Below are 144,179 nucleotides of genomic sequence, written 5' to 3' on the forward strand. Positions count from 1 at the left end.
TTCTACCAAACATGTCCCACATTTGGTTGATTGTAATCCCTGTAAGAAATTGCTTTTAAGAACTGGTGTCCTCCTTGCTCCTGAACTTATTTGTAGAACTTATATTCCACTTTATAGTCCCAGGAAGCTCTCAAAGTAGCTTACAAAAGGTTCTCAAATACTGGAACAGAAATTACATACTTCCCACATGGAACCAGAAATATTTAAGCAGTTTGTTGTCCCTTTCCCCAAGGGAATGCAACTGAGCAGATGGATCTCATTCAGTCCATAGGAACCAAGTTTTCTCTTCCTTGCAGTTTATTTTGTGATAAAGTATGTCTTTTGAATTGTTAAACTGGGGCCAAAGAGTGACTTTTTATTGATCTAGGAATCTATTTAGTTAAGGTGTAGGGTAAAAATGCTTTAATAAATTTATTAACACATTTATTAAAGCAAAGTGGGCAGAATAAAAAATGTAGTTGACCTGAGCAAGTCTCATGAAATTTACATATCAATTTGTATGTGTATATGGGAAACAGTAGCCTAATATTTCCTTCAAAAATACTGTACACTGCCCTGAAATCCTACAAAGTTTTTTTTAAAAAATGTATAATTGCAACAGCAGCATTCTGCAAACCTGTGCACAGCCTCTAGCTAAGTGTAAAAGCAGACACCACATGGGTAGGATTAAGACTGCCATCATTATACAGCTCCAGAGTTTATCTCTGTATGGAAACAGACATGAAACCAGTAAGGGAATGATTACTTTAGGAGGGAATACTGGTGTTTAGCTATCACAGTTGACAGCTATGACTACAGCCAGTGCATCACAAACAGAAGCCAAACCTTCTATTGATGCAAGCATGGCTTGTATAAAGCTCTTGTACAATACATGGTGCATACACAGCGACTTGCCCAGCTCAATTTCTTAAAGCTCAGTTTTGCATATTCCAATAGAGAGGTGTATGGGAAATGCATCTGCAAGGAGAAAAATGTATGGAGGAATTAATGGTCTGACACAGAGCCCTGCCAGCTTGTCCCTTCCCCCTCCCTCACTCTTGTTAAGTTTTTTGATGGTGTGAGAACATTAATGTCCTGAGAACTTGGGAGGAGGTGAAGCACCACACAAAGCTGCCTTAATCAGTTGTGAAGGATAATGCTGGGTACCTTCTTTGATGTTGGACATTGTTTTGAGAAAGTGAAGCCTTGGGAGGGGGTGGGCTAATGGATGCACATAGCCAGTCTTGGAAGCCACTCAGGCTATCTATAAAATTGGACGGTTTGGGGCAGTTTCTTTGACGCTCGTGTGCTGACTGATTGGCCACAAAGCCATGCAAACTGAGGCTACCTGGGGGAGTCACTTCACCGCTTCTTGAGGGCTTCCAAGTGGCAGACTGAAGTGCTTGCTTGGTACGTATACATTGCCTGCTGTTTTAGAATAAAATATTTAATCTTCTCACTCACTTGTGTATTTTGTATTGCTTCTGAATCTCATTTTAGAAGAACCACCTTGCCTAGAGGGCAGTTCACAGGTAACTCTAGCCATGGGCTTACTGCAAATGAGCAAACATGTAGTTTTCCCAGAGAGAAAGTAGTTGTTGCCTTGCTTCTGCAGTTGCGATTGAAGCCATAACTTGTCTGATCAAAGCATAGGTCTGGGTTCGGGTATATCTCTTCCAAGACAAGCCACAAGTGGTAAGCTATAGAACACACCTTAGCTATATGTTTTGGTTTGTTTGATGAAAGATAAAATCATGAGCTTAGGTTTGGATGCAACACCAAGCCAAACCATAGCTTATAGCAGCACAGCATCAGGAAAGGCTGGAGAAGTAGGGTGGGCTGCTAGCTTTACCTTTTTAAAAAGCTGGACATTTTTAATTTACACACACAAAGTGGGTACGGCTAATCCATCTTCCCTTGGGATAGCAGTATTAGAGAACCATCTATCACTTAGTTACTTGCGACCACTAATATGTCTTACAAGCCAACTTCTTCTCCCCTCCCAAACTTTTACCAAACTAGTAGTGCACCTTGTTTAACACACTGCTATACTACTGCTCCAAGACACTGAATGTTGGGTAAAATTCCAAAGGGGTCAGTTGCCTAGTCTGTTACAGAAAAGTCAAAGTATTAGAGCTGAGTGTTTGTTGTACTAGAACAACTTATCTAGTATGCTAGATTTCAGTGTCTTTGAACTTCTGAAACCTGAGTTAGGGTCACCCCGACTGCCTCCACCCCAATCTGCTAATATGCTACACAGAGCTCTATTGTTTTTAAGAGAAGTAGCAGGGAACAGAAGAATAAATTTGGCTTAATCCCAGGTCAACAGGCTTTTGTTCTTGCTCACTAGCTGAAGTACAACCATGAATGTCAAATACGTAATTCCGCTAGACCTTTAACATCACTATGGAAAACAGTCAGGCCTAAAAAAAAAAAGCAGTAAAAGTAAGCAACTTATTCTTGGCTGCCATTTTTATAATCAACCAAGCTTTAGACAAAAGAGAAGGTTATTTATATTTTAGTTCAGAGTACAGATTTTAAGCTGCAGTTATACATAGTAATATATTTAGAGAATCTTGCTTAGCAGTTGAAGAATTGTATTAAGTATTCAGGCTGCAATTGAAACACAATGGAAAAGTTGTGCTGATGAAAGGACTAAGAACCCCCTGAATTGTGCCAAATGTGTCAGAAACAATAGAAAAGCTATTATAACTGTCTGGTGTACCCATTTCCAACTTAGACAGTACTTCATGCAACATTTTATTGTAAAAATAATTTACGGTTAATTTTACAGCTGAGCTTTACAAAGTGGAAAGCAAGAACAGAGACCTGGCTTTTAAAAATGGTATCGTTTTTGAATGCTGTTGGGCTGCCAGACAGGATTCTCAGTCTATCTGCATATTTATTAACTGGTACAGTCACACAAGCCATTTACCAAGCCAACACTTAACAATGAAAACTGCAGTCAAGCCACTGCTATCATTACTAGTAGACATGCAAAGGGAACTTTGAATCCAATTTTACTGGAACTATTTCTAGTATTTCAGTTAAAGCCAAGTCAGTTGCAACTGCACTCTACTAATCAGACATTCTAAAATAAATGCATACTGGACAAATGAGCTTGTAGAAGATAAACATTAACCATTTAATGGCTGGCCACTTTTACAAATATGTCTTTTCTTAGGCCCTATTATTCTGAGATGCACTGCAGCATTATTAGGTCCTTCATGCAGCCACAGATTATTTTGTTCCTGTCTGAAGAGTTTTCTTCTCATTAGCTGCTTTCTGCTTTTGCTGCATAATTTCGGAGTCTCTGGAAAAGAAAAGATGAAGAGCGAGTGACATCCATGTTTAGTGGAAACAATGAATATTTTTCAGGGCAACAAGAGTTTTGGTTTCCCACCTTCCTCAAAAATCCCCCAACCCTCTAGAATGGATTTTGGAGCACACAATGGGGAAGAATAAGAAGTCCTGTTGAACAATGTTGGTTCTCAATGTTTTAAAGTTTGGTGTTCTAGTTCTAAATTCTAAACTACGCCTCTCCCCCCCCCCCAACTTCAATTATAATAAGACTGTATCCATTCCAAACAGAGAAATGCAAGCTTAAGCACATTAAATTAGCTTCCCAAACATCAAATATAATTTTTCAGTCTAAGACAGGGCCACAGTACAGAAATTGTATTTTATCTTTAAGAATTCTGAGGCAGAATTTTACACTACTTACATATACACCAGGGTATGTGGGTTGTCAGAGATTGCTATGCAAACATACCTCTGTTTCCTTTGAGAAGCCGACAAGGTATCCTCTTTTCTTTTTCCTTTATTCAGTTCTTGGTTTTTCTTCATGTTCTTTTGGCGGGCGAGTTCACGCTGGTTCCCACCTAAAGTTGGAACAGTTTTAAGAGTTAGGCTTTAGGCCAGTTACTAGTACCTACTTTTGACCAACAGAGCCAAAGATTGTCCATCTCTTAGTTGCACAATAGTAAATCCTGCTACCAATAATCCAAATTTTCCCTTTTACACTATGCTAAAAGTACCACACTTTGACTGCTCTTGTAAGCAAACCCTGTTGGATCAGCTGCACTACTGAGTTCTCAACTACGCAGTCCACAGTATAGCCAATATTCCCAACAAATTGTGGCTTTGGTAAGCGCCAGTCACCAAGGAAATACTTAGCTTGCCCAGGTTGTTTGAAATCCAATCAAGTGGGCAAGTATTCAAGCTGGCTTGCAAAGGAATGTGCTTCATCCAATAACATAGTGACATCGTAGCCTACAAGCTAATATAACTGATATAACCAAAGTGGGCTACTGTTGAACTTGAGAAGCACTGGTACCAATGCCCTTTAGGTATGCATGCACAACTATTTTATGCTAGTCTTTTGATGCCATGGATCCCCAATTTGAAATATTTTATGTGTGTGGGTGCATATAATTTTGCTGCAAGTTGCTTGGAGACCTTTGGGTGACAAGCACCTAATAAGTTGAACAAATAAATAAAAAACAACATCTATGCTACAACAACCAACTAATTCTGTAGTAGAAAAAGTTTGAGTACTGCAGTACAGTTTACATACGCTTCAGCAATATTTCACACCAAATCATTACTTTTTATTATACCTCACATCTTATCAAAATGAAATCTTCTATAGTTCTCAAAACTTGATACCATTAATGGGCTGCTACTCACATTTATTGTAAAGTTCAAAATCTATTTTCTGTATGCTCCGCCATGTGAAGCACAATGAGTTTGACAACTATGCTTGCTAGTTGCCCAGGAGACTGGCTGTGGCTCTCTGTCAAGTGTGCACCAAGTGGCAAGCTCAATAGGCTTCTTATGCCCATTAATACTCAATTTTGTTGAATTCCATCCACATATTTCCTTGATGCAGAGAATCATGCAAGCTCTGAAACTAAAACAATTTAGCAAACAATTGCACAGGCACAACCAGCCTCATAACTGCCCTTATTTGACGCAAGGGTGTAGACTGGACAATAACTGTGTATGCTGTCCTGAGCTCTTTGAAAGTAATGCAATCATATGATAAACATCAAGAACAGTCGTTTCATTCAGCAAAGTTTATGCACACTATTCTAAAGGCAAAATAAATACAGAATATCAGTCAAGCGTTTAAGGTTCAACTCCTAGTCAGAAAATATGAAGCAGATAACTCTACAGTTCTGCTGGCATTATATACTGCTTGAATTGTTTCTGGTGTCAGTGAAGCTGTAACCATCCTATTCAGGCAGCTTCTCTCTGTGCTGAATAAGGAACTTAGGAACCACCTTTGGGGAAATGAACTTAAGGGACCTCGTTTCCAAGTAAGTCAGCGTAAAAGTCTAGTTAACATTTCAATGAAGCTCTCAGCAAGGCTTAGTTCCTGCTGAGGGAACAAATCGGAACGCTCCTATACAGAAATAACACACACTGAGGAGCATCTTTTGTTTCAGTTTGAAGTCACTGGAAACTGAAGTCGGCGCCGCCGCAGCTGTTGTTTCCAAAAAGTTAACGCTGCAGTTTGAAAATACTGTACAGTACAGCCCGCATAGTGCAAACACTTAACTATTGAGGCATATTTAGCATCCACCCGTGGACACCGAGCGTCCCCCGCTAGCTCTCTCCACTCGGGGAAGGCAGTTTGGGGCCCCGGATTCGGTGAAAAGGGCCCTTTCACACGGCTCATTCCGAATAGGGGAGACGGTAACGCGAGCGCAGCAGGGACGTATCCTGCTCACAAAGAGCATGTTGTTTCCCCGGTCGAGGAAGGAAAACAGAGCTGTGCTTTCTCAGGCCAGCCCTGCCTATCGCTTCCTCTTAAAAGAGAACCGCTTCCCTCCAGCCAGAGTCCCCGTTCACCCCAACAGACACACACCCAAGGGCAGCCTCTCCAGCAGCCCTCGCCGGGTCTACTCGGGAGCAAGCCCTACTGAAGTCAACGGGGGCTTCTTCCCCGGACAAAGCGCGGCCAGGGTTGCAAGCGAAGCTATCAACGTCTCTGAGGCGACCTTACAATAGCCGCCCGCCGGGGACCACAACACGGGAGCGGCAACCCACGGCTGGCCTACGATCCCCGCAAGGCCCGCTTCGGCCCCAGGCCGCCGCCGCCGCCGCCACCAATTATACAAGTCCCAACTGGCGAGGGAAGGCCACCAGCAGGGCGGTGGCGGGCGCCGCCCACGCCGCATACTTACGGGCCATGGCAAAACAATAACCCCAGCGGCGGCGACCGTTACGCGCACGAACAGCAACAACCCCGCTATCCGCTCCAACTGCCAGAACCTTCTGCGCGCCCCGCCCGCCGTTGTGCTCCTTATGTAAGGGGCCGCCTCTGTGACGTCAGGCCGCACGTCGACGCCTTTCCTGTTCCCAGCCGCGCATCTGGAACCGCTCCCGCGGTGCCCTTACTGCGCGTGCGCGCAACCCACCGATCGGGCCTCAATGCCTTGTATCAGCTGCACGAGTTGAAGCTGAGACGCTGTGCGCGCGTTACGCGGGAGAGTGGCTCAGGGGGTTTGCTTCCGAGTTAACGCGCGTACGGTTGGGATGTAAATACAGTACCGCTACTTCCCTGGCACGCGCGGGATATGATTTCTGCACGATCTCCAGGTTTCAAATGGGATGCGGGGATCTTGCCCTAAAAGGCGGGATGGAAATGAAATGAACGAATATTCCTGTGTTTTCAGAAGCCCCACTGAGTTCGATGCATTTACCCGTGATTCATCTGAAATTATGGGGACTTTAAAGAAAACTGGGAGGATAAGGCTGCTTTTTGAATTATAATCGATTTCCAAAACTGTGGGATGTATTTTGAGATATACCATTTGTTCGGTGACTTCCAGTGTTTGAATTCTATAATGTATATTTGCACATTTCTGTTGTATTGATGTAATAGGTCAACAAAAAAGGAAGGAAAGAACAACAAATGCATTCCAATGTTATACTTTTATTGGCCCCTTCACATCCAGAACTCATCTGAACAGAACCAACTCCTATGGTTCCTCAAATCAACCAAATTCACAGGTCACACGAATGGATAGAATTGATGCAGTCACAAAGCTTAAGCAGAAACCACATTCTGATACCATTTATTGCCCAGTGTTATTTGTAGGTCAGATCAAAACCGATATGAATGAGCACTAAGCCACAAAACAGTGTGCTAGTTTGGAACCACATTGCTCAATGTGACATGAATTTGGTTTAGCTACTCAGAAGTTGGGTGTTCCTGACTGTTCTTCTGCAATATTGTTTATTGCTTAGAACAGGAATGAGGATGTGGTTTCAGTGGACTTTTTGTGGCTTACCTCATCATTCCCACCTGTTCCAATGTGACCTGTGAATTTGATTGGTTTGGTTTGTTTGGAAGGTGGTGTTCTGAGCCATTTTTCTGAAATAACATTTTTGCCAGTAAGTGATATAAGGATGTGGTCTCTCTGGATGTTTTTTGGCATACTGTATAAATCCAATCATGGTTTGGTTAGCTTGATTTGAAAAAAGTATAGGTTGAACTCATTAGGACACCATCATAAAAATGGGTGGAGAGCTGCAGTCCAAGATATGGTCACGTCTTTTTGGAACCAACAGTATAATAATGGCATGTTCCATAGTTATATAAAGCACTGCACTATTTTTCTGCTGACACATTCCTTTTCATATCTATAGCTCAGTATATTGGTTACTGTATATCACTATCCAAATGTTTAGATCCTTTTATGGATGTTTTATGTTGACCAACTGGATACTTTATGTACCAACCACATCTGCTCACTAAATCCTTGTCCACCATGGGTTATTAAAGCTGCGTGGATTTAGATGACTGAGACGGTGACGGGTGTAGTAAATGTATTTTTGTGTTGGAGTGTTGCCAGCTGCCCTTAAAGAGGCAGTCGTGTGCCTACTTTTTTAAAAGCCTACTCTGGATCCATGAGCATAGCCAGGATTTGGGAGGGGGGGGGGCAGAACTGTGCTATCTGTGACATTATTGGTCAGTTAAGTATTTTTAATTTATTTACTTGATTGGGGAAGGGCAGCTCCCCCCTTGCCCCCCTCTGGCTATGTCCATGTCTGGATCCAGTGGAATGTTACAACTATAGAATAGTTGCCAGACCCCTTTTTTTCAGCAGTGTGGTGTAGTGGTTAAGAGCAGTAGACTCGTAATCTGGTGAACCAGGTTCGCGTCTCCGCTCCTCCACATGCAGCTGCTGGGTGACCATGGGCTAGTCACACTTCTCTGAAGTTTGTTGCGGGGGAGGAAGGGAAAGGAGAATGTTAGCTGCTTTGAGACTCCTTTGGGTAGTGATAAAGCGGGATATCAAATCCAAACTCCTCCTCCTCTTCTTTATGTGCCTGCTGAAAAGTTTTTTATGCCACTAAGCTTATGCAGACAGCTTCTTTCTCTAATAGTTGATGATCTCCAATTTTAAATGTTCATACAGTTTTTATTGCATGTAAATTCTTCTGTAAATCACCCCAATATAATTTTTAATGAAATAGTGGTATACAATTATGCTTTATATATGAAGAGTGCAGAATATAACCCTCTAAAAATAAGGAAAATTGCAAAACTAAAAGAAAGTTCCAGATTCTGTAATAGTAGTAGTAATTTATTATTTATACCCCTCCCATCTGACTGGGTTGCCCCAGCCACGCTGGGCGGCTTCCAGCACATATAAAAACATAATAAAACCTTAAACCTTAAAAAGCTTCCCAATACAGGGCTGCCTTCAGGTGTCTCCTCAAATATATATAAATACTATTTCCTTGACATCTGATGGGAGGGCATTCCACAGGGTGGGCGCCACTATTGAGAAGGTCTGCCTGGTTCCCTTCAGCTTCACTTCTTGCAAGTGAAGGAACCGCCAGGAGGCCCTCGGCGTTGGACCTCAGTGTTCAGGCTGAATGATGGGGGTGCAGACGCTCCTTCAGGTATACTGGGCCGAGGCCGTTTAGGGCTTTAACGGTCAGCACCCGCACTTTTGAATTGTGCTCGGAAATGTACAACGTGGAATTACCTTTTCAAAGAATATTCGCTCTAGGAAAACACTAACATTTATAAAATCCAACTGAGGTCAACGAAACACCGGTCTCCGGGTGCCTTCCTCGGGATGCGGGCTTCACGAGGCAAGAGCCGCCAAGCCGGGAATCGCTACGAATGCACTGGGCTAATAAACTAGCCGCCTTCCCTCTCCTCGTGCAAGTCAAGTTCGACATGAACGCGCGACGCTCCCCTGCGTTTCAGGCGGGTGTCCTCGCCGCCCAGGTGATGTTCCTGTTTTGTCGCAGAGTGATGACGCCGCGCCGCGCGCCGTCCCCGGAGCAGCTGACAGGCCCCCCTCCCTCCGTGCGAGTCGGAGAGGAAGGGCGGGGAGCTGGGCTTGGGCCGAGCGAGGCCGGTGACATGAGGCGGCCTCGGCGGCCGGAGGAAAAAGGGGACGGTGGGCTTTAGCGAGAGTCGGCGGTTTCCCTTCGCGGCGCCATGTTCCGCCGAGCCAGGTTTAATGTGAAGCCCAACGTGAGACCGGGGGCGGCGGCGGCGGCGAGGGGCAGCAACCCCAGGGGCAGCCCCAGCCCCTCAGGCGTCACCGCGGCCGCGGACCCCGGTCTCCAGCCCGGCTCGGCATCCGCCCCCTGCTCTTCTGAGGATGCGGCTGCTTCGGCTCTCCCGTCGGGCGCTGCCGGAAGCCTGCAGCAGGACGACGGTAGCAGCCCCAGCCCCGAGGGGTAAGCTTCGCCTTTGGCTGTAGGCTGCGCGCTTCCTTTCTCCACAAAATAAAAGGAGCCCGTTTCAGGAGATGAGCTGGAGCGCAAAAAGCTCTTTTTTTGAGAGATGCGTTGAAAATCGCGGGAACTGGTTCTCACGTGCACCTCCGACACCTGATGGCCTGCGCCTGTGAAGGAACCCCTCGCAAAGGCCGGTGCTTCGTGTCGCCTGGGACACAGTGCGGCGCTTTTATCCGGAGTCACAACGCACGTGTAGTTGGGGTGAATGGTGAACCAGCTCGGCGTCTCTTTGTTTTTATTTCAGAAGATTTATATACCTCTTTGACTGTCGTAAACCCTCAAAGCACACAAGTGCACAATCGTCTATTATTTCCTCCCCCTTTAACCAGCATGACTTTGAATCTTATTTAGAGTGGTGTGTGTTTCTGTGATTCTAGGGTTTAAGGGAGTAGTCGAAATTATAGCCGACATTAGACAGTGACTGTGGTGCTACCAAGTTTATGTATTGCAGGTGTGGGGAGAATTCGCAATATACATTCTTTGGTTGGCTGTGATGAAGAGGGATAATTCTAGATTTGAATTAGCTGCTGTCTCCTTCCAGAAACAAGGGTAGCTAAGTCATGATCTTCAAGTTGTTGCTGAATGGCCCCATCCTCTCTCATTTTTTGCCATAGTGGCTGGGCTGATGAGACTTGTAGTTTAATATCATCTACAGGACCACAAGTTTAGCTGCATCTTCCCTAATAATAATATGCAATGTATATTATACCACAATACAATGGTAATATATAAATATATTAATTATATATGCGGCCATCATTCCCAGCTTTTAGCTGTTAAGACTTTTGGTCATTAATTTGGATTGTTCTGTGCTATGATCTCCAGCCTATTTTATGGTGTTTACCTTTTAGTGATATGGGGTAAGAGTAATTTTTTATAGTTATTGTAGGATGAGCACCCTTAGAAATTTTGTTCTGTTGCATTTTTTCTATGTATTCGGTTTTTAAATTATTGTTAACCTTTTTTGTATTATTGTGTATTAGTAAGTCAGAAATGTCTTCTTGTGGAAAGTGATGACTGAACGTATCAAATAATATAAATACTACAGTGAGCTGTATGTGGGACTCTAGCCATCTATATTCTAAGTAGATATAAAGTTGTAATATATTTTTTGCTTTAATTTTTTTATGTCTAATCAGAATAAGCATTTTCAAAGATAAACTCGTAATATGATGTGATTGGCTTTGTGGGAATACAGTGCATTTATTTATTTTTAAAACAGCTGGATTACAATTTTTAGAAATATGACAGCTTTCTCTCTTTTAATCTTCCAGAAATGAAAAGACCAATGCTAGTGGTGATGGAGATTGTAGTAGACATACAGAGACACTTCTGCAGAGAAGAAAACGAATATCTACAATGCCTAATCTTGCTAAACCACGAGTTGCACCGCTATCCACACAACGTGTTGCCACTTCAGCATCAAAATGTTCTCAAAAACAAGTACCTCATTCTCCTGTCATTTGTAACCCTCCACTTCAGAAGGACTTGCCGCCTTCTGAGAAGACCAATGTGGAGAATTCCCCGAAGTCTCCCATACTTCCTGAAAAGAAAACTCCTGTTCCCCAAGTACCACAATTCTCTCCATTCAAAAAGTCTGTAAGTAAAGAGCCGAATGCATGTGTAACAGGTCAAAGAAGCGATGAAGCCCTGCAGAAGAACACATCCTTACCCCTCAAAGAGATACCAACGCAGGAAAGTCTGATTCAAGAAGAAATACCACACTCAAAATGTATTCCAGACAAAGAGAAAAGAATATGTTCTGATCGTGAGAAAATAATCAAAGCTCAGAAACTAAGGAAGATGCTCAAGGAAGAATTGAAGAAAGAGAAGGTATAACAACACTTCAGAGATTTGGTTATGAGGAAGAGGGGAAAATAATAGAAAGAGCATATAGCCTGATTTCTGCATAGAAGTCATATTGAATCAAATTTGGCATTTGATTCAGTAGTATTGTCTCTACCCTGATTTTCTAGGGTTTTGGAGAGGAGATTTATGTAGTCTTACCTGGAGATTGGGGACGCGGGTAGCGCTGTGGTCTAAACCACAGTGCCTAGGGCTTGCCGATCAGAAGGTTGGCAGTTTGAATCCCCGTGATGGGGTGAGCTCCTGTTACTCGGTCCCAGCTCCTGCCCACCTAGCAGTTTGAAAGCACGTCGATGTGTAAGTAGATAAATAGGTACCTCTCCAGCGGGAAGGTAAACGGCGCTTCCGTGCGCTTCTCTGGTTCGCCAGAAGTGGCTTAGTCATGCTGGCCACATGACCCAGAAGATGTGTGCGAACAAATGCCGGCTCCCTCGGCCTATAGAGCAAGATGAGCGCTGCAACCCCAAAGTCATCCGCGACTGGACCTAACGTCAGAGGTCCTTTACCTTTTTATCTGGAGATTAGCATTCAAAGCATGCACTTTGCCACTTCCACAAGAGATGTGGAAGCTCTTGATGTCATGATATGATGCTTCCCTATAAAAGGTAGTTTGCTAAAGGTTTCCAGTTTTTAAAGGTAAAAGGTGGCGTGACCCTCAGCAACATTGTATGATACATCAATTTATAACAGGGATAAGGAAATTATGGCCCTGCAAATGTTGTAATACTGTACTAACTCCCATCACCCTTGATGCTCGGCCATGCTGAGTGGGGTTGATGGGCGGTATAGTTCAACAACACTTGGAAGGTCACTTATTAGCCTGCCGGATTTTGTAGCTTAATGGCCAGCAGACATTGAGCTTTGCTTGTATCTGTGGGATGTCTTTTTGTAAGATTATCATGGTTGTATAGTATGCTCTGAATGTGAAATGATATAATGGAACTGGTTAGCACCTCTCTTTAGAAGGTGGCATCACATGAAATATGATTTTTAAATCAAGCATGCTACCTTTTAAAATGGAATGTGGGAGGACCTGTTAGGATGGTCTGCCCTCGGAGTCTGATGGATCCAATCAGTTTCCAGGTGACTTTGGAGGATTTTCTGGCTGATATATCTGGCACTCTTGTCGAAGCCCTAGCTGACCTCAGGAACATCTGAATGGATTGCCATGATCACTCTTGAGCTCCTCCCCTGCTTTGTGGAGCCTATTTGGCTTACTGGTTCACAACAGAGCTTAGGGCAAGGACACAAGCTAGGCGAGATGGCTTCAACACAAGTAGAGGAAAACAGTCAAATGTGGTCAAACACTGGTGAGGGCTCTTCATCAAGCCTACCTAGTGGCAGGGTGTGGGCGGGTGTGGGGGACTCCCTGGTCCTGAATGGGGTAACTGTACCCCTGAAGGAGCAGGTGCGCAGCCTGAGAGTTATTTTGGACTCGCAGCTGTCCATGGAGGCGCAGGTCAATTCTGTATCCAGGGCAGCTGTCTACCAACTCCATCTGGTATGCAGGCCGGGACCCTACCTGCCTGCGGACTGTCTCGCCAGAGTGGTGCATGCTCCAGTTATGAAGGCAGCCCTGTTTAGGGAAGTTTTTTAATGACTGATGTTTTAATGTATTTTTAATCTATTGAAAGCCGCCCAGAGTGGCTGGGAAAACCCAGCCAGATGGGTGGGGTATAAGTAAACTGCCTTTCTGCATTCAGTGCCTAAGGCAGTTTAGACCAGTGTTTCCCAACCTTTTTTGGGCAAAGGCACACTTGTTTCATGAAAAAAATCTCGAGGCACACCACCATTAGAAAATGTTTAAAAAATTAACTCTGTGCCTATATTGACTATATATAAAGTAACTCTCTTTAATAGGAATCAAATAAACACAAAGAAAGTATTTTATAATTACTTTATTATGAAATAGTAAGTAAACAGAAATATGAAAAATTATAAAATACTTTATTCAGTGCGCCTTTTGTCCCTCTTCTCGAAATGCTCCAACTCAATGTTCCTCCGCGGGCTGGCCATTGGAGAGCCGTGTCGCCCACACCGCAGCCCAATACAATATGAACCCTCCCCTCGCAAGCGGCAACCCCTCCACACTCCCCACCTTAAGCCTCCACACGCGCCCTGCCCAAAGAGATGCCCGCCCGCGCGCGAGGGGATCCTTTACCTCAGCATCCCGCCAAAAAAAAAAAAAAAAAAAAAGAGGGCGGGAGACTGCGGTCCCTCAGAGGCTGGGCGTTAGGAAGAAGCAGCCGCCTTCATCCAAGCAGGAGCAGCAGCAGCTGTAGCTGTAGTAGCGCCAAGCTGTGCCGGGGACTCCGTGCCCATGAGGGGAGGGAGGGGAGAGAGAGGAGAGGCAGCAGGTCGCCCTCTTAAGTCACGCGCGCGCAGGCACCACCACGCATCCCTGGCGCCCTCTCGCAGAGCCCCTGCTCAGCACCTCCCGCCTCGGGGACGCCCGTCATGAGCCGCTGAGAGGCCGCCAAGCCTCCAGGCTGCTCCCATTCAGCCTTAGGCGCGCGCCCGCCTCGGGAAAAGCGGTGCTGGGAGGCGGAGAGAGAGAGAGAGAGAGAGAGAGAGAGAGGACGCCGCTGGCCGCGTCCCACCCTCAGTCAGTTGGCTCGGAGCTACTGAGGAGAGGGAGGTGGGGACGACGGCGCGTCTGTTCCGCTCGGGGCCAGCGCGCCCCCGCCCCCCTCTCCAGAATCCCCAACTAAATACGATGCGCTAAGGGAGGGGGGAGAACCCACCCACAAAGAGGACGCCTTTCTGCAGGGCGCCTAAGGCCTCTCGCCGCCCGACTCGCCCGCCTCCCTCCCACGGCACACCAGGCAACGTCTCGCGGCACACTAGTGTGCCGCGGAACACCGGTTGGGAAACACTGGTTTAGACTATTATAAAAGCACATAAAAATAATCATATTAAAAGAAAACAATACATACAATTAAAACAGAGTAGTTTCCATACTCCAGTAAAAAATAACAATAAAATGAGCAGTCAGTTAAGGTTAATTAAAAGCTCCCACGAGACCACTCAGAAAAAGAGCAACCAAGTTGTCATAGATCTGTCTAAAAAAGAAAAATCTATGCTTATATATTTGTTACGAAATATATGAACTTGATTTTAACGTATAGACTGCTGATTAAGCCTAAAACCCTATCAAACTCATATAAATGATAATTTTTGTGTTTAGCAACAACAGAAATACAAATACCCAGTAATTGAAAAAAGCATGCCAGAAGATCGTTCAAAAATGGTTATGAGGGACTTCATATACTATCTGCCTGAAAACAATCCAATGAAGTAAGTACACATTTTATTTTTTATTGTAAATGTAAATTGTTTTTATACATTTGTTATGTCTTCATTTTATCCTTCCTTTAAGATACCTAGGCCTCCTCCTTTTCACTTTTCAGGCTTGTGGAAAATTTGGGATTCCTTGTTAAGTTGCTTTAAATAATATCAGCTTTTTCTGTTGTCCATAGGAAAACATCAGGGCTCATATAAAGGAATTTTAAGTAATTAGATTTCCAAATAATTCATAGTTGTCTTGTTCTGACAACCAATAAATCACATAGATACATTTCCCCCCCATCCCACTGAAGTTTGTGTGAATAAACCTATTAAAAACCTAATATTTCACATTAAAGTGTGCTGAGTAGGATGGTAAATCACACAGGTAAACTGCAGGAGTGTTCACTAGTTGCTGTCTTCAAATTTTATTTTAATAAATGGTTAATGAAAATTGTGCTTTTTATATTTAATAGATCTTCACTGGTGGAAGAAAAGAAATCCGAAAAGCCTTCTACAGTGACTCAAGCAAAAGAGTAATTTTCCCCCCTTCTTTCAAATAGAACTAGTGATCTGTATAATAATTTAGCACAGAGGGATTTGTATGAAAACGACTTGTTTGTTTAATGTTATTGAAACTGAATTATTGCTCTAAAGATTATAATCCCAGAATTTTTTCTTTTACTTGAAGATATACTACTTTGGGCAGTGTATTGCAGTAAATTACCCACATGGTAAAACTCTGCTAGGACCAGTTTAGACATAATCCTAGCTAAGACCAAGTACATGTTGTGTTCTTGGGTACATGGGTTCCCCAAGCCTCTTCCCTCTCACATGGAAACTCACTGTACCTTATCTGCACTGTCTTTAACAGTTGTGGGCAAGAAATTCTCAGCAGAAGTCTTGTGTGCAAGTGGGTTACCAAAATTGGATTTCACCTTTTGCCTGCACTGACATTAACCATGTATAAGTCTTAACCCAGCATTTGATTCTTGATTTGAAATGCTGGCTTAGGAGTCCCCAGGGTTAGTACAGAAATAATACCATGGTTGATGGCAGCAAGGGGAATATTAGTACATCAGAGGAGTGGGTTAAAATTGTGATTTATTTATTTATTACACTTTCTCATCTGCTAGTGGATGCTGGCTCTCAACAGCCTATTTAAAGTATATGCCTATTTAAAGTGTGTGTGCAAGAACACGTTACAGTCTTCTGAAAAAGGTGTACAGTATAATGACAGTTGTTTCCAGTGCCACGGTTGGAAGTATCTGATAAGCGCTTGGGCCTTAGAAAATAATTTTTATTTGAAAAGGAAATACAGTGGTGCCCCGCAAGACGAACGCCTCGCAAGACGGAAAACCCGCTAGACGAAAGGGTTTTCCGTTTTGGAGGCGCTTCGCAAAATGAATTTCCCTATGGGCTTGCTTCGCAAGACGAAAATGTCTTGCGAGTTCCTGCGGGGTTTTCCCCCCCCCCCCACTTTTCCTAAGCCCTAAGCCGCTTATCAGCTGATCCACTGATAAGCCACTTATCAGCTGATCCGCTAAAAGCCGCTAAACCGCTAATAGCGCTAATCCGCTAAGCTGTCAATGGGCTTGCTTCGCAAGACGAAAAAACCACTATACAAAGAGCCTCACGGAACGGATTAATTTCGCCTTGCGAGGCACCACTGTATGAAGAAAGTTCCCTGCTACTAAAACTGTTATCTCTTCCCATTTCAGGCCTGAAACCATTCTTGAAAGTGAAAATGAGGAAGATGAGGATGAAGAAGAAGGGGGAGATGATGATGATGGCCCCCTTCTTGTACCTCGGGTAAAGGTTGCGGAAGATGGTTCAATTATTCTCGATGAAGAAAGGTTAGGTTTTGTCAATTTGTATCTGCTTTAGGAAAAGAACAAACATTTGCAGAATTTCTTGGTGTTGGCTCAATATATCTTGCCTAAGGCAAAGCTGAAATAGTACTTCCACCTCGGCTAAGACCAGCACTTTAAGAAAGCTGCTGCACCATTCAGATACCAATTCTTGCCTTAACTCCTTCCTTTTCTAAGTTTGGAGTCTATGAGCTCTTATCTGGGAGTAATACCTATTGAGTTCAGTGGGACTACTTTTGAGTAGACCTGCATTGGACATTGCTGCATTGCCCTTCTGACTCTGTTTCAGTCTCACATATGCACTTTCTTTCTGTTGCCCCCCTTCAATAGCATATGCTCAGTTTTAAACTGCAGAGGATGGGGAGCAGAGATTTGAGGCAGTGGGAATAAGTGGTGGCGGCAAGTCAGCTTGTCCTTAATTATAAAAATAAATTCTACCTGTGGAAAGTGTGCCAGATCTGTCACCTGAGTGCTTTGCTTCCGGTTGCCTAATAGCCAGCTGGGCCCTGGATCTCTTAAGGCTTCTTGTTTCTCACATTGATCTTAATGGTTGCTGAATTAGTGAACTATATTCATATTGGTATGGAATGATAACTTAAGGCCATACCAGAGTTCACTGAAAAACTGTAAACTGTTCATTAGAGTGTTTGCTAGTAAGAGCAGAAATTTTAGTAAATTTGAGGTGGGAATCAATTGGTCTTCACTATTTATTAAGACAGTTTTCTTGCAACATTTCTTTTGTATTCTAATAACTTTCAATTTCACATTTAGCTTAACTGTGGAAGTTTTAAGGACAAAAGGGCAATGTGTGGTAGAAGATAATGATCCCATCTTTGAGCGTGGATCCACAACAACCTACTCAAGTTTCAGGAGAAGCTATTATACCAAGCCATGGTCAGAAAAAGGTAGGTGCAGCTCAGTGATGTTCTTTGCATTTGGCTTTGAAGGACCCCTGGACAGCTAAGTCGAGTCAAAGGTGACTATGGGGTTGTGGCGCTCATCTCGCTTTCAGGCTGAGGGAGCCAGTGTTTGTCCACAGACAGCTTTCCAGGTCATGTGGCCAGTATGACTAAACCACTTCCAGTGCAATGGAACACTGTGATGGAAACCAGAGTGCATGGAAACGTCATTTACCTTCCCCCCGCAGTAGTACCTATTTATCTGCTTGCACTAGTGTGCTTTCAATTTGCTAGGTTGGCAGGAGCTGGGACCGAGCGACGGGAGCTTACCCTGTCACGGGGATTTGAACCGCTGACCTTCTGATCAGCTAGCCCAAGAGGCTCAGTGATTTAGACCACAGCGCCACCCGCGTCCCTGGCTTTGAAGACCTGCACTCTTTTAAGTATCTTGGCTTGTATGGCTTGAGGTGGACAAAGCTAGTGTGAATGGCAAGAGCTGCATGCATCCTTATCTTATTTCTATCCTGGACTTCAGTCACTGCAAAATAATGGAGTTACTGTCATGAAATCTTACTCAATACTGATCCAGTGTAGATTCCAATGTCTAGTTGGCAGAGTAACAATCTAAACACATTGCAGGATTAAAAAAGACAAAAAAAAGAAAAGAAAGACCAGAGGCAATTGTATTTCATCCAGCAGAGCTTTACTGCTACTGAAGGCAAATGAGCATAATAGTCACAAATCCAATACGTTCATGATTGGCACCGTCCATAAGAAATCCAGTTGCGGCAGACTTAACTTAAATTTACAGTAACTTATAGTAAGTCTAACTTACTATGTTAGTCTAACACTAAGCATACTATGTACAGAAGGAAAAGAGTTAGAAAGAGAAAAGTGAAACCCAGGCTCCTTCTGGCCTTATTTTTATAGTCAGCATGACCTTGACTGAAAGAGATAACAGGACCAGTTTAAGCCAGCTGTACTCGGCTTCTTTAAAGGAATAACCCAAACATCATGAACTTTCTGCTTGTTTCTTTCACACAGAGAAGCTTCTAGAACCCTCTTGAATTAATTAGAATAGGAAAGATCTCTGCACATCAGATCAATACTTCTGCATTAAGAAATGCAAACTGACAGTTACATTATGTAACATAATTTGTATTTTTTTACAATCCATGGTGTGTGTGTGCATGCATGCAAGTTAATTGCAAGAGTAAGTCTTAGTGGCATTTACTGCTGCAAAGAGTTACAGTGCCTTTGACTTTCTGTGCAAATTTGGCAGTAGCGATCAACTGATTATGTATACTCCTGTATCCATATAATTTCAAGTAATTCTCATGTTCTGTTTCTATTATCATGGGCAGCCACAGTGGTGCCCATATACATTGTTGGACTGTAGCTCCCATTAGCCCCAGCCAGCATAACCATTAGTGAGGGATGTTGGGAGTTGTAGCCCAACAACAACTGGAGGGCACCAGGTTAGTTACCCCTACTCTAGATCTACTGTACTGTACAGAGTTAAAAATAGCTGGATGCTAATTGACAGTGTTTATCGGTGTGCTTTACACTTGGTGTGCTTTAAACTAATTATTCATTGCTGCCAGAGGAAGATTAGTGTTAGTAGCTCACTTTTTTAGGCTCCATTTGTGGTCCTGGAGAGATATAACTTAATTCATGCACCCTAACATTTGGAGTGAATAGCTTAAAATCCTTTTCAATGAGAACACCTGAAAAACAGAACTGTGTTTCACTGAATTGTAAAGCTATGCAACCCTTATTAAAATGCGCAGTACAATACAGTAGCTAATGTTAGTATGAAATATTATCCATTTCAAAATATGCAGCTAAAGGGAGATGCTTTGGTATTTAGCTGAATGTGTACATTTATTGATCATGAGATTAAAACTGATATACCAAAATTGCTTAGTAAAAAATGGCTAAACTGTTTTTTTCTCTCTTACAGAAACAGACATGTTCTTCTTAGCTATAAGTATGGTAGGAACTGACTTCTCGATGATTAGTCAGCTTTTTCCTCACAGAGCAAGAACAGAGATTAAGGTAAGCACTGAAAACCCCCCAAAATCAATTGAGAAGTGATCATCTGGTTGTGGATCTATCATTTTATGCTGTTCTGTTAAACATTTGCACAGATCATTTCAATTGAGTTTGCTTCTGTATCAGCTGATGATCTGAGAATGGCTTATATAGCATAACTTTCTGTTTTTAGAATAAATTTAAACGTGAAGAAAAGGCCAATGGATGGCGAATAGATAAAGCATTCAGTAAGTATTACCACAAAACTAAACTAAAATTCCATAACTGTACCTTTTTACAATAGATAAACATTTTGAGTAAAGGGTTTGTTTCATCGCTCTGTTAGATCTCGTTTAATGGTTCTTGATATTCAGTAAATATTATGTTTTTTCATGCTATTAAGTAGCATCAGGACTACGTGTATTTTAAAATACTAATTTTTAGTTGCATGAACTTCAGTGACAAATCCTTTCAGGACAACAGAAGCTCAAGACAAAATTATTATTTTTAGCTGGAATGTTTGTACATAAAATAATTATCTCCCCTTCTTTACAGAAGAAAAAACGCCATTTGACTTTGATTTCTTTACAAAACTCCTTGAGAAGGTCCTGGAAAATGAAAAGAGAAAAAAGGATAAGGATGCTAAATGTCAGCATCAAAAAGAAAAAAATCCCAATGAGAAAAAAACACTCAAGAAAAAGCGAAAAGGTATTTCTAAGTACTTAAATGTATTAAGGAGTAAAACTATATCCTATTTGTTATTAAATTTCACTTCTAAGATCTGATGGAGCCACTGTTTTGCATTCCTTCTGTGTGCAATGTTAGATTTGTCAGTGTAGACCAGGGGTTGGCAAAAATTTTTAGCCGTGGGCCGGTCCACTGTCCCTCAGAACTTGTGACGGGCTGGAGAAGCAGCACTGGGCTGCTGCTGCCGCCACCACTGCCACCGCCACTGCTGCTTCCCGTGGAAAGGCAGAGGGAGCTCATTGGCTCCATTCTCTGGCCCACAGGAGCACCAGGGTGGCGACGGTGGAAGGAAGATGAGCGGCACGAAAGGGCTGGCTCTGGAGAGGGGCTGCTTAAAATTGCACTCAGTCAGCTCAGCCCAGCTCCCTTCCTCCTCTAGGCAGGGCGGGGAGAAGCCAGGAGGAGGGAGGGAGGAGGTGCCGCAGTGGTGTGTGTGGGAAATGGAATGGCACAGAAAAAAAATGGCACAGCCCAAATGAACAGAATCCCCATGCCAATCCACGGACAGTCCGTGGGCCGGATCCTGAAGGCAATTGGGCCTCATCCGGCCCCCGGGCCTTAGTTTGCCAACCCCTGGTGTAGACAGTACTGCACTCTAGAAAGCCTTTCCAAAGGCTTGATTGGTAATGAAGGCTGCAAAAACATTTTGCCTTACAGACATTTCACATAATGCATGTTTGATTTTAGCTTTTTTCAATGCTAGAATTAGTTTTGTTTTGATTTCTTTCACTGTTTTACAGGTCTAGGGCTTGTTCTGTCTTATCCTTGGGTTTTTATTTAAATTTAATATTACCATCTTGAATAGTTTTGATTGGAATATGTCACATGCATAGTCACATTGGGTGATATCCAATGGTGCCCATCTGCCGGCAGAAAAAAACTTTGGCTTCTCCTTCTCCGTATAGACCTCATGCTCTGGGACAGATTTGGTTGGTTGCATAGATTTGCTGCAGGGAAGGAGAAGTCCTGTTCTGCTATGTTGCCTTTCTCTTATTTTCATATAATATCGGCGTGTGTGTGTGGAATTAAGACTTTTTCTCACAGCTAAAACTGTCTTTGGGGGTGGGGTACAGTGGAGGGAAGGAGGACTGATGAAAGGGAAAGCAGAATAAGCTGAATAATCTTATATGGAGAAAGTAGAATTCTATTTTTGTTCTTGGGATTTTGAAAAAAAGCTTTTGGTATTTTTTTTTAGCTTCCTTGTTGAGAATTGTCTTGCTGTAGGTATATTTACATTGTATACTTTGATAGCTAAAGTTGTCAATGGACAAGCAAACCATGGTCAGGATGACCCACAAAATGCCAGAATTTCTGATGCAGAAATGGAAGTGGACGCTGGCACAGCCGAAAAAGAGAACGAAGAATCTCCGAGCATTTTGGAACAGGCAGACGGGCAGACAGTTACTGAATCAGTGATGGTGAAAAAGAAGAGAAAAAGGAAGAAAAAAGATTCTGAACAGGAGGCAGAGAATCTTCCTGACGAAAGAACTATTTCTGCAGAAGTGGCTGAGGGAGAAAAAACTAGAAAGAAAAGTAAGAATCTATAAATTGTTGCTACTATGTCACAGTGTGCATGTGTGCTGATTTTGCTAATCTTCTTCCAGACGCCAAACTAACTATGCATTTCACATAATGCATGTTTGATTGTTGCTTTTTTCAATGCTAGAATTAGTTTTGTTTTGATTTCTTTCACTGTTTTACAGGTCTAGGGCTTGTTCTGATAAAACAGCCTTAGTAACACATTTAATAATCACTCAACTGAAGCTCATTTACTTCATCTTAATGACAAGTGTACAGCATAAATAGAGATGATTTTCATCTTGAATTTGAGACTAATTTACTTTAAAACCTGTATGTAACAAAATGGCTTGATGTGCATCTGCAAGTAGTTGGATACGATATGTGTTGTATTCCCAAAGATTTGTAGGCTGTGCAATTGCACATCATTTTATTTCAGATCAATTATGAAAAGCGAGTTTTATAATGGTTTATGATGAATTGTTGCCATAGTCACAAGAATATATCCACTTGAAGTTATTTTTTAAATTTATTTTTCATTAATTTTTATGTCATTTATTCCATTAAGTATTTTCAGGAACTGTTGCCATAGTTAAAGTGCCATATTAGTAATTATGAGAAATAATTAAAGATTCAGCTTACCATTAAATAAGCTCCATATACTCACTGGCATTAGAATGGCTGGGTTAGGGAGGACATTGTGTAATTTTATTTTTCCTTCCTCTTAACTTAAATACATGATTAATGCTTTGTGACAGTGGGAAATCACAGATCACTTTAGGAAATTGCACTTCTTTCACACTAGAGTCCTTCCAGTAAAGGAAACCAGTAAATTAAATGCTCTTCATCAGATCCACTGAATAGAGTGCAATAGAATTAACTGGATCTGGTAGGAGGAAGCTCTAATTAAAAGCATATTAGTTATTCAAAATCATCCTGCCTGCCCATAACAAATAGACCAGTGGTGTAACTGAAATTTACTTTGGGGTGGGTGGGGAGGAAATGACCAAAGATCAATTTGAGAAAATGGGAATGAAACAGAAAATACTGAAATGTACTGCTTTTGAAAATTGCCATCTGGATAGTAATTTCAAAGAAAAAAGTTAATGTGGAAGCAACCAGAGGCTCTGTCTTTTAAAAGTGTGTTTGAGTGGTAATTGCTTCAGTGGACATATAATGTTCAACAATATATTGTCAGGAAAAAATCTATCGTCTAATGTGGAGATAAATGGCACAGAAGAAATTGGTGAGGAACTGGAAGTCCCTGATGAAGAAACGCCTGCCAAAACTCTTCCATCTGTTGAAGAAGACCCACAGGTGGATGAAGAGACAGAGGGAGACCTTGGTTCAACTTTATCTGGGTAATAAGATATATTATCTTTGCAGAATTATACGAGCAAGCCTTGATACAAAGTGTAAATATAACATCTTTATTACTTCCTTTCCAAAAGTCTCCTAAAAGTTCCCTGCATTGCTGTATTACATAGAGCCCATTTCATTTGCCACTCAGATGTGGCTGACAGATCTGCCTATAAGGTGGATATGTATATGGCTGCAGTCCAAGTTGGAGGGTTACAGGTTAGCCTCTCCTATTTGGTTTACATTTTCTTTATATGGAGCTATTGAGTCTTTAATATACAGAAACAAAGATTTTCTTTGTTTGGAGAGTGCATAGCAGCATTCAAAACAAATGTCATAACTTGCTTTCTCCTTGTCCTGGGAGAAAGATAGCACACCTCTATAGAATCTCATAGGCAAATATTGAATAACTGCAGTGTGCTGTGAACTTCTTTTCACTTGCTATCTGTGTGTGAGCAGTGGTCTTCTGCTTGAACAATGTGGCTTCATCTTCTTTCCTCCCACCTGTAGTCCCCTGCCCCATGCAGCCCCACATCTGCTCTGAAAGGTTGCAGGGGGAAGAGAATTGGAAGTCCTTTTGTGTGAGCAGAAGTGTGCTTGCACAATGCTGAATTTTGCCTTCAGATACAAAGTTTGAGTATTGGAGGGGATCCTTTGATAGGATGTTACAGTGCAGTCCTCTAACTCCAGCGGGGAAGCAGTAGAGTGATAGAATGGCATAGCCACCTCAACAATTCCTCTGCTCATGCTTCCTGAGGCAGAAGTCAGTGGGAGGTAAAAACCCTGTCACGCCAGCCTGGAAATGATGCAGTGATCGGGCCTGATGCTGAGTTTCTTGGGGGAGTGATGCCAGTGGAACTGTTTTGGGCTTGGCCACTCCCAATTCCCACCCATAGTGGATGGGCAGAGGGAGGGGGGCTGGATTCCAGCCTTAGCCTTAGATGAGTATACAAATGTGACAAATAAAATAATAAGTGTTAGATTTGGACTTTGTGCTAAATTCTTGTCCAGCAAGTGAACCTCGGGGTAATCCTGATGAAAGCCTTACTTTATCTTTGTTTTCCAGCTGTTAAATACGAATAGTGAACTAGTCTTTGACAGTAGTTGCGATGAGATTGCACATGAACAATTGTGTGTAAATGCCAGTAAAGAGAGAAGTGAGTTTGAACACTTTTCGCTTATCAATCTCTTTGAGCAAGCCTCTATCTCAGTTAGCACAGCTGTTGAAAGACAAAAGTGAAAGACAAGAATCTGCCATGAGCCTATGGGGTAGAGTAGGAAAACCATTAATGCTTTCTTCATATTCTTCTTACCTTTCCAGTATTCAGAAAGGTAATGAATTCCTAGACATGGATTCTGGAGAAGCAGATGATTCAGATGCGAGTTCTGAGCACCATGTTGGGCGGCCTTCAGAGTCTCAGGTGTCTCTCAAAACAAATAAAGAAGGTTTTGAAGAAAACAGTGCAGCAACGGTAAACAATATTTACATGCGTTTCTAGCCTACTTCCTATTTCAAAGAAACAACTCATAAAATTAAAACCCACAAAAAGGCACTGAATGCCACACTTAAGGTTTCTGTTCTGATTCGGCATAGATTCCTGCATACGGATATTGCTTTTGGATATGGGCTATTACATACAGAACAGGGTGGGAGAGGTAGTGCATTGAAGACACGGCACCTGCATTTGCAGGCCTGCTACCAGATAAGGGGGTTTTATCACCTCTGATAGCTTATTTGGACAAGGACTCATACCAAATGTTCTAGGAGCTCACTGGTCGTTTCCCATTTCTTTGTTCTGGATTTGTCCCTTCGGGTAAAACAACTCAGAATGAGTGGAGGACCAGCTGGGTGAGGGACTGCGTCAGCCTTCTTCTTCCCAGTTATTTGCCCACTGAAAATTGCCTTCTTCTCAAATGCCTTTTTTCCTTGAGGAAAAACAAATAAACCAGGACCTGTTTCCCTTGGGGAGAAAAGCAGCCTAGGAGAGGAGACAATTCTGAGAGATGACTTAGATGAGAAGGAAAGGATTAAACAGTCATCAACCCACATGGGGAAAACATTCATGGAATATGCATGTCCACCCGGAGAGTGCCTGCTATTTGTTCAGTGGGGGAGATGCACAGCAGTCTGCAAAGATTTTTGCTTCGTATGCACAAGCTGTAAAAGCTTCTGACACATTTTCATCATCACTATTATTATATTTATGTATTTATATATTACATTTATACACCGCCTTTATCTTCCAAGGAGCTGAAGGTGGTGTACTTGTGAGCTGACTGAAATTCTACTTTAGTTCAATTCCCCCCCCCCCCCCACCGAGAGTGAGAGAAGAATATATGTGGGGTTCCCCCACCTTCAACCATGACACACTCATGAAATTCTCATCAGTGTTCACTTCTGTTTTGTAGAGAAGTCAGCTTAGTGGGTAGAGGTTCTTGTTCCCTGGCATAGCCTCTCCCTTAATCATTACAGAAGCCAGGACCATAAGATCATACCAACTGTTCTGATTTCCTTGCAGAATGAAGTAGCAGAGTTAGATCAACCAGATGAAAATACAGCCTTTCCAAGTTGTACTGATGAGCTTATGTGAGTAAAATAATTGGATGTGATTCCCATTTCCCCACATATAATGAAACTAATCCTATAACCTGATTTGGGGGTGGAGGAGGCTTTCAAAGAAGTTTGGAGTTCAGGTGAGCTCTCTATGGATAAAGTAGGAAGGAGGGTCATGTCTATGATCTCATAACTCCTATTCTTGGTTCTCAGCCTTGCTTTTAATTTATTACATGGGCTTGGTAAAGTTGGTCTGGAGATTTGAGAAAAGAAAACTCACTACCATTTGAAGTGAATAAAATAACAGAAAAGAGGTGGAAAATATATGATGGGTGTGAGGTCTATTTGCCTAAAGGAATCTGTCTTTTTAATTTCATATTTGCTTTTCTAGAGTGCAATCCTATGTCTGTAGATTCAGAAGTAAGTCTCATTGAGTTCAATGGGGCTTACTTCCAGGTAAGCACACAGGAATGGAACCTATTCACCTTCCTACAAAGGTGTGGCATTGGAATATAATGTTCCTTTTGGTCAGTGAACTAACAAGATCACAAAGGCTTTGTCACAGAGACTTTATAGACCTTGTGAATACCTGTTGCTGGAATTCACAAGTGACAAGAGTGCAGTTGTGCTCAGGTCTTGTTTGGAGGTTTCCCATAGACATTTGGTTGACCCCTGTGACAACAAGATGTGAGAGTAGATCGGCCTTTGGTCTGATCCAGCAGGGCTCTTTGTATGTTCCTATTTCTGTTTCTTAATGTGTATAGAAGTAGATCCTCTGCTGTGCAAGACTGAAATACATAGTTTGAATCCAAAGGTGTGAGTATTGTTTGAATGGCAAGTCTTAGATTTTTACCAATTTCTCCATCCTGCAGAAAATTTCTAGGCTGCATTGCATGCCTTTCTGGAAACTCCTGTTACACTCAGAAGTGGCTTTTGGGAGACAGGGGGCTTCAGCAGGAAGTGACTGGCAGGAAAATATAATAGATGGCACCACCACTTCTACATCCCATAATAAATTATGTTAACTGAGACGGTTGGTGATGGACTAGATTGTGTTTGTTGGAAAAAATAAATATATTCAATTTAACTTCAGGGAAACGGATAGAGCAGCTATTGAAAAGACCACAGTGAAAGGACAGCTACAGAGACTTGCATCAGAACCTTCAGAAGAAAAAGAACTTCCAGTTAATGCCACATCTGAGGGCAAGATTTCTCTTTCAGAGGTTCTGGTTGCTGCAGAAAAGGTATGGGACTAAATAATTTTAAATTAATACAAGCTTTTATTGTCTCTTCCGTGCACATGGAAGTTATTTTAATTTCACAACCCAATCCTGTTTTTCAGAGGGCTGCATTGTTGCACACACCCCTGTTGTTATTTCAGTTTGTATACTGCATTTTATCAAAAGATCCCAGGGTGATGGACAGCATTAAGGATACATTTTATGGAGCATAATAATAAAAACGTAATACAAAGCACAATAATAGACAGCATAATGATAATAACTCTTATCTAAGTTCTTTATGTCTCTTTCATTTAGAGTTCTGTGCAAGATACAACTGCTAACATAACTGAACCTAGCATAGAGCAAACTGACAGAGCAAGCAATGATGTGGCAAGTGAATCCCAGTAAGTATATGTAAAGTAGAAAGACTGAAAAATATGGCTTACAGTGTGCATCACATCACCACTCACTATATTCAGTTGTGGTGAAGGAAGCAGCTCCTAATGGTGCCTACAGAATGTCATCTCCTAATCAGACACAGCTTACACTGATTTGTGTTTCTTTGGGATAGAAGAAGAGGTGACATTTTGGAGGAAAGTCTTGCTTTGATACGGAACCAAATCTATCCTTTTTAGAGATGAGTCAAATAGTACTAAAATTTAACAGTAACAGGAGCATTAGGCATAACTGTTGTAATGAGTGGAAACTAAAAACAGAACTTTTCACAATTTCATTTTGGATTTTTTGCATTTGAAATCACTTGGACATTTTAGGGAAGGGATGGGGAATCTGGTCCCATCCCCGATGTTGTTGGACTATAGCTCCCATCATCCCTGAGCATTGGCTTTGCTGACTGGCGCCGATGGGAGTTGTAGCCCTACAAAATCTGGAGGGCTGCAGGTTTTCCATCTCTGTTTTGGAGAGTATAAATAATTGTTTTTATAAATTATTTGCAGGTTTTGCCTAAAGAGTGTTGGGATTATAATTTTTTTCTCTCTGTGTGTTTCCAGAGACACTCAAAAAGGTCCTGTAGTGAGAGGCCGTCGGCAGAAACCTAAACCTAATATATTGAAAGTGTCCAGCAGAAAAGAAGCACCTCTCCGGGAAAAGCCTGAAAAGCCAGAGGCTGATGAAACAGTAGGAAAGGTATCCTCTATGTTAGATTTAATTCTCCCCTTACCCTGCTCCTGCAATTTGGGAAATTAGGAAAATAACTCTCTATTATTATTATTATTATTATTATTATTATTATTATTATTTGTGATTTTTAACTCCATGTAAAGGATTATGTTAGTTGTTTTCTATAGCAGGTTTCTGCCACTTTATTAACTAACATTAACTACTATTATTTTAAAAATGTATACTCCACTTGTTTTTATGCCTATTCCTCAGAGCAATGACCAGCATGATGCACTCGGTATCGTCACAGAGGAGACTGCAGAAAAAGATTGCCAAGTTTTAGATACTGAATCTCTGTAAGTATGTTTATTCAAGTTTATTCTATAATTTATAGGTTGACCATTAGAGTTACCCCACCGCAGGTTGCTCACAACGTATTACAAACTGTAAAATTGTTCTATAAAACACAATATGACTAAAACATAATAGCAGCAGCAGCAGTTAAAAACAGTATCAGAGAATTAAGCAGATTCAGATAAGCTGGTCTCAAACCATGTCATACTTTAAAGACCAAAACCAGCACCTTGGATTGGGCCTAGAAATTAATAGGCAGCCACTGTAGTTGGCGCAGAATAGGTGTGAGATTATTGGAACACTTAGTTCTCATAACTTTTTTTACTACTGTTTTCTGTACCACCTGAAGTTTCCCTTTAAGGGCAGACTAGTGTAGAGCACATTACAGCAATCCAACTTGGAGGTAAGAAAAGTGTGTATTACAGAGGCAATGTCTGCTTTCTCTGGATAAAGCCACAGCTGGTACACCACTCCTGTTTTTATTATACAACTATGCCTGTTTATATACTCTTGTTGTTGTTGATGATGATGATTATGGTGATGATATACCTTTTGCTTATTCATAGGGGGAGAGTTGATCCTCCATGGTGACAAGCTTCTAAAATTCGAAGTGGCACCTGTAATTGGTTCAAATAACAACCAGGTTCAATGAAGGATCTTTGCAATGTTTAATACCCCCTAATTCTTTTCCTCCCTGAAATCATTGTTCTTTCAGGACTAATAAGAAATCACAAGAAAGCAGCAAGCAGGTTGTCTTGAAACCTGCGCCATTAGCAAGGGGACGAATACAGAGGCCCAAGCCAAATTTAGGAAGGGTTGCTAGAAAGCCAGAAGAGCCAGCAAGAAACACGGAGGCAGAAGAAGAAAAGGCAGCTGATGCAGCCATTGAATCATCTGAGAAGATTCGGATACAAGCTGAATATAACAGCCATGAACTCCTAACTGTTACCACAGTAAGTCCCACAGCCTGCTTGCTGCTGTACATAAAACATTATGTGAGCACTTGACATTTTGGATGAATTTGATTCCAGCCACAAACATTTATGCTTCTTATAAACCAGTTAGTCTAAAAGGTGCCAGAGCACTCATTTTCTTAATATAGATGGTAAGATCACATCTTAAGTACTCAAAGCTTTCTATATTATATTTTTTCTGGAACCCCACACCCTTTCTGCCCCCTTTAATTTTTTTTAGCCACATGCATAAAGCTGAATGCGCACAAATTACATATGAGGAAGTTGCAGGCTTACTATACACACAGTCTATATCTTTAATTCAGAATTCTGGAAAATGGGCTTCCTGCTGATGTAAAAGATGTACACTGTAGGTGCACAGGGCATTCTATCCCTACTTTAGCAGACAACGTACAAAACTTTTTTATGTTTTTGGGACTGGGGCCTATATTTGAAAACATTCAAGAGCACAGCATTATTTTGCTTATATAAGATGTAATCTGGTCCAGAAAATAACATGTGCACATATTGGTTTTGGTACCCAAGTTAAAGCTTGCCTTCTTTTTTCCAGATGTAATCCTCAATAATTCAAAACATATGTTTTGTTGTGCTAACTGTATTAGTAAGAAAGGGCAGCACACTTTTGAATTGCATTGACTTCATGCATAGAAGAATCCTAAGCAGCGTGAAAACTTACTGCTTTATCATACCAAAGCAGTCTAGTACATTAGCCATTTTGACACCCCCAGTACCAGTGTAACCTTTTTTTTGTAACTATTATTTTTAACTGTTATTTCCTTTTATATTGGTATTAATTTCTTAAGTTAATGCAGGCTAAAGGCTTAAAAGAACACTGTGTTCTCGTCTAAGTATACACTAGCTGAATGTCTTCAGATTATTTTCTTTATGAACTCTTACACGTTGGATGTTTCAGAGAAGTTTAATTTGTTTCCTAGGAGGCAGCTAGTTATGAAGCTGACATTCCCCACTGTGATGTCTTAGAAGACAAAGCTGTTGCCAGTGCTGAGAAAGTGCTTTTGGCACACACAATCCAATCTCCTGTAAAGACCCTCTTCGAATGTGAGAACCATGAATTTAAAAATGTGTTTCCGTCAAGTGATAAAGTGGAGGATGTGAAGGATCTTGCTACCAGGTAAGGTTTCTTATTTTGAAGGTAAAGAACAAGGGGCACAATGCCATCTTCTTAATGGAAAAGAATGCATACTGACATATGTGTATGTTTGTGGCAAATACATTGTGCAGGCACTCCCCCCGCCCCCAACGCACATTCCACTCGGGTTCAACTGTGTTTACGTGCGTTGCCACAAAATAAAAAATAGCGCCAAAATGGTGTGAAAAGAATGGCAGAGAGCTGGAGAGCGGTGAAAAACAACTTGCATGACTGCTGTGAGTGTCTCGCTGCCTCCACCCACTCATCCTTCTTGGCTTTCTTCTTCCTGGCTGCCAGAGCCATCATGTGTGGGGTGCTCTGTGCTTCCCCCTGCCTGCCCACTTACCTGTGCCTCACTTGTCAATTTTGTTCCTTGAGCAGGATCTGAGAGTCCCTCTGCCCTCTGACTGCCATCGCCCTCTCCCTCGCCGCCCCACAAGCAGGCGGCAACATTATTTATTGGGGTATGAATGAGAACATCTGTTGCCTGCATGATAATTATGGGAATTGTCCTTAGTAATTGAAACATGTGCAAAGAGTGTAAGTAAGCACATATTCATGTGGGTTGTGGTGTTGTATTGGGCAACACTGTGTTGATTAGTTTTTTCGTTGCTCCTGAGATTTTAAAAAGGAAAACAAAATCACACATCCTTTCTTGCTTACTTAGAAGTTATAGAAGTCCTGTTGACTTTTTTTTCATCCAACAGAGATTCCAGTTTTGTACAAGAAAAAGAAAATTCTGCTGAAGTAGAGCCATCTTTGAAAAGTCTAAAGGAGAACACAGAAAAGGCGGCAGAAACAGAGGAATTAATGCAAGCAGAAAAAGAAATGCTTACAAATGAACATAAGACTGACTCTAGAGAAAATACAAGGAGTGAAGGCAGCAAGTCCTCTAACCTGGATGTAAGACTTATTTTTATGCTGGTACTTTGTTCTTGATAATTTAATAGCTTCAGGTTGCTGTATCGTTTGCTCCTGAAAGTACCTATGAATTCACTCTCATCACAATAAAACATTAAACATTAAATTATACTCAATAGTGAGATTTGTAGAAAGCCCTGTGTGGGACAAATGGTGTATTGGCAGTCAGTTGCATGTTGTTTCCTATGAGATCACTTGTTGACCTTAGGCCATATATGAGATACTTGCAGTTTAATTTCAGGAGCACAGTGTCACCATTTTTTCCTTAAAAAAACCCAGGAGTTCCTGGCATTGTATGCCAAATCATTCTTGAAACTCAAGCGTGAAGCATTTCTTTGTGAAGGATGTCCATGTTTTAACAAAGACATTAAGATGACTTTCTTAATTTGGGGTTGTTGTTTTTTAAAGTCACATAGGGACAGGCTTGTAGTAAACTGCAATGACTGAGAGTTAGTAGAACAGTTCAGCTGTTTTAATGCCACTTTCTCCCTTGCTAATGTTGCATTGCTTCCCTGTACAAGAACTGAAAAATATTACCTTGTATGTTATAATAGAACAAGCTGTTGGTAGTCTTGTGTTGTACTTGGATTCCCTGCCTGATTTGTGTGTGTGTTTTTCCTTGAACTTCATAATTTAACTGCATGCATTTTGCACCAGGTATTGAACATTCTGATAATATATTTTAGGAAACTATAGCATGCGTAATCCTGCCACCGCCACTTTTGTCAGAGGGGAACTCTGCAGATACTCAAGAAGCAGCTGCAACAAATGAGACCCACTTGTCTCCCCCAAGCCATTCTGACTTCAAAAGTAGTGATCCAAATGAAGTTTTATCATCCCCAGATATCCAAGAAAAGATTACAGTTGGGTAAGGATCTATCATCTTTTAAAAAGCTTTATCAATTGGAAATCCACTTCCCCCCCTTTACAGGTCTGCTGATTTGAAACATAGGTTGAAAAAAATCTGTTCATATGATATGTTGATAGATGTTGGAGATAACAGATTTTCCTTAACCACATAATTAAATTTATTGATGAACTGAAAAGAAAATTATTTCGATTGGTTGATTGAGTTTACTTACGTGCTGCTTTTCCACAATGAACTTTGTCCAAAGCTGACAGCCACAAAAGGCATATGTTGGGAAGGACAATGATGGCAAGTCTCTCCCTCAGCCTTGTGGAAGTACCAAATGCAGGTTTTATTGCACTTGTTTTTCTGTTACATATTTGAGAAGTACACTAGTTACCATTAATCTGTGAAACATGGGATAAATTATTTAACCTATGGTTGTAGTTTTGTTACATGTGTGTATCAGTGGTGATGTATCTGATGAGAATGATTTTAACTGCCATATGTGCTGCTTTGGGTCTCCCCTCCAGCAAACAGAGCACTGTTCAGCCAACACCTTTTCTCAGAGGCAGATTCCAGAGACCGAAACCTAACATAGGAAGGGCAGTTGGAAGGAAAGAAACACCATCTCTAGGAAATGAAGCAGCAGCAGCAGCTGGAACTGAGAAATCAGAACTGCAGAAACATGGACCTTCCAGAACTCTCCCTGCAGTAGTAAGTTAAGAAAAGGGCCAGACTTTCTTTAGTAGTAAATACATTTCAAATTCAAGAGAGATTTTGTTTCTATGTTTTTGCAAATGCAGTGTAAAGTTGAGACCATCTTTGCTAAAATGGTTCCACGTTTTGATGTTCGATATTGCTTCTTATTGCCAGCCTCAGTTAAAGAGTGACAGAAAAAAATTACCTGCTGAAGGCTTGGAGAACAGATTGGTAGACATGGAGAAAGTGATTCAGGAAGACCCTCAAGCACCCAGTACCTCTCAGAATATTTCAGATCAATATCCCAGGTGTGTGTTCTTCAACAAGGTCTTGTTAGCTTGTCCCAAACTCTCTTTATTATGTGTGCATGACTTTACAAATCCTCCATATTTTAAAGAGTGCAGTTCTTCTCTGCTGGGGCCCCAATGCGGATAACTCTTCTTATGCCCTCAAGCTGGTGATGCTCAGGTTTTGATAATACAGCAAGAGGAAAAACAAATGGGGGTTCTGCTGTGACACAGCATAGGCAAAGGTTCTCTAATTAAACCATCTTTTAGCTATAGGAGAGCTTTGGGTTAGTGCACTCCCACCAGTAGCAACTAGAGGGCACACAGTGATAAGAAAAAAGCAAAACAGGCCCTCCTTAACTGGGGGGAAAGGGAGTCCTAGGTTAGAGTTCTGCCTTTCCCTTTTCTTGTGTGTGCTCGCCTTGGGCTTTCTGGAGCTCTGCTTCCTTCCTTGCTTGGGCAGCTGCTAAAGCCTGTATCTGCTTCCTACAGTCTCCCATCTGCTCCCTCGTCACCCAAGGCTATCAAAGCATGTTTGAATGACCATTTATCCTCCCACACACTTTGGACGATTCCACACCCTCCTTTCTGTTTTAGCTGCAACTGTTTTTCTCAGGTGTGGAGAGTATTGACTTGAGACAAGGATGCAGCTAGCATGGGGGACAGCTCTGGCAGAACCCCAACACACTTTCTTTCCAACTGCAGTTTCCTAGGTCCGAATTCGGGAAATGGCAGCTGTTGCAAACCACAGAGTCAGATTTCCTCTCCTGCTTCTTTGTAGAAGGTCTGAATGTATTAGGTCTGAATGTAGCCATTCAGCTCTTAGGCAGTTACTTTACTTCCTCTGGTTAAGTTTGCTCTTTCTCGTGCTAGAACTGCCACTGAGAGAGAAGCAGTTGGTCAAGTGGGAAAATCTGTGAATTTATTAATTAAAATATTTCTAAGCTAAACTTTAGGGTGGAGCCATCTTCCCTTCCTCAGTAAAACTGTAAACAACAGCAACTGAAAACAGTTAAAACAATTGTAGCTGGTGCTGCAGCCAGGAGATACAGCTTGGCTACAGATGCAGAGGTCACAAGACTACTGCTGCTCTCAGCTGCTGAGGGTAGCTTGCCTAATGGTGAGAGGCTCAGCATGTGCAAGGCTAGCAAGGAGGGGGGAGTAGTTGTAGATGGTGAAAGGACTGAAGCTTCCTCCCAATCCCCCATTTGGCTTTTGCCACAAACAGCACTCCCTTGGTTCCTGGGCCTGTTGAATCACTTCAGTAACATTTTCTCCTTTTGTGGGATAGGGAAAAACCAACTTCCCAAGAGAATAAGCCATGTACTATCAAACCAGCTCAGCTGGTGAGAGGTCGATTCCAGAGAGTCAGGCCGAACCTTGGAAGAATGAATGACAAGAAAGAAGACCCCGTGTCAGAGAGCATTACTGCTCCAGTTGAGGGAGACATAGAAAAAACAGAGATGACCAAGGAAAGCGATCTGCACCCGCCTTCAGAGGTTAGCTACACACTTAGTTTTCTTTCATTTAAGCACAGCTTTACCTGTCCCAACATTGTGGGAGATGCTGCTGTTTTTCCGGTTCATTTTTGGGCAGGTGAGGGAGCAGAGGGGTCTGCATTACGAAAGGGGCCGCAGAAGCAAAATAGTTCTGGCCCACATTCTTGGATAATTGACCATTTTTCTTGCAAAGGCTTTATAGGGTTTTTCTGCATATCTTTTTCTGTTGTATATTTTAAATTACCGTATTTTTCGCCCTATAGGACGCACCGGCCCATAGGACGCACCTAGATTTTTTTTTGGGGGGGGGAAATAAAGGGGGAAGAAATATCCACCCCCCCAGGTGCGGGGCTGGGGCGGGGGAAGCCCGAGCTTCCCCCGACCCCAGCCCCCAGAACGGGTGCCAGAGCGATGACGAAGCTGCGCGCAGCTTCAGCATCGCTCTGGGAGCTTGCCGGGCTGGGGGGATAGCTTCCTGAAGCCTGGAGAGCAAGAGGGGTCGGTGCGCACCTAACCCTCTCGCTCTCCAGGCTTCAGCGAAAGCCTGCATTCACCCCATAGGACTCACACACATTTCCCCTTCATTTTTGGAGGGGGAAAAGTGCGTGCTATAGGGCGAAAAATACGGTAATTGTGTTTTTTAACAACGAACTTGTGTCACCTTAAAGACTCATAAATTTACTGTGGAATCAAGTTTATATGAGCCAGAAAAGCCAAACTTAAATTCCTACGGCAATGATAATTCAGACAGGAGTCAAACAGAAAATTCTTAAAGAGTCGAGCATCTTAAGACTCTACAGGGAAATTCCAGTTCACACTAACTTCTGGATCCAGATGAAGCTTTTGAGCAGGGATGCCATGCAGACGTTGGTAGACTACAGCTCCCATAATTTCTGATCATTGGCTGTGTTGGTAGGGGCTGATGGGACTTAGAGACCAGCAACATCAAGGGGGTGAGCACTATGTTGTTAGGGTTATTTTTGCTCTGTTAGTAAACTGACAAGCGTATTTGTTCTAAAAAATCAAGGATAATGTCAATGTCCAGGCATCCCTTGGTGATCTGGAGAAAAAAGAAGTGTCAGAATCCAGTGAAGCCCCATCACCCGAAAGGTATATTGATCAGCAGAAAATTGATTGCCCTGAGAAGCCACAGGGATGCGAACTTCCAAAAGACCAAAAAGAAATGTTTGTTTCTAAAGATGTTGAAGGAAAGTGTCTGGATCTTCCAGAAAGGTAAAATAGTTTTCAATAAGTTAAGTGTTTCTTTGAGAACCCAAGTCTTTATATGAAGCGTTATTAGAACTTCAATGATCTCCAAGCTGAAAATAACTGTGCCAGAGGGGTGGGGGTGGGATTTTGTTTTTACTTTTTCTCACTACAACAAATTTATTGGGTTCGTGTGGAGGAGCTAAGGAGGAGCTAAGATTGGTTCTGGGTTTTTAAAGGAAAAAATATTAATATGGTTTAGACTCTAGACAATATAAGGTAGATATTCCAAAACACACACACACACATATATTTTCAGGAATAACTAAACACTGGAATGATCTAATTGTTTTGCTGTTACTTTTTCTTTTTGTCAGGGATATTTCTGGTGCTCATGAAGGGAGTCTTTCAAAAAGCATAAAATCAACACAGCTGTTGAGGGGTCCTCTTCAGAAGCCAAAACCAAACCTAGCCCAAGCAGCTAAAAAGAAAAAAGCCTCTTCAAAAGGAGAAGTCAGCACCAAAGAGAAAACTGGAAGCGATACACAAAGCAACACAACCCCAAGCGACAGCAAATCTGGGAAAACACCCACATTAATGGTGAGCCCTGATCAGGAATTCTAAATCATGTTTTGATTTAAATGGTTTTGACGATATTGGATTTTCATAAACAAGCTGGATGTTGAACTGCTTTTATGCTGTCTGAAATCACCTGCAGCAGCATGGGAGCAGCAATGAAATCCTAGGATGAGTGGAAAGCACCCAGTCATGCAAAGGGATTCCCTTCCCTCCCCACCCACCAGATGCAGTGGCCTGTGAACCCTTTGGAGGGGTTTTCAGGGGACACATAGAGCTGCATCAGGAAGGAGAAGCCAGGAAATCCCCAAGGTGTATGTGTATTGTTTTTAGCAGATCCTATTCTCAGGTTCAAAGTCCTTGAGATTGCCTCCACTTGCCTCTTTTTTAAGGCTCCTTTGGCAATAAGATACACAAAATTAAGATTTTGTAGCATTCTCTCTCCATTTCTTTCTCATTAATTAGTTTTCTTAAAGTGGTAGTCTCGCTGGCCTGGTGTTCACCTTTTAAACCACAGTTAAGCTTAACTGCAGTGTAAAAGGAGGTCACTCTGTGGACCTAGCACACTATCCACTTCATTACCAAAATTAGTAATGGACTACAGATATATATCAACTAGTATAACCTGGCTTTTTTTCTGTAGCTGTTAAAACAGCCACCTTCAGTGTCAGTGTGGAAAGGCAGGATATAATTTAGATAATAAATTAGACATTTTTAAAAGAAAGACAATTATTTCCACATTTTTAGATAAAACTGAAAATTATTTCAGTTTTACCTGAATGTTAAAGAAGCTGGTTGTCTGCTGCTTTTGTTTAAAGCTGGATGTGAAAGGAGAGGTAGGAGATCTGAAAGGACACAAATGAGTTTAACATATTAAATTTGGCACAATTTTGTATTGTTTCCAGCACAATTCTGCGTCATCTTCTGAATCAAGACAAAGAAATCATATAGATAGTATTGAGGCGATGTCCCCAACAGGACATGGGCACTCTGGAAAATGTGATTCCTCAGAACAGTCCCCTTGGAGTGGAAGTCAAATCAAGAAAGAAACCTCTAAGGCCCATTCTGTCCAGGAGAGAGCATCTGAAAGAATAAAAGGGTAACGTTACTCTTTGAACATTATTCTTTAAATCAGGCACCCCCAATCTCAGCCCTCCAGATGTTTTGGGACTACAACTCCCATCATCCCTAGCTAACAGGACCAGTGGTCAGGGATGATGGGAACTGTAGTCACAAAACATCTGGAGGGCCGAGTTTTGGGATGCCTGTATTAAATGGAAACGTGGAACATAAATGCTTCTATGAATGAATAAAACTCGAACATCTAGTCCATATTGATAATATAAATGCAGGCCCCTAAGGAAAAACATGTTAGCAAAAGTTTTGTATCTTTTTAAAAAAGAGTTGATTGTCATCTTTTTTCATCACAGAAGAAACATAAATACGCACCCTGTCTTTTCCACCCTTTACAATGAACTCTTCTTAACAAAATGTCTTTTTATACTTAGAAAACAAGTGGGAAGGACAGTGAAACAGAGGAAAAACATAAGTGGATCAATAACGTCTTTCGCTTCTGAATGTGAGAATGACCTAAGTGAAAAGGGGAAACACTACCAAAAGGGGAAACCAAATGTTGGTAGAGGCAGAAGTTCAAAACCAGTCCTTCGCAAGAATGCTAAAAAGGAATATGGGAATTCAAAGGTTAACCTGGTGACTCTTAGGGCTTCGTCTCAGCAAGAGGATGATGATGATGAGGACGATGATGGGGATGACTTTGAGCCAGACTATGAAGTTGAATGCTTTTCACCAGAGGAAGTAAACAAAGCTCCAGTGTTTGTTCCTAAAGGGCTTCGATCTCCAAATCCAGTTCCTGTTCAGATTGAGGAAACAATGGAAGAGGTATGACTGAAATACCTGTAAAGTGGGGGGTGAGGAACAAGTGCCCCTCCAGATTTTGGACCCCAACACCCATATGGCCCAGCCAGCATGGCCAGTGGTCAGGAATTAGGGAATTTACAGTCTCATAACATCTGGAAGCTATAATTGCGTCATGCCTGCTGTAAAGGGATGACTGCAGATGTGCCAGTTCAGCATGTCTCTCTGATTGGCCATACTTACAAACAGCTGCTCAGCATCCTTTAAGTTAAAGCAGAAAATAGAAGGTCTTAGACATTTTATTGTCAAGTATGAAAGAACAGCTAATGGAGAAGAGTTGATGGATCATTTTGCCATGACAAAGATGGTCTACATTATACAATATGGGGCCGATTGCTTGCCATGACTTTAGTTTTTTGGCCTCAGTCATAGTCTGTGACATGGAATTCTTTCCCATGTGTCACCTTACTGGCAATCTGATGACTTGTTCTTAAGAAAGTTATTTCTTCAACATTTCATTGATGTTATCTGTCCATTCCTTCCGTGGCCCCCTCTCCCATTAGCAGTTGTTCATATAAATATTCCTATTCCTAAGAGTGCATACATACTTAAGTCCCATTGAGGTTTTGCTTATGCCTCTTTTAGGAAGAATTGCATTTTGAGAATTGTGAAACATATAGCACCTCCACTGCATCTGAAAATATATCATGCCATCACTTCCAATATATTTTAGTGTGCAGAAAGCAGTTACAATGCACAAAGGACATTTCTTAGATCCTTTTTCAGGATGTGTTTGCTTTTGGGGAACTGCTAAACTGAATTGGTATGCTTCCCTGCCCAACAGCTTGAGATATATGAGAATGTTGCGGATGAACCATTTCTGTCTCATGAACTGAATGTAGATGCTCAGCCTGTAATTCAGACAGACAAAGGATTGTATTCCTCACAAAATGTAAGTATTTTGATTTCTCTCTTTATGCAATATCCTTAAATGTATTTAAAACTTATTTTCTCTAGCATAATTTAGTTCTTGTTACTTTAGGACAGTTAACGTATCATTTGCATGACTAGGGAGCAAGGCTAGCAAAGATATTACACTTTTGTCATGCCACTTGAATAATCCCCACTCCCTTAAGCAAGATGAGAAGCAAATGTTTTAGGGAGTGGCAATACTGATTAAGGAACTGAGTTATTTTTAGCAGTATATTCATCTACTCAGATAATGCATGTAGCACACCATTCCAGTATGGCATGATAACAGGCAAACCTGTAGGAATGTGAAGCCTTGTTGTTTGTGCTGATGTAGGCCTTCTTTGCTCTTCCTCCTGGTGTGGCTTGTATCTTCCTGCTTCTCCACAAGGTGTCCACGTGGCTCAAATGAGCCATAGTATGGCTGATCATGTCACTTGAATATGGATCATGGTTTACGTGTTTCAGACAAACCATGCACCAGGTTCATTTAAACAAACATGAAATACTGTATTTTTCGCTCCATAAGGCACACCGGACCATAGGGCGCACCTAGTTTTTAGAGGGAGAAATCAAGAAAAAAAATCTTATTGTCCGCTTCTCCCAGAGCTGCTGGGGCTACCGGGGGAAGCCCGGGTTCCCCCCCAGCCCCAAAGAGCAAAGAAGCCAAGACAGCGAGCGGGATGGATCCCGCTCGCTGTCTTGGCTTCCTCTTTAGCTGCGCGCAACCTCTCCCTGCCGGATGGGCTGCGCGCAGCTATGGCACAAGCCAAGACAGCGAGCGGGGTGGATCTCGCTCGCTGTCTTGGCTTCCTTTTTAGCCGCGTGCAACCTCTCCAGCCGGGCTTTAGCGAAAGGAACCTGAAGCCTCCGGAATGCAGCAGGAACTCGTGCTGCACTCCGAAGGCTTCAGGCAGCTATCCCTGAAGCCTGGAGAGCGAGAGGGGTCGGTGCGCACCGACGCCTCTCGCTCTCCAGGCTTCAACAAAAGCAACGCGAAACCTCTGGAGCACGGAGGGAGCGCTCCCTTTGCACTTCGGAGGCTTCTCGTTGCTATCGCTGAAGCCAAGGAGCCTGCATTCGCTCCATAGGACGCACACACATTTCCCCTTGATTTTTGGAGAGGAAAAAGTGCGTCCTACAGAGTGAAAAATACGGTACATGAAACATGAAATAAACATTAAATTAACCTTGTGCATGGTTTGTTTGAAACAAGCAAACCATGATCCAGATTTGAACAACACAACAAGCCAAAATATGGTTGGTTTGAGTTGTGTGGAGAGTGTGGAGCCATGTGGCAATAGGGGAGCAAGTTCATGATTAAAACATGCTTTATGACAAAATGTGGCTTATGATATGCCAGCCAAGCTGTTATTGTCACTATCCATGCTAAGTGAAAAAGCTGATCTGTAGAATTTATTTTAATATTGGGGTGGGGGGGGGGGAGGGATTCAGAACTACAGTCATTAACTCGTGTTTCTTTTTATCTAAGGTGGTTGCACAAGAGGATCAAGAAAAGAAAGCAGGTAAATGGTCCAAGTTGTTGACACTGAACAACTGAATAGCCACTTAAAGAAGCTTGTAGTTATGAAATTCTTATGAGTTTGATTTTCCTCCTTTTCCTTTTGGGCCATGTCTTCTAGCAGGAACTATCTTATTATTGATGGATATAGGCCACTGGGAGCCTTGTTTTGAATGAAGCGAAGGGTAAAAAAACTATACATAAATAAATGTACCATTGAGACCAAGTTAAATTTGTGAATTTAATTAATAATGATCTTTACAAAAAAAAAGTTTTTAAAAGATGAGATCCTCAAGTCTCTCATTCACTAAAGAAAAAAATAACTACTCAGGCTGCAGTCCGAAAGACCAGCCTTGCTGGCTGGGTTCTGACGAGAAATGTACGCCAAAAACATTTGGAGGCCACCAGGTTGGCAAATGCTGCTATAGACACTTACCTGGGAGTAAGCCCCATTGAAAAACAACTATACTTCTGAGTAGAAAGCATATTAGATTGCACTGTAAAACAAGAACTTTGAAACCACTTTCATGCTTTGTAAATGAGGGATGCTGAAGGATGCACATGTTAGAAACTGATTTTAATATCTAGGATGATCCAAAAGCAACTAGTCGTTTTTAAGACAAGCATAAGCAGTTTGGGTGTATTAGAGAAACAAAATTTGATTTTGGTGGCTTTTGTTTGGTAAACATTTTTCAGGGATTAGTGATGGAAGTACCGAAGCAGCCATGACTTTACTTGCTATGAGAGATCCAGCGTTCCAGTTAAACATTGGCATCCAAGGTATGTTCAGTATCATCATATAGCACTTTGGTATAGCAGTGGTACAATGGATTTTGTATTGTTTTATTCTTTTCTAGCATTGTGATTATTTTGGAGGATGGAAATAAAGGTTATATACTTCTTTTTTAAGATTTTAGTTTATTTTTCCTTTGCAATATTTAATTAACATGCACTGAGCACCAAACTAAGTTTGTTTTAAAAGCATGCACTATTTAAATATGGGAAGACCAAATTGTCTCCTCTTCACTGTGATTTCAGGCCATCCACTTCTGATTGTTAGCCACGGTATATTTTGTGGATTCTATACTTAGGTGACAGTAGTAGGTTCTTATTTCCAGGAGGTCTGCTCCATTTTTTTTAAAAAATTACTTTTTATTAAAACAAAGAGAAAGAGAGTGATAAGTGTTGGATGCTTTTACTGAAGAAGTGAAATATGAAACTTGCACATGGGGACCATTTTACATTATTTACACTAGTCATACATTACATTACAGTCTTTTGGCCACTAAAAATGTCTGAAGGATGTCCATCTGATCTGGACTAAGAAGTATCTAGTAAACCCTAAACATCAATTTAGGTACTGTTCGATTTAACCAAAGAACCAGACTTCGCACAAGGTTCAAATATTGTAAAATAAAAGTATTGGTTTAGCTGCAAAATGGATTCCCGTTGTAGAATTCTGCGTTTCTAATCTCATGGGTATTTTTCATTCAAAATGCAGTGGTGTAATTTAATGAAATTTAGACATGAAAATGTATCATTTACTTAGGATTTCAAACTGTAATCTTTCTACTGTCCCAACTGAAATTGCATAGTATAAATGTTTGTTATACATAAATTAAGAATTTAATTATTTTCAACTTTTTCTTTTTATGGAAAAAAAGAACCAAAAATTCAGGAGTTTCCCAGTAAAGATGAAATGAATGTTACTGATAGCTTCTCAAATGAGTGTAACGAAGAGCAAAGCGTAGTCCATTGTCATATGCAACATCCTGCCCCTTCAGAAAATGAATCGCTTTCTTCGGTCAGTGCAAACTTAACTGCTGCAGAGGATCATATTGTTGAAGCATCAGGCTTGGAAGTTTACTTACAGGAAGCAACTAATTTATCACTTTCAAAAAATATGAATAAAGCTGCTGCACAACATTGCAGCACATCAGTTTTGGAAGCATGCTCAGAGGAAACAACTAGAATCAGCAGGTTTGCATTGTTCTATTTAAAAATCTGATTGTGTTAGTTAGGAATCCTCCTCATTCTTTAGGTTGTAAGAAGCTTTACCATGATAGCATGATATCACCTAGCTCTTCTCCATTCTAACTTGATCTTTTCGAGCCATTCCATGTAAATATAGGTAAATGGACAACATAGGTGTATAGTGTTATGTATCCTGAATAGTCTTCTTCATCTTTAGTCTATGATTTTTAGGACTAGGTCACTCACTCTAAAGCTGCCCAAACACATTAGGACATATAATTGTGCTTGCCATGCGGTGGTGAAGGCAGCAAAGAAGACATACTTTGCTGCATTTGCCACATCCTCAAGGGCTCGGCTGGCATTTTTTTTGCTATGTATCCAAATATTAGTTATCCCAGATTCCCCTTTAACAAACTGTGATTAGTTTGACAAGACACTCGGGGGATAAAGCCCCTTGACTTTGTAGCGACTTGGATGCCGCTATTATGGCAAATTTGGTCAAGGTGTCCAGTGCCACATCTGACCAAATGTTATGGAATTGTGGCCTGATGATGTGGACAAAATTCTTTCACTAATGTGTCCAACCACATGCCCTCTGTACCTCTGCCCTTCTTGTCTAGTTAAAGCTAGTTGAAGCGGGGTGGTTGGTTGCATCCAAGGTGTTTGAAGTGAACTGTAACAGACATTCCTATGCCTTTTTCAGATTGGTTGCATTGCTAGCTAAGATTTTGACTATTTCTGTTGGATAAATGTTGAAATTAAGGGTACTCAGTGGTGGTTTCTGTTTCTCTGCAGTGATTTACTGTCATCCAAAGGAGATCAATCATCCAAACAAGCAAGATGTAGGTTTCCTAAGCCTAAACCAAATCTTAACAGAAGTCTGAGGCTGAGCAAGAAAGCTTCTCAAAAATATGTTGATTCGTGTATTGAACAATCTGAAGAAATCCAGAATGGTAAGTTTTTGGTTCCTGCACTTAAAGCATTTAGTTATCAGGACTTTACGAATCCTTTACCCTGTGCAGAAATTGTACTCTGTGCTTGTGGAGATGTTTTCTGAGAATATCTGATTTCATTTTTCCTAAATTACAAGCTTCTGGCCCCCAAATGTGCATCCAACCTGTAGGTACCTGTGTCTGTCTGTTCATCCTTCCAGCTGGGGATTAGGTGATGTGATGCCCTGTCAATGTTGTAACCTCATCCAAAATAGTATATATTTATTCTGCAAACTATACTGAGTGGTGTTTTAATGTCTAAAGTAATAGAAAAGAAGGTGTCAGACAATGCAATAGAAGAGCAGAAAGTTGAACTGGAAAAGAATCTCAAATTGAATGAGCTAACTAAGAGCAGCTCTGCAGAGAAACATCATCTACAGCTTCCAAGTTCTGGTCCTGCCATGCAGAAAGACAACATAGAAAGGTAATAACACTAATAATTTTCACATGCTAGTACTTTTGGCTTCTCTCTTAGATATCTTGAGCTGCTGTATGTGAAATATGTAGTAAATTGTGTTTTATAGAATAGGAGCATATCCAGTATATAGTTGACTAGAATTATGGGGAAATATGCAACTACACATTTACTGGTTCTATATTTAAAGAGGGTGTCATTTTTTAGAGAAAAGACAGGAAAATAGCATCTTTAATTGTTAAGCCACATCATCTCACCCAAGTAACTTTTGAGATGTGAGAATAATAAAGCATCTTTAAGATACTTGAGGAAGACACTTTAAGACATTGTATTTTTTATTATCTGAACTTATATATGGAACGGTTAATAGTACTTTTAATCACTTTGACAAACAGTGACTGTAAACCTGACACCATTTGTTTCAAAGCTATGCAGCATGAAAACATTTAACTAATAAACATTTTATGAAGTGAAACTGGCTTAATTTTTCCAAAGAGACAAAACGGCGAGAGATACTTGGGAAGTTGCATCACTGTTAACTGCTTCAGAAGTTTCTCCAGAAGCAGACCCTCCTGAACCACCCGGTGGCTGCAGCACAAACATCAGTGTCCAAGTTTCTGCTCCTGCTGAGCACCAGTTGTTGGCAATTGAACCTGCACAGGTATTTATTTTATATAACTAAAACTGCTACCTTATGGGAGATAATAAAAGGAGGAAGCTGCTTCAAGCGCGCACACACACACACACAGAGAGAGAGAGAGAGAGAAAGAAAGAAAGAAAGAAAGAAAGAAAGAAAGAGAACCATTATAGATAGAAGCCATTCTGAATACAGTAGTACATTCTGAGTGTTCCTGATAGTTATTGCACAAACGACACCCCTGCTTATATGTATATTGTCTGTCTATGTCTCAATCATGGCCCTGGCCCTCATTCTCAGGAGGAGCTGGCCAATCCAAAGACTGCTACTGGCTGAGGAACTGGACTGGACTGACCCTTCAAGAGAGACTGTTTTTTGAACAGGCGGAGGTAGGGCTTGAGGGGGTGGACTGTGTGTCATAAGGCCTCAGGTCACCTCTCAGCCTTTATTAGAGCACGTTAGTCACTTAGGACTATCTGTGACACTGCAGTCATATTGCTGCCTTGTGGGTTCCTTATTGGAATCAGGACAGGATATTCTTTCCTCCTACTAGATCTCTTTTTCCACAAATGGTTTCCGTATCCCTGCTTGTTTGTTGCTAAATTGTATTTTTTTTTTAAATGTTGCTATGAATTTGGGTTTTGAGCAATCTTTTCTTTTTTGATTTGTCTTTAATGGTCTTAACACAAAAGGCATGTCAGACTTTTCTTCTGACAAGCATTTAAACTAACTTTTGTTGTAAATGTGCAAAAAAACTGTAGGAAAATGTCATCTGTGAAGCAGCCTCAAGCTCTGTGGGTTTGGATGAACACTTCAATAATTAGAATAATTGAAGGAATTAATTTTCTTTGAGTTACTGAGCAATCTTTTCTGTGAGTCACTTCAGGCAATGATTGTGCTATAGGCCAAAGTTGTTCGTTTCCATGTAGTTATAAGGTAAATTTATAAGCAAGATTTTATTTCCTAATAGTACATGTTTCTAGTCAAATATTCTTTCTTTTGGGTTACAACTTTTGCCAAGTCTCTTTCCTTTATTTCTTAGTGATGTTCTTTCAAAGGAGGAGATCATGATTATTTATTTTAAAAGGGACTTTTACTCCACTCTTCTAAAACATTTTTGCCAGGTGGCTTGGCAGAGGGGAACAACATGGATAAAAATATGGATTCCTTTTAAAGCAATTATCAAGAATTTTTCATTGCTTTATTTTTCCCTTTATCTTCTGAGTATTAGTGTTATTTGGCAAGCTTGTGATTTTTATTGTGATTTTTTAATTGCCAGACTGAAGCAGCCAAGTGTTCCAGTATTTCATCCACCACAGAGATGACTGCAGGTACATTTTACACTGTTTTATGATCACATATTTGCTGCTTTAGGGAACTAGCTTCACGTAAACATTCGTTATGCACTCGTCATTTACAAGTTAGATTAAAAAGAAGAAGAGACAAATGCATATGTGAATCACCATAACCTCCACCTCCCCCGGAACTAGGTATCATTAAGATGCCTCAGACTGAAGCATGTAATGGGCTTATACATCAATGTCTTGGTGAAGATTGAAGAGTTCTCCCTTTGAAACACTGTTATGACCAGTTCTGATTAATTTTATTGCCTACGCGGGTGGCACTGTGGGTTAAACCACAGAGCCTAGGACTTGCCAATCAGAAGGTTGGCGGTTTGAATCCCCGCGGCGGGGTGAGCTCCCATTGCTCGGTCCCTGCTCCTGCCAACCTAGCAGTTCGAAAGCACATCAAAGTGCAAGTAGATAAATAGGTACCGCTCCGGTGGGAAGGTAAACAGCGTTTCTGTGCTTCTCTGGTTCACCAGAAGTGGCTGGCCACATGACCCGGAAGCTGTACGCCAGCTCCCTCAGCCAATAAAGTGAGATGAGTGCCGTAACCCCAGAGTCGGCCACGACTGGACCAAATGGTCAGGGCCCCCTTTACCTTTACCTTTATGGCTGGGGCATGGGACCGCAGCTTGCTGACTCTGCCTTTAGGCCTACTTGATGGTCACACTTGGCATCTCCCTTACGTCCCATGCATTCTTGAAAAATCCAGTTTGTAGAATTCAAGTTGTGTTGTCAAATTCCTAGTTTTATGTGGGATGTTGATCACTCAGTTTGAGTCTATGTGCATGGAATGTTTTCCTATGAGACGCTATGCAAACAAGATTTCCACATGTGGAGATTCAGTGGGAATTCACTTGAAATGGCCTGTAGCAATCCTGCTTTCCCTACTATTAGGGAAAATTAATTATAACTAGTTCTTCAACATTGTACATAAGGCTTCTTTACGTTTGCTTCTGTGGACGCAAAAGATACTAAGAAAACAGCTATTTTGGTAATAGCTAATGTTTATACTAATAAGCTGTCAGGAATGTTTTTATAAATGTAAGGTGAGGCATAAATATTTAAGGAATAAAAATTGGAGTTGACACATTATGAAATGTATAATGTAGTCTAATTACATATGATTTTAAAAGATATATGGATTCCATTTGTTTGGCTATATCTCTAATATGTGTTACAGTTGTTACTGCTTACATACAAGAAGGGAATTTGTACATGGCATTATCAATTGTATATCAAGGCTGGTTGCAGGGGGCAGAGAAAGGGAAGATCTGCTGTGGTTTGCCATATGTTTGAACACCAGTGGATACAGCCCAGGGTTGTATTCATTATGTAGTTGAGCATGGAGCAACCTTGATCTCTTCTTACAGCACTTGCATATCACTTGTGAACATAAATAAAAAAATACTGCAAGGGTTTTTGAATAGAGTAACAGCATGCAGAACAATGTTATTTTATATATTATTAATCTTTTATTTGCCCCACATATGTATCTTAGTAGTTAGTGCTGGAGTTGAAGAATATCCGAAGGGAGAGGAGCCAACCTTCATTTTAACATTGGTGGAAATCTCCGTTGGTTCAGAGAATTGCAGTGACGGATCCGGTTTGCTACAACAAACGTCTGAACAGCTGCTTCCAGCACCAGTTTTTTTTACCCCAGACAATCTGAACTCCACAGAAGTGGCAAGAGAAGATAAGTAAGTAATATTATCTTTTAATATGAACTGATGTTCTTTTGTTGGGTGTACTTAAGACTGGAGATGGTAGTGCCCTTATATGAGCGTGCAGCTCCCAGAGAATTGGCCAAGAGGGGAATATAGCCCTCTGGCTGAAAAAAAAATAGTTATGCCTGATTTAAAGGGATATTATGGAAGAGAATTTGCCCTTTTATCAAATGAAAGTTTTGACGGGATTCACCTTGTGGGAACATGAAATAGGCTCTATGTTTCCCCTCTTCTTGTGGTCAGCCAAGTTATTCATGATAAAACTATTAGAACTGCCAGCTGATTAGAATTGTACCTTGTCAAAGGACAAAATTCTTCTTGTGAGCTCAAGTCAAGGAGCGACTTTCAGAGAGAGTAGTTTTTACTGCTCTGTCCTAAGCATACAGTAGTTACTTGGACTGCAGTCCCATTGGTCTAAGTGAAACCTCTGCCAAGTTAAGGAGACAAGCATTGCAGCTTTCAAAGAGCATTAAATTATTGCTATTAATGAGAGTTTTAATTTGAATTAAATTTACATTGAATTAAATAACACTAATTTCACAACTTTTGCATGGCAACTTTGTACAGCTTTGGAGCCGTAACAGCTGCTGTTGAAGAAAATGCTGTCTCTTTGGACAACACTGCGAGGGCAGAAGGATTGCTGGAAGCCTCGTTGGAACAATTGGCAGAGCTTGGTTCAACCTCTTGGCGGAATCTGAAAAGGCATGCTGAAGCCCTTGAAGAAAGCGGGAATGCCCCTGAGAAGAAAAAACCGTCTTCTCCTATAGGGGGAAACCTGGAAAGCACCAATAAGGTCAGAGATTAATTCAGAGAATCACAAAAGCTAGAACCTTTTGGGTTCACTATCTGTTGCCTGAGTGAAGAAAACCTGGGAGGTTGCATGAAAAAAGGATGGAGAAAGCACTTCTAATATGTCTCAGTGCTGTTTTTTGATGGCAGCAATAGAAAAGAGTCCATTTTTAAGAACCCTGCGCTATGGTGAAGTGCTGCAATTGAAAACAACATGCTTATTTTTTTAGGATGTTCTGATTTTTGACTGCTTTCTTATGCACAGTAGTCCATTCCATTTTGAGAAATGTATTTATTTAGGGTATTTATTACAAAGAAGAAATCTAAAACGAACAAATGTTTTAAACCACTCATTTGGGAACTTTGAGAACAGGTGTTAAAGAATTTGGCTACTGAGTTGAGAATTAGTTTCCATTGTATTTATATTTTGTGGTTGTTTAATTTGGAGAATTGTTAGGTACGTGCACATAGGAAAGCCAGTACAAAAGTTAAATGACACTATCTGTTTAAACAAACAGGCATAGTGGGTGCCTTATGAATCTTTGCAGAAGCTTATGACCAGCCCAGGGACCTAAATATAAGGAATCTAACTAGAAAGAATCAGCAAAATAAAATCAAATGGAAAAACCCTGAAAGTTTCAAAAGAACACAGATTGGGACTGACACAGTCAAGTGCATAGAAAACCAGCAACATTTGTTTAGCTTGTGCTAAAGCCAGTGTAAATTTCACCTATTTTCATCACCATTTGTGAGCAGCAAGACAGTTTCTGTGAAATTTGACTAGGATTCTTGACTTTTCTAACAATTCTGAAAGAAACCTTTTCATCACAGAGTGGATTATAGGACTGTGCCAGAGGTAATACAGCACCTCCTCATTCTAGTTTAATCTGCATTCAAACCCTATCACTGGATTGTATACTGCAAGGGTTGCCAAGTCGTGGCCCAAGGGCTGTTTCTGCTCCCGCCCCCCCCATGCCTCTGAAAACAAGTCACTTTAAAAAGTGTTCTTTTAATTTTTTTTTGGTGGGGTGAATCTGACCTCTCCCATGCTCTGATGCCAAAAGGTTCTTGTGATCCAATCCAGACCATATCAGAATTGTTCCTCTTTTTTTTTAAAAAAAAATTTAAACTGATTTTGTAATGAATTATTTTAAAAATGAATTAAAACAGAGGGGAATGGCTAATGAGAAAGCCTTTTTGAAGGTAGCCATGATAATTTGGTTTTTAACAAAGCTCACGTCTACATTTTGGTCCCCAGAGACATGACTTGAAATTTCATCCTGAAAAGGTTAGGTACGGCTATTATACTGAGTTGTGGGATCTGCCATCCAAATTAATAATGCATAGCCGCTATTGCTGTAGTCACATTACAGATCTTAGTGGCATTTGTTTTCTTTCTACTGTATTTTGTAGAGTAATTCTTGTGTGTGTTTTTGCTATGTGTTTGTATGTGGAACTGAGCTTTATTCGTGTTTTAAGTTATGTTCTTTGTATGTTTCTATGGGTAAAATAAATAAAAAATATATCATAAACACATGCTGCAGATTAATTAAATAAACTATGAGAATTTTTCTCAGGAAATGTAGTTTTGGAAATTAGGGGTCATACCCAAAGCTGCAGCTTTACTGGCTCAAGGGGCTTAAATGTGCGCAAGGGATTTTCCTTTTTCCCTCCTGTCCCCTGAGCACCATCAAAATCAGCTCTGGAGATTTGGGAGATCTTCCTGAGCAGATTTGGGGGAGATGTAGGAGGAGGAGAGTAAAAGTCCCGTTGAGCCATTGGAACCCCGCTGGTGCAACATTAGATAAAATCCTAGTTTTCCACTTTATGGGTTGCATCCAGTGCTGTGTATGCAAAGTTCTAGGTACACAGTGGAACTTCCCCTTCCTTTCATCTCCCTGTGCACCCTCAAAGTCTGCTCCAGGAGGTCCTCCAACTCGCAGGGGCAGATTTTGAGGGTGCACAGGAAAGGAAGGGAAAGTTCTGTTGCATGTGGAAGTCTGTTGTGCTAACAGAACAGCAGTGTTGAACACGACCCCATGTTTAATCATTTGAGAACCAGGAAACAAACATGGGGTCGTGTCCAACATTGCTGTTCTGCTAGCACAGCATACTTCCACTTATACAATAGAACTTTTGCAATACAAATTTTGTTGGATATATATATATATATAGTCTCCTCTCAACTTCTGCTTTAGGTACCTTAGAGTAGACCCTAGATTAACAATTAATTGAAAACCCAAATCTAAATGGTTTTCTGGAAGCAGTGTTCAGGTTAGGAAGTACATAAATGAATTAGTTCATCATGCAAATTTTTGGAAGTCCACCACTGGCATAGATATTATCTTGAATCCCCAAATAGATGTAGTATTTTTCCATTCAAGATGGAGGATTTTGTAAACTGTTTGAACACATTTACCCTTAGCCAAATATCTTAATTCACTTGTACTGAAATATATTGGGGGACAAATAATACTAATTCAGCCTTACTTCAGGAAATGAAGTTGATGTATCATTAAAAAGTTTAATCCCTGTTCTTTCACAGTCTAAATAATAGAAGCAATTGTATTGTCCTTTTGAATCATATTTCTGAAAATGAACTTATACGGATGTTCATATTTCCTTTCATGCAGGGCGCCTCTATGAAATCAAGTTGTATACCAAGGAAAGCTGCTGGTAGGTGAAATTTATATTGTTTTCACATACAAAGGCACGGAACATGTGATTTTCTATAGTTAGCTATTGATGTACGCCAGCATCCCAAATGCATTATTGATTTTTTTATTTTAACAGCAGACATTATTAATCAATTAAATTTCTATACCAAATTAATTAATTAAATTTCATCCGAATATCACGGGGCAGTTTATAATATACATAACATAATAACAAACAAAAACAATACCTCACACAGTTTAAAAGGCCTTAGATATGCTTAATTAGCCAAAGGGTTGGGAGAAGAGGAATGTTTTTGCCTGGCACATAAAAAGGCACCAGACGGGCCTCTCTAGGGAGAGCATTCCACAAACGGGGAACCAGCACAGAATAGGCCCCCCAGATCTCTCATGGAGGAGGCACTCAAAGAAGGACTTCAGGTGCTTGCTGGGTCTGGCTTGGTTCATATTGGGAGAGGCAAGCCTTGAGGTATTCCTCCGTCCAGATCAGAAACATCTTTCTTTCTTAAAATTACTTACATAGCATCTTTCATTTCAAAGAAATGCCGTGGTGGTTTACATGACAATAAGTAAAATAAAAATATACCATATAACAACAAAAGATCCATATCAGTAAAACAACAAGAAAACATTTCTTACAATTACAGTAGCCAGAGATGCTAGCAGCTGGTGAGCTTGGATGAAGATGTAGGTTTTCAGTGGCAGAAGCCCTCAACTGTCAGTACCCACCTGATTCCTGATTTTGAAACTCACCCTCTAGTTTCAAAAGTAGTTCCTCATGTGCTGTGTGGTTGGGCAGATGCTGTTTGAGAAATGCATCTATAGCCACTTTCGGATTCACAGAACTTGTTGTCTCATGGGCATGAGTTGATGTTACTGAATGTCTATTTCTGTTGGAATATCTTATTTGTGGGGAAATGAGACAAATTTGTTGTTTTGTATAGAGTAAAATGGAATTTCCCTGTAGCAGATTCAAGTAGCAGATTCTATATTTTTTGCTTATTTATTTGTATTTGCTGTCGTCTTATTTTTTTAAAAGGGAAAAAGTCAGGAAAATCGAACATTTCAAAGAAGAAAACCACCTCCATCTCTAGACCAGTACCTAAATCTACGGAGGTAAAAGTAATGGAAAGAGAGCACCCTCAATCTTCTCTGAATTTAGGGGCTGTGCTCCTTGATGAAGCAGCTGCTACTGGTGACCAAGTGTCAAGGACACTCCATGCAAGAAAATCAGAAACAAGTGAAAAACAGAAAGACTCAGCTGAAACCTGTAAATCTGTACAATCAGAGCAAGCTGGAGGCACAGCAGTCATTCCAAAAACACAATTATCCAGGTACTTATTTAGTAGCTGTTTTTAGTATGCTATGATGCTCCCCTGCTTTGTAGTGGTGTTGAAACAGTCACATGTGCTCATCACTAAACAGCGTTTCCATGCGCTCTGGCTTCTGTCACGGTGTCCCATGGCACCAGATGCAGTTTAGGCATGCTGGCCACATGACCCGGAAAAGCTGTGTGCAGATCAATGCCAACTCCTTTGGCCTGAAAGCAGAGATGAGCACTGCACACCATAGTTGAATTTGACTGGACTAAACCATCCAGGGGTCCTTTACCAATGCACTAAGGTCTGCACCAACCTGCTTTATTGCTAACAAGGTGCAGACGAAACTAAAGTACTATGTAAACCCAACGCAAGCGGTAGAATAACCTCACATGTACACAATATCAAGTAGCAATACCACCAAAGGAGTTGACTAGCTCCCGATTCTGTACCATATACAGCAGAAAAGTTAATCCAGATGAGGGGAAAGTGTTTTATTGTTTTCTTTTTAAAATCAATCTTAATAAGTCTTAGTTACCCTGTGGCACAATGGGTCAGTGCATCTGGCTGTTAACCAGAAGGTTGATGGCTCAAGCCCATCCATGAATAACTGTTAGCATTGCTGGGTGTTGAGCTAGAATAACCCTTGGGGTCCCTTCCAACTCTACAATCCCAAGATTCCCATGAGAGGATTGTGGGTTGTTTTTTTTTTAACTTTCATTATTATCACCATATGTTGGACAATTTATCTTGACATTTGTATTATTTTTGTATTGAACAGGTCATATAAAAGATCTCTGGGATTTTTACCTTTAATTTGCAAAAATAATAATAGTGAAGATGAAGTAACTAGTAAAGGGAGTAAACAGCCTCTCCAGGAACCTCATATATTGGTCTCTGAAAGCACTGTTGAATTTCCAAAATTGTCCTCAAACAACAAGGAGGATACTCAAGAAAATAGTTCGTTTCCATCAACCTCCAACTGTGAGAATGGAAGCTCCTCTACTGTTCAGGTATGCATGATTTTATTACACATCATCTATTAAAGTGTGTTGAACTCCGCAGCTCGTAGGATAATGTCCCGTTCTTCATTTATTAGTGCATTCCTCATTGTGCTGCACACAGAAAGGTGCTTTAGTGGTTAGGCCATATTTTGTATGAATTGTTTCACTTTGTGACTCATGGAATGTCTTTAAATCTCTAGCAAATTTTTGTTTAACTTAATTATAAAAATTTAACAGTAATTAGTTCTCCACAACCTCCTTGGTCTTTTAGTTACTTAGTTCTCCCAGAAACATATACGGTAGGCTCCAAACCGCTTTAAAGTTTTTTTTTTACAATCAAGCTGTGTATAAATTTTATAAAACAAACAAACATGGAAAAGTAAACAATTAAGCCAGAAACAAAACTTCATTGCCCTGTAGCTGTGTCAAAAACCTATGTAGAGAGTGAAAGATATGTTTTTCTCCAGAAGGTATTTTTTAAAGGCCATGTCACCGTGTTGTGGCTCTACATCGTGATAAAGCAAGGTTTTAATTACTTCAAATCAGTGAAGAGCAGAGACAGGGAACCTGTGGCCCATGTTGGACTCCTAACTCCCATCAGCCCTAGCCAGCATAGCCAATTGTTATGAATCATGGGAGTTGTAGTTGAGCAACATTTCTCAACCCCTGTTGTAAAGACTACTGGCTATACCTCTTTAGTCAATAAGGGAATCTCTTCTTTATTGGGTTGAATCTAAAGCTTCCCTGAAAAGAGCTCCTGTCACGGAAAGAGTGTTCCAAGAGACTACTAATGGGAGCCAACAATTTTTGTTGGTTGACCCCCCCCTCACCGCCCCCAGTTCTACAAATCTGCTCTGAAGAGTTTGGAGACACTCCCACAACAGTTAGAGGTGTTGCATGGTGCTGCAGAGGACATGTGAAGTTGGAAAAAAACAACCAACCTCTTCTCTGCCTCCTCTCCAAGTTGAATTCTCCATTGGATCAAAAGCACTTCTGTTCATGGACAGACTCTCAAGCAAGAGCCACTTTTGGATTCAATCCATTAAAAAATGTTTTAGAATAGCTATTGCAGTGTGATTTGTATAGAAAATTATATTCTGAAACAAGTGAGCAAAATCATGCCCTCCTAGCAGATGTTAGTTTATTAGGCATACATTTAACATTTACATATTTCATATCTGTTGCTTTTATCTGTTTGTTTTTCTTGTAGATTTTATCTGAGATATCTGAAAAGGAAGGTATTACTAAGGAGCCGGAAAAAGAAGAAGAACCAACCAGGATCTCAGAATATTTCTTTAGTGATATTTTTATGGAGGTGGATGATTCAGAATAACTGAGGAGCTTATCAAATGCCTGGCATCCAAGAATGCATTGTAGCAGTAATGTAATGCCTTTGACTAGTCACAAGTTTTCAGTTGGCCCTTACATTTAATGCAGAATTATTTTTCTTTTACTATGAATAATCTATCGTTTGGAAACACTGAAGAAAACACAAGTCTCTTAAGTTTCAAGATACTCGCAAGAACAGCACCAGATCTGTGTTTTATTTTGGTACAAGTAGTTTCTAGATGCATGGCTACACTTGAGAAATGCCATGAAGAATGAGCAGACACCATCTCAAGATAATGCTCATGTTTGTGGGGGCTGTAAATTATCTTTACTTCTTTTTGTGAAGTAAATGTTTATGGGATGTGGATCATAAAATAAGCCAAGTTCTGATTTTAGTCATCTTATTAATATTATTATTTTATAACAAATGCCTATGTGAATTTGTTAAAAAATGTAATGTACAGAGATAAATGTGAAAAAATATTTATTTGAATGTATAGAAATTTTAACTATGCCAAGTTAGTTCTGTCTGTCCTGGAGATAAAAGAGGAATTTAATATTACTCTACTTCTAAGCACTAAATTTTAAATGAAAAAGCTAAAAACAATGAAAAGCATAAAACGACCCATCAAACACCCACTGACAAGGAGGAATTGGAAGTTCAAGAATAAGATCAGCCCCAATATATAAAAGGATAATATATCATGATTATTACTGGTTCCCTCCCCCACTTTTGTTACCTGTTTAGATTTTTGACTTTTATCCTTCCCTGTTTATAGCCTTGGTTGGCGATGATTTTGCTAAAAGGCACAACTTCCATGCGACATTTTTGGGGGAACCTGTCTAAATCAGTTGTGCTCATTCTGAGAAAGGTGTCCTATTTTCTCTGCATTTTTCTTGAACCTAGTGATTTGGATACCAAATATTGCTCATCTCCTTTACTACAATTAGCAATTGAATATAACTTTATTCTACATTTCCCCATAAATATTAATATTTGCAAATACTTGGAAGTAGTTGTTCTCACTTGCAATTGTCCAACTAAGCATACAATTTTGTAGCTGTTTCTCTTTCCCAAATCATCTGGTTTGTGACATATATCATCCCAAAACAAAATTACTTATGTTATTAAATTGGATAATAGAAGCATTACATACTCTTCACTTTTTCTAAAGGTGTATCATATAGTTATCAGTAGCAAATCAGTGGATGTCCACTAAGTGTGTCAGTTCTCCGCCAGAACAAACCAGAACAAACCAGAACAAACACTGTCCAAATTCTATCCAAATCTACTCGAGTAGGTTGGACTATCCTCTGGAGCAGATTTGGGCAGGTGAAGTCGAAAAGAAAAGAAGGGAAACTCAATTGCACAAGTAAAAGTCCATTCACACGACTGCATGTTGCCCAGTATTTTAATTTTCAAACTAACAAGTCTGTATTTGCCTGCTGGTTTGAGCATTTGAATTTTGTTTCAATTCTGTCATATCTGAAGCCCTAAATAGAACAAAAAAATGAGCGCCAAATAAATGTGAATAATTTACCAAATATAAATTTAGATCAACAGACTCAAAGAAAGTAGAATCTGTTCCAGTATGCTGTTACTTCATGTTAATCACATGGAGGAGATATAATGTACTCTCAAATTATGTACACTCAAGAGGCTGCTGAAATAATGAAATACGTTTTTATGTAATTTGCTGGAATCGTTTTAAATTACAAAGCAAAACTAATTGTTTTTTAGAAATCACATAAAAAGCTCAGCTAGAAGGTGCCTTATCTTTCCTTGCTAAATGGAAAGAACAATCGATCCTATTAGCTTTCACTGTAAACCATGTTTTCTTGGTTATCCCTTTTAAACGTCTTTAAAACATGCATATTTCTTTCATGAGTATTGTATATATTTAATGACAGAAGGGAACTAAATATGCTGGGTTCAGAAACAGAGCATTTCATTTGCATAAAAATATGATACGGGGTTGCTGTCCTGGAAAGTGTGACACACGTTTTTCCCCTCAACTGTGTGTAATGTTCCTGTGGAAGCTTTCTATTTCAAAGAAAGCGCTAGTAGCGCTTGTGTTATATATGTAAATTATGTGAATAAATAATTTTGTACCACTGAACTTGTTAAGTCTTTCTTTAAAGGCTGGTGATTTAGGGTACAGTAAATGGTACTGCCAATCTAGCAATTAGAAAGCACATCAAAGTGCAAGTAGATAAATAGGTACTGTCCTGGTGGGAAGATAAACGGTGTTTCCATGCGCTGCTCTGGTTTCGCCAGAAGCAGCTTAGTCATGCTGGCCACATGACCAGGAAAAACTGTCTGCGGACAAACATTGGCTCTCTCGGCCAGTAAAGTGAGATGAGCATTGCAACCCGAGAGTTGTTCACGACTGGACTTAACTGTCAGGCTTCCCTGAATATAAGCAAGTGTGGCTCAGATCAGTGCCTGTCTGTAGAGATAGTGAGATAATTAAAAGATTTGTCCTAATTGTTTTTGTTTAGAACTAGTTTGTTTTTCTGCAAAATTGCAAGTGATTTAGCTTTAACAAATTGTATGTCTAAGAGAACTAGCTGTGTCTACAGACTGTGATCCCTGTTAAGACAGTCAGTTTTTGAGACTAGTCAGAGCAGATGAAGTGTCTCTCAGCGCCAGCAGCAGCAAGATATTACCAACAGCAAGTTCTGTATGCCATATATAATAACAGTAGGCTCTGTGATTATTGTGGACAGTGTTCTGTACCTACTACTGCTCTGTTGTTGTTGTTTAGTTGTTTAGTCGTGTCCAACTCTTCATGACCCCATGGACCAGAGCACGCCAGGCACTCCTGCCTTCCACTGCCTCCCGCAGTTTGGTCAAACACATGCTGGTAACTTTGAGAACACTGTCCAGTCATCTCATCCTCTGTCGTCCCCTTCTCCTTGTGTCCCCTTCTCTTTCCCAACATCAGGGTCTTTTCCAGGGAGTCTGCTCTTCTCATGAGGTGGCCAAAGTATTGGAGCCTCAGCTTCAGGATCTGTCCTTCCAGTGAGCACTCTTTAAGAATGAATAGGTTTGATCTTCTTATAGTCCATGGGACTCTCAAGAGTCTCCTCCAGCACCATAATTTAGAAGCATCAATTCTTTGGTGATCAGCCTTCTTTATGGTCCAGCTCTCACTTCCATACATCACTACTGGGAAAACCATAGCTTTTAACTATCCGGACCTTTGTCGGCAAGGTGATGTCTCTGCTTTTTAAGATGCTGTCTAGGTTTGTCATTGCTTTTCTCCCAAGAAGCAGGTGTCTTTTATTTTCGTGACTGCTGTCACCATCTGCAGTGATCATGGAACCCAAGAAAGTAAAATCTCTCAGTGCCTCCATTTCTTCCCCTTCTATTTGCTTCTGGTGAATATTCACAATATTCTTAATATATACATAGGTTGATAATTAATAAATTTGTGCCTAGTTTATCTACCAAATGTACCTTTTTGAATGGCCCAGCATTGTTTGGAAGGTGGAACTGGCAACCTTGTACATGCATCCAAAATGTTGTATGCTTTAGGGCTGTGCTAAGCTTCATGGACATATATTAATTTTATTTAAAAAGGAAATTTGTCAAAAATCAATTTGCCCTGCTCAAAGCAGTGTCTTGCTCACTTGGGTCAAATATATTGATCATTTCATTCATTACATTTATAGACCTGTTGGGTCTATTACATAATTGTATGCCAAACCTACTTCTCTCTCCATGCTTAACAGAAAGCACCAATCTAGTTTCATAGGCTACTGCTGTTTGCATTTCTTCCTTTTTATTTGAAAGTCTGTATGGCTGGCCATTAATTTTCCTATAGGGTAGGATGTTTTGTTCCATAACAGAACTTTTAACAGGTCTATGATGAATAAGCATTCCAATAGGTGTAGTTTGTCCCACTACTGAATCTCTACACTAGTAATCTGTTTTGTTCACTATTTCACTGCCGCCGAATGTGGATGACAGTAATTAGCTCCAGCAGACTTTGAAACAGTACTGGTGAAATTTATGGAAGATACAGCTGCTGATGGGCTTAATTTCTTTATGCAACCCTCCCCACCTCTTTCTGCTACGTTATCTCCAGCTGTTTGCAGCTGTACAAAACCTCCACAACCAGAGGTAGTCTACTTCTGAATACAACTTGCTAGAGCCACACAGCAAGGGGAAACCTTTTACCTTTACTACCCTTGCTTGTGAGCACCAGTGCAATGGAATCGGTTAAGAATGGTCCTGCAGAAGGTGTTGGACTACAACTCCCATTATCTGCGAGTGCTGGCTGGGGGTCGCCACTATCTAGACCAGGGTTCCCCAAACTTGGGTCTCCAGTTGTTTTGGGGCCACAACTCCCACCATCCCTAGCTAGCAGTGGTCAGGGATGATAGCAATTGTAGTCCAGAAACAGCTGGAGACCCAAGTTTGGGAAACACTGAAGGGGCCAAACTTCTCCACGCAGCACCACAAAGCTGGTGTGAACTTCTGCCACTCGCACACCTGCTAAAAAGTCAGAACAACGTTGCCAACGAAAAGAAGGCAGCCTTCTTTTAAAGGGACGGGAAAAAGACACTCCTCAGGAAGACGGGAAGGGATTTGGAACCGAGGGCGAGAGAGGGCCGGCTTGTCGATTTCCACAATCCCCTCCTGTTCCCGTCGCCTGCCTCTTCCATTGGTCTGAGGTACCAGGAAGAAGCAGGCGGCGCCTGGCGAGGGGAAGGCCTCGTGCCGCCTAGGCCTCGCTCCGTCTCTCTATTGGGCGGCGCGGGGGGAGTGGCCGTGAGGTTGGTCCCAGGCCCGGGAAGTTGTTCCTCGGCCGCCCGCCCTTCCTCCCCCGGCCGCCGCGATGTTACCGGGCCTGAAATGCCGCGTCTGCACGCTCTTTCGCTGCCCGCGCGCGGCCGCGGCTGCCCTCCGCCGCGCTTACCATGGGGACAAGGTGGCCACGGTGGGCTCTCAGCCCGACGTCGCCTCCCCGGTTTATCAGGTAGGCCGAGGAGGGGAGGAGACCCGTTTCCTTTTGGTTTTTTCCTTTTATTTTAAAGGAGGTTGAAGTAGTCTACACGCGCGCGCGAAAGGGCTTTCAGGTGGGTTTCTTCTCTGCGCACCTTCGCTTGCGCGTACCTGGCGCGGTCTTAGTTTAAAAAGGGAGGCAAAGACGGGGCTTGTGTTCCTTTCTGGTGGCCAGAAGCCTTCTTCCCAATATGGGGAACCATGCCTAGCAATTCGGAGTGTAGGTCCTAAAGGTAGTCCGAATCAGTGTAGAAGTCTCGTCCCATAGCTTCACACTTGGCATTTTCTCTCACGGGGAGCAACAGCTGCCACGCCTTCTTGCCACATTAGCCTAGTTTGGCAGAGAGATAGGCAGCGGTCTAGTGGAGCAGAAGCTCATCCTTACAACTACAGTGGTACCTCGGGTTGAGTACTTAATTCGTTACGGAGGCCCGTACTTAACCTGAAACTGTTCTTAACCTGAAGCACCACTTTAGCTAATGGGGGCTCCTGCTGCTGCTGCCGCGCCGCCGGAGCACAATTTCTGTTCTCACCCTGAAGCAAAGTTCTTAACCTGAAGCACTATTTCTGGGTTAGCAGAGTCTGTAACCTGAAGTGTATGTAACCTGAAGCGTATGTAACCTGAGGTACCACTGTACAAGCTATCAATAAGGTGGCTGATCTATTTCTCCAAAGAGCAGCACTAAGCAGCATAATCTCTCCGCCTCCCACTTTTAGAAGGAAATATGTTCTAGAGCAGTCATGTTGCGAACCCTAGAGGATGCTTCCGAGAAACTAGAATTTTATTCCTAGTACAAAACGGGTGTCACATGCTCTGATCCCCTTGACCCCACCAGCAATCAAATCAAATAGTTTGATGTAAGGGAGAAGCACTCCCTTCAGGAACTTGGGTCCCAATCTGTTACCGCTTTTTACACTAACATAAGCACCTTGCATGCTGACAGCTTCTAGGAGCCGCAGGTGAGAGCTGAATGCAGGGTGGCGACCAAAGGTGGACACACTACCCCAGAGGTACTACCCCTTGCCTAACACCCCATATACTCACAGCTTTGGCTGACCGGCTAAACCAGGTGGAGGTAGCTGTTGGGTCTCAAACCTTCGGTGAGTTAGAGTTTCGCCTGCATGCGAAGATGGGCTCTGGTGGATTGAGCAGACAAGACCAATAGTGGTTCCAAGGGTTAAGAAGCCGGTTTTTGCATGTGCTGTAGAGGGAAGTAAGGGACAGATAAGTCTTGTCAATGCGAGAGAAGGAAAACTCTGATTCTAAACCTCTGTTGACTTGTGGGATATGTTTGGGAGAAGAAAAGGCTAAAGCCCTGCACAAATCTGGAGTACAGTCCCTGTGACAGTTGGATGGTGCCTTGTACGCTTCCTTCTGGCAACTCCTGCAGCCAAACTGGTACCCAGTATATTGCTCTACTTTCCTTTGGACCACATCAGTGAGGCCAAGAGAGCAGTCTTGTCATCTGGGCAGCCCAGGGCTTCCATACGCACTGCCCAGACTTGTGCCCCAGGGAGGTCACTTTTGACTTCACCCCCGAAGGCACACTCCATTGTCTCTCAAGACAGATGGATGCCAATAAACACCATAGGCAACCAATGAAAATTCTTCCAAATTGGTATTATATGGCTTCGATGTGTTGAACCAAGTAAGAGTCTTGTGGCTACATTTTGCACTGACCGCAGTTTCTGGACTGCCTTCAAGGGTAATTATTGGCCTTTTGGAGCATGTTGAAGACATTTTTCCTTCAGGAGGCCAGGTTTTTATCCCAGCTGGTATCTGTGTTGGATTTGAGTGGATATTATATATGTGGCATTGTTGTTTTAAATTGCTGTACATTCCCCCCCCCCCAATTGCTTTTATAAATGCAAATGTTTCAACTGTTTTGTATACGCTGTTGCTCTCTCTCTATTTCTATTGTATTGTAAATCGCTTAGGATGCCATGTGAAGTAATTCATAAATGAAATAAATAATAATAACTGTAGTCCTACATAGTAGGGTTTAGCAGCTAGTGGATCTGGCACCTAGTTGACAGAAGAGAGGAGCATGGAAGGTTTTGTGGCTGTGGCAGTGTGGCTTGCCGGAAGTCCATTTGGGACTTCCATTCACTCCTTTGTAATTAGTTGCTTGTTAGTGCTCTGCAGGATCTCATTGCGATTCTTGATTAGTTTTGGATTTTCTTTTAAAATTATTTAAAAGGAAGTTTCAAGTGAATGGCCAAGGCAAGCCACATTTATCCAGTTATGCTTAATAAACAACTTTTCACGCGTATATCTCGTATAACATTCAAGGAGCAAGATGGCCCATGTTGTTAGCTGTTGAACAGGTGTAGCTATTATTTATGAAGGTCATAATATGTACACTTTGTTTCACCAGCATGTGAGGTTCCTTCCATGAGGTGCTCATACTCTGAGCAAATGTAATATGGCAAGATACTGTGCAAACTCAGAAACGGTGCAGCGGCAATCATGAGTTGCCCTTTTTGATCTTTATTGTTTGTTCATTTCTGAAGATTTAACAAGGCACGGTGGAAGATAGTTTTCAAGGCAGGATAGATGAAAAAGTAGTTTGGTAAGACAGAAAGCGTATGTGTTAGTTCAGGAATCTAAATTCATTGATGAGGTCACAGGGACAGAACTGGCAGCAGATTCCTGTAATGCACCATTTGTTTTTCCTGTGTGTTAATAATTATACATTTAGTATTCTGCTTCTTTAGTTTTCATTGTCAAACTAAAGAGAAAATAATAATGGATTCAATTACATTTTGCTGTGGCTACATGAAGTTCATAGTTCTTTTCAGATCCCATTGTACATGATTCATTAAATACAAAGATCCAGTTTGTATATAATGCCAAACCATGGCTTATCCCTTGCATGAATCAAGCTTGGGCTTAGGCACCCTGACTCCTTTGCTGACTTTTGGCATTGGGCACATCATAGTTTTCTGTTACACATCAACAAACTGGTTTGCATTTGCCCTTCAGATCATGGCTTCCAGTTCTCATTTGGAGAGCAAGCATGTATATCGTTTTCTGCTTTGGTTATAACAGTATACCATGGCTTGCCAATTCAGATATAACAGTAGGGAATTGGCACATGCAAGGAGAGGAAGGAATTTGCGAGACTGAGGCTTCCTTAAGGGAGCTTTGGATTGGCAATTCTTAAATGGCAACCTTTGATTCCCTATAGCAAGCCATATTTGACTTGGGAGACTTCAAAAAACTGAGCAGAAAACTGACATTTTGTTTTACAAATGGGAGAAAGAACCAGAAATCCCTCTGGGCATGTACAAGTCCTTGGCTGTGGCCAAAGTAGATCTTTGAATCCAAACTACAGTGGTACCTCGGGTTACATACGCTTCAGGTTACAGACTCTGCTAACCCAGAAATAGTACCTTGGGTTAAGAACTTTGCTTCAGGATGAGAACAGAAATCGTGCTCTGGCGGCGCGGAGACATCAGGAGGCCCCATTAGCTAAAGTTGTGCTTCAGGTTAAGAACAGTTTCAGGTTAAGAACGGACCTCCGGAACGAATTAAGTACTTAACCCGAGGTACCACTGTATAGTGGATAAAACTGGAAGTAACTTATAAAAAAGGAGACAGGTGCTGCTGTGTAGCTTCAGAGGAAATAAGTAGTATAAAAAGTTTCTTATTCATCCCATTTTTATTTATTATTCTGTAAGAATATTCTAACATCAATAGAGTGATGGAATGTAAAATATAATTTAAGCATAAGTAGTTCCTTTTTAAGGCTTGGCAGGTATGAATAACTGAGGCAGAGACTGACCCATGGTCATTGTTCAGGATGTAGGGTTTATTTTATACACTTGAACACCCCTCCCTCCACTGCTCTTCTTGTGACTAAACTGGCATTACAAGCTTTTTGTAGCCCACGAAATGCCATTATTATTACTACAAAAGGGCATGTTAACTTGAATTGGCTGCATGGAAAATGCAGAATAGTAAAAACTAAATAAAATGAAACATAATATGAACATTACAAAAAAAAACCCTAGTGTCAATAAGCAAGTACATAATAAAAATCAATGCAACTCTACAAATAAAATTGCCTAACTCAAGAGCGTAAACCTAGTTGGGAGCGAGAATAAAGCCTAACATGGGAATAACAACAGCATATAACAGTATATACTAGATCTCAGTTCCCCAAGGTAACAGGATCTTCTCCATATTTAACCTGCACCCCTTTGTTGGTAGCTTCACCTCTCACTTGAGACAGTCTTTGTCCTAGCGCTCATTTGGCATGTTCTCACTTCCCCAGCTCTGATATGGGGAAGTAAAGATTATTTTTCCTCCTTCAAGCTCCATGTATATTTCATTCAATCTTCTCCAGCTAGCGACTCTTCCAGGCAAGCTTTTTAAGGCACCATGGTCGTCGTGGTGGAAAAAAGCAGGTGGAAATGCTCTGATTCTTGATTTTGGTCTCCCCACCAAGCAGCTCTTCCAGCAAAGCTGTCAGGGCAGTTAAAGAATAAGTAGATAATATTTATGGATAAAATAAAACAAATAACAGCATATGTTCCTCAAAAAATAAATTAGAAAGCCTGGGAGAATAAAAATGTAGTTTTCTGACAACTGAAAAAATGGTTTGGCACTAGGTGAATCCCTCTCTGAGAAGACTTTCTTTTTGGTTGCTACTCAGAGGAGAGCCTTTGAAGATGGCTTTAATGCACAGTAATTGACAGTGGTATTTGGTGTGTGTGAACTTCTGAAACTCTGGGATAAATACACAAAAGAGAAACAAGTATAAAGAAAATGCGGTTAAAACAATGGATCAATTGAAATGTATTTAATAAGCCTTTAACTAGCTTTAACAACATGTTTTAGAAAAGTGGTTTATAAACATAATTGTTCAATAGTGAAGAAAAGGGGGTGGGATTTATTGTCTTTGGTTAAACATTTTCATAAGTTAACCTGTTGAAACATTCTCCACCAGGAAAACTATGAACGGATGAAGGCATTAGTAACAGAACTCCAACAGCAATCTGAAAAAATCAGGTTTGGTATGTCCTGTTTTTCTCCTATTAGAGCATCGTATAATTGGAAACTGGTTGTATTTGGCGTTCAGTATCAGAAGGTCGGCGGTTCGAATCCCCGTGATGGAGTGAGCTCCCATTGCTCTGTCCCTGCTCCTGCCAACCTAGGAGTTCGAAAGCACGTCAAAGTGCAAGTAGATAAATAGGTACTGTTCCAGCGTGAAGGTAAACAGCGTTTCCGTGCACTGCTCTGGTTTGCCAGAAGCAGCTTAGTCATGCTGGCCACATGACCCAGAAGCTGTACACCGGCTCCCTCGGCCAATAAAGCGAGATGAGCGCCACAACCCCAGAGTCCTCCACGACTGGACCTAACGGTCAGGGGTCCCTTTACCTTTACCATGATAAAATGTCATTGCTTTAGGACTTAATAGAAAAAGACAGAAATAGTATCATTTAACAGTTGTTTAGCATCGGTGTAATATATTACAAATACAAGTAACAGAAGTTTATGAAAATAATGCATCTTTTATTAATGTCTTTGATTATAAAATAGTATTGATTATTGCTAAAGGGAGTGAGCTATTTGTTCAGCTCCATGCACAAGGAATAATAAAAGATCTTGCATAACAGGTGGTGGAGAGAAGGCACGGAAGCTTCACACATCAAGAGGAAAATTGTTACCTAGAGAAAGAATTGACAGACTCATAGATCCTGGGTGGGTACTTCCTTCTTCCTTCTTCATTATTAATATTTTAATGTACAGGATGTTTAAGTTAGCAGATTGCTTTGTTTCCAAGATTTTAACGTCATGGTAAACCATTTCAGATTATATTAGAATTTAGTCATTTGGAAAGACAAATATTGTGTACTTATGTTGTTTTGGTAGCCATCATTAAACAGGGTCTATAAATTATGTCTGTGCTTGGTAACCAGCTGTGAAGTCAGTACTGTCATGATTGTTGTTCTTGTTAGCATCTGTCGGTCTTGGGAGACAATGGAAGAGTGTGCCTTCGGGGGTAAAGTCACACCGATGGAGGGTTACAGTGCCTGCTGCAGATAGCACAATAATATTATATGAATTTATCAACATTTAAAAGCAAGTAAACTGAGCCTGAGCTCTGGGGAAATGGAGGCACTGTGCATTGGTGGCTCCTGCGTCTGGGAGAATAGCTGTTTGTTTGTTCTGGATGGGGTTGCACTTCCTCTGAAAGAACAGGTACTTGGGTTGCTCCTGGACTCATCTTTGTCTCTGGCGGCTCAAGTAGCCTCAGTGGCTAGGAGTGCCTTTTACCAGCTATTGTTGGTATGTTCACTACGTCTGCCCTTGAGCAGGGATAATCTAACCACAGTGATTCACGCATTGGTAACTGCAAGACTCAGTTACTGCAATCTGCTCTATAGGGAGTTACCCTTCAGCCCAGTCTGGAGGATCCAGCTCAGGCATAGGCAAACTCCGGCCCTCCAGATGTTTGGGACTACAATTCCCATCACCCCTGACCACTGGTCCTGTTAGCTAGGGATGATGGGAATTGTAGTCCCAAACATCTGGAGGGCTGGAGTTTGCCTATGCCTGTTCCAGCTAGTGCAAAATGTTGCAGCTTAGAATGTTGATGCTGGCAGACAATTGCCAGGATATGACTCCAGTGCTCAAAAACCTTGTGCTGTCTTCTCATCCACTACGGGACTCAGTTCAGAGTTCTTATATTAATTTACATGGCCCATAGCCACCTGGGTCCAGGATGGAGCTTTACTTGTGGCCTTGCCCCATATATACCCACTTGACAGCTTCAGTCTGCAGAACTGGCACTGTTACAGGTGCTACATAATACTCATTCTACTGTTGTAAGAAATTTATCTTAGTGTGGCAGCACCCAAACTTTGGAACTCCCTACCTATTAACACCAGGCCTGTTAACAATATGCTTATTTTAATTTTCTAAAAATTATAATGACAAAATATGGCCAGTTTTTCAGGGAGCCCTGTGAAAATTTAAAGAATGAACTTATTTCTGGCATGAGTTTTTATATGAAGGGGTAGGCAGTTTGGTGCCTCCAGATACTGTTGGACTACAACTCCCATCATCCTTGACCATTGGTTATGTTGGTTTGGGCTGATGGGATATGTAGTCCAGTAAAATCTGCATGGTACCACATTGCCTACTATTGCTATAGAATTTATGTCTCAGCTTCAGTTTTTTTTCCTAACCTGGCAAATTGTTTGCTCCTCTAACAGCTTCCATGAAAATTATCTGATCCAATTCATGGTATCATAAGCAGATACCACTTTTCTGTGAGATAACTCAAAATTTGGCAAGATATAAAACTTTATATGTTGTGTGAGAATGGAAAGGTGGAATAAAAATTCCAAATAATACATGTAATTAAAATATGTTTTTGGAGCCAATCTATGAGCTTGAAAAGTTACCTACCTAAAATGCTTCATAAGACTTATGTGCCTGAGATTTCTAAAAAATATTTTCCTAGGTCTCCGTTCCTGGAGTTCTCCCAGTTTGCAGGTTACCAGCTGTATGGCGATGAAGAGGTACCAGCAGGTGGCATCATTACAGGCATTGGACGGGTGTCAGGGTGAGAACTGTTAATATCAGTGCTTTTTGTGGGTTGCAACTCTGGCTTTCTGACAGCTTGCAAAAAACAAAATGTCAGAAAACAATCTCAAGAGATCACAATTCATAGTTCTTTTTATTTTTCAGAATTACTGTGTTACTGTGTATTAAGAGCTGTTTCTGAAGATTCATTAGCAGCACATCAGATGCAGCAATGTCACCTTCAGTTTAAGTGTAATAGATGTTTGTGTAACACTCTCTGTCATGATACAGGACTGATGGAAACCTTTTATCAGATATGATTGGCATTGCATACCTAAGTGTGTTTATTTGGATGAAAATTTGGAGGATTTCAGTCTTGTTAGGATTAATGCCAGCAATTCTCTTGCTCAACTGGGAAAGATTTAGTCGCTGAAAATCATTTGTGTTTCAGAGTGGAGTGTTTGATTATTGCAAATGATGCAACTGTCAAAGGTGGAACATACTATCCAATCACTGTAAAGAAGCACCTGCGTGCTCAAGAAATCGCAATGCAGAATAATCTCCCTTGTCTATATTTAGGTAAGTTCTATTGCAAACACTATTATTAATTGATATGCTAAGGTTGGAGGCAGGCTATATTTTTAAGAGTAGGCTGGCAATGACAATTATCTTTTTTTACCCTTCTAGGGGTTGGGCTGTGGAGCCATAGTTCTTTTACTCACCAAAATGTGGTTAAGGAAGCTCAGTTATGGTTTGGCTTGGCTTGGTGTAAGAATTGACAAAACATCAGCTGGCAAATCTGAATAGGAAACTCTGGTTTGAAGTGGGTTTGGAAATCAAGGTTTGCTCTAACAAATGTTTGGCATTATGTCTGATTTGGCAATCATAGTTATGTTCATCAAACACCATGGATGATGGGAATGAATTTCTGAAGCTGCATGCTGAAGACAGAAAACAAATGTACACTAGTAGCTTTAAACTGTAGTTTGTCTGCTGTATGTCTGTTTATTTTTCTTTTATCCCACCTTTTCTCACAAGAGAGCCCGATGCAGTTAACAACTTTCACGAACACCACACACAGTTTTTTATACCATGATCTATAATGGGTGCAAACTAAGCTTAGACTTGGTGCTTAAATTAAGCCTCTGTGTGTGCGGTAAACTTTTTGTACACATTACATACTGTTTAAACAATTCAGAGCAGTACAGTGGAGCAAAGTATCGAGCACAAGTATCAAATTGTAAATCAGGCTGTACGTCTCTAATGCTTCATCTAAGCATCCAAAAAGGCTAGGCTTTAAGCAACTGTTGTCCAGAGTAGAGCTGCCTGTTTTTCCGTTTTCAGGTGCTGGAGCCCACCCTGTTCTTCCCTTTGGTGGCACTTGCTTAGATAAAGGGCTGTAGATTGGAGGCAAGGACAACCCTTCATCCAAGCAATTGTCATATAAGGGTTCTGGCTTGCAGTGACAGTGGCTGATTAAAGACTTTGAACAGGGGAAGAAAGCAAATTCCTTTCCTTGCCTCAAACATCTATGATTTCTCATTGTCCTCCTCACAGGGAATAATGGTTTCCAGTAATGTTTAGATAAATATGTTGTTTATCAATGTTCAATCTTTATTTTAACTTAGTTGACTCTGGAGGTGCAAACTTACCACGCCAGGCAGAAGTGTTTCCCGATCGTGATCATTTTGGTAGAATTTTCTATAACCAAGCACGCATGTCTTCACAAAGAATTCCACAGGTAACTTTATTTGAGAATAAAAGCAGGAATATAATTAAGCTGGATTGTAAAGGGAACTATATAGACAGTGACATGCATCATATGGAATTGAGTACTAAATAATTTTCAGTTACAATGGAAAATGTCAGTTAAAAGTCATCCTTGCTATTTAGGACACTCATGAATTTCTTTTCTCTGTTTATCACATTAGTGTTTGTCTCTTGTGTGTATTTGGAGTTAACAAGAAAACTGTCTCAGGTTTGTTTTGTTAAACCCAGACCTCTTTGCTTTTTCTTTGTTGTATTACAAAGGGACATTTTCTTCTTCTTCTTTTATTCATGTGCTGTTGAAAACACATAGCAGTGGGTAGAATTATTTTATACAACTTGTTAAAAGAAACTATTCTGACCATATCTGATCTTATGCTTGGAAGCAGAGGCACAACAGCAGGAAGCAATTTGCTAGCACTTGACCTATATGGCTTTACCCCACTCCATCACCATTTAACTGGAAAAGCTTTGAGTGTGTACTGATGTACGTCAAAACGGGAATTGGCATTCTCCCCGCTTCTGCACATCATTCTTTTACCTTTTGCACTGCAATCAAAATATGTACTTGCCTCTTTGAACACTGATTTAGTTGTTCACTTTGTCCTTCCTTCCAAATCTTTAGGAAAACTGTCTCCTTTTAAAAAAAAAGTTCAAAAGACTTCATTTGGAACTTTTTTTTAGAGAGAGAAATCATTTTTTTCTTTTTAAAGCTGCAAAAGTTTGCTGGGCAGAAGGGTGATGATGGATTCATGATACCACAGGTCCCAGCCAGTTAGTACTATGCACTGTTGACTGTTTCTGCAAGCTGGCCAACTGGGTTTTCCTTGTATTTGAGCCTGGAAAGAGAAAGGTTTGTCTGACCGCACGATGACGAGTCTTCTTCAGAGTGCAATGACCACCCCCCCCATTAGCTCTATGTATTTTGGATTCCCTCTTTCACTGTTCTCCCACTGCCAAGTGGCTATCTGTCTTAATTCTTTCAAAGTGGGAATCTAATAAACTAGGGGATGTTTTCCCCAGTGTAAAATTAATATTATGTAAATCTGTGAGTTAATAGATGCCCCTTACACATTTAGGGGCTTTGTGTTTTTCTTGGACGATTGATAAATATATTTGTCTGACCCACCGGAATAACAGACAAACCTTTCTAAATAAATAAATAAATAGACAGACAGATAAACTGGATTCTCTCTTTTTTAAATATGGCAACCCTACCCACCAGGATAACAGCTATCAGGTTATACTTTAAAATAAATGATTTTTATTAATTCATAGAAATTACTCACATGTCTAGCATATAATATCCTGGAGACAGCACTAAAGTTATTTTATCCACCACAGACAGTCATTCCCAGGAAAGAATATAGTTCAACCGTACTGTTCAGCATAGTCATATCTACAAAGATGCTTGGGAGAGTTTGTATTGAAGACCAGTTTAATTTGTATATTGAATAAATGAGCACCATATTGCACAACATTTGTCTAGTTTTTCTGTTCCTTTTATCACTAGGTTATGAGTTATTTTCTCAGTGATAGCCAGTCACCATACATGTTTATACCTTAAGTCCAGGATAGTCTCTGTAAGGCCTTCCAGGTTTGACCTATAGATAATCAAGTGGCCACTAAAAGAATAGTTAGTAAATCTTTAGTCTTTATAGCAACATTCAAGGCCTCGAAAGATGGATAGTAAACACAATTGGGGCGTAAAATCCATGGCTGCCTAAATTACGTTGGATACTTCTGAGTCCCCCAAATACTTATATTACCAGGCAACCCTGCTGTGATAATAAGTCCCCTTACTATCACATCACCACCAGCATCATGGTTGGACTGTAGGTGATATATGGGTATCCACTACCACCTGCATACCACTTTTAAAGTATTTTCTAATATGTGCAGAAGCAGATTTTGCTGAGACCAAGGCCCATCACATCTGTTTCCCAAACCATTTTTCAAACCAATCAAGGCCCTCATTTGGTTGTTGATTATTGTGTTATATATAAGAAACGAGGCCTTTACAGCCACAAGAAAATAATTTCATCAAACTATGTCATAGTCCTAGAGGCATGTAATTTAATGATTGGGTTTCAGATAATATCACAAAATCGATGTAATTGCTGCCCCCACCCTCCAGCTCTGTTACCTATATGTACCCTAAGTTGTTCTTGTGGAATTAGATTTCTGTTTTGAAAGAAATATAATCCTGCCTTTTTCTCAAACTAAGAAAAAAAAAATCCCTCATAAACGTCTTAATGATTTGAATAGTTGCCTGTAACACTTTGTCCTGTGCCTTCAGTGTTCATAATGGACATAAAGGGGGCCTTTTCAGTCAATGATGATGCCTAATTTACCCTCGATTTTGCATAGTGCATTTCCTTTCAATAAATGCCCACTGAGACAGCAAGGGCGGAAGGTTATATCCTTTCATTTCTCTTGCTTGCTTTCTCAAGCTCTTTCTATGCTTTTATGGTAATACTAATTTGGTGAAAATGTCATTCTTTGTGCTTCCTGTTTAGAGGTCTGAGTGTACCAGTTGGGACAATATTCCTCTCTTACCTTGCTGGAATGAATCTTTAAAGAAAGAGTGACCCTGGGAAGGGTTAATATTACTGTTCTATAAAACGCTGCCTGGAAAGACCCCTTGGAGGGGAGTGTTGGACACCACTTGCCAAAGTTGCTGAGCAGTTGGAGGTGGAGGGCAGAGGCTGGTCTTTGTGCCTACAAGCACTTGAAGCTCCATCTGTCCAACAGGTGCAGGGTAAAAGAGAGAGAGAAAAAGAAGATAGCAGAGAAATATGGGTAGCTCTGCTCGCTAACAGCTCTGGCTCCACCCAATATCTGCTGTGGCCCCCAAATGGGTTTTATATGACCTTCCATATAAAAAAGGTTTTCCAGCCTGGTTTTAGAAAGAAACAGATGAATAATATTTTTTTCTGCAATACAGGAGATTGTGCTGATCACTTTTATATGTTCAGAGGCAGCAAGACAGCATTCAGAGTGCAGCAGTGGTCCCTGCCACGCTCATGCTGCAGTGGTCCTTTTCACTCCAAAGAACTATGGCGAGCTGTACCAACCAAGAAAGGCTCATTGATGCACGCTGTTGATGCATTCCAGACTTTAAAGTGACGTGCTCCTCCTTTGCACCTGGTAACCTTACACAGCAGCTTGCATAATTTAAAGATCCAATTGGCAGAACTAAAGAGAACTATTCCTCTTCTGATCAGCTTACAAACTTAGTCTAGATGTAAATAAATATGAGCCAGTTGCTGCATGTTAGGTTGCAAGACTACAAGGAAATGAAGTTGCCCATTGGTGAGTATATATTTTTTCTGTTGAATGCTGTGTTTTCTGTTTGTTTTCTCAGATAGCCGTGGTTATGGGTTCATGTACAGCAGGAGGAGCCTATGTCCCTGCAATGGCTGATGAAAGTATAATAGTTGGCAAGCAAGGGACTATTTTTTTAGGAGGTCCTCCATTGGTGAGTGCATGGTTCTGAACGGATTTTGTAGGATTTCCTGCTTTTGTTATAACATATAACTGTGTCACAGGCTTCTATGAAGAAACGGGGTCACACCAAAAACAATATCTGCCCTAGCTGTATCCCAGATAGTTGAGGAAACTGTCTGAGATAATATGTGTTCTATCATCCAGCCACTTTCCTTCCTGTTGTTGTTGTTGTTTAGTCGTTTAGTCGTGTCCGACTCTTCGTGACCCCATGGACCAGAGCACGCCACGCACTCCTGTCTTCCACTGCCTCCTGCAGTTTGGTCAAATTCATGCTGGTAGCTTCGAGAACAATATCCAACCATCTCGTCCTCTGTCGTCCCCTTCTCCTTGTGCCCTCCATCTTTCCCAACATCAGGGTCTTTTCCAGGGAGTCTTCTCATGATGTGGCCAAAATATTGGAGCCTCAGCTTCAGGATCTGTCCTTCCAGTGAGCATTCAGGGCTGATTTCCTTCAAAATGAATAGGTTTGATCTTCTTGCAGTCCATGGGACTCTCAAGAGTCTCCTCCAGCACCATAATTTCCTTCCTGTATCCTTTTCAATGTGAAGTAAACTATTATTTCCTTAACTATATCCAATTCTGCTTTTTAATTATAAACATCCATTTTCCAATATTTTGTCAGTTCCTAATTAAAAACAAAGCTAACACATTAAAGGGGAAACATGATACGGAACTTTTAGAAATTTGAAAATTTGTAGTTGTTGAAATATATTTCAATAAAAAGTGGCAGCCACTACCTAGATTTCTTTTACATACCAAGATGATGCGGTGTCAAAGCTGAAACATGCACATTTCATTGCTTAGCTTGCAGGGATAATGGCTTCAGCGGGGGAAGTGTTTTCCTGGGTCAGGAATAGTGTTCTGGTACAAAAGTAATCAGCAGAAGCAGACACAGAAAATCAATAGGAATTGTTGGATGACGAAACTCTGCCATTTAGCCCTAATTAATTTGTTACTTAATTTCCTGCTTGAATTTTCGGCACTAATTATATCACTTTAGAAAAATGGAACAGACTCAGAGCTTATTGATTAGTTTTAAGTGTAAAATCTTTTTTTTTGAAACAAATGTTTTTTTAAAAAAATAGGTGGCTTTGAGGCTGCTAAGTTGAATGGAAATTGAGATTTGAGGCAGGCAGGCTCTGCTTAGCATCAGATAATATTAAAATTACGTTTTGGGGAAATGATTCTGTATTTGTCTTCAAGGATTGGCCACTCCTAGCTGCAGCACAAATTCCTTACTCTTATGCTGGATCCAGCACAAAATCCCTCACTCTTACATTTAAATTTATTCATGGCCCATGACCCACTCCTTCAGCTACACCTCCCACAGTCATTAAAAAAGTCTCCAGCTCCCTTAAACAACTCTGCAGTTTCTCCTTGCTTTCCCTTATGCCTGGAGCTCTCTCCCATGCAACACTGCCTCTCCCCCATTTTCTGTGTCTTCTTTGGCACACACTTTCAGCCTTCTCTCCTGATGTTCTTGTTGTTTAGTCATTTAGCCGTGTCCGACTCTTCGTGTCCCCATGGACCAGAGCACGCCAGTCTTCCACTGCCTCCCACAGTTTGCTCAAATTCATGCTGGTAGCTTCGAGAACACTGCTCAACCATCTCGTCCTCTGTCGTCCCCTTCTCCTTGTGCCCTCAATTTTTCCCAACATCAGGGTCTTTTCCAGGGAGTCTTCTCTTCTCATGAGGTGGCCAAAGTATTGGAGCCTCAGCTTCAGGATCTGTCCTTCCAGTGAGCACTCAGGGCTGATTTCCTTAAGAACGGATAGGTTTGATCAGCCTTCTTTATGGTCCAGCTCTCACCTCCATACATCACTACTGGGAAAACCATAGCTTTAACTATACCGACCTTTGTCTCCTGATATGATCACCCTTAAATCTGTTCCACAACTGAACACATGTTCTTCCAATTTTACTGTTTAACTTTGGATAAGATCCTGGAAGTCTTTATAAAGTGACATACATATTAATAGTGCTTCTTAAATAATCATCATAATGATTTTATGTTACTTGGTTATATTTTTATGGCATTTAATACTCTACTCAATCAGCTATGTCCACTGGGCATAGTCCAAAGTGCTCCATCCCGTCTTCCCTTTCCAGCTTGAGTTCCCTCTCTTTTCTTTCCAGCATTAGCATTATGTAGCAGTACGTCTGAACCAAGGTTGACACAAACCAACTGTGTAGACCAGTGTTTATTACTAGTTTCAAACCTTGGTTTATATGGGCCAAAGTAGTGAACTTAAGAGATTCTTGGATGAGAGTTGGGGGAAGTAACAGGCAGGGTCCAAAGCCTGAAAATTTGAAAGATTATTGTAGTTAACTTTTAAAAAAACACATAATTGCATTGCTGCTTATCTTTGGAAGCTATTCTGGAAGCCTTTTCAGCTATGGGCTAAAATTGCTTTAAATACATAAATATCATCCCTAGTTCTATGAACTTCTGTTCTGAGACTTCGTTTTTGTACTTTAGGTTAAAGCAGCAACAGGGGAGGAGGTATCAGCAGAGGATCTTGGTGGTGCTGATCTTCACTGCAGGTAAAACAAAACACTCTCCTCCACCTTCAGTACATTTTAATGGAACGTGCCATAAATTATGTTGCTTTGAACTGTTGTTGCATTCACCTTGCTTTAAATAATGGTGGGCTCTTCCGCTATCAATGGATATTACCGCTAAATGCTTGCCCTTTATTTCTCAAGTTCCCTTTGTGTTTGGGTTCTATGGCATGTCATTCCCTGCCCCGCTCCCAAAAATATTTCACCATTGAATAGTAAATAAAAATATATTGCTTAATAACATGCCATGGTCTTGTATTTTAAATCTGTGCAGAAAATCTGGTGTAACTGATCACTATGCTTTGGATGATAACCATGCACTCCATTTAGCAAGGAAAGTGGTGAGAAGTTTGAATTACCAGAAGAAAGTAGATGTGAGTATGTTTTTTTTCAGTTTCCTTGGAAGCGATGTATGAAATAGAATACTTAGAATGTGGCTTTGGTAGCAGTGCTGTGCATTTAAAGTTTCCGTTTGCACTGTGGTCTACTGCAAACATAAGACAGCTGGTTTCTTAATCATGGTTAGACTGAGAGTGGACCGCAAGCTCATGTGTCCCCTCCCTTCTCCCATTTGGATTCTACCCATCCTCCTTTGTTAACACTATCCCTGGAGCAGTGTGTTATCAGTACGGTCACTAGCCAGGTTTACGCTAGGCCAGATTTTGACATAAGGGGTGGTATTCAATGAAGTGATACTTAGTAGAGCTATTGAATTAATGCACATGAAAAATTGAAGTCCATTAATTTTAATAGGTCTACTCCGAGTGAACTTCAACCATGGCTTTTATGTAGGTACAGATATATCATTCAATGCACCAAGGTTAATGCGGAGTTCATATGGGGGGAGGGGGTGGGGGATGAAGTAAGCAGGTCTGTCCTTGTCTGATGATGTATTAAACTTAGTTCAGAAAGTGAAGAGTTATGCCTGCGCTGGCCCTGACTAGATAGTAGACTATTACCTTTTCAGACCTACAATTTAACTTGTAGTGGGACTTAGGATAGCATACACCATCCATCCTATCCTCCTGTCGCACACAAATTCATCTAACCTTCCTATTCCAGGGTTATGTGTGATTGTTGTGAAACCACGGGTGTTCCTGAACTCGGTTTGTGGTGCTCAGTGTGAGTTTAGGAGCATGGTAGTATCACCTACTTGAGCAGGGCTGAAGCTGAAAACACCTGCAAGAAAAAGCCTCCTTTGGTCTCAGGGAGCAAGAGTTGGGAGGAGAGGTCTGCTGTGCCCTCTCCCGTCTGTCCTCCTCCTCCTCCAGGGGTGACCCATTGGGCTTTAAGGCTAATTTCTGCAAAGGCCAGCTGCTAAGTCTCAGCACAGTCCAGTGTGCCTCTTTTGCCCCCTAGCGGCTCAGACTGAGGAGAGCCAGTGTGGTGTAATGGTTAAGAGCGGTTGACTTGTAATCTGGGGAACCGGGTTCGCGTCTCCGCTCCTCCACATGCAGCTGCTGGGTGACCTTGGGCTAGTCACACTTCTTTGAAGTCTCTCAGCCCCACTCACCTCACAGAGTGTTTGTTGTGGGGGAGGAAGGGAAAGGAGAATGTTAGTGGCTTTGAGACTCCTTGGGGTAGTGATAAAGCGGGATATCAAATCCAAACTCCTCCTCCTCCTCCTCCTCCTCCTCCTCTTCTTCTTCTTCTTCATCATCTTCTTCTTCTTCACAGCAAGACTTGTACAAAAATAGGGTGCCAGGTACTATATATGATACCCCATTCCCAGTCCCTTAACCAGGTTCAAATTTCTTTCTATATTTTATTTAATTTGATTTCTTACCCACCTTTTCCTATATCCAGTGTCTTTTTAAAATGTATTGGGGAAGGGGGATTATTGGTTTTTTTTTGTTTTCATTTTTTATTATGTATTTTATGTTTTTATACTGTGATTTTATGTTGTAACCACCCTTAGACTTGCGGGTGTAGGGTGGTATACTAATTTAATAAATAATAGGGTCCCAAGGTGAGTTACAATGATAAAATATATAATTACAAAACAAATAAACAAATTTTAGGTCAGAATTGAGCAATAAAGCTGTTTTGGAAATGTGTAAATTACTGCTGGAATTTAGGAAGAGCTGTGAGGAAGAGAGAAAAGTTCTAAGAATCCTGGATAAGTTTAACTGTCATGCTGAAAGAATTGTTACTCAGATGCAAACACTTGAGCCTGAATTGGTTATAGAGAGAGACTCTGGAAGCCTGTAGGAAAATATTGATGAATGTTTTGATTAATTTGTGTGTGTGTTTTGTACTTTAAATTATTGCAGGTGACAATAGAACCATCGGAAGAACCTTTGTTTCCTGCTGATGAACTTTATGGGATAGTTGGAGAGCAGCTTAAAAGAAATTTTGATGTTAGAGAGGTATAAATACAAAATATTGCTGCCATGATTGTCTATTTTGTATTGTTTTAAATGTATCTGCTGCTTAATTGTTTTTTTGTTTGCTATTTTTATTGTACATCACCTCGAGACAATTGTGAAGAAGGTGACTGATGACGGTGATGATAACAACTACTTTCTATAATAATTGGGCTTTCAATTTCAGACACATTCAGCCTAGTGTGTTCCTTCAGCTGGTAGTAATGAAGCCCAGTTACTTGGAATTTAATATCAATCTAATACAAAAGAGAATGTGATCTTAAAAATATTATCTGCTGTAACGAAGAATGAACTAATAATGTGTGTCTTGTTTGTTTTTCTACTTAAGGTCATTGCTAGACTTGTGGATGGAAGTAAATTCGATGAATTTAAAGCCTTATACGGGGATACCTTAATCACAGGTATTATTTTTAAGTGATTAGAAATCAAATTTCCTGCTACACATTTCAGAAAGTAGTTTATTTGTTTGCTATGGACTTGGACGCTTCTTATGATATCAGAACCAAATTTGCATAATGGTTCCTGAGATCAGGGAGCAGATGCCATTTTGAATCAAGATGGTGAACTGAACCTTTCAAAACTGCACCTATTTCCCCCACTTATTTCAAAACTGAACTGATTTTTTGTTTTTTATTTACAATTCCTGAGGGACGCCAGGTATGAAGCTGCTACTATTTAATATGTTGGAACATGGGTATGTTTGCCTTTTAAAAATACTTCGTAAGAGCTTGCGGAAAATTAACAATTCATATAATTTATATGGAAGAATTGTGGCTGTAGGCCTAAAACTCTTATTCTTAGAATACTGATTTCATTCAAAAGGTGTTGAAATGTTTTATGCTTTCATTGTGAGATACATGTGCAATTTTCTCTTATTCTCATTTCCCCCTCTAGGATTTGCTCGGATATTTGGTTATCCGGTAGGAATAATTGGAAACAATGGTGTCCTTTTTTCAGAATCTGCAAAGAAGGCAAGTATAACATACGTTATTGAAGCTCTGCCTTCAAGATTTTCATTATTGCTGAGAACAAAGCAAACACCATAGACTACATTCATAGCGGGTAATTAATTACATTTTTGGTGGTTACTTATGACTATAAGAAGCATAACCAAGTCGAAAAAATAAAATAATTTCATGTTTACATTTTAAGGCAGGGATGGGGAACCTGTAGCCTTCCAGATGTTGCTGGATTAGAACTCCAATTATCCTGTTTTATGTTGGCTGGGGAATTGTAGTCCGGGACATCTTCATGGCCACAGGCTACCCAACCCTGTTTTAAGGAAATATAATTACTCTTTCTGGTTTTAGATGTAAATATGCCCAACAGGAAGAGACAATTACAAGACATTCTGTCATAGTTTTATTGTCTAATAGTGTGTGTACAGTGGTACCTCGGGTTACATATGCTTCAGGTTACAGACTCCGCTAACCCAGAAATAGTGCTTCAGATTAAGAACTTTGCTTCAGGATAAGAACAGAAATTGGGCTCCGGCGGCGTGACAGCAGCAGGAGGCCCCATGAGCTAAAGTGGTGCTTCAGGTTAAGAACAGTTTCAGGTTAAGTACGGACCTCCGGAACGAATTAAGTACCTAACCTGAGTTACCACTGTATGTTGTTGTAAGGGTTACAACTAGATAGTGCACGTGAAACACTTTGGACATTTGTACAGATGCTAAGTATTATTATTAACAAAGTTACGGAAGCTTTTTCTCAAGACCTGCCACGCTGCAATAATTTTTTAGTCTAACCTGCTATTTTGTCACTCTTAATGGCAGTGATCTAACGTACTATTTCTAGCATTCAGTTCCATAGCAAACTTGTTTCCTCAGTTATTACCACCTACCATTTATCACATCCTTATGTGTTGAAACTTGCTTCAAATCTGTTTTAGCAGTTATTGGGGAATAAGTAACTTCTTCATGAATCAGCTGTTTACAAAGATAAGTAACACTAATTGGGAAAAGTTGTTCTATTCTGAAGCAATTTGAGAGTATTACTACAGTTAAAAAAAATAACAGATAAGCTGATGCTCAGGTATAGGGTCATTTCCAACAGAGGGAATTGGGAAAGTGCAATTATGTGTTTGAATGTTTGTTTGTTTTAATTAGATAAGCATTATATATCATGGAAAAGATTGTGATCTTGTTATATACATACTGTCAGGGAACTGCCATCAGGGCCAGAGGGAGAGAGCGGGCTCCAGAGGGATTCCAGAGAGCGTCCCGGGATGGGGAGAGGCAGCCCATTTTCTGGGGAAGGGAATCAGTGTAGCACCAGTGGAGAAGGGGGGCAGATGGGGGAATCGGCGAGGCGGTCCCATGACACCTCGCTGGGGACCAGCGGGGAGAGTAAGGGTCCTCCGCTGCCCACATCCTCCTTGCGCAGAAGGCTTCCGCGCAGGGAGACTAGGCGGAGACTAAGCGTCAAAGAGCTTCTTTGCTGGAAGAAGTTCAAGAAACACCCACTGACGGATTCTGCCAGCGATTGAGACAGCCACGGGTGAGTGGCTGTCCGGACAGAAAAGGTTCACTCAGGCAACCCAGCCGGGTGTGGTGCCGGTTTACGCACGAGCAACCCCTAGAACCATTACACATACATATATACATACACATATATATTTATAGCAACTTGATAAAACATTGTCATGGAGGCACCTATTGGTTTTAACAATAGATGGGTTTGAATATAAGCTGTTCAACAATTAATTGCCAGTAGGTCCCTTTACCTTTTAGATAAACTATTTTTTTACTGTCTTTACAGGGCACCCATTTGATTCAGCTTTGTTGTCAGCGAAATATTCCCATTGTATTTCTGCAAAACATCACAGGTCTGTGACTCATTATGATTTATGTAGCTGAATTTCAGGGGAAATAAATTATTTGGAGCTGCAGATTCATTGCATAGCCCCCAGGCAACTAAATACGTAGTAGTAATAAATATATTCCTATCCATTATTTATAACCTTTATTTGTTTTTTTTTGGAGAGCTATAGAGCTGACATTAAGTAAAGTGTTATTAAAGTGTCTTAAAATCTAAGCAGTATATAATGACTGAAATTAAGAACAAGAAACCCTGTCCTGAAGGTGTACAATCAGCAATGACTGTTATCTTAAAGTAAGAATAGATTAATACCTTTATGAAAACCAACTTCGTAAAGGAGCGAGGAAGCTATTTATGTCATGTTTTAATTTAGGTGGGCCCAGTAAAGGTGTTACATTACTGTTGCTTTTGGATTCTCTCCCCACCCCCTCTGCAATGGACAAGTAAGATTACTTTGCAAAATTGGTTGACATTGGTCTTGCTGCTCTTATAATTCACTAGGTTTCATGGTTGGTAAGGATTATGAAGCTGGTGGAATAGCAAAAGATGGAGCCAAGATGGTAACTGCTGTAGCATGTGCCAATGTGCCTAAAATAACAGTACTAATTGGAGGTTCCTATGGAGCTGGAAATTATGGGATGTGTGGAAGAGCATATAGGTAAGTATGTGCTTAGAATTAGTTAACTATTAAATGCAGTTGTGGCTCAGGCAGACTATGCTACCTGTGTTTATTCACCTTATACAGGTGAATTAGTGAATGTATACATTTGTATGTCCTACTCATTGTATTAGATCCCTTGGTCGTTACATGGTGCTCATGTCACTTTGTATGTGTAATGTTGCAGTATCCTGGCACAGAAACTAAAATACCCCTTCTTTATAGCTAGAAAAACTTGATGAAAATTTTGATGCTCACTGCAGGTATCAATAACTTAGAGTTTATGGATAATTAAGCGGTATAACAACTCTGCTAAATGAATTAAATAAATGGCATGGTTAAGGTAAATGGTAGATCTTTGCAGCTTTCATATTATGCAAATCACAATGACAGTAAGGAAGTTTTGGCACATGATGGAGCAGGTCTTTGAAACTCTTCCTCTCCCTGTGCCCCTCAAACATAAAATAAAATTAGAATAATTCTGGAGTAGGGAATTTGGGAAAAAAGCAGGAGATTTGTGCCCTGTGTTAGTTTGTTTTATCTTTTTCAGTCCCAGATTCCTTTTTATGTGGCCAAATGCTCGGATCTCAGTTATGGGAGGAGAGCAAGCTGCAATGGTTTTGGCTACAATAGCCAAGGACCGAAAAGCAAGGGAAGGGAAGCAGGTAAGTGTTTTCTGTTATTGACGTGGGTAAGAAGACAGGTGTAAATCTGGGAATGGGGCAGGGAAAGAGATGTGAGAGTGAAGCTTTCTGGTTCTGGTTCTTGTCGTGCTAAGCTATGGTCTTATAAAAGTGTAGTTCTTGCAGACTAAAATCCCACTTTCTTTCCATATCAATCCACTAGCTAACTGAAGAGGAGGAAAAAACTCTCAAAGAGCCAATCATCCGGAGGTTTGAAGAGGAAGGCAGTCCTTACTACTCTAGTGCACGGTAACATATACAGTAGATTATAGTTTAACATGCTACGGTGTTTTGCTTCCACCCTCCCACCGCCACCACAACCCATGGTGGTGGTGGCTATGATAAAGCTTAAGCTGCAAAGATGTTGGATTGTCACAAGGGTCAGATAGGTAATGCATTACTCTTCCATTAGCGGAACAGAGAATTGATTGGATTAGGCCCTTTATTATAAACTATTTATTAAACATTGTTAATGTGCAATGTGTTCAGTCCTGTGCACCCACAAAATCGGTAAATAATCAACACTCTGATTTAACAGTTGAAATAAAGGTAAAGGGACCCCTGACCATTAGGTCCAGTTGTGGCCGACTCTGGGGTTGCGGCGCTCATCTTGCTTTATTGGCCGAGGGAGCCGGTGTACAGCTTCCGAGTCATGTGGCCAGCATGACTAAGCCGCTTCTGGCAAACCAGAGCAGCACACGGAAACGCCGTTTACCTTCCCGCCAGAGCGGTACCTATTTATCTACTTGCACTTTGATGTGCTTTCGAACTGCTAGGTTGGCAGGAGCAGGGACAGAGCAACAGGAGCTCACCCCGTTGCGGGGATTCGAACCGCTGACCTTCTGATCGGCAAGTCCTAGGCTCTGTGGTTTAACCCACAGCGCCACCCGCGTCCCTAACAGATGAAATACTGAGGTTCAAATATAATAACTCTAGTTAAGGCTATTCCACGTACCTGAGGGCACTGGCGGAGGAAGTGTGCGGGGGGATTGCACCACCCCCGGCAGCACGTCTCGGTGGAGTGCCATCACGGCTGCCTCCCCTGCCCGCACTGGGCACCACGCCCCCAGGATGCGCGCCAGCCCCCGCCTGCTCTGCCACTGCCTGAGGGGGATGTGAAGTCTGATAACCAAGGATCAAGCTCAGTACTCTTATTTACTAGCTGAAACTGGCTTTTCATGATCTGCTAGAGATAAATTTACATGGATCATTTTGGTTTTTACTAGGCATGAGGGCAGCCAGCATCTCTCTTAAAATTACTAAAGCAGAGTGTATGTTTATTATGTTATTTAAAAGTTTTTATTTAGTAATAGTAGCAAGCCACATCTTTCTTGTGATAATTCAAGAAACGCATTTGAAGAATGCTAGAGCTTTTATCTTCCAAAAAGCAAATGAAACTGTTTACCACAGAGGATATATTTTACTTGCATTTGAATTACCACCTTGTAAATCTGATCAGTCAGATTTATTAAAAGGTGTTAATAAGTGTGAGTTTAAACAAAAAACTTCACTGTCTATTATTCATTGTCCTACTGCCAACACCAAACAATTGCAACAACCTGGGGCAATCTTTTTTCTTGAGAGTTGACATAGCAGGCTGTGTTGCATGTTGTCGCTAAGCCATTGTTTAGCATTATGAGAACAAACTGCAATGAGCCTTGCAGGCCTTGCTTGCTCCCATCTTCCCCTCTCCTGATCCCAAATAACTGCAAAGAGGTTAAGCTCACAGCTTGCCATGTTGTCTGAACCCAGACAAACTGTGACTAATGTTAAATATACCTGGTTGCCGTAAACCAGCTTATTCAAACCACAGTCAACATTGATGATAGGCTAAAGCGCAGTTATACTAAAGCAGTAATTTCCTATCTATTGGCCATTCCAGAGGAAGAAAAGAGCTTGCAATCCTGATGTTCACTACAATTTGTTCTCAGAATGCTAAACCATGGTTTTAGCATTAACGTCCAAATGCATCCTGCGTTTGTGAATTACTCAGTTCTCACAGACTTATCTATATAGTAGTAGCCTATCTTGTACTCCTTGCTGTCAACTGGAAATTCAAGGTCTTTGATATAGATTGGCCTTAGCAATAAATACGAATCTGGGTGATTCATCTCAGTTGCAAAAATACGTGTGGTTAAACCGCTTGAGGACCTGGCTTTGTCTAGCTGTCACAGAATTTCATATGTCTCCCCAGGCCAGAAGGGACAAATAAATACATGTATTTTCATCTTTTATTATTGGATTATACTGCAGTCAAGAAAACTTCTCATTGAACTAATTACATTAAAGAAATTATCATCAGACTGTATGTGCTTAAACCAAATCCTTAATTTGGAGGTATTTCCCCCCTCTCTGTGTTCTCTTCTTGGATCTAATAACTGGAGGCCCTTTATAATTTTTATATGCGTTAAAGGCCTGGAAAATAATTGGATTTTTAAGCATGCAGTATGTGCCTAGTTGTGATACAAGAAACATCTGCCTTTCAGCGGATGATCTTGTAAGCAGTCAATTAGTTATTGGTTGTACAAAGGTTATTTTAACTTTTAAACTTGTCTCTAATAAGAAATGTTCAGTAATTGTGATGAAAAGGCTAAAAATTAGAGGCATTCCATCATTCTTTGCTTCTAAATTTGAGATCTTCATGAGAGAACATTTCAGACATGTTTGGTCCGCCTCCACCTATGCAGTTGACCTTTTCAGTAATAAAGTATCTCTAGTGCTCTTCAGATCCATCATTAAATTGCTGCATTGCTAAAGTACTTGGAAAAATAGGATCTACTAAGAACATTTCATATGCAACCTCATTGAAAGGAATAGGACTTACATAAGGGCACAACTGTGATTGCATAGAATTTCCTGATCGTTCGTATCCACTGATATAATTGGGCATTCTAGATTCCCTTTTCCAATTCAGCTTCTTGAACTTTGTTGAAGGTACTGCTAATGATCCCCTGCTTGTCATAAGCAGTGTTTTAGGTGGTAAAAGGTAAAGGACCCCTGGACAGTTAAGTCAGTGAAAGGCGACTCATCTCACTTTTCAGGCCAAGGGAGCCAGTGTTTGTCCACAGACAACTTTCCAGGTCATGTGGCCAGCATGACTAAACCGCTGTTGGCGCAACGGAACACCGTAACGGAAACCATAGCACACGGAAACGCTGTTTACCTTCCTGCCGCAGCGGTACCTATTTATCTACTTGCACTGGTATGCTTTCGAACTGCTAAGTTGGCAGAAGCTGGGACAGAGCAATGGGAACTCGCCCGTCGCACGGATTTGAACTGCTGACCTTCTGATCAGCAAGCTCAAGAGGCTCAGTGGCTTGGACCACAGCACCACCCGCATGCAATAATTGGTAACAAGAGCTCCAAAAGCTTGTTTTGTGCACACAAATTATATGTACAGTACTTTATACCCTAAGCATTGAAATATACATCCACCAAGTGGAAGTGGAAATATTTCCCCTTGACTAAATTAATCCTGGTGTTTCTAGTGGGTAAAAGTCTGTATGCTTAAATTCAAGAGGAAAAGCCATCATTGTCTCGAAAGTCTGTGCTACAGGGGTGTCAGAACTACAATGAGGCAAAAAAGGGGGAAGCTCCTCCTCTAAACTCTCTTTTTATTTTCCGATCCACCACTGACTCCTTTGATCCATCCTGGCTACTATTAGCGCCTGTGTGGCATTTTGCTGCTGCTCTGGCTTGCTATATGCTTAGGAAGTACTGTTTGTTTCATAAGAACAAGATTATTTCCCTCAGAGCTGCAATATCAATATACAAATCCAGTTCTTTTTGACATCAACAAAAAGTTTTCTCATTGAATTTGTGACACAAATCAGAATGATTTCTATAAAAGACATTAAGAGAATGCTAGATTACAAAGTCAAATAAAAGGAATTTTTATTGATATTAGTATATGGCCAAGTATCTGAATCTTGGACAAATTGCCAGGATCTGTGTAAATCTCCAGTAGTGGATCCAGTGACATTTTTGGATCGAGACCCTCAGAGAGCAAGGCCAATTTGGTTTTTGTTTGACCATCTTCTGGGTTAGGAGCAGTGCATGCTTAAGGGAGCTTTAGTCATGATTCCTGTGCCTGAGTCTCTGGATCTAGCTCCCTGCAGCTGCTTTCATAGATCCCAGTCAGTGGATTTGAATTCTGTGCGTAGCACCCAACAAATGACATTTCTGCTTATTTGTTGGGGATTTTGGGGAGGCAGATTCCAGTCTCCCCATCAGTTCTTCAGCGGGTTATTGGTGGTATTAACAGTGACAGTGTGCTGCATGCCTGTGTGTATATATTATTTTGCAAATCACTCTATGCACACTGTGATGTTTATATTTGCACTGTGATCTTTGTACTATAAAATTGGGACTAAGGAGGCAGAACAGTGCATTTTTTAAAAATGGAGGCACATTTGTTTATTAGCTCTGCATATAAATTATATCTCATTCTATGTACAGGATGTCAGTAGTCTGCTCCATAGTTGTATTTTCTCATCAAACATGCCTGACTAGAACCTTTCACATGCAGAGGTCTTAATTACCAAGAGTCATTAGCCAGACATCTTTTTAATGAGCTAGATTAATCTGCTTTCAGGTCTCTAAAAGGAGTTTAATCAGTTTACCTTGTAACAAATGACATGAGCAGCTTTCTTCCCAAGCCTCTTTTTCTTGCAGAGGCCCTGTGATGAATTTTTTACAAGCAGAGATATGATTCATGGTCTCGCCATGGGGTTTGATGGGTTCCTCAATAATTAATGCTTTGTCCTGTTACAGAAGGCAGTTTTCACTAAACAAAGATAGGAAGCCACAGTGATTTGGAGAAAGTAATCTTTTATCTTACGGTGAAAAATCTTTCAAGTTGCCAATAAAAATTCTATTTGCCAAATCAAAATTGTGTTCTACAGATTTAAAGGATAGATATTTTTCTTGTTATAGTGCTTTTTCTTAAAGGCCAGACTTGGGCCAATAAGGTTTTCTGAAGAAGTGTACATGCACACAAAAGCTCATACCAATAACAAACTTAGTTGGTCTCTAAGGTGCTACTGGAAGGATTTTTTTCATTTTGTTTCGACAACGGCAGACCAACACGGCTACCTACCTGTAACTAAGATTTTCTTAGAATATGGTCAGTGTTTTCATTTAATTTTGATACCTTGTCTAGAATATCAAAATGTGTTTTTTTTAATCCTGAAAGAGGAATTCATCTTTGGCTTCTATAGCCCCAAGAGGCTGTAGTGAGGTTAAAGCCAGAAGGATAAAGTGTAATTGAAAATTCAAATGAAAAGTACAGGGCAAAGCAGGTTTTTTAAAGTCCTTAAAACTACCAGGCAGAAGTGACTATGCCAAAAGCAACCTTGAACAGTATGGTTTTTATAAGGAATCTAGAACCATCATCAAGAAAGAGCCAGCCAAGCTTCCCAGGGCAATTCACAGTCTTGGAATCATGAAAGATGTGTGTCATACCCACCAACTGTTCAGGTGGTGGTGAAATTTGTAGCAGATCCTCTATTGAAAACCTGAGCAGATGGATAGGATCGTGGGAGGATTGCATTTTAAGTATCCTGATCCCAAATGATTGAAGGCTTTAAAGGTCATAGCCAGCATTCTTAATTGGGCTTGGAGATGGACCAGGGACCAATTTAGATGGTACATAATTCACCAAGACAGGTTACCAATCAGTGTGTAAGAGCAACCAGATCTGCAAAAGCAATCCTGGCCCCAGACACACCTTAGACGTTTAGAGCAAAGCAAAGCTGGATCCATGCACACTCCCAAACTGTGAACCTAGTTCTTAGAGTATTGTTCAACCCCATCCAAAGTGGGTATCAATTAGTCCCAACCATACAGTAGTGCCGCTAAGTAATTTTTAGACTCTGTTTTGCTAGTCTTAAGAGCCCTCATTTTAAATGCTAGTGTGTTGTTCCTTTACCTACTTCAAAGTGTCATAAGCCAGTCCTCCTGCATTTGGGGGCTCCCCTCATTCTGCCCTGGACTTCTGCTCCCAAATCCTTCCCTGATATCAACACTCCAAACAAACTTCATATTTTAAAAGTTCAGGCCACTCACACATTAAAGAAAAGTACTATCTTCTCCTTGTGTTTCTAACAGAAGTTAATTAGAGAAAGATGTGGCTAAAGGACATTTGTATTTTATTTTTTTTAAAAAGCCAGAAGCTAAAAGATAAATGAAAAGGAGCTAATATGCAGTAGCACATTACAACAGAGAGAACATGCTGCTTGGAAATCGCACATCTAGGAATGCTAAGTTTGAATAATCTTTTAAGGGGCTTGAAAAAGGTCAAAGAACAGTTGTTATGATTGTAAGTGTAAGCGGTGAAAGCAAATCAAGACCATCTCCAAGACCTGATGGGGTTAGGCTGCCATAAGTATGTTTTCATGTACAAATGAAGTTTGGTTTGTCCTGTTCTTTAGGAATATTAGCACTCCGGAAGCGGGCTGCACGTTTTCTGCGTAATTAGATTTAAAAATATAATCTTCAGACAATAAACAGTTGAAGGCTTGATTCTTTAGCCAGAGGAAAATACCCTATTCTAACCATTCAGTTCCGACTGCTTATTCGCAGATGAATGTTCTAAAGCACTTGTTTTCCAGATGGCCTGCTCTCTCTTACTTCCTGCTCTCTAAAATAATAATCAAATAAAATTACTTGAGCGATCTGTATGATCAGTTTGTTTATTGACTTTGCAACTGGCTAGTACCTACTGGCTTCCACACACTCGACATAAATCTAAAATTTAAATGAATGGATGTACTCAGCATTGAGATAGAGTGCTTTTGTTACCTTTTTTAGTTTTGAATCCATTGCTTTAAGGCAATTTGTTATGACTTGGATTAGTTTCCATTAGTTTCCATTCTTCAACAAAGAAGATTAATGAAATGATTGTTGGCAGGGCATTACAAAGAAATGTCTCACCACTTTCTATATCTTTGAGTTGAATACAAAAACCATATTTAGTTGACATTTAAGCCCAGTAATTAGTCATAATTTACATTTCCTCTTTAGAGAACAGATATTGTAAAAAAGTGTGTGTGTTTGTGTTTGTGTGTGTGTGTGTGTGTGTGTGTGTGTGTGTGTACATGTGTACATGCTGGAGGAGGTGAAGTGTTTCTTTGGATTGTGCTCTATATGTGTGGGATAGCTTAATACAAAACTAAATAGTTTTGTTCAAATTCTGTTGAAATACTAATACTAATACTAATAATAATAATAGAATTTATATACTGCCCTATTGTTTTGTGTAAACTGCTTTGAGATTCTTGTTACAAGTGTGTGTGTGTGTAAACAAACAAACAAACAAACACTGGATTTAGAGCATAGTTGTCAGAAGGGGTGACCATGCTTGTGATTTGCATCCAATTCTTGCACGAAATTAAAAATGTAGAGACTTTTCCTTTAAAAGGTTCCCTGTATGGAATCTCCTGGATAGGTCTGCCTGAAATTCAAAAGGCTTTATCCTCTAAAAGAGGGGCTTCTTTGCATGCAGATTTCATCCACATGTGGAAAATAAAAGTTATACCCCTTTTGGATTTCCCTCTTGCAGTCAGTGGTGGTGAAACAGCTTCAGATTTAAAAGTTCAGATTTTGGCCTGAATAACAAATCAAATTGGGAGACCACAAAGTGGATTCAAAACAGATCTGAAATGTGCTATTTCCACATACCTCAGATACAGGTGAATGTTGTGGTCACTGCACACCTTTAGCCTTTATGTTGGTAGGGTTGTTGTTGTTATTCCATTGTAGTTTGAATATGGAAAAGTTGCATTCTCCTTCATTACATAGTTGTCACTTTTGGTTTTTGGTTTTTCTGATGGAAATATTGGTTAAATATTGAATGACTGACAGGATCTATAGCAGTCTCAGGATGGAATAATAACTGAATAGAATCCATTGGGATGTTGTGGCCTTTAAATGTAGCAAAGCTACGTATATGGGAGCCACATGGCACAGTGCAGATTCTACTATAGTCTACTGCCCACATAGTGGTGTTACTTAAATGCTACTACTAGCAAAATGTAGTTGCTAAAGGCTCCATTTATTGCTTATTAAACTGAAATAGATTTCTGTGTCATTTGCAGTAAAAATGTAACCCTTTATTTTTGCTTTTTATTTCTCAGTCTGTGGGATGATGGAATTATTGACCCGGCTGATACAAGACTGGTTTTGGGTCTCAGCCTGAGTGCTGCACTCAATGCGCCCACCCAGAAGACAGAGTTTGGAGTTTTCCGAATGTGATTTGGATGGTCTGGCAGTGGCACCTCTGGATTATTAATATGATTTTAATTAACAAATCGAAAAATAAAATGGACTAAAAGAATCAGTATATCAAATAAAGATTTGTTCAATACTGTAGTTGGGTTTTATTGTTATGCATATTGAAATCAGGCTTCATATGATATTGCTCTAATTAGACAGGTAATTGTGGCATTTTTGTAAAAAAAAAAAAAGGGAACAATTTATTAAATAATTGAAATTGGATCCACAAGTATCTTCCCCATAACATTCAAATTTGAATCTAAGGCATATAAGTGATTCAGAAGCTAGACAGCTCATACATCTTCATTAGTTTAATTTAAATAGCCAGGCATCACACACACGTTTATATATTTCAGTTAACTAAAATGAGCTATAATTAACAGTGAGTAATAATGAATAGGTAAGAAAGAACAAAGCCGTATATCTTATTTTGCTGTACAGTCATTATATTTCTCTCGCAGATGTTATTTTGTCCCCATTGTTACTCTCCTCCTTTGGTGCCCCACCTGTAACGTACAGGGTGACATTCAATGATGTCTTGCCACTTGCCCAATGGAAATATGCTTGCACAATGGGAATTGCAGTTTCTTCCCCCCTCCACCAGCCCCCATGTGCCCCTCCCAAATTATTCTGGTGGGAGGAGAGAAAGAAGAAGCCCCACCCTGTATAAATGAACACCTGCTTCCACTATGTTGGGTCTCACCCACAGCATTTAATAGCAGAAAAGACTTGACTCCAACAAAGATTAATTGCCTTTACGGGAGGAATTTGAGATAATACACTAAAACCAACGGGAGCTGCTTGATTCTTGGCATTTTTTAACCTTGTATCTTACTCCATAGCATAGTCCATAGCAAGGCAATCTGTTCCAAGACGCAGCTGTTAGTCCAAATGTGTTCAGGCAGAATTTAAATGAAACTAGATTTACTACATTGTTATCTAGTTGTAATTCTCCCCAAGTTACATACTCAAATAATTAATGTTTCTTTGGAAGGCGAAAGTGTGCCCTGTGGAAATATGCTTGCTGCACTGAGAAAGGCAAGGAATGATGCCCAGTGGATTGCCGGATGATGTGCCAATGACTTCTGGCTAAAGCTGGGTCAGAGCATTCAACTCCTGCTGACATTGGCAACACTCGCAAAATATGTGAAGGCATGAAGAAAGCCTTTGAGCCAACAATCGGGAAAACTGCACTGCTGTAAACCTTGCTGGGAGAGAGCATCACAGACCACAGCAAGCAGATGAAGTGATGGGCAGAGCACTCTCAAGAACTGTACTCCTGGGGAAACATGGTCTCTGACACAGCAATCAACAGCAGCCAGACTCTGCTTGTCTTGGAAGAGCTAGATGTCCTTCCCTTGACAAGCTGAAGAACACCATCAACTTTCAGGCATAATAATAATAATAATAATAATAATAATAATTTATGCCCCGCCCATCTGGTTTCCCCAGCCACTGGGCGGCTTCCAACCAAATACTAAAAACAATACAGACATTAAAAACTTCCCTAAACAGGGCCTTCTTCAGTTGTCTTTTAAAGGTAAAATAGTTGTTTATTGCCTTGAAATCTGTTGGGAGGGCATTCCACAGGGCAGGTGCCACAACCGAGAAGGCTCTCTGCCTGATTCCCTGTAGCCTCACTTATCGCAGTGAGGGAACCGCCAGAAGGCCCTTGGCGCTGGACCTCAGCAGGCATGTTGTGAAACCCCAGGAAAAGATGGAATCCCAACAAAAGTGCTGAAAACTCAATTCCTCCCTCATGATACATCTCTACAGCTTCCTCTTGCAGTGTTCAGAGCAAGGCATTGTGACCCTCTACATACTTGAAGAAAGGTGACCACCGTCACTAACAGCTACAATGAAATCTCCCTGCTGTGTACTGTGGGGCAAGTGTAGTTCTCAACAGATTACAGTCAGGTTACAACAGATTACAGCAGTGACAAGAGGAGGTATGACTACAGTGGTGCCTCGCAAGACGAAATTAATCCGTTCCGTGAGGCTCTTCATATAGCGGTTTTTTCGTCTTGCGAAGCAAGCCCATTGACAGCTTAGCAGATTAGCGCTATTAGCGGTTTAGCGGCTTTTAGCGATCAGCTGTTAAGTGGCTTATCAGCGGATCAGCTGATAAGCGGCTTAGCCGCTTAGGAAAAGGGGGGGGAGGGGAAAAAGCCCGCAGGAACTCGCAAGACATTTTCGTCTTGTGAAGCAAGCCCATAGAGAAATTCGTTTTGTGAAGCGCCTCCAAAACGGAAAAGCCTTTCGTCTAGCGGGTTTTCCGTCTTGCGAGGCGTTCGTCTTGCGGGGCACCACTGTACTGGGAGGAGAGCTAAGAAAAGAAACACTATGGAGCATCTGCTGCAGCATAACCAGATGCCTTGATCTGCCCCAGTTGCAGATTGGTCTCTAGAGCTACAGCAGGTGCTGTAGCTCTCCAACCGGTCAATTGTACTGACTTCACCCCAAATGGTTCAGTCTTCCATTGTCTCCTGAGATAGAAGGATGGCAACAAATAGGAGGACAGGGAGGTACCAACTGCCTTGAAGGAGGCAGTGATGCCTCCTCTCCTTGCCTTGACCAATGTTAATGGAAAAATCCGAGGGCTCCCTTGGACAAAAACAAAGACACCAACCAGGATAACTTGGAGCAAAACAGCAGCCTGTAGGCTTGGCCTTTATTGAATACTGTCGCGACAGGACTCCCACCCACAACAAGATGAAGCAAAATGGAAGTCCAGAACAAAAGAAGACCCCAACTTTTATTAGTTACTAATCGCCCAAACTACACCCCTAAGACTACATCACAACTACATCACAAAAAAGAGAGGTTGAGGGAGGAGTTGTGGAGGTAACCTGAGTATCTTGTTACCTGGCTGGTTCCTCCTCTCCCGCTCCCCATGAGTCATTTCCAGAGGACAAAAGGGAGGTGGCAGTTTCATGCCCCCAGAGGGAAGATCAGATTGTCCTTTGTTCCAGTCCATGTTGAATCCACTCCCATATGCAAGTCCTTTGTGATCTGGATGGTCTTCTGTCTGGGACCATCAAGGTTGTCATGCCAACTGGGTAGGACTCCTGTGTATGTGCTGGTATGGTTAAGGGATTATGGCCGTCCTGTATCAAACCATCCCCTTTGATAGTCCTTCCTTCATGGAGTAAAATAAAAGTGGACCGGTGTAAATTCGATGTATGGTTGATTTACTATGAATTTATAACAGAAACGTTGCGTATGTCGTGTGTGTGTGTGTGTGTGTGTGTGTGTGTGTGTGGTGTTTGTACAAACTGAATGATTGGGGGGGGGCGGTTCCTGCAACACCAAGAAGTGTTAAACAACTATTTCTTAATGGTCAATATCCTTTTTAGAGGCAAGGTGTTTGAGAGGGTCTGGCGGTGTAGCTTCTTGCATGGTTGAAGGAGACCTATTATCTGGATCCATTTCATTCTGGCTTCAGGAATGGATGGTCATGGCACTGAAACAGCCTTGGTTACCCTTGGTTGATGACATTTGTTACGAGAAAGATGTGGGAGTGTGGCAACTTTCAGTACAATTGGCCATAGTAACTTCTGGAAAGGCTTAGCAAGGTGGGACTTGGGGGCACAACACTTCAGTGCTTCTGATCCTACTTCCCAGTATGGAAGTCGTTATAGAAAGGCAACTCCATGGGAGTTGTCCTGTAGTGTTGAAGTACTATTTGATATCTTTCTGAAGCGACCGGCTGCTCTCATCAGGAAATTTGGCGTGAGTATCAGCAATATGCAGATTTATTTTATTTTATTCAGAATATTTATATCTCACCTTTCCAACAGAATATCGCTCAAGGTGGCTAACAGTAAAAAGGAAAATCATCAGCCTAGAGACCAAGCTATATTAAAAATACGTTGGTTCTTATGGTGAGAGGCGGTCCTTTCTATTGGGATCCTGAACCACACAAGACTTCATAGGTCAAAAGCAGCACATAGAATTGGGTCATCTTTCCTATTATAAGCACTTTCTTCTGGGCTGCAGACAATGCCTCATAGAACTATTTGCCAGATTACCGGTACTTGCCCTTTAGTGGCAGGGAGTGGGAAGACTACTTTCTGACCCCAGGCCTTTGCTGCAGAATTACATCCTTAGCTTGCCAAGGTTCCCACAGAGAGTGGTAATTAAATCCCTTCTTGAGCTGGGAATAATTCATCAATAATCTTGAGATGTAGATAATGAAAAAGGATGCATTTCTACAGACTTCATACCTTGCAAATGTTACCTCCTGGTTGCTTATTATAAGATGTAGGAAATTATTAATTTTCACTGTGTTGTTGTCATAAACATATGTAGTCTTGACTCTCACGCTGGGGTTTTGTTTAGGGGTTTTTTGCAGGGAGGAGGGGGTTGTTATTGATAGTATTTTTTATATCTTTGTACTATGGTTTATGTGGAAATTGTTCAATTTGGTTGTGTACTTTTTGATATTTTAATTGTTTATGACTACTTTTGTTAGTTATGTAATTATTTTCCTGTTGCAAGTTGCCTTGAGCATGACTTTAGCTATGGAAAGGTGGCATACAAATAAAATTATGTATATTAGGTAACATTTGGTTTTATTCATTGAGAGTGCATTAAAATTATTAAGGAGCTAGGCCTGCTATGGTTGAGGAACAGAAGCAATTCCTCTGGGGGAGAGTACAAGGGATAGTATCATAGGGTCATAGAGTGGACCCATTAAAATTAATAGTCTTGTTAGTTGTGGCTAACTTAAATAATTTATTTCAATGCCCTACTCAAGTAGGACTTAGCTGAATACATCCCAAGTTGCATCTGCACATGAGAGTCTAAAACTCAGGGCTGTTTTTCAGCTGGAACTCACTGGAACTCAGTTCCGGCACCTCAGATCGGAGCCATTGCCATTATCAGAGAACAAGGGAGACATTCAGGCTGAGTTCTGGCACCTCTTTTTCTAGAAAAATAGCACTGCCTAAGAACATGGGCAGTTCTTGATAGAACTGGTTATTTTGTGTGAGTCATGTAAGTGAGATGTGATTTAAGTGCTTGTTTTAAAATTAATTTAAAATTACTAAGCATTACACAGTTAATGAGATAAGTGAGACCTAATCTATAATAGCAATTTATTTTGAAGTCCATAGTTGAGCAGTCATTGCAGTTTCTAAATGTTACATTCACAACCAAGCCTTAAAGCAGCTTACCTACACCACCTCAACTCTATCCTGTTTGTTGCGGGGAAGGAAGGGAAAGGAGATTGTTAGCTGCTTTGAGACTCCTTAAAGGGAGTGAAAGGCGGGATATCAAATCCAAACTCTTCTCTTCTATTTAGATGCTTACAAAAGACAGCTTTGTTTACAAAAGCTTTCCCTGAAGTGTAACTCAGTCATTTATGGAAAAATCAATTTTACGTTTCTTGTTGTTTTTTTAAGTTTTGTATGGATAGTTCTATTTGTTAGACTGATTTTCTTGTTCTTGGAGATTGTGCTTCTGTGTTTTACTTTGTTTTTATCCTGGACATGACTTTGATGGCTTTATGCCATGAAGCTGTTTATAAATTTGTTTAATAATAATAATAATAATAATAATAATAATAATAATAATAAAATTTTGACCATGGACTATGTAGGCTGGGGTTGGTGAGAGTTGGAGTCCAAAAAAAATCTGACCACAGCCTCCCTATCCCTGACCTACACCAAAATCCATTTTAAACGACATATTATAAACATACAGGATGCAGACTGCTCAGTACCACTTACAGTTTTCATTTGTAACAAGAGAAATGTTAGACTGAAAGCCTAGAGGCACCATGACCATTTTCCTTGGCATAATGACAGCTGCATAATGTAGACTGCAAAGTTATTCATCCTCCCTTCATCCTGTTGTGTAAATTCAGGTCTGGTTGAAATGTGGTCTTTGTGCTGTGGTTGCTGCCTCTTCTAGTTAGCTCCTGTGCTCTACTGGCATCATTTTGAGTTCTGCACCACATTCATTATTGGAATCATATGGATATTTCGCCTGCCAGTGTCAGCAGACCTGACACTAGGAAAGGAGGCAGGAGCAGAACCATGAACCATATGATGTGGAACTTTGAGCCTTAGTGCCATAACATGGGAGCCATCCATGAGAGTGACAATCTACAAAGGTAACATTCAGATTACACCCAACATTAACTAGCTTTCCCAGATTCTTGAATAGCTACATAAAATGCAGAGAAAGGACCAATGATCCGAACTGGCACAAAGGAACTGCTTCCTATGTTCAGTCAACTGCTTTCTTATATGTTTTCTCCGGGGCAACATGTCTGGTGCCCTCATTATCAGCTTTTTGATGCCAGGCTAAGGCATTTCTTTTGCCCATATACTTCAGTATGATCAAGCCTCTTTTGTGGGGCTCAACTTTTGGTCTGGGGCTATCCTTTTCATAGGACTCCTGGATGAGAAATTTTGTTCACTGTGTTTTGTTTCCTTCTTGTTATCTGGTTCCTAACTGGTTGAATTAGTTTTGTGTTTTATGTTGTCGCAAGTTGCTTGGAGACTTCTTTTGTGTAAGGACAACATAATAAAAAAACACAAATATTATATGTCAACATTTTAGATGCTCCCAGGTACCTTCTGACCATGTACAGTGATAGTAAGTTGGATCATACTCATGCCCATGAGGAACACGTTGCGTTAGAAATAAGAATTGTTTCTGTCTCCGGAAGGAGGCCCGTCACTGCGCTTTACCCTAAGTGCACCCTTCCTCCCCCTCCCCTTTTCTTTTTGTTTTGCGTCTTCTTCTTGCTCTCGTCCACCCTGGAGGAAATTGAGCTAATCGCCCAACTCATCCGTCATCCACCTTGCAGTCCCCGCCTCCCCCCACCCCACACACACACACACATCAGCACCCGCGCCAGGACTGACGTATCGCAGAGCAAGCAGTTCTGTCAACAGGTGCCCCCAGCCAGCTGTATAAAGAGGGCTCCGCGAGGTGCAGCGTTTTCATTTCAGCACCATGGAGAGCTACCGGCTGCTCGCTTTGCTGGGCGCCGCGGTGCTGCTGCTGGTGGGCGTCAAAGGGCAGGAGGAGACGGAGCTCCAGCCGCGAGGCTTGGACATCTACTCCACGATGGAGGACACGTCTCACGAGAAGGAGCTGGTAGGTCCTACAGCAGGGAACGGTGTGCATGGTCAGGGCGGGGAGTCATCCAGAAAGCGTGCTCGCACCGCGCGTAAAATCTCTCGCTTAGCTGGATCGCTCCCTTTGCTCGGCAGAGGTAGAAGTCTCGGGGAAACTTCGCCACAGTTAAGAGCAGGGAGGTGATCTAGGGACTGAGGTGGAGCTGAAGCTCGAGGAGGAAGGTGCTCAAGGAAGGTGTCCCATCTAGTGGCGCCCACGGGCAGCGCAGCGCGTGTCCGCGAGAGGCAGGGTCCCCACCGCCCTGCGAGGTTTGCTTGCGCCATCCACTGACGGGTCGCTTTGTGTGTCCGCAGATCGAGGCGCTGCAGGAAGTTCTGGAGAAGCTGAAAAGCAAGCGGCTCCCGCATTACGAGAAGAAGTATGGTCAAGTCCCCATGGTGAGTTGGCTTCCGATCCCATCGCGCTGAGAGGGGAAAGGGCAGCTTTCGAAGGAGAAAGTTGTCCGGAGAGGGACTAGAGGAAGTGGCGGGGTGTGTGTGTGTGTGTGTGTGTGTGTGGTCAAGACAGGGCTGGGAGTGTCAATCTGGATTCTGGAAACTGAGCAATTCCTCCGGACTTCAGCCTGGTTTCCCGGTTCTCATCCTGGCGTCCCCCAGTTAATTTGAAATCGGGACTTGGGAGTCCAAACCTCTCAGAACTTTTGCAATTGCTGTGATTTCAAGAGTTCTGAGCTCTCCCTGCCATATCAATCCATTAGGTATTACAAGGCTGCAGTCCCCGATTACACAGACCTGGGAGTAAATCCCATTAAATTGACTTTTGAGTAGACATGACTGAACTTGAAGCCAGTTTTGGAAGTAAATCCTGGTGAAGATCCAAGAGGCTTCCTCTTTTCAAAATGGAGTGTAAGTGGAAGGTTGCAGTCTTAGTTTCTTTGCATATTTTGTTATATCCTATAATCTAAAATTGATGTGGAACTTGGAGCACGTTAAAAAGAAAATTCCTTCCAAATAGCCGATAAGAAACTGGTCATTGATTTCAGCTGAGGACTAGATTTCACTTACCCCTTGCTATATTAAGGTATTAGAAGATGACTTTCTATTGCACCGGGAGACAAAATTCCTTAATGTTATCAATATTTAAATTTCCAGTTTGAATTTTGAGTAGATTCTCATATATGTAGGGTTTCAGTTTTTGATCTATACTTGAAATGTTTGGCAGCAATATGTGTGTGTTGGTCAAAACAGTTATTTGCTTGTGATCTTTTATTACTTACCTGGAAGGAAGCACCACAGAAAACAATGGGACTTACTTCTGAGTTGACACGTACAGGATTGCTAATTCAAATACTGTACTGCATGCTTCCATTATTAATCAACAAATATCCCTAGGGGAAGTATGCTTGTGAGCTTTTTGATGAGGGCTAGAGATTTTAATGTGGTTTTCTAGATGCTCCAATACTGGTATCCGTGTTTCCAGATGGGTGCTTACTGTGGGATCACTATTCCTCATGCAAGCAGGTGTTGGTTTTGTTGTTGTTTTGTTATTTTTGCAGCACCTACACATCATCATTGGCCTCAAAGTGCAAGCCTGGCTTCTCCTCCATTTAATCTGAATTTATCTGTATGAGTAAAAAACAAAAAACAAAGACCTGTTGCCAATGACCTATCTGCAGGATGTCAGTGACCCATTTGCAAATTAATCCCTATTCTGGAAGCCCCCCAACCTGAAGTTGAGCAAACCAATTCTCTCACTCATTTGTTCTCCTATTAGGATATTGGGATAGCAGAATATTTATTTAAATCCTCAAAAAGTAAAGCTCGGGTGTTGAAAAAATTAATAGAAATGGCACTGTAGCCATTTATGTTCTTCTGCATGGTGACTTCCTTTGTCTAACTGTTGGTTACTCTCAACAACAGTGCGATGCTGGAGAGCAGTGTGCCGTGCGGAAAGGATCCAGGATCGGAAAGCTCTGTGACTGCCCCAGAGGAACATCTTGTAACACTTTTCTCTTGAAGTGCTTGTAAAGAAATGCCCCTCCCTTGACCATTGGAGAACAGAGAAAGATCCAGTTTTGCCTTGCCTGAAGGATCATACCTGTGACACCGAGGCGGGTGGGGTGGGGTGGAGAATAGTATCCATCACACACAGGAAAAAAGGAGACAGTTCTATTTAACTGTTGCCAGTGCATTACCTTTTAGGATGTCTGACATTTTTCTGTCCCATTTCTTCTCCATCTTGCCGTTTGATTTTCTTCCTTGTGTCCATCTTCGTTCTTTCCATGCATCTGTATCTCTGTGCAAAGAAGCTCAAATGATATTTTGAAATTAGTATTTTTGTATGTGGAATGTCCTCATGACAACTAGATCTAGGGAGCGTCCGTTAACCTGTCTACCTTCTTTGCAGCCAATGGCCCGAGAGACAGAACATGTGGGAGGTTGCAACACATAAACAATAAATGGGACAGTGTCTGTTAATACCTTTTTCATTAAAGCGCACCAAGGAAAATGTGTAAATGAACAGTAAGTAAACAAAGGCATCATTCCAAAGCACCCTGTGGGCCAGTCCTTTTGTCTCTGTTTGGTAATGCCTTTACCCCGTGCCTGCACCTTTTTTGGTGGGCAGCCAAATTCTTGAATAAAATAAAATAAAAAGCAATGGAAGCGAATTGTATACTGCATGCTAGGATTCTAGGTGCAGTTAGAAACTAGGAGTGATTTTTCTTGACCAAGTGTGCAATGGATCAGCCTGTGGTGTTGCCATTTCAAAGGGCAAGTGTATGTAATAGTAACTGCATTGCAAACATGTCACTATGGTGACTTCATGGCAAACAACTTCAGTGAGTGAATCTGTACTGACTAGCCACCCATGCTATTTCATGTTTGCTTCTTCGATACTAAATTCACGTGGTATGAAAACAGTTCTATGTTGAAAACCGGGTACGGTTGATCTGCAGCAGGCTTCAAAATCTGAAATAATTCGAAGAAATGCTTAATATGTAGCCAAATTAGGTTTTGAAGGAGCCACAAGGGAAAAGAAAGGAATATTGCTCAAATCTTCCTCTGTATAAACTCCAGTTGTTGGGTCTTCCTTTCTCAACAGTGAAAAAGCATACAGGTTCAAGGAGAACAAGGGTCTTCTTCAAATTGACCAAAATGTCTAGGCTTTTACCAACAGTTTTACTTGTAAGAAAGCATTGTTAATGGATGTATCCACTTGGGATTGTTTTGGAGACCCAGTGCATGAATTTGGTGCAGTTACAAACAGTATGACCATTGTGCACATCTCTGACCATTGTGCTGACCAAGTCTTGGCAAGAGATTGAAAAGAATAGGTCAAGGCATCATAAACTCCAAGTAGCTCACATTAAAGATGTAGGAGTTACTGAATCAAGGTGGGTACCACAACACTAAAAATAACAATGTTGTACAAATTTCTATTAAATATGGAATACCTTCCATTTTTAGGCACCATTTCTCACACATCTTATGTTGTGTGGAATGGATGGTAGCTGTTGCAGAATAGATCAGGGTCCAGAACTGTGAGACTGAGTGTTCAGTGGAAGAGTTCTAATGTTTAGAAGCACATGAAACAGAATACTTCTGTACTTCTGTAACAATGTACAGCTCACATATGTAGATGTTTTTCAGTAATGTCCCATTGTCTTCAAATCCTTTATTTGATTGTTAATAAAAATCATTGTTACAAAGTCCTTCTTCGGTGTAGTCCTTCTTTTAGTATCTTCAGACATTTGGGGATTTTTTTATACTCGGGCATTTTGGGTTAGGCAGTTGCAAGTTCTTTTTCACCAGCACAAACGTATGCATACATGACCGTGTGAATAGCAAAGCTGAAGCCTTGGCAATAAAGTCATCAGAATTTGGTACGGTAAATTGGAAATTTGAAGGACTGCTGTCTTTGTTTGGATAGATATTGTCAGCAAGATTAACCTGATGCTCTACCGTGATGCTCCTACCACCAGCTACAGTTATTTAATGGTTAATATTTTGGAAAATAGGGGATGGCCCAAATGCACTGGTATCTAAGAGGTGTCTTGGGGTGGATGGCCATATTATCAGGAGCACCAATGGAGCAATGTAGGACCCCGGGGTTTCGCCCAAAGTCACTGGTGATATTGTAGTACAAGTCTCATAAACACTTCCATGCTCTCTTGCTTCCTGTGAAACATTGCAAGGATTCAAAGATGGCCACCTGTCAAATGTCTTGGACTGCCTCTGAGAAAATGGTGGAACAATGATGGCTTTATCATAATGCCCAGGGTATTTTAGTGTTAACGTGTGCTCAATAAATAACAAATAAAAAAGTACCATGCGTTGGATTCAGACTATGTTAGTCACAGTTTGCACTGATCTCAGTGGCAAGAATGACTTGCTGTGCAATCCTAATCATGACTTCTGTGGAAGCAAATTACATAGTTTAAGTATTTGCTGTGTCAAGAAGTTATTTCTTTTGTCCATTCTTAATCTTCCAACATTCAGCTTTGTTGAATGACCCCAAGGTTGGAAGCAAAGGAACGGTGAGAGGAACCAGCTAGGGAAACACCAAAGGAAGAAGACTCAGAGCCCAGACAGTGGTGGTGGGACAATGATGAGCAGTCGGGGGGGGGGGGAGGAAAACTGGGGAAAGGATGTGTCAGAAGCTGAAGAGGAAACCGGGCTTAGTGAGCTGGGAGGGTCTGGGCAGAGAGAAGTCCAGTATCAGAGGAAGAAACTGAAGCAGGTGAGCCAGAGGAGGGAGGTGAAGAGGCAGTGATGAATCAGGCTGGTAAATAGTCACAGGTGCCTCCTTCCTGTTGCAACAAGTTCCCTTCCCTTCCCCTCCATCTCCCAGATCCAGAAGAGGGCTGAAATGGGACCAGCAACAAGCTTCACAGTCTCTGATTGCTTGGAAAAAGCTCTGGAGAGGATCGGACTTAGATGGCGGTGGGAAGGTGGGGACTTTCAGTCTTGGCAATGGGGTAAGACCTGCCGGGGATCAGCTGCTGTGCTTATTAGGCCTGACACTCAGCCAAATCTATGAAGATTGTGTTTTTGCTAATAAAGAGTTAACTCCAGCTGCCAGCTCACTCTTTGACGCAAGGTCTAATATTATGAGAGAGGAAGCATCTCCTGGACCACTTTCCCCACACCGGGAAATAATTCCCATTCAATTCAATAGGAATGCATCTGAGTAGACATGGTTAGGAGTGCGCTGACAGTTTACATCCAACCTAATAAACTCTACTGTGTGGATACGCATTTAGAATAAATGATAGTGCAAGGGGTGGGCTGTGGAAATTGAGGAGCTGAAAATAATAAAGCTGCTATTTTATTGAACTAAAGAAACACAATTAAAAATAAAACCAGTTTGGAAAATAGGGATGTTATGTGCACTATATAAAGGGTGTCTGGATGTGAGCCTTCTCACCCTCCACTACTTCCTTGGCAGTGACAATGTGCATATTTTGCTTCCTCCTCTGCAGTTTCTGGGTATCTTTTCCAGTAAGAAGGCTGTGCTGTCACCCAGCACAATGACACAGACAGTGGTGATTTAAGCACCATTGGATGATTTCAGCCTTTAATAGTTAATTCAATCTAGCGTTTGCAGGTGCCTTGCGTCAGTAATCTAACGGGTAACAACATTCCCCAGAATAATCAGCAAGTGTGACAATAGGGTGTTGGGGTGTGCGTATGTAGTTTAAAATGGTTAGCATTCATTGGGATAACAATTCCATGAAGACACTGTGATTAGCGTAGGTTTGGCTATCATTGTCAAGTCTATCTGTGAGTGCTCAACTCTCAGTGCAGATTTATATGTGCATGTACCAAATCAAAGTCAATTGTACTTTGCCTATGTGATTCCACACACACCGTGCATATAAAAAGAAGCTATGTTTCAGCACCAAAGAAGAAGCAGAAGCAGAAGAAGAAGCTATGCACTTGCACCATGTTAATCCTTGTAAGCTATTTGATAAAAAAATAAAATTTGATCTGCGCTACACTATGAAGCAGGCAATTTATTAACAAGTATTTCACAAGACGATTACAATAAAATGATTTTTCATTTTTACCTCCCAAATAATTTGGTATCATCGGCAAACTGAGCCACCTCACTGCTCACTGCTAACCCCTAACTCAAGCACTGGTCTCAATGGATTGAGGATCTCCACTTCTCACATCTGTTCACTGACAAAACTGTCTAACTATTCATAGTTTTGGCTTCCTCCACCCCCATCGTTCAGCCCGGACACTGAGATCCAGCGCCGAGGGCCTTCTGGCGGTTCCCTCATTGCGAGAAGTGAGACTACAGGGAACCAGACAGAGGGCCTTCTCGGTAGTGGCACCCGCCCTGTGGAACGCCCTCCCATCAGATGTCAAAGAGATAAAGAATTACCTGACATTCAGAAGACATCTTAAGGCAGCCCTGTTCAGGGAAGTTTTTAATATGTAATGCTGTACTGTTTTTAACACTGATTGGGAGCCGCCCAGAGTGGCTGGGGAAACTCAGCCAGATGGGCGGGGTATAAATAATAAATTATTATTATTATTATTATTATTATTATTATTATTATTATTATTCCTGTTTTCTAACTCAGGTCAACTATCAATTTACTCTATGACTTAACCTATGGGAAGTTCAAAAAGATGTACATGGTATCACCAGAGAGTCACTTCTGCTAAGATCCTGGACCTCAGACACTTTCACACTTATCAGGGTTCTAGCCACTTGGGGTAGGGTGGGGTGCCTATTTAGTCAGAAGGGAATCCTATTGAGTACAATGGGGTTTACTCCCATATTGTGTACAGGATTGCATACTAAACCGGCTGACTTCGGGGTGGGGTGGGGGAGAGAAATAAGAATTCGATTTTCTCTTATTAAATAGGATTCTAAGCCCAGAGGAAGTGGAATGTAAAAATACCTACATGTTGTTTTTATTGTGTTCTCAGTTCCACACTTGACAGCATTAGACTGTCACTTTTTGCCAGATAGACACACTTCTTTCTATTTCAGGACAGTATTCACTCCTCCGCCGGTGAGATTAAAAATAGTTGATACTTTTATTTTCAGCGCATTTGACAAATGGTAGTCAACAGCAGTTGTTGTTGAGATGTTCAAAAAGGCCTAGAGAGGACAGGGGAGAAGCCCCACTGCTCAGCATTTACAGTGGTACCTCGGGTTAAGTATTTAATTCATTCCAGAGGTCTGTTCTTAACCCGAAACTGTTCTTAACCTGAAGCACCACTTTAGCTAATGGGGCCTCCCGCTGCTGCCGTGCCGCCAGAGCACGATTTCTGTTCTCCTCCTGAAGCAAAGTTCTTAACCCGAGGTACTATTTCTGGGTTAGTGGAGTCTGTAACCTGAAGCGTATGTAACCTGAAGCATATGTAACCCGAGGTACCACTGTATATCTCAGATAGAAGCACCTACACCTTTGATCACTTCTGCCCACTCAGGAGCTGTGATAAACAGTTCCCCTGAGCATAAGTCAGTTTGCTTTTAAAAAGAAGGGGTGTGGTGGTGGCAGTTTAAGAACAGTGCTGCAGTACAGTGGTACCTCGGGTTACAGACACTTCAGGTTACAGACGCTTCAGGTTACAGACTCCGCTAACCCAGAAATAGTGCTTCAGGTTAAGAACTTTGCTTCAGGATGAGAACAGAAATCACTCGGCAGCAGCGGGAGGCCCCATTAGCTAAATAGGTGCTTCAGGTTAAGAACGGACCTCCAGAATGAATTAAGTTCTTAATCGGAGGTACCACTGTATATAAAAAGGAAAACATCCACACTGAATACTCTTTTTGTAATGTAATCCTGAGAACTGCCCAGACTTCACAATTGTAAGAAGAGTCTACTGGATCATGCCAATGGCTTTTCTAGACCACCACCCTGTTCTCATAGTGGTCAGCCAGTTGCCTGTGGGAAATGTACGCACTGCTGCATCACAACTGCATATCACCTATCACTATGACTTGGAGACTTGTCTTATTTAATATGCACTAGCACCATGTGTGTTCACTGCTTTGGATAACTGAATAGGATATCTGAAGAAAGGCGAATGTTTATTAGAGTAGTAGTAAGCAGATCAATTTAACACACAACATCAAGTGTGCACTCAGCAGCTCACCTTCCAATGTGATATGTACCCCACTGTCTGCCAGCAACGCTCTTCTGTATTTTGTGTAGGACACCCAGGCCAGTCTCAACACACAAAAATAAACGGGCACAAATCTGAAAGTAGAAATGGCAATATCCAAAATCCAGTGAAGACACATTTTGACCTCCTAGTGCATTTCACAATGGACTTTAATGTGGCCACCCTCCACTTTAAAGGGAGACTTGCATCTGAAACTGCTGAAGTACAATTTAGCAAGAGGTTCTCCATTCTGTCTCTGCCCTCACCTGGTTGCCAGTGGTTTCCTTCTCAACACTGGGGTCTGGTGTTGTGACCATCAGATGGTCTGCAAAGAGCCCTAATTTATAGGTTCTGCCTTTTATTTCCATTCCCTTGATGTCTGTGGCTGCTCGGATTCAGATTGCTAGGGGTTCCAGAGCCAGGATGAAGAAGAAGGGAGACAGTGGGCATCCTTGTTTTGTGCCTCTTTGGATTGCTATGGTATTAGATTCCATACTGTTAGTCCTGCATTTTGCTGAGGCTTAGACACTTTGCCTCTTTGACTCTGAAGATTTTTGTCTCTCTGATGCTACCCAAAAGTGTGAGTCTGACTCCCTCTCCTGGTAATAAGAGAGATTAGCATTCACCTTAATGGGGCATGTGCAGCATTTTCTCATGCAAAGGCCAGCTGGAAAGTGTGGAGATCCTACAGCGGCTATGCCCAGTGGATGACGCTCTGCTGCAGGCACACTTTTTAATTTTCATATTGCAAAAATAGTTCTTCCATATCTAATGCTTTCAAAATAAGACATTTCGGTGCGAAGGATGATAGTCACAATTTACTGATGAAGGAAATTCTCTTTGTAATGAACCGTGCCCTTCTCTTCAGGTACAAATAACAATAATGCAAAATAGGGAGGGACTGATGTGACTATTTGAGCTTTTGATATATGTTTTTATTGACCTCAGACAAGCTGCAATCAATCCTGAGGACAGCCAACCACCGTTTATAATTGCCTGTATTGATTAAGGACACAATCCTTTGCATCACTCAGCACTGGATGCTTGTTAATTAAAATTAAGTAAGGCTTGAGAGCGAGAGAGGTAATGGAAGGTGGATACAGAGGAACAAGAGGCCATAAACTGCTCTAGGTTTGGGTTTTCCAGTGGACAACTCCATACAATACTTTTAGGAAATGGTGCTCCCTGTAGAGAGAGGCTCTGACACAGGAGGGGTAGATCTGCTGCATCCCATGGCCCCTGAGATGCTTTCTCAGGGAATGTAGAATAACAGCTTTCAGCTGTTAAACTTCGAATTTACATTTCAGTCCATCTTACATTGTGCTTCACTCTCCTGGTCCCAATGCTTCTTGTGAAACAGTAATATGACACTCAAGGATGCAGGTGGCGCTGTGGTAAACCACCGAGCCTCTTGGGTTTGCCAATTGTAAGATTGGCAGTCCGAATCCATGTGATGGGGTGAGCTCTCATTGCTTTGTCCCAGCTCCTGCCAATGTAGCAGTTCAAAAACATACCAGCATGAGTAGATAAATAGGTACCACTGTGGCGGGGGAAAACATACCAGTGTGAGTAGATAAAACATACCAGCGTGAGTAGATAAATAGGTACCACTATGGCGGGAAGGTAAACGGTGTTCCGTGTGCTCTGGCTTCGGTCTCGGTGTCTTGTTGCACCAGATATGGTTTAGTCATGCTGGCCACATGACCTGGAAAAGCTGTCTGCAGACAAATGCAACTCCTTCGGTCTGAAAGTGGAGATGAGCACCACACCCCATAGCCGAATTTGACTGGGCTTAACTATCAGGATGTCCCTTACCTTTATCTTTACATATGACACATTCACCAACCTGTAGTTATTCTGCTACTTCTAACCCATTATTCTGTGATTTTTCAGACTCATTTTAGGACACCCCACCACCACCACCTTTATTTCATTGCCCTGCCATTGCTGGTTTCTAAGTGTGATTATGAATGTTACTGGTGGGAATGACTTCAATCCTGCAGAACTGGTTTAAATTCTAACACTTTGCTGTCCTTTCATGCCACTGAAAATCAGCCACCACCTTGCCTAATGATAGGGCTGGCCCTGGTTAGCGGCAAATATGCTGCAGCATTTTGTTGCAGGTCGCCACTTGCGCTGTCATGATCCTAGGAATCCAAGTGCAGAACTACACTTCCCAGGGTTCCTCTGGGGAGAAGGATTTGCTTTTAAAGCCATTTAAATCCAGCATATAGAAATAAAATATACTTGTTCTTCCCCCTATAACCATAAGACATGCCCTTGCGGTCAGAACTGCTTTATATCCAAAACCCACTGCAAAACTGAAGACATGATGCTCTCTCTAATCCCTCAAGCAAGCAGTTTCTAAGGCAGCTGCTGGCATTAACAAATGGTTCTTTCCTGCCAGCATATGAATGCCAGCTTTCTGGGATTTTTTCTCAGTATTGCCACAAGGTTTCTGGGAAGCTGCTACAGGATTCCTCTTCTACCCCCATCCATTGCCGGCATCACTCACATTGCAGCAGTTGTTGCCAAGCAAGGTTTTATTTTAGTGCAGTCATTGTGCCTAAGGCTTTCTTGGCACATCGTTTTGTTTTTCAGAGTTTGTTTCCCTTAAGTGCATCTGTCTTTGCACTTAAAACAGCAGCAACATCAGATGAGACTTTTCACCTCTGTGCGAATGCCATGAAACTCAGAAACAGCAGGTGGCAATGTTGATTTTGATTTCTTAGGCTGAACAATATACCTTTTTTTAAAAAAATGTTAAGTGTTTTTTACTGTACACAAGCATTTCAATATCAGCATGCATAGTGGAGTGGAGCCGCCCTTTCAGGGCTGGTCGTACTGCTGTTTATCTGGATGAGGCTGGGGAAGAGATTTGTGGTGAGGTCAGCTTTGAGTTGCTACCACCAGTGCGACACTCCAACTTTCCAGGGCAGCCAAATTATAGGGACAGTAAAATTCAAAAGTTGCCCTTTAAAATTTGCCCCCTTGAGGGTTATTCCCTCCTTGCCACTCCTGTGGGATGTGTCCTGTTCCTGCCAGGGGCACGCACCCTTTCCCCCCCCCTTCCTTGGGGTCACCCTGATGGCTCTTTGCTGACTTTGGGAAAGAGGAGCACCTACTCAGACAATGTTGGCTAGCTGTGACCACTAAGCGGGACCTGCAGCTGCGCCACTTTCACTACTCCGCCACTTTCACTACTCCGCCACTTTCACTACTCCGCATTGGGCCAGCCTGGGAGCAGCTCACTTTGGATTGGAATTCTGTAGGGCAAAACCCCCACTGTGTGTTGGGGGTAGGGATGGAAGAGAAATCCAATTATGTTTGCATTTAAAAGCAAACTTTCCAGATTCATACTGTCAGGGCTGGAGTCAGAGGCAGGTCAGCAATAAAGGAAGCCGATCTCCGTTGTCAGTGAAGTTAACTCTTTATTCAAGGAAATGAACATACAACTTGCCCTTGTGGTCTCAGCAACACTCCCCCAAAGGTCTTGCCCCTATGGAGCAGTTGCCAGAACTGAAGGTCCCTGCCTTCCACCCTCTCTAAGGCTCCTTCTCTCCTGGGTGTTTCGCAGTCTCAAACTGCATCTGTGCACCTCTGACCTCTGTTCTGTTCTTCTCATTTCTCTGTGAGTTCTTGGAGACCAGTGGGGAGGAGAGCTTGTTGCAGTAAGAGAGGAAGATTCTTTGGATTCTTCAGCAGTCCTTTGACCAACCCCCTCCTCTGCTCCAGCCTTGGAGTCTGAACTGCTCCCTATCAAAGGCTCTTCCTGCTCACTAAACCCTGTTGCCCCTTCAGCCTCTGACACCTGCTCCCAATCTTCTCCTTCTAACCTCCCAGTCAGTTTAGAGGAAAAGCAAATAAGAGGTAACATGATAGAACTTAGAAAAGTATGCATGGAATGGAGAAAGTGGATAGAGAGTAAAAAAAAAGAAAGAATTATTCCTCTCTCATAACTCTAGAACACCTGGACACCCATTGAAGGTGAATGTTGGAAGATTCAGGACAGAAAAAAGAAAGTACCTCTTCACATAGTGCAGTTAAACTATGGAACTCACTTCCACTGGAAGTAGTGATGGCCACTAGCTTGGATGGCTTTAAAAGAAGGTTAGACAAATTCAGGGAGAAGAAGGTTATTGAAGGCTACTAGCCATGATGGCTCTGCTCTGCTTCCGCAGTTGGAGCCACAAATGCTTCTGAATACCAGTTGCTGGAAACCACAGGACGGGGAGAGGTCCCTTGTGCTTGAATCCTGCTTGCTGGTTTCCCACAGGCATCTAGTTGGCCACTGTGAGAACAGGATGCTGGACTAGATGGGTCATTGGCCTCATCCAGCAGGTTCTCTTATGCTTATGTTTACAGAGATGGAGCCCAAGGTATGCATATCTTCTATTCTCCTTTTGCCTATGGAGTCCTGTCTCCACTCTCTCCTCTCAGTGGTCAGTTAAGGTCCCCCAGGGATAGTTAAACTAACTTTCACCTGACCTGAAAGAAGACCACTCTATCAGACACATTGCAGTGCACATTACGATACAAATAGCAAAATACATTCTACAATATGCTTTAAAACAAAGTTTAATTATTTATTAATCACAGTCTGATTACGGTATTTTTCTGAAGGGGGAGGGAAGAACAAAAACTTTCCAAAGGCATGCTGGGACATGTAGCTCTTTTCCTTTTAACCGGCAATAGATGATGTGAGCTGGAAATAAAGGATGGTAACAGTAGCTTCCTTAGGCAGGGCCAGCCCGCCCATGAGGCAGACTGAAGCAGGTGCCTCAGGCAGTGGAACCCCATGCAGGTGTCCCACCTCACCACCAGGGTTGTGTAGAGTCAGCAGCTTCCGTGAGAACTGGTGAGACCCCAGTAAATGAGGTTTCGGCTGGGGGCGAGGCGATGGCTAGAGCAGGGGCATTCATTTCAGTCGTTGTACCTGAACAGGGATATTTACACAAGCCAATCTGTTGTTAAGGGATCAAGGAATAGAGATGCCCAATCATTCTAATGGTTGTCCAGACTAATGGCCCATTTCAGTTCTTAGCCATGGAATACGTTTTCTGGCGAGCATCATTTATATAATTTTATTAACTGCCAATCAACACTTTGTTTACTGATACTGCCATCAGCAAGGAACCTGCAGTTTTCTTGAGTGGACCGATTTACTGCTTTTAGTAAGCAGTTAGCATACGCTAGCAAGTGAGTGCCTTTGGCTGTTATTCAGGCTGAGTCTGCCTGGTGGCAATCCTCTCATGCCACATATGCTTTGTTGCTCCCAAATGCTCTCAGCAGGTTTCATGGAAACTGATTTAGTGTAGTCAGTTTCCTTGACAAACCCCTGGGTCTTGATTCATGCCGCTTCACATCAGAAATCCCCTTTCTACGTCTTTGGAAGCAACTGAGTTCAGGATGAAAGGTAGCCACTGGCACTTGGTGTTTTCAGAGGAGCAACCTAGAATGGTCTTGTTTCAGAATAACAGTCTCATTCTTCTCCCTTTCCCTAATTTGGGGGTTCTGTTTTGACAACCCCCAATGCAACATAGTCACATATGGACATGCATATGCAGGCAAGAGATCTGAAGGGTGAATAGCAGCTGGGTGCCTTCAGGGCAGCTTTAGATGCTAAAACGACTCTTGCCTACATGGTTTTTCCAGGCTGACGACACTCATTGTACACAAACATATGTGCAAACTGTAATCTAGAGGTTGGCTTGGTCTGGGCAGAAAGGATGCAAGAGTCTGTGAAATAAACAAAGAAGGTGGTGAAATGATCAGCGCAATCCTATACCATAGCTGTCAAAGTTTTCCTTTTTTTTAAGGGAAATTCCCTTATTCCGAATAGGATTCCTCGCAAGAAAAAGGAAAAGTTGACAGCTATGTCCTATACTAGGGACACGAGTGGCACTGTGGGTTAAACCACAGAGCCTAGGACTTGCCGATCAGAAGGTCAGCGGGTTGAATCCCTGCAACAGGGTGAGCTCCTGTTGCTCGGTCCCTGCTCCTGCCAACCTAGCAGTTCGAAAGCACGTCAAAGTGCAAATAGATAAATAGGTACCGCTCTGGCGGGAAGGTAAACGGTGTTTCCGTACGCTGCTCTGGTTCACCAGAAGCGGCTTAGTCATGCTAGCCACATGACCCGGAAGCTGTACGCCGGCTCCCTCGGCCAATAAAGCGAGTTGAGTGCCGCAACCCCAGAGTCGGCCACAACTGGACCTAATGGTCAGGGGTCCCTTTACCTTTACTATGTCCTATACTTGTGTACTCAGAAGTGAGCCCAACTGAATTCAATGGGACTTACTCCCAGCAAAGTGTGCCAACCCTTTTAGGCCCATGAGCACATTTGCAAACTGTGGTAGGCACCACACACAAACTTCAGCCACGCATACACCACAACCATGCACATACACACACACACTGCAATGACACCTGCACACTCCCCCACTCCACTAACAATAAGGCTTGAAAAATCACATTTCCTCCCTGCCACAAGCCTAATTGGGGATGATCTAAGGCCACTTGACCACCAATATTTTTGCTGTATATATGAGTGAAGACAGGAATCTTCTTGCTGGTCTAGATTTAGATATTTTGGAAGTCGGTTCAATCTCTGAGCAAATCGCAAGCCCATGATGAAAGCTTTTTAACTTGCCCGATCTATAAGAAAGAACAGTTCTGATTTTATTGATCACCTTGGGGATATTAAAACGTTTACAGTTGCTTTTTATAGCTGTGCTGATCAATACTGCCAAAATGCAATGCCTATCAATGCTTTATGATGTGCTCTTCAAATTTACTTTGAGAGAGAATTTATGTTACAAAATGAAATAGAGATATGGACATTTTGGCTGTGTGCACATGAGCAGCTTGAAAATGCAGAGGTTTCACCCTCCCCACACACATTTCAGTTCACTTTCTTTCATTGCTGTACTTCACCTGACGCATTTTACCTGATTTCTTTTCCCACTCCAAACCCCAATCAGTGGTGGACTTTGGGCTCTTAGATTTCAGCAGTGCCCTATGCAACACTAAAATTTGGCACCCCCTGCCTCTCTTGCTCCATTCTACAGCATTGCTTTGGTGCCCCCTGCAGCGTGGCGCCACCCCAACACTGCCTCTGCCCCAATTCACTGAAGCTTCGATCTGTCCATGTGCAACAGCTGTCTGATGTGTACATACCTCAGGTTAACCATGGCTTCCATTTTCTAATTGGATGGAAGCTGCTTTGAGGAAGATCGCATCAAATAGAAGTATTTCTCAAAAAGCTGCAGGATACAGATGGATCCATCACTAAAATATCCTTTCGTATAGATCAGGCGAGTTAAAAAAGCTTTCGACATGAGCTCATAGTTTTCTTGAAGATGGAAAGACTTACAAAACCTACAAAAACATCTAAATCTACCTCTGTGAGAAGGGTCGTTTCTTCACTCATGCATACAGCAAAGGTGATGACCGTCAGGCAACCTTAGGGCAAGCCCCATTTTGACAACAGAAAAGTTCAGCCAATACTGCAAGGAAAGGGATAACTGACAAAGTGTGAGGTGTGATGTTTAGCATAATATAGAGGGATTGTGGCTTCAGAAAGCAGAGGTGGGAGCACACTGGTGATGTGTACACAGCCTTGGGGAAACCATTGGGCTTCCAAGTTCCACATTGCTTTCTCATGGACACGTAACCAACATTTATGAATGATGAACTTAACTAGTTTTAATTTTTTTGGAAAGTACAGTTTAGCGTGCCTCTGAAAGCCAGTCCCTGATAAACAACAGTGGGAGAGAACTTCTGTAGCCCCCCCCCCCCCCCCGTTCTGCTTGCAAGCTTCCAGGGGCATCTGGTCGGTCACTGTAAAATTGAGAGCTAGGCTAGATGGGCCTTTGGTCTGAGCCAGCAGGACTCTCCTTATGTGGCTTCAAATCATATTGTTGGCATTCATCTGTCTTGAAAGACAATGGAGTGAGTCTCTGGGGGTGAAGTCAAACCGCTGTGTTAGCAGCACCAAAGTGACCTCCCCGGGATGCAAGCCTGGGCAGTGTGTATGCTGCACCACTCAAATCATATGTTGTTGTTGTTGTTTAGTTGTGACCGACTCTTCATGACCCCATGGACCAGAGCACGCCAGGCACTCCTGTCTTCCACTGCCTCCCGCAGTTTGGTCAAACTTATGCTGGTAGTTTCAAAGACACTATCCAACCATCTCGTCCTCTGTCGTCCTCTTCTCCTTGTGCCCTCCATCTTTCCCAACATCAGGGTCTTCTCCAGGGAGTCTTCTCTTCTCATGAGGTGGCCAAAGTATTGGAGCCTCAGCTTCAGGATCTGTCCTTCCAGTGAGCACTCAGGGCTGATTTCCTTCAGAATGGATAGGTTTGATCTTCTTGCAGTCCATGGGACTCTCAAGAGTCTCCTCCAGCACCATAATTCAAAAGCATCAATTCTTTGGCGACTCAAATCATATAGTTCACCACTAACAAATGAATGTAGCGTTTTTCTGGTGTTTGCCACTGAAGGGCAGCAGTGATCTACTGAAGCCACCAGAATGCCGGCATTTCAAGCTACAAGCAGGTCATAACTAAATTAACTTGTCTTCTATGTAAATCACCTTGAGATGGCGGTTTAGAAGGTAGTCTATACATCAATTGATAATCATAATAATCATGTACAAATCTAAAAAAAATGGATGAGAATCCATTGTTTAATTGTACAAAATCATCATTTTTTAGGCTATTGCAAGTTGTGGGTTTTTTTTAAGTTTTAAGTTTACTGCTTGCTTTAGAATGTTTAAAATCCACTAGTTCTGCTGCAGGGATAAGCTTAAATGTTGCAGTGTTCAAATCACAATGTGCTGAGCTTATCAATTCCAAAAAAAATCTATGGAGTAAACTGGCTGAAGCTTCTGGCTGAAGTTCCTAGTGATCCAGAACCAGTTTTACTGAAGTGCATGGCAAAGATTGAAGCCAACGTTCAAGGTAACAAATGTACTATTCACTTAAAAGAACTGATCCCAATGCTACTTCTAAAGAGTTTGGATCTGATTCCAAATCCTTTTGTGCTTGCATGACTCCACATTTATAGAACACCCTGCCTACCCAGTCCAGTATGAGAGGCACAAACCATGATGTAATTTCAAGGGCCAGGCTGAGCTCTTTTTATTTTATTCTTGAAGGCTTTTAATGGAGTAATTTATATCCATGCTGCTTTTGCTTGATTCTAAGAAGAAGAAGAGTTTGGATTTGATATCCTGCTTTATCACTATCTCTTTTCTCTTCCTCCCCCACAACAAACACTCTGTGAGGTGAGTGGGGCTGAGAGACTTCAAAGAAGTGTGACTGGCCCAAGGTCACCCAGCAGCTGCATGTGGAGGAGCGGAGACGCGAACCCGGTTCCCCAGATTATGAGTCTACCGCTCTTAACCACTACACCACAGTGGCTTGATTCTAATCATTATATACTATTGAATAATTTCATTTATATCCATCTCCCCTCCCTGCTGTTTTATACTCAAGGCAGCATTGAGAAGTCTTCCATCTAAAGACTTTTGACCTGCTTTGATTTAGCAGTTATTACATTCTGTACCTTTGGACCATGGCTTTCGACCATTAACTATTCCTGCCATTGTAGATTTTTAAAAATTTCTATTGTGTAAAATCTATTGCTTGTTTTCTTGTAACTGCTTAGGATATTTTAAAACAAAAATATATTATTACTCTATATTAAATATTTTTATTAATTTGCACAGTGGTGCTGATTTTTCTTTTTTTTATTGGCATGCCTTATGAAGGGAGGAATGAATTCTGTGACAGCATTGAGGGACCATTGGACCAGGCAGTAAATAATAGTTACATTTCCACCAGGCCCTTTTTCTGAGGAGCTCTGAGTGGTACACATGGCAACCCATTCCCATTTTATTCTAACATAAATTATGTGAGCGAGATGAAGCAGAGAGAGAGAGAGAGAGACAGAGAGATATCCAAGATCATTTCATGAGCTTCATAGCCGAGCAGAATTCACACCTGGATCTTGTAGTTTCACCTTTAAATGCAAACTGAATTGAATTTCTGCCCCATCACTGTTAAGCATGAGGTAAGGTAAAGGTAAAGGGACCCCTGACCATTAGGTCCAGTCGTGGCCGACTCTGGGGTTGTGCGCTCATCTTGCTTTACTGGTCAAGGGAGCCGGCGTACAGCTTCTGGCTCATGTGGCCAGCACGACTAAGCCACTTCTGGCGAACCAGAGCAGTGCATGGAAATGCAGTTTACCTTCCCGCCAGAGTGGTACCTATTTATCTACTTGCACTTTGACGTGCTTTTGAACTGCTAGGTTGGCAGGAGCAGGGACCGAACAAAGGGAGCTCACCCCGTTGCGGGGATTCAAACCGCCAACCTTCTGAATGGCAAGTCCTAGGCTCTGTGGTTTAACCCACAGTGCCACCTGCGTCCCACTTAAGCATGAGGTAAGTCTTGCCTAAGCAGCACCCAACATCCCAGTAAGGAGAAACCATACCTAAAAAGCATGGCTTTATCTTACATTATGAAGCGCGTACAAATGTTTGAGTGATGTGTTCTGCTAACAGCAAATTTACCTGTCCAAAACTTCAGAGAGCTGCTGCCAGTCAGTGCAGACTGAGCTAGATGGAGTAATGTTCTGACTCAGTATAAGGCAGCATCATATGTTTCCTTAAAAGCCTTGGAAAAAGGTGCTTTCTTCCTCCTGAGTTTGGAAAAAAAGGGTGGTTGTTATGCACACTCACACAAACACTTTCCGTCTTTACTGTGTCCTTGCCATAATGCCATGCTATTAATGATTCCATTCAAATATTCCATTAATGAGTCCATTCAAATCCCCTTTTGATAGAGCAAAGTGGGGCGTCCTTGAACCAGAAAGCTCCCCGTGCGACATGTGTTATTTCTTAATGCATGCAGTAGCAGAAAAGGAAGATGCCAAGTTATATACGACTAGGACACAGCCTTCAGGAACCAGCTCACGGAGGCAAAGAAGGTTTGATGCCACCCAGAACAATGGTAAAGATTAGGACAGGGATTTGGAGACAACCAGGCTCACCCCTCAAAGAAGACTTATAAATACATGCATGCAAACTAAGAACACCATCATCAGGAGGCAAGGAGGGAAAAGTGTGAATGCTTGTGCTCTTTAAAACCATGCGCCAGTAATTTAGGGCTTAAGCAAGCGCAGATCCCATTAGAGCCATTTAACGGTTCTCGGTTGCCTTAGTAATAGGTGCTCCTTCTATGAGCACTTTTGCCACCTGTGCCTCCACCCGTCTCCCCTCCCCAGGCTCTACAAATGATTAGGCAAATTGGGTCCCATGCCGCGCATTCTGTTTCCATACGAGACAGCGCTTAAAAATCAATGCTAAGCCTGGCAATAAAAACACAATCTGTATACCATACAGGAAATTTAAATTGATGAGAAATGGGAGGTACTCAAAGAGAGGTGTTTTAGAAGCAGCCCTTCTATAGTCCTTTTTATTTGCACATTTAATGTTTTTTAAGCCTCTCAGCTTAAACATATGCAGACATTACAATGAGGAGATGCATTTGATGGTATTTTTTTGTTCATTCATTACAAGCTCAGCTTTAAATGTTATAAGACGACAGAAACCTACTTTGTGTTTCTTGCTCTCAGTGCTCCAGCATCACATCCTATCCATGTCCCATTTTTGGAATACTTAATTGTCTGAGCATTCATATGCTGCTTTGAAAGTTCCAAGGACTTCACATGCCTTTTTTCATTAAACCTTACAATAACACAGTGGGGATTATAATTCTTGTCTTGCAGACGGAGGGGCTGAGAGGGAATTGGTTGCCTAAGGCTAACAGCGAGGTCAGGGCAGAGGTGAGATTCAGAACGAAGGCTTCTTGATCCATGCTCCAATCTCTTAGCCAAGATGCGACACCAGCTCTAATCCTACATCATGATAGTGAACTCTCCAAGTGTGGATGTTTATGTAATCAAAGCAGAACCATCTATACTCGAGGGAGAGGTCTCTGTAGGGTTGGAGGACCCAAAGATTTGCAGAAGTACAAGCAATATTTAGGAAAAACTTAATGGAGAAAAAGCCAGGGAGAGGGAATGTAATGGCATATCCTGGAAAAGGACATGCTTGGCACACCAAGCAGGAGGAGTATTCCATGTTGCAAAACATTTTATTGCATGTTCCACTTGCAGTTCCTAATAATTATCACTACAAAACCAAATCAGCTGGTGAACAGAAAGGACTTCTTTGCAGCAAAACCACCACATCCTCAGCTCTTCTTAAATGACTTTGGTATAATTTAAGACACAGCCTTCAGACGTGCCTATACAGACGACTGCTCAGGAAATAATCCTGAGTCGTAATCCTGAGTCATGATCCCGAGTGCTGTATAAGGAGTGGTAGCTGGTGCCTTAAGCAACTGGTAGTGACTGGTATCTGTCCCCCTCTGTGGTTGATTTCCTGACACCTGCCTACCAGATTCTTTCTCCCACATGACTCGCATAAGAAGTAAAGTGTAGGCTGAAACTTATGGCATGTGTGTGACAAAGGGTTTGCCTATGCATTGATGCACATCACTGCTGAAAATGGAGCTCTCAGGCAAGCAGCACTGGCCTCATCCAAAGAGGCCCATCCTCAGAGTCCAGGTTTATAGAAACTGTTTATCTTTTGGTACAATAAGGACATGCTTTGGAAATTTTGTTATTAAAGTAAGGACCCTCACCATTAGGTCCAGTCATGACCGACTCTGGGGTTGCATGCTCATCTCGCTCTATAGGCTGAGGGAGCTGGCATTTGTCCATAGGCAGCTTCTGGGTCATGTGGCCAGCATGACTAAGCTGCTTCTGGCGAACCAGAGCAGCACACGGAAATGCTGTTTACCTTCCCGCCGGAGTGGTACCTATTTATCTACTTGCACTTTGATGTGCTTTCGAACTGCTAGGTTGGCAGGAGCTGGGACCGAGCAACGGGAGCTCACCCTCTTGCAGGGATTTGAACCGCTGACCTTCTGATCGGCAAGTCCTAGGCTCTGTGTTTTAACCCACAGTGCCACTCGTGTCCCCATTATTAAAGTACCAGCATTCAAAACCTGTCTCGGTATAAGCTTTAATGCGAGAATCAAAAGACTGATCTGATATTACCAGCTGCTGGAGGCATTTGATGAGAGATGATACTTGCCTTTGTGCCCTGTTTGTGAGTGTATGAGAGCCTATGTGTGAACTAGGCAACCTTTTGCTCAGATCCTGCCAAGCAATTTACTATTTTATTTAAAGGTATGGTGTGCACACACCCTATGGGTGGGTGGGTGGGGGGTTTGGGGCAAACCACACTGTGTGAGTACCCCATTGGCTTAATCTTCCCTCTGCCTCTTTCCTCCTCCTCTTCCTAGTGGTGGCAACCCCTCTTTGCCAATGAGTTCAGAAGTTCTTGGTACTGCCTGCTGCTCAAGAAAGGGAGACAATATATTTTCCAACACATGACTGTAATGGTTTAACAGAGAGCAACCACATTCAGTATCCATTCACTACCATAAACTTTAATGAGCTGTAAGTAAATTTGGGTCACCCATAAACTACCTGATAGCTTTGTGGGTAAAAAAAAAGGTTGCCAGCACCACATTTCCTAATCCTTTATCTCCTTTCATTGACGTGGCAGGCAGAAATTGATGGTGTGCGTACAAACTCTAATTAGCAGTTTCCAAGCATCCTTGCAAAGTCACAAAAAGAGCTGTGGAATGCAGGCTGGCGGGCTGGCAGGCGGAGAGCCAGAGACAGGCCTAAACCTGTGCAGAGGGTTTGTTTTCTGCTAAATTCCTAACGGGACTGTAATTTCATTTTGATTCGTGACAAAGATTTACGACAAGCCTAGTGGTGGTGGTGGGAAAATCACATAAATGGCTAGTAATAATATTTGTCTCTGTAAGAGAAATCACAAAGAGAACGCCAAGGCTGTAGGGTAATTAAATAGGATATGTGGAATTTAAAACAAACAAACAAACAAACAAACAAACAAACAAACAAATACCATATTTTTAAACTACTCTTTTTTTAAAAAAATGTTTTATACTTTTCAGATATATACATTTCACTGATTTTACATACATTTTGACATTTTAAAACTTGACTTCCTTCCCCCTCTTTCTGTGGTTCCTTAAATTTATTTTTAATATCTTCTGCATATCCAAATTAACTTAATTTGCTCATTTATTTATCTTCTTTGTGTATATACTCTTATATAGCTTCAGGTTATTACAATAATCCTGCCAGTGTTTTTAATCGGTTTACAATTTATCTGTAAATATTCAATAAACTATTTCTATTCTTTTACAAAAAGCTTGTTATCTTGATTTCTTACTCTTCCGGTAAGTTTCGCCATTTCTGCATATTCCATAAGTTGTTTTTCTCTTTAGAACTACTCTTAGGCTGCAGCACAAAAAAACTTTTCTCAATCCAGAATCACTCATGCTCATCCTCAACATGCTGCTTTGAATCTAGATTGAGTCTAGATCTTACAGCCCACAAGGGTAGGTGCGGTTACTTGATGCCCATTTGAAAACACTCCTCTTGGTCAGGTTGCCCATGCTGTTTCTGCTTTGCTCAGGTCCCAGGTGAATGAAGAAGAAAGTGGTGATGGCAATATTGGTGCACGCCCATCCATAAGATCATTGGGCAGGCATGGATACACCTTTCATTTCCAGGACTGCCTACATCTTTCATCTGTTTTCACTGCAGAATCATAGAATGGGTTTCTTCTAACTGCACAAGAAATCAAATTCCACTCAGCACCACCAAGTGCAAATAATAGCTGTTCATAGCCTCATAGAGTCTGGATGGATTAGATAAAATATACCTAGATTTGAGTCTCAAAGCAAGAATGGATGAGGATAGCCATGTGAATTATGACTCACCGGCATTAGAGGTGATAATTGAAACCATGTGCTTCAATGTTAGTGATAAGAGAGAGAGAGAGAGAGAGAGAGAGAGAGAGAGAGAGAGAGTTTGAGAGAGGAGTTTTATGGATTTGAATAAGCATGAGACGCCACCAAAGCTATCTGACCTAATTATAATCTGACTCTGGATCTTCAAATATAAATGATTAATTGGTTAGCCGTGTGGCTCCCTCATCCTGATTAATACAGAAGTATGTTCTAATAGCCTGAAGTGGTTATTCAAATAATGTAGCTGAAAGCAAAATCCATGTACACAAGAGCACCTCCCAGTACACACAGAAAGACAGAGACACACTCAATTGCCAGAAGTTTAAATCTCAGAAACAGAAGGAAGAATTCTTTCTGGATAATGGAAAAACACTCAGTTCTCTGAGATTCTATAGAGGGGTATTCTTTTGTATCGGGAATCTTCTCCACCCCCTCACAGTCTGTTTGCCATAGTTGTGGTCAAAAGTAGTGCAGATTTTTCAGATTGTTTTTTTTTAAAAAAATAATATTTATTAAAGTTTTAAATGTTACAAAAAGAGAAATACATAATTCCAAGTTAAACAAAAACATAACAACACATCACAGTAAAAAAAGAGAAGAGAATAGAAAAAAGGAAAAAAAAGAAAAATAATAAAAAACAGAAAAACAGAAAAATAGAAACAATTAAAAAAATACAACGGACTTTCCCATAACTTATCTTTCATTTACTTGTTTCCTTGACCTCCTCGCACCTCCCTGTTTTGTATTCTAGTTCGGTTAGCTATTTCAGCAAATCCTTTCCATCTTTCCCAATTTTTATCCTATAATTTATCTTAATATAATGTAACTTTACCTTTCCAGTGTGGTGCCAGTGTGGTGTAGTGGTTAAGAGCGGTAGACTCGTAATCTGGTGAACCGGGTTTGCATCTCCGCTCCTCCACATGCAGCTGCTGGGTGACCTTGGGCCAGTCACACTTCTTTGAAGTCTCTCAGCCCCACTCACCTCACAGAATGTTTGTTGTGGGGGAGGAAGGGAAAGGAGAATGTTAGCCGCTTTGAGACTCCTTCGGGTTGTGATAAAGCGGGATATCAAATCCAAACTCTTCTTCTTCTTCTTTCCTCCTTTCATCCATTAACAATCTATTTTTACTTAATCCTTTATAATATTTCCGCTAAAGCCACATAACTTCATTCCAGCCTCCTTCTAACATTCCTTAATTTTACAATGTTTCTGTAAATAAACTTTAAATTTTTTCCAATCTTCTTCCACCGACTCTTCTCCCTGGTCTTGGATTCTGCCAGTCATTTCCGCCAATTCCATGAAGTCCATCACCTTCATCTGCCATTCTTCCCGGGTGGGTAGATCTTGTGTCTTCCAGTACTTTGCAATAAGTATTCTTGCTGCTGTTGTAGCATACATAAAGTTCTATCCTTCTTTGGCACCAATTGGCCGACCATGCCCAGGAGAAAGGCCTCTGGTTTCTTCAGAAAAGTATATTTAAATACCTTTTTCATTTCATTGTAGATCATTTCCCAGAAAGTCTTAATCCTTGGGCATGTCCACCAAAGGTGAAAGAATGTGCCTTCAGTCTCTTTACATTTCCAACATTTATTATCGGGCAAATGGTAAATTTTTGCAAGCTTGACTGGTGTCATGTACCACCTGTAAATCATTTTCATTATATTCTCTCTTAAGGCATTACATGCCGTAAACTGATTTTTCAGATTGTTTTGCCAACATCATAGCACACGGTTTTAGAAATTTTTGGCAGGGATTGAGCTGGTTTGCTTTTTTGGATATGCATTTTCCCCTTCAGTTAAGGTCAGCCTCAGATGCTCCACTCTCAGTTCTGTTTTTATATAAGATTAGATGAGACCCCCCTGGCTCCACACAAAGACTTTCCAGGGATGGCACAGTGATTAAAACATATCCTTCCTTTTTAGGTTTGCTCGAACCTTTCTCTTCCAGTTATTATTTTGCATTTGAATTTTCACTTTCATTAATATTATCACAAAAACAAACATATCTGTACAGAACTGTATAGCAAAGAAAAATAAATTAAAATCATTGATCATAACAAGGATGAGCAACAAAACTATAATCACCTCATCCATGAGCAGAAATCATAATGAGAGTCTAACAGAGGGGATATATTTGATCATTCCTACCTATATTATCCCCAAATTACAATTTTGACAAGATTTATTTATGACTTAATAAAAACACACCCTCTAAGCAGTTTACATCAAATGGTATAAAATATTCATAAGAAAATACCAATAAAATTATCAGACTTTAAAATCAAGTAGCCCTAATTAAATTATCACACTATAGATAAAATCAACGGTTTTAAAAACAAGTATACAGTGGTACCTCAGGTTACATATGCTTCAGGTTACATACGCTTCAGGATACAGACTCCACTAACCCAGAAATAGGGCTTCAGGTTAAGAACTTTGCTTCAGGATGAGAACAGAAATTGTGCTCCGGCGGCGCGGCGGCAGCAGGAAGCCCCATTAGCTAAAGTGATGCTTCAGGTTAAGAACAGTTTCGGGTTAAGTATGGACCTCCGGAACGAATTAAGTACTTAACCCGAGGTACCACTGTACATAGTAAAACTACATGTCTGGGTAGGCTTCCCTAAACAAAAAAGTTTTGCTTAGTAGGCATCAAAACAATACAATGAATGTGTCTGCTTAATATTTACAGGCATGCTTTTATATATTTGGTCCTAAAGTGCAATTCTAACCATGTCTACTCAAAAGTAAGTCCAACTGAATTCAGTGAGTCTTTGTTGTTGTTTAGTCATTTAGTCGTGTCCGACTCTTCGTGACCCCATGGACCAGAGCACGCCAGACACTCCTGTCTTCCACTGCCTCCCGCAGTTTGGTCAAACTCATGTTAGAAGCTTCAAGAACACTGTCCAACCATCTCATCCTCTGTCATCCCCTTCTCCTTGTGCCCTCCATCTTTCCCAACATCAGGGTCTTTTCCAGGGAGTCTTCTCTTCTCATGAGGTGGCCCAAGTATTGGAGCCTCAGCTTCAGGATCTGTCCTTCCAGTGAGCACTCAGGGCTGATTTCCTTCAGAATGGAGAGGTTTGATCTTCTTGCAGTCCATGGGACTCTCAAGAGTCTCCTCCAGCACCATAATTCAAAAGCATCAATTCTTTGGCGATCAGCCTTCTTTATGGTCCAGCTCTCACTTCCATACATCACGACTGGGAAAACCATAGCTTTAACTATACGGACCTTTGTTGGCAAGGTGATGTCTCTTACTCCCAGGTAAAATGGGCACCCTTAGTCTCCCAGTTGCTGTAATCTGCCTTTTCTTTTACTGCTTTTGAAAAACTGCTATAATTTTAAGATTGCTCTGTACTGTGTGGCTTATTTTGTGTATGTGGTTCTTTTATTATTATTAATACATGTAAGAATTATTAAACGCACACAAAAGAAGCTGCACAGTGCAAAAGCATTTTGTTCTGTACATCTCCTCATTACAATGTGTGTGTGTGGAAGAATATTTAGCACTATAAATGTGCCTGGCGTGAGAACAACAAGGAGACACGTTCCTTCCTTAGGGAGTTTAAACTCTAAAACAGGGGTCAGCAAGCTTTTTCAGCTGTGGACCAGTCCACCGTCCCTCAGACCATGTGGTGGGCTGGATTATATTTTGAAAAAAATAATAATGAATGAATTCCTATGCCCCACAATTAACCCAGAGATGCATTTTAAATAAAAGCACACATTCTACTCATGTAAAAACACGCTGATTTCTGGACCATCTGTGGGCTGTATTGAGAAGGCTATTGGGCTGCATCAGGCCCCCGGGCGTTAGGTTGCCTACTCCTGCTCTAAAATCTGACACAGGGGAGATAACAGAGAAATGGAAGGAAGACAGAAGTGAAGATAAACAGGAAAGAATGTGTGGTCAGTTCACTTTCACATACTCACAGTGCAATCCTATGCACAGTTTAATGAGGCTCTTGTTTAAGTGGATAAAGCAATGAAGAATCTAGTTTCAGTAGTCTGGAATGCAGACTTCTGTTTTAGTACCTCCCAGTACTGCTGTATTAGCCCATAAATGAGCATCAGGTGGTCTTAATACTGACTTGTTTTGAGAGCAGCACAACGTCTGTTCAATAAGACTGCAGTTTTCCTCTCATTAGGCATTGTCTGGTAAGGCAGTTTTGTCAAGTCATCCTGAGCTCTGCACTGGGATTCTTAGTGGTTCTGGCTGAGTCACTCCTTTGTGCTGCTTACTAAAGAACAGTGCAAAATAGATGCTCATGGCAATCTCTGTGAAGTTTGGAAGGGAAGCTGAATTTAGTTTGTGGATCTTATGCTAGAGAGGTACAACATTATGAAACAAAGTATGTTTATTGCATGCATGCATTGTTTAGACAAAGGAGAAGCTGTCTTTGTCCAGTTGTAATTGTAACTGATCCATCAGGAGGGGCTCTGGCATCTGAGAAAGGCCCTGTTATGCCAGCAGAACTTGGAAAAAATGCCACCAGTGGAACCATTCTGCTTGTAAAGATATACCAGCAGAGCCATCAAAATGGGGGAGAATCATAACCATGTATTAGAACCTTGAGTTCCTAGGAGGGGTGTAAATGTAACGAATACACCATTTTTCTCTGTGCAATACGGCCTTTTTCTGTGCACAATAGGATCCATGCAGAGGAAAAAGCAGCTTGCCCACTCATCCTTACCCCAGCATTAGGGTGGGCGGGATAAAATTCTGCATCTCCAGTCTTAGTGCTGTGGAACTGGAGATAACAGATCCCTCTGGCTGCTTTTTAGAGAGGATCTCTTTGACCGCTGAAAGCATCACAAATAGTGACTGAGTGGCACTAAAAAGAGTAGCACTACCAGATATTTTTGTGGGCAAGTGGGGAACACTCAGAGAACACTGAAGGAGCCTTGGGGAGGGGTGCTGAAATCCATGAATAGTGAAGTTGAAATCACCTGAAAATTACGGTATGGGAGTTGGGGAAGCTCAGTGAACACCATATAAGTTTTAAAAAATGGGGAGGTGTAATTTGGGGGGTGGGCAGCTGCCAAATTTATCAATGACAGTATTTTGGGGGGGCCTATCCATGGGCCACAAACACTATCATGGTGCACCATATAAGGCCTGCATGCCATGGGTTCCCTATCGCTGAATTAAAAACTACATCATTAGTGTCCTTTTCCTCTATACAGCCCATGTTTCACTTATGACCTCATTCTTTCTCTCTGGTTACAAAAGGAGGAGCAATTCTTCATTTGCTATGCTATGCTACATCTATTAACTATAAAAATTTAATATATGCAGATCCCAGTTTTGATGTGAACCAGCTAGAAAGGGGGCAAGCTTAGCCTGGATCAGGCGTAAAGCCTTCTAGCTAAAAAAAGATCTCTACCTATCAAAACAGTAACCAGAGGTCAAGATCTTGGCTTGCAGATGGTGAGGCATTTATGTATCGACATTTATATGCAGAGAAAGAGAAAGGAGGAGAATGTGATACTGCTGATGCTGCAATTTATATAACAGTAGCACTTTAAGGGTTGGTGGTTTTTAAATTGTGATGGTTTTTAAAGCCTTTGTTTTCCACAATTTGTTTCCAGGATCAATGTCCTGGCAAACTGCTGAGTCACAGTCGCCTTGGTTTGATCTCTCTCTCTCTCTCTCTCTCTCTCTCTCTCTCTCTCTCCTAAGTGAATCGCTTCTTTTTTAAACAGCAGCTGCTGTTTGGGTGGAGATGTTTTACTGCAGTGCTCCAGCGACCACACAGCAGAATGGGGCGGCAGCAGCAGCAGCAGCAGCAGCAGCAGCAGCAGCTGGGTATGGCTAACCTTAATTGAGTTGTCTTTGAATTTCATTGACACATTTACACTTGTTCCAGAAGCAGCTGATGACTCTCTCGACTGTGCTTCTTCGCCTCGTCTGGGTGTCTCAGAGGAGGAAAGCAACACTGTTCAGTTAAAGCCTTGCTATGTGTAAAAGCTTGTGACGGAAGGGGACAGGGCCGGGCTTAGAGGAGGAGGAAGTGTGCAGAATGGAAAGGTGACCCTGAAGCTGAGGTGCAATTGACGGAAGCCGTTGAATGGGGTCCTATGAATAGGATGACAGGCTACAAGAGAGAGACAGCTGCCGCCACTTCAGAGCTCATTCCCTCTCTTCCGGGTCATATTTAGCCTGGCGGAATGTGTGATGTGCCTCGCATTACTGGCTGCTGGTGGCAGGAGCCAGGAACTCCACAGTGCAATGTTGTCAGCATAAGGGAGGCCAGCATCATACCAGGGTAGGATTCAAGACTGAGAGCCAAAAGCCTGAGCAAACTGGAATGGCTTAGTCTGACAGCTAAAAGCTTATAATAATGGTGTCAAGTACGTTTCCCTGAAGAAAGCATTCCACAAATCGGACCGAACTGTTCACAAAATCTCAGAGCAAGAAACAACGTAAAAATGCAATAGAACAATATTTATGTCAATGCAACTTAATGCAAAATAAAAATAGAGAACATATTAATGACATAACAGCATCAGCAAAAGGAGGGGCGCCACTTTCTTCAACCGTTTGAGTGAACGGCTACATTTTTGACCTGAAGAGTGTGGTGTTGCTTTCGGCCGAGAGCCAGAAGTGGCTTGCTGGGTGGAGTAATTTTGCTAGCTTCCCAGCAGATGGGTCACTGCTGCTTACTGGGAGGAAGAGCAGAAGGGGTCAGGTAGTGCTATCCTGTTGGTGAACCTGGACTGGGCAGACTTCTTCGCCACCTTCCTTCCTGCTGCATAGCAATCCACTGCATAGCAATCCACCCTGCCTGGCGATCTGCTTCTGCCAAGAGGAGGGCATTGCTGAGTGGTGGTGTTGCAAGCATCTCAATCTCTGAGCAGCAAGAGATTCCAGGGATTTGCCCAGGGTACAGTTTCTTTGGAATGAAGGTCAGTGGGGACTGTGGTGCCATTAGAATGGAAGGAAGGGGACGCAGCACTAACACTGCAACAGCTCCTTCCTCCACATTAGGTTTCCATGGAGGCCCCCAAAAGCCATAGCTTTGGATTCAGCACACCAAAAATAAAATCTTATTTCAAACTGTGCATGAGGTCAGCCCTGCCTTGCATTGTTTGAGAACCTTCCTGCTCATTCTGCTGGGCGCTGGAGGCCTGTTTGAGACTGTGGATGTGTGTCTGTGTCTGTGGATCTAGGCCACACAAGCAACGGAGCCAAATGTTTATACTTCCCTCAAATTGGAACATTATTCATTTACACTGAAGTACTGCCAGGATACTTTAAAGTTGCATCCAAATGCAGTAGGGTTCAAGAAACAATATATTCAAGAAGACACAGCCAGTGAATTTAAACCGTTCCTTTAGGATGCTTTTTAATGGTTGAAGTCTAAGCCAGTGATGGTATACAGTGGTACCTCGGGTTAAGTACTTAATTTGTTCTGGAGGTCCATTCTTAACCTGAAGCACCACTTTAGCTAATGGGGCCTCCTGCTGCCACTGCACCGTCGCTGCCGCACAATTTCTGTTCTCATCCTGAAGCAAAGTTCTTAACCTGAGGTACTATTTATTGGTTAGCGGAGTCTGTAACCTGAAGCGTATGTAACCCGAGGTACCACTGTATTGCCATGAAAGCTGCTGGTGGGGAGGAGGGGTAGTACATACAAGAGATTGTTTTTAAGGCTTAGCAAAGAATAGCATTTGGGAAGAGGAATCAGGACAGCTTCAAAAAAATCTGCATTGTGTGTTACACCAGGAGATCTGGGTTAGCAGCTGATATTGAAATTGGTGGCATAGTATCCTAGGGCAGGAGTGGCTAGCCTCTGGCCCCCCAATAGGTTTTTTTGGTGACTCCCTTCCAAGAATGTGGGTCTTCTACCATGATGCAATGATGCCATTAGAACCAGGGGGAATGTTACTCCAATCCTCAGTGAAAAACAGCAACACATGGATTGACTTCACCCCAGGCTTTCTGACAATATAGACATCTCCATAGTTATGGTACCTTTTGCTTGTAAAGTGTGAGATTGGCATAAAGATTCCTGCAAATAATTGCAATGCTGCCTTCTGGGTGGTTTTTGGGCAGCCATTTAGCATTGTAGAAAGGCTGCTGTGCTCACCCTCTAATCAATAGCACTGTGGACAGTGATGTTTGCAATGCACAATAATTGTTCCACAGATATTTCCTGAAGCAGCTAGTATTTCCTTCTTAGTCTGCAGATCAAGAAATTAACCCTGAAAATGGTTTTCTTGAGTTTTTAATATAACAGAAGTTGTTTGAGCCTCCCAATTTCTGAGGCTAATCCAGAACTACTGCAGATGTGATAAGCCCTCATTAGGAATGAGATTAACCTAAAGCAGCTTCTGTCCCATCGCCATGCCAGTTCCAAAATAGTCTGAAATGAGATTACCTTTTCCACCTTGAACTTTCATAATTATGTATTCATTTTTTTTATTACCAGCCTACTGAGGGGATTGATTGAAGTCTTATGAGAGGTTACTGCAAATTGCTAGGTGTCATGTAAGACAAGTGGGCAGGAGGAGAACTTATTACAAAACAACCAAGTCAGGAGCATGAAATGTTCCAGTTTCTGTGCCTCCCCATAGGCCACACAGCTCTCTCTTAATCCTAAATCCCCAACAGAGATAAGGGATGCAAGCTTAAATTGGGACCCTGGGTATGTTTTAATCAATGTGGAGGTTGGAAGCATTTAAATATAGAAGGCTGAGTTAATGGATTGTGAATGAGTTCCTCAGCTGTTTGCAACCCAGTGCTCTCCATATATTTAGTCGTTTAGTCATGTCTGACTCTTCGTGACCCCATGGACCAGAGCACGCCAGGCACTTCTGTCTTCCACTGCCTCCCGCAGTTTAGTCAAACTCATGCTGGTAGCTTCGAGAACACTATCCAACCATCTCATCCTCTGTCGTCCCCTTCTCCTTGTGCCCTCAATCTTTCCCAACATCAGGGTCTTTTCCAGGGAGTCTTCTCTTCTCATGAGGTGGCCAAAGTATTGGAGTCTCAGCTTCACGATCTGTCCTTCCAGTGAGCACTCAGGGCTGATTTCCTTCAGAATGGATAGGTTTGATCTTCTTGCAGTCCATGGGACTCTCAAGAGTCTCCTCCCGCACCATAATTCAAAAGCATCAATTCTTCGGCGATCAGCCTTCTTTATGGTCCAGCTCTCACTTCCTTACATCACTACTGGGAAAACCATAGCTTTAACTAAAGACTTAAAAAAACAACAACCTGGTAGGCTTTCTGCTGTCCAGAGTAATCCCATAGGAGTCAACCAGACTGGTTTACCTTGTGTGACTTAAGTTTACAAGTTTAGCATTCTGCAGTGCACCTGGGCAGCGGGCCGGACATCAGGTGTACACTGGCTGCATGACAAAAGATAGCCGCAAGTATCATCATCATCAAAATATCACCTTGCCAATGTGTTTTGATAAGGGAACAAGAACCCCTTGGCAAGATCTTTTAAGTACATGGCTCTCTCTTTTTGTACTCTGCTGTGGAATCAACAAGTGAGCTGCTAAATTTGTATCTGGATATGCTGCCAGAGGAGAACCCCTTGGGAGGCAGACATTAGAATGTTTATTCTGGAGAATACATGAGTGACTGGGACTGAAATTGGCATGGCAGTGGGTGTCACTGCAGGCCCATCAGCAGCAATGATAGGGAAATGCTCTGCATCTGCAGAAATACCAAGTGGACAAAGTTCGCTGTTGAAAGAGAGTGTAAAGTCACAAGAAGGTTTAACTAGGTGTAACACATTTCTGAAGGTCAGCCTGGTCATATGGACCAGTTTTAGAGGCTGTTGTGTAGACAGTAGCTAGTGCCATGCTCACATACCCCAGGTCTCAGATGCAATCACTGGCACATCCAGATACAGCTGGGAGAGACGCCTGTTTGAAAGCCTGGAGAGATAATGCCAGTCAGCAGAGGTCAGGGGTTGCCAATGTGACGCCCAAGGACACAATTGCACACCCTCCAACATTCCTCAGATGAAAATAAGGACATTTTTCACTGCCCCCAACTGACCGTCCTCGACCCTGCAATTTTGGTCTCCACCACCCACCCGCAGAGCATTTCCTACCAGAAGAAGTATGAACTTATCAACAGGACACAGCACACATGCTGTCCACTGTCCTGAGAAAACCCCTTAATCCTGATTTTATTTTATTCTTTGGTAGATTTACAAACACACACACACAAACATATTAGAAAGGGGCATGATTATATGCGGACACACAAAACATTTGTTTTTTAAAGCAAGATTTCTTGCATTCCCCTTACTTCCCACCCAGGTTGGCCCTGCCCTCTGCCTGCGCCTCACAGCTGGCGCGTCACATGAGACTGGGCGTCTCAGCTTCTCCTCCTGCTCCTCACCCGCTCTCCAGCAGCTGCTCCAAGTTTTCCAAGGGAGGAGGCTGGTAACAGCGGCCATGGAGAGGCCATGGAATGCTCCTTTGAAGCCACCACTGCCACCATCACTTCTCAGGATAAGCACCGTCTCATCCTCCTCCCCAAGTTTGGCAGCACTGGTGGGGGAAATAGGGACATTCCGGGATCAGATAAGAAGCTGGGTGGCTTTCTGGGACTGTGCCTGGAAAATAGGGACACTTGGAGGGTCTTTCCCTAGTACCCACAAAACCTCTGAGCAGCCTCCTCCGCCACTCGCTCTTACCTTTTTCTTCTTTAAAATGTCATAGAGCTGAAGGAAGAAGCTGGATGAGCGGCGCTGTTCCCCACTTCCTCTTTCAGTTCTATGTGCTTTTCAAGGCTCAGATTAATTCTACTGGTTCTGACTTGCTAGGGAAAATCTCATAGATTTAAAACAACAACACTGTTGCTATTTACAATCTTAAACTTTTGTCTGGATGGAACCACCCTGGCACTGTGGCCGTGTGGGTACACACCACACATTAAAGCATGCCCCAAGAATCCTGGAAACTGTCATTTGTAAAGGGTGCTGGGTCTATGAGGGGTAAACTACAGCTTCCAGGATTATTTTCGCAGGTTGTGCTTTAAATGTGCCTTAAATGTACAGTGTATATGAAACCTGTTTTAACACACTGTTCTTGTTTCTCTGCCTTATTAAGGTCACTTGTAAGTAAACATCTCAGTGTCGATATTCATGGTTGCGGTTATCCTTGGCAACATTTCCACCAATCTTCTGGATGCCTTTTTGTTAGAAAGAGAGAGAGAGAGAAAATTGCCCGAGCCTGGAAAGGCATAACCTTCAGTAATAACCAATGAACTAAAGATTGGTTTGGAATATGAGCCAATAAAATAAAAAATAAAAAAAGCCACCTAACCACCACCTCCTGTCTGAAACTTAAATTCAAGAGAGGAAATGGAAGAACAGATGCCCTTTTTCTGCCTTAATGATATATACTTGAGGCCAAGAACCCCGAAAATAAAGAAGTATATTATATTTTAGAAGCTGCACTTATGTCAAAGATACGGATTTTTGAAAAGCTTTTCCTTTGCTACTTAAATACCTCTGCTGTACATAGAATAGAATCAATTCACAGCCTTTATATGCCAGTTATCCCTTTAATAATAACTGTTTTAGCTTCTCCCAAGGGCAAAAAAGGACTTTCTTCAAATACCAGGCAACTGAAAATCCTTATCACACAAAAAGACTGTACTATGGAACCGTCAGTTATGCATTTAAAATGAACATTTTGTAGTAGATACAATATAGAAGAAAATATTGTACAGCAAGGGGAGGAACGTACTGTAAAACACAGCTACAAACGCCAGCTATTTCCACACTCAATAGGTCTATTGTTATATTCGCAAGTATCAAAAGATAGGCAAAATGCTCTGCTGTCTTGTATGGGGTTTGGAGTACTCAGATATTTCTTTGTTGCTTAAACATTACAGCTAGAACAAAAGCATAACAAACCATCCAACATGATAAATGTAACTGCTTCTGGGAGAAGACAACGTGTAAAATCTGTGCCAACATGCCAAATTTGAGCCTCCCACTGACCTAGCTGCAACCCAGGCCTAAATATGAACTGACTCTCATTCCCCCTGCTCAGCTATCCTCTCTCTTACTCTGCCTCTGTAGTCTTCCAGGAATGTGTTCATGTTTTGCTTTTTCCCTTCTGCAAACAGCCATGTTGTCTGTTTCTATAGGGTCTTCACAACCCCCTGAAGGCTTGTGGCAGATCCCACAGAATGCAACACGCCCCTCCCTCAAGCTATACACAAATACCCCAAACAGCTGTGAGGAACCTTTAGCCCTCCAGATGTTGCTGAACTACAACAGCCATTAGTTGCTCTTACTGGGGCTGGTGGGAACTGTAGTTCACCAACATCTGGAAGGCCAAAGGGTCACCACAGCTGGATTAAAGGGAAAGATGTTCCTCAGTACTTATCTACTCTTCTTCACACCTGTGCATCTTATGCAGGAGAGTTCTCTCATCCAAACCTGGTGCATTATTTCAGTGCTTTATTGGAAGCTGTGTCTGAAGGTTGATCACTTTTGGGGAGTTGCCTGCCCAGGCAACCAGAAGGTGAGGTAAAGGTAAAGGGACCCCTGACCATTAGGACCAGTCATGGCTGACTCTGGGGTTGCGGCGCTCATCTCGCTTTATTGGCTGAGGGAGCTGGTGTACAGCTTCCGGGCCAGCTTCTAGCGAACCAGAGCAGCGCACGGAAACACTGTTTACCTTCCCACTGGAGCAGTACCTATTTATCTACTTGCACTTTGACGTGCTTTCGAACTGCTAGGTTGGCAGGGGCAGGGACCGAGCAACGGGAGCTCACCCCATCATGGGGATTCGAACCGCCAACCTTCTGATCAGCAAGTCCTAGGCTCTGTGGTTTAACCCACAGTGCTACCCGCATCAGAAGGTGAGGTACTCTCTGGTAAAGTCCTCCGTCCTCAGCCCTTATGGCCCACTCCCTCCCTGGCTTTGGTATGCTGCTGCAAGAGTCCAGCTACAGGGTGTGTGTCCCCTTGAGTGCTGGGATGACTGATACTGATCACATTTTCTTTATTCCTAAACAGCCTTTGGTTGAGAATAAGACAGGATGCTTGTGACTATCTATATAATCCATATCTTAATCTATAGCACAACAATATTAATTGAACCAAATTGTTTGGCAACTTCTTTAAAGGCGGGGGGACCCCATTCCTTAATCTGATTATTTGTAAGACATTTTCATTTGATTTCCCCCACCTCAAAAAAGCTCTATTTGCTGCACATAATCAAATTAGAACAAAGGCCAGTTTACGGCGCTGGGGAAATTGCTATCAGAGCCCCACTTGTAATTAACCAGCTATCTTGTATTAAATTTCATTTCCTCAGCCAAATGCATCCTGTGGTGCAGTTCTGCCATAACATTTAATTCTAGTTCCTTCCTAGAACTAGGGAAAGTGTTGAATGGAACAACCTGCCCAGGAAACTGTGAACTTGTTAACTTTCCTCGGGGGGGGGGGGGGAATCTTGCTTCTCTATGGTGGTTTGTGTGGTGTTTGATCAAGAAAAAAGATTTATTTCAGATGTTATTTCCCAAATCTGCGTACTGAGGTATGATGCGAAAGAAGATAAGAAGAGTCCTGCTAAGTCAGGCCAGACGCTCTTCTAGCATCGCTCTTCAGACTGTGCATCATTTTACAAACCTCTTATCATTTCACTAATAACAAAATGGCATGTGGCAGGACAATACCATCTTAAATCATATGGAACTATTTATATTAAAAAATGATGATGTACCCATGTGCCAGTCACAAAAACAGAAGAAGACCTATCCATCTTTTGGGGTCTATGAGCACACTGAGGTCCAGCTCCGAGGGCCTTCTGGTGGTTCCCTCACTGTGAGAAGCTAAGTTACAGGGAACCAGCCTTCTCGGTAGTGGCACCAACCCTGTGGAACACCCTCCCACCAGATGTCAGAGAGAACAACAACTACCAGACTTTTAGAAGACATCTGAAGGCAGCCCTGATTAGGGAAGCTTTTAATGTTTGATGTATTACGGTAATTTAATATTTTGTTGGAAGCCGCCCAGAGTGGCTGGGGAAGCCACGGCATATTATAAATAATAATTATTATATTATTATTATTTGCAAACTGGAACATGACATAAAAACATTGGCCCACCTGGTCCAGCTTCCTGTTCTCCCAATGGTCAATCAGATGATTATGGGAAGCCTAAAAGCAGAACCTGAGCATGACAGGATTCAGCCCTCTTGCCATTCCCAGCAGGTGGCACTCAGAGGCATCTTGCCAACAGCAGAGAGCATAGCTATTGATAGCTTTAATCTCCTTGAATTTGCCAAGTCCATCTTTTAAATCCATTAAAGTTGGTGGCCATTGCTATTTCTTGTGGGGCCGAGCCCCATTGTTTAACAATGCCTGCCCCAAATCTTCTGGAATTCTGCTTCATTCTCGTATTCCTGCAGGAACTCAATAGAGGAGCCAATCCCATGGACTTGAAGTCATGCCCTATCAGCTGAGGGGCAGGAACGCCCAGTCCCACCTGCCTTCTGCGTGGAATGCAGATGCCCCATCAGTGACATACGACCTTTCCCAGTCACTTCAACTGTAACTTTACTGGGTGCAGCTGCAAATTAGCCTTCTGTCATGTGCAAAAGGAAAATCCTTTTTTCTGAATCCTTCTATATGAACTCTTGTTTCCTAGGAAATTGCTATTCAGGCAACAGTACATAAAAGGAGTTTGCCCTGCTGCTCACATAATCACCTGGAAAGCCAAAGAATCAAATGTCATTGTTCTGTTCTCCCTGCTGTTTCAGACATCAGCTGTCTGCGCTCCTAATGATAAGGAGGAGATGTGGAACGGCTTCCCCCTGCTAAGTGTGTCACTCTGTGGGAACCCTTTTACATCCTGACCCCACCTCTTTCCATTCTTGGTTGCAATCTGGCTCTCCGTTCAGTGTGCTTTCTTGAAATCGCCTCTCCTCCATATCAGATTCTTGACAGTGGCATTTTCCTATGAGGTATTGATAGCATCAAGATCTCTCGCACCTTTCAAGGGAAGGGAGCAGGGTAGCCTTGCAGTGTGTATGTGAAAGGGGAAGATTGCCATACATTATGTTTTTAATTAACGAAGGCAGACGTATGCTCTTGGGCTGGAGCAGCAGAGTGCACCACACACCCACCCCACATCCTAAATTAAAATGTTTTCAAAATGATTTATTTTTATATGGAAGTTCTGCTGAGGAAAAATGTCTGCTTTCTTGGAGGGTTTGTTTTGGCTGGACAAGTACAGAGAGAACATGCTTGATGCACTTATTTTAAACAATATTTTCTAAAAAAATCTTGCAGGGAGGCACAAAATATATTGCAGGGAGGCTTAAAATATATGCCGGGAAGGCACAATGACTTTATTGAAATGACAGTGAAGACAACTGACTTTACTGAAATAGAAATAGGGTGAAAGGAGAGGAACCAAAATAAAGTAAAAGGAATTATTATTTAAACATTTGTAGCATCCACCTAAGCCTGGCTCGACACTGGAGTTACCGGTACATTTCCTTAATCACAAACTTTGTACACTCAGCTGCTGAAACAATTCTTATTTTCTTATACCACATCTAAGCATGGGTAGATGAAGGAAGAACATCCAGCAGCATCTCTTGGGTACCAGCTTAAATATGATGTCCTCCACAGCAGCCAATGTCAATTTTGTAGTCTAGCAGTTGTCTAAGAGAATGCAGCCCATGCACCAGCAGAAAAAGAAGTCTTCAAAAGCATGGAGAAGTCATGTGACTGTTGATTGTGACTGATCTCCAGTGAGCCACATCTCAAATTAGCTTCGGAGCTACACACTGGAAGGTACTGAGCTGGACACCGTGTAATTTGTTGTCAGTTAAGAAAAATCTGAAAATATTTTTAAAATGTGCTCTAATTCCTGGCCAAAGCATGCTGATCCCCATTGACTGTTTTATACATTGACCATGTTGTAGTCTTCAGAAAAATCTGTGTCAGGCTGACTCATTTGCAGATGGTGGAGGATCAACTGTCAACATTCAGTTCCCATCATGTCTCCATGTTCTGGCAAACAAGGATATTTGCCAATGTGAACTCACTAAACAAAGTAAAAATGCCTCTATTATTTGTTGCCCAGAGTCATTTGTCTGCCATCTCATCCTTGCTTCCAATATACAGACAATAATTAAACTGAAATGTAAAAAGTTTTGTCTGCGGGCCTAAAATGTGTGAAAAGGGTGATAATCTCTGCTATTTCCTGCTAGAATCCCACACATGTTGGACCAGCAAGCTCTCCTAACTCCATCTGCTAATGCTTGTTCACAGAACCGTAGGCAACAAGTTTTTGTGGAACATTTGTTAGCATTTGTTAATGTTTGAAGGCTTAAGATAGTGATGTATACACATTTTTAAAGACTGGTGGTTTTTTTTTTTTTAAAAAAAACTATTATCAACTCTCTCCTGTAGTCAGGCTCCATCAGTCCCTTGTGCCACTGCCTCGCCTTCCTCACCTGCTGTTGCAAGAAGAACTCCAGGTATGCCCTTAGCAGCTGGGGAAGGGGTTTAGGAGCAGGAGCCAGGGGAGGGAGGTGATACGAAGAGCCAGGACTACTATACTGTCACCTGCAGCTTCATTTAAAAAAAGAAAGAAAAAGAAATGCAACCTCTCCACATTGTAATTTGGTGACCCTGGAGAACTCAGAAGTGGGTTTTTTCCCCATAAAATGGGAAACCTCAAGTTGATCCAATATGAAATGAAATATTAAATTCAGAAGTGGTACTGGGGGAAGGAGGTACTGGGGGAGAAGTGGTACTGGGGGAAGGAGGACTGTACTGAAATGGTAGAAGATCAGAAGCTTCTTCTTCTGTTCCCTCTGCACTCTCATGATCGGAAGGTCAGCGGTTCGAATCCCCACAATGGAGTGAGCTCCCGTTGCTTTGTCCCAGCTCCTGCCAACCTAGCAGTTCGAAAGTACACAGTGCAAGTAGATAAATACCGCTATGGCGAGAAGGTAAACAACGTTTTTGTGCACTCTGGGTTCTGTCATGGTATTCTGTTGTGCCAGAAGCGGTTTAGTCATGCTGGCCACACGATCTGGAAAGCTGTCTGTGGACAAACACCAACTCCCTCAGCCTGAAAGCGAGATGAGCGCCGCAACCCCACAGTCGCCTTTGACTGGACTTAACTGTCCAGGGGGTCCTTTATCTTTACCTTTTACCATACATTAGCTTTCAATTCAGCTACTCTCTTCCTAGCAAACAAGATGAATCTAGTTGCTGGATCCTAGTAAACAGGCTTCATCACTTCCTCTTCTATATTAATTAGCCTTGACTACAACAGCAGACTCATTTTTCTGCCTGAGCATTCAGAGAGTGGGCTCACCTTATTTTGGGGACCATGAGTGACCCTTCTAAGGCAAAGTTCTAGGTGTAGATGGAAATGTGGTTGGCTCTATTCCAAGGGTGTTCTTACATTTCTTTGTGTTTACTCAAAACATACCTTTTACTGCAAAATGAAAAGGCATTTATATAGTAATACTAATGGTTTCTTTGTGCTAGCAGTAAAGTTGGATGTGTGACTTTGGCACATAGTTACTATGCAGCTAGTATTTGCTATATGCCTGTTGTTTGTAGGACCAGGAAGATACTATGGGAGGTCTGCAAAGTTCATGGTCATAGAAGCTTCCCTATTCGCCTTAGGATGGCATCAAATTAATATGAAAATCACAGTGTCAGCTGAATCAGCCTGACTAACACAAAGTGATGAAAAGTCTAAATTTTCACAGCCAGGGGCTGATAACAAGATGTTTCACAACAGATCCTATATGTGTACTTGGCAGTTTCCCCAATGCAAGAGGAACAGAACAAAATTTATGACTTTGGGCTTGTAGCTAGGCTTGCCTGAGCAATGAGAAGTGTATAGAATTGCTGAGATATTACTTTACCAAGAAAACGCCAGCAATCAATTCTACTCACAACAAGCAGCCATTGACCCCTTGATCGTGTTTTACATCAGTTTTCCAGTAGTAGTCAAACCAAACCTGCAGACTGTCTCTGGGAAGAGCCAACCCTTCAGCAGATATCTTAATCGCTCTGCAACATCTCCTGTAAATAATTCACATAATGCCAAAGTGCCATCAGACTAATGAAACCTTTCCAGTACTACTAGACTGGGCCATATATAAGTGACGTCCTGAGTGCAATATGCTGACAGCACAAGGCTTCTGGGTTTTATGATCTGCTCAGTTGCAGGGGGAAAGCACTGGCTATAAGGAAAATATTGGATTTTTCCCCCTGCATGAGTTTAAATATGAGAGGCACATTCATGGTTAAATGAAAGCCACATGCCCATATTTGCAAAGAGACATGGATTAGATGGAAGCTACAAGTCCTGCAGTAGTTACAAACTGGCACACATACACAAAACTCTATCATCTAAAGAACCTGGTCTGGCTATGTGTCTGCAGTAAATGGGTGTGGTAAGCAGTTTGGTGTAAGGCAGGGCCAGGGAATTTGGGGGAGCTGGAGTCCAACCTCATCTGGGAGGCCAGAGATTCCCTACTCCTGGTGTAAAGGGAGGGCTATGCTAGATTTCCTTGAGAGATTCCTTGAGAAGGAGAAGTTAAGCCTGATAGTGGCAGGGAGCAACAAAGGAACTATTGCTGATTGGCAGCTTCTGCCCAGCTCCTGTTTTTGCACCTGGAGAATTGAACCCTCTGGTGGAATCAGGTGTGTTTGTGATGGCAGTTGCATTTGTGGTGAGAGCACCAACGCAGCCCCTGAATGTATAAAGTGTGGTACATGGTATTCTGGGTTTTTTGCTCTGTTTATTGATCTATTGTACTTTTACTGTAGCTTTATTGCATTTTCTTTTTTTGAACTGTTCCCATTTGTATTTGTCCTTTGTGGGACTGTGGGAAGGGAAATGACTTGGCAGAATTTCTGTAGGTGGACAATGCTAAAACGAGAGGAAGGGAAGAGCAAAAGAGCAAATATTGGAACGCAGCGTGGGTGGAGTTTAGAAAGGTTTCGGCATTTACCAATCTGAATGCCACAGACGAGACAGGAGCTTGTATATCGGATAAGAAAGGCTGCCTACTTGTCATTTAATATATTTTTGCTGGCTGCCTTGATACTTTGATAGTGTAGCATATTACTTATAGTTTAACTGGATAATGTGTGGGCGATCTCCTTTCCTTGAAGAAGAGCAAAGTGTTCTTCTAAGCCAGAAATACACCCACTTTCCTGGGCTCGATGCCTGATAAGTGAAGAGAGAATTGTTGACTCATTGCCGTCCTGTAGTACTGAGAATTGAAACACAAAGCACTGGATTAACATGGGAAATGACCAATTTCATGAGCAACAGGGAAAGAACAGGAAATAATTGCACTGTGACATTCTGAAAATATTAGGATATTTACATCTACATCCACAGAGTATCCCTCAGCACTGAAATTATTAGAAGAGTTGATCCTTGAATGGAGCTCTCCATATAAATCACAGTTATTATGTGGGGACATACTGAGTGTGTGTACAGGCTCAAGATTCACTTTGAACTTGTATCTTCCCCCCTCCACCTTAAATAAGTCTGTTTCTGTTTGCTTTAGTCTGTGACTTGGATTCCAAGCAACACTGTGTAAAATGTAAACTTTTTCAATTAGCAGTAACAGCAACGAGAATACTACTGGCCCAAAAATGGAAACAGGAACAATTGCCGATGCTCGAAGAATGGAGAATGAAATTGATGGATTATGCAGAATTGGATAAACTAACAGGAAAGATCAGATACATACGAGATCAAAAGTTCATCCAAGACTGGGGAAAATTTACAGATTATCTGAAATGTGTATGTGATGAGCAAATAATGCTAGTGGGATTTCAAGAAGCTCTGTGAATGTTAAAGATCTATTGTATTGAGGAAAACTAAGAGGTGAAGGTTTATAAAATGCAATATAAAATTAGGAAATGCGTTGTTAAAAATTTGAATAATGGATGATTGTCAGAGAGGTTGAAGGAAGTCAAAAAGGGAAAATATGTGACAAATTTAGATTGGATATTATAAATGTATGTTGGAAAATTTAATAAAAAATATTTTTTTGAAAAACCTTGTGTAAAATGAAGCTGCATATTCCCCATTCATTCTTGTGAGAAATCTATAATGGCAACAACATTTTTCCATTTGAACAGAAGTAGATGAAATTTGTAGGTAGAGAAACCCCGCCCCCTCCAGTGTGAATTAAGCCTTCCAAATTGCAGGCAGATAGGTCCAGGGTTAGGTTTTTTTTTAATGGAGAAAGTAAAAGGGATTCACCTTCCTCCACAACCCTCATTGCGGCAGTAATTCATTAGGCCAGCTAAAATTCCAAAATGCATGTTCGTTTCATATTGTTAAGGCAGGGAAGTGAGGGTTTGTCTCTTGCTGTGAAGCATCCTTCAAAAAACAGAATAAATGAAATACAATAAGCAGAAGTTTATTGTTCTTCTGATTGGCCATCCTTTGTTTCAGTCACAAAGCCACATCTGCTCATCTATAGGGTAATTAGGGGTAATGTATATAAAACTAATTGGCTCATATGTCAGTCATGAAGGTACCTATCCCCAGAGCTTTGTAGAGAGAGGACAGAGTTGGACCAAATAACAGGAGCTCAACCCATCGCGGGGATTCAAACCGCTGACCTTTCGATCGGCAAGCCCAAGCAGCACAGTGGTTTAACCCACAGCGCCACCAGCGTCCCTAACATTGAAGTATCACATTTCTAATCAAAAGAACACTTTCAACCATTTGGAAAGAAGGAAGATAAATATTTGTAAATATATTCATCCACTGTGCTTAAACTGTGAATCTACAGGCACTGTAGTCATTGTTTAAAATGTTGTTTTATGGGCTTATCATCAGCACATGCACCAATTTTGGGTCTTAATGCCATTTTGCAATATGCAGATTTACATGGACAAATGAGTAATAATGAAAAAGTGTTTTAAGTAATGCAGAAAACTGTACTATGTAGTCCTGTCATATCTCTGTTAAAAAGATCTAAATCAAACAAGAGCAAATAATCAGTGCTTCTCTTCACAGAGTTTTTTATTGTTCTCAAAATCGTCTGGATTGCATTTATTACAAGTCACCTCAACTGCATCCTTTGCCTTTCGACTGCCATCCACTCTTTTCACAAAAGCAAACTGAGTTCAACGTCTCCCTTGTGCTCAGCACCTGACGTTCCTGCTGAACATCTGACACAGCCTTCAGAGATGAGATGACAGCCTGTGCAAAGAACAGGCCACCAAGCAGATGCATCAGAAGAAAATCAAAAGGCATTCAAAGGATGACATTTACTGATTCCTTGGCTGGTAGATTCAGATCCTGACATGTACCAGAAGATGGTCTGTTCTCTCTGCCCCCATGTTGCTGGGTCTCCCCATTCTTCCTTGTGTAGTTTTCATGATGGCAGATTTGGAACTAGTAGTTAATCCAAGATTCTTCCAGCCAGAAGTCATGAGTGAGTGCTCAGTTTGGGCTTATCTATAAGGAAGGGTTCAGGCACTCGCTGGATTCAAACTCAAAGAAAAATGCTTACTAGCTTTTATACAGCCTGCTTTATTTTATATTACATTTTTTATTGTATACCACTCTAATCTTCTAAATGATTTAAAAAAAGGAATAACAATGGATTTATACAGCACTGATAAGGCAGGTGCAGATTTTGATATATGTAAACAAGATACTATTAGCAATGAAGGAATGGGTACAAAGCGTGGCATATCAACTTATAATTATATGAACATGCAAAAAATGAAACGGATTGTGTTTGCTGATTCCTTGACTGGCAGATAGTTGATTCTGACACACAACAGGATAAAAAAATGCAAATGTACTTGTTCTGTATGCACTCACTTTGCTCCTCCCATCCCCAAGTCAATTCCATGATTTGGAACCTGTCAAGAGAAAGTGCATTTCAGTAATGCTTCCACTGTGTCATCTGTAGACAATCACAGAATTGACACTACTTGCCTTTAGTGGTGTCATCTATGAAAAATTAAGTATATTTATAGATACTGAATTTTACCCAAGAACAAAGGTCCTCTGGGAGGTTTTTCAAGTAAAAATTAAAACCACAAGATATACAAATTAAATGGAACAAATTACAAAACCAGCAACTGAACAGCATCAGAACAAAGGGATCTAAAAAGCATTTTTAAAAATTATGACTGAAAAAGCCTGGGGAAATATAAAAAGTCTTCACTTGGCACAGAAATACCACAGTGTAAGGCCCAGGTAACCCTCTTCAGGAATGTCAATGTGCAACTGGGATGCCACCTTCTGAAACTGACCACTCAAGTAAGTGTGGAATCACTGTGGAACCCAGCAAGCCTATCCAGAAAGATACTATGGTTGAGGATATCAGAAGAGGTCCAAAAGTATCAATAAGGTCACACTTTCCCTGCCCCTCTCATGGCAAAATTCCAAGTCAGTTTACCTTTCAAAACAGGCCTGAAGCCTGTTTGAACTGGATCTAGAACATCATTTTCATCCAAGATGGCCTGGAGTTGGTATCTGAAGAAGTGTGCATGCACACGAAAGCTCATACCAAGAACTAACTTAGTTGGTCTTTAAGGTGCTACTGGAAGGAATTTTTTTATTTTGTTTTGACTATGGCAGACCAACACGGCTACCTATCTGTAACTGGAGTTGGTCAGTAACCACTTGCATGAATCCCTTGCCCAGGAAGTGGATGTTAGCAATTGGTCTATAGTTGTTTACATCTTCTGGGTCTAAGTCAGTTTTTCTCAAGTGTGGTCTTGTCTCCTGGTACCACCCTATCTGTCAAGGAGGAATTTACAATCTCCTGGAGATAGACCTACAGGGAGGAAATTAAAGCAGCTCTCAGGACAGAGACCAGTAGGTAGACAATATGACACAATGGTCAGTTGGGGCAGATTAACTGGAAGGAAGTTTTATTGAAATGAATGGAACATGTTCTTAGCTGAGTAATTAATAGCACAATCCTTTGCACATTAAATCAAAAATAAGTCACACAGTATACAATGGCACTTAGTCATAGGTAGGACTGCAGCCTAATTTGGCTTTTGACAGAACGTGATAGAAATTTATGTATCCTATCACTCGGTGCCTTTTTCTGTCTCACTCTTCTGCTACTTAACTTCCATATCATCTCCCCTTCATTAGAAACACGAAAGAAGATATCCCTAATGCTTCTGCAGAGTCATAGCTCTGCTGTTTTCTCTGGAGCCATTTCCAACGAGGGACGTTTATATTATGTATATTACTTCACCCTCTATATTAAATAAGTGATAATTTTTCACTTTTTTGATCACATTTATAATTCAAATGACAATACATTTATGTCCCTTTGGAGCAGTAAAAAGAAGCACTTACTGTAAATTGCATCACTTGATTCTATTCCTGTGCCAGGTTTTATTCATTCGAACCTTTTAAGCTTAAAATGAACAAGTAGCAATGTGCAGGTCGCCTTTATTTCTCCCCGCCCCCCTTTGGGAATTGTTCCAATTTTCTGCAGGTAGGAA

At 41.6% G+C, this 144,179-nt stretch overlaps 4 protein-coding genes across 6 annotated transcripts; 3 read left to right on the forward strand and 1 right to left on the reverse strand.

The window, feature by feature from the left end:
* Window positions 1–2,726: 2,726 nt before the first annotated feature.
* On the reverse strand, window positions 2,727–6,323 carry SERF1B (small EDRK-rich factor 1B). Its single transcript, XM_079995221.1, has 3 exons — window positions 6,171–6,323; window positions 3,752–3,860; window positions 2,727–3,292 (listed from the first exon to the last, which is right to left on the reverse strand). The coding sequence occupies exons 1-3, from the start codon at window positions 6,175–6,177 to the stop codon at window positions 3,220–3,222; spliced, it is 189 nt and encodes a 62-aa protein (XP_079851347.1). The 5' UTR covers window positions 6,178–6,323; the 3' UTR covers window positions 2,727–3,219.
* A 2,987-nt stretch (window positions 6,324–9,310) lies between these two features.
* BDP1 (BDP1 general transcription factor IIIB subunit) lies at window positions 9,311–57,440 on the forward strand. 3 transcript variants are annotated; one of them, XM_079995196.1, is made up of 42 exons: window positions 9,311–9,696; window positions 11,031–11,589; window positions 14,810–14,919; window positions 15,384–15,443; window positions 16,629–16,763; window positions 17,550–17,683; window positions 19,641–19,735; window positions 19,905–19,959; window positions 20,267–20,419; window positions 21,710–21,991; window positions 23,175–23,337; window positions 24,657–24,807; window positions 25,855–25,922; window positions 26,983–27,133; window positions 27,428–27,516; window positions 28,123–28,258; window positions 28,505–28,587; window positions 29,301–29,538; window positions 30,495–30,691; window positions 31,417–31,612; window positions 32,317–32,498; window positions 33,011–33,194; window positions 33,354–33,487; window positions 34,758–34,965; window positions 35,993–36,198; window positions 36,549–36,771; window positions 37,653–37,846; window positions 38,256–38,646; window positions 39,467–39,574; window positions 41,084–41,117; window positions 41,810–41,893; window positions 42,778–43,093; window positions 43,883–44,040; window positions 44,350–44,503; window positions 44,990–45,155; window positions 46,411–46,462; window positions 47,979–48,177; window positions 48,772–48,997; window positions 51,627–51,669; window positions 52,708–53,002; window positions 53,769–54,000; window positions 55,202–57,440. In XM_079995196.1, exons 1-42 carry the CDS (start codon window positions 9,452–9,454, stop codon window positions 55,322–55,324), a joined length of 7,212 nt encoding a protein of 2,403 aa, XP_079851322.1. In that variant the 5' UTR covers window positions 9,311–9,451; the 3' UTR covers window positions 55,325–57,440. The 3 variants fall into 3 exon arrangements, with proteins under 3 accessions (XP_079851322.1, XP_079851323.1, XP_079851324.1); XM_079995197.1 differs by having other exon boundaries at window positions 47,982–48,177; XM_079995198.1 differs by having other exon boundaries at window positions 36,011–36,198.
* A 2,638-nt stretch (window positions 57,441–60,078) lies between these two features.
* MCCC2 (methylcrotonyl-CoA carboxylase subunit 2) lies at window positions 60,079–90,633 on the forward strand. Its single transcript, XM_079995933.1, has 17 exons — window positions 60,079–60,308; window positions 65,290–65,356; window positions 65,960–66,044; window positions 67,813–67,914; window positions 68,326–68,453; window positions 69,503–69,615; window positions 73,009–73,122; window positions 75,631–75,695; window positions 75,988–76,087; window positions 77,987–78,082; window positions 78,429–78,501; window positions 78,995–79,071; window positions 80,863–80,929; window positions 81,424–81,580; window positions 82,131–82,245; window positions 82,427–82,512; window positions 90,399–90,633. Exons 1-17 carry the CDS (start codon window positions 60,168–60,170, stop codon window positions 90,514–90,516), a joined length of 1,704 nt encoding a protein of 567 aa, XP_079852059.1. The 5' UTR covers window positions 60,079–60,167; the 3' UTR covers window positions 90,517–90,633.
* A 6,779-nt stretch (window positions 90,634–97,412) lies between these two features.
* CARTPT (CART prepropeptide) lies at window positions 97,413–101,344 on the forward strand. The gene is made up of 3 exons (XM_079995217.1): window positions 97,413–97,650; window positions 97,986–98,069; window positions 99,552–101,344. The coding sequence occupies exons 1-3, from the start codon at window positions 97,507–97,509 to the stop codon at window positions 99,657–99,659; spliced, it is 336 nt and encodes a 111-aa protein (XP_079851343.1). The 5' UTR covers window positions 97,413–97,506; the 3' UTR covers window positions 99,660–101,344.
* The last annotated feature ends 42,835 nt before the right edge of the window (window positions 101,345–144,179 follow it).

Source organism: Podarcis cretensis (assembly GCF_951804945.1).
Source record: "Podarcis cretensis genome assembly, chromosome: 11".
Lineage (NCBI taxonomy): Eukaryota > Metazoa > Chordata > Lepidosauria > Squamata > Lacertidae > Podarcis > Podarcis cretensis.

Coding starts and splice junctions, on each gene's coding strand:
- SERF1B (XM_079995221.1), bottom strand. Junction 3,293..3,751: donor GCTTCTCAAAGGAAACAGAG/GTATGTTTGCAT, acceptor TTTCTTTTCCAG/AGACTCCGAAATTATGCAGC.
- BDP1 (XM_079995196.1), top strand. CDS start 9,452: ATGTTCCGCCGAGCCAGGTTTAATGTGAAGCCCAACGTGAGACCGGGG. Junction 19,736..19,904: donor GAGCAAGAACAGAGATTAAG/GTAAGCACTGAA, acceptor TTCTGTTTTTAG/AATAAATTTAAACGTGAAGA. Junction 24,808..25,854: donor AAGAAAACAGTGCAGCAACG/GTAAACAATATT, acceptor ATTTCCTTGCAG/AATGAAGTAGCAGAGTTAGA.
- MCCC2 (XM_079995933.1), top strand. CDS start 60,168: ATGTTACCGGGCCTGAAATGCCGCGTCTGCACGCTCTTTCGCTGCCCG. Junction 67,915..68,325: donor GGCATTGGACGGGTGTCAGG/GTGAGAACTGTT, acceptor TTTGTGTTTCAG/AGTGGAGTGTTTGATTATTG. Junction 81,581..82,130: donor ATGTGTGGAAGAGCATATAG/GTAAGTATGTGC, acceptor TATCTTTTTCAG/TCCCAGATTCCTTTTTATGT.
- CARTPT (XM_079995217.1), top strand. CDS start 97,507: ATGGAGAGCTACCGGCTGCTCGCTTTGCTGGGCGCCGCGGTGCTGCTG. Junction 97,651..97,985: donor CGTCTCACGAGAAGGAGCTG/GTAGGTCCTACA, acceptor GTGTGTCCGCAG/ATCGAGGCGCTGCAGGAAGT. Junction 98,070..99,551: donor AGTATGGTCAAGTCCCCATG/GTGAGTTGGCTT, acceptor TCTCAACAACAG/TGCGATGCTGGAGAGCAGTG.